The sequence below is a fragment of the Triturus cristatus genome, chromosome 12 (genome assembly GCF_964204655.1).
Source record: "Triturus cristatus chromosome 12, aTriCri1.1, whole genome shotgun sequence".
Classification (NCBI taxonomy): domain Eukaryota; kingdom Metazoa; phylum Chordata; class Amphibia; order Caudata; family Salamandridae; genus Triturus; species Triturus cristatus.
In genome coordinates, this window is record NC_140595.1 from 767,576,523 (window position 1) to 767,720,701 (window position 144,179).

General features: G+C 44.4%; 1 pseudogene; it reads left to right on the forward strand.

Moving 5' to 3' along the window:
• The first annotated feature begins 8,837 nt into the window (after positions 1-8,837).
• On the forward strand, positions 8,838-69,503 carry LOC146782773 (extracellular calcium-sensing receptor-like; annotated as a pseudogene).
• Positions 69,504-144,179: the final 74,676 nt, after the last annotated feature.

Sequence of the window (144,179 nt, forward strand, 5' to 3'; positions counted from 1 at the left end):
ACAAGGGACATAAATCATAAGCCATACATGAAATTATTATCAAAGCATAGTACAAGAAACACAATTCCTGTATGCCAGGCATCAATTAAAAAAATGGATGGAGTTGTCCTACTCTAGTCCATTTTCTAAAGAAAACTCCTTATTTATGCACATTTAGGGTGGTTGTACAAACATTTCATTTCGATACAGAAAGGCATTCAATGTTTCTTTTAGGATTACCTATGTGTGGTTGTTTATTTATTGCCAGCTTCTGTCGTGCAACAAAGTCAACACGTTTCAAATTCCCTTTATTTAGGGTTATCTTCAGGACCAAAACTGTTTCTGGACTGATGCTGGTAAAAAACTATAAAGAGAATAAATGAAAGCATTTTTGTAAAGTATGCCATTTGAGGGTTATATATAATTTTTTCTCTCTATTATTTTCTAGCAATAGATATTTATGTCCAAAATTTGGATTGAGTACTTCAAGCCAATCATTGACATTTGCCTTTGTCTCTTTGCCTCATTTCAATTGGCTTGAAGTACTGCAAAAACAAAACAAACATTCCCACTCAAAAAACAAAGAATTCCTATAGTAAAAACACAATAACCTAAAATATCCCACGCAACATAAGTGCAATCATTTATCTACAAAGCAACAATTTAAAAATGTAACTGATAAATTACTCATTGCTGTCCCACTTACTAAACTAACTATAATGATTTCCTAAACTTAATTGGCGGAACCAATTTATCTAAACAAAATTATCAAACACTAACCTAACTTTAGAACCACCAACGTACCACTATCACTTACAAATCATAAAAAAATACCCTTACCTGAAACACAAAGCTGCACCCCATAGTCACTAAAGAAGACTAAAAACATGCAATTAGTAATGAAACAAATAGCAGCAAATTTGAAATTAATAAACTACTACTGCTACATTGATCCGTGTAAAAATCATTATAAAATTGTTTATTAAAACTGTTTTATATTTTATAAACAATTTTTAAATGATCAAAAATGTATTAACAACAACTGATTGATAAATGAGAAAGTCATTTACTGAAACATTTATTATGATATAAAATATGTTTTTTGTATTAACCCCAAAGTTTACGTTAACTAACATCTACAAAAATGTTTTTAACATTTTTGATGTCAATAAAAAGAGTCTCAGAAAATGATTTTATTTTATAAATGATTTTACTTATTTTAAAACATGTATTAACAAATATTTAATAAATAATTTACAAAAGAGTGGCTGAGGCAATTAATACCCCACCTATCACCTATTGGTACAAAAATACACAAGAAAGAAGTGTGCTTGAGTATGGGGAATAAGTACGGGCCATATGTCTACGTCAATTTGAATTATGGTAACTCAGAGAAAACTATTTTTAAAGTAATACAACGCAATCTCTAGTGTAGATCAATGTCCAAGCTTCCATATAAGACAATGAGAAAGTCACATTATTGCTCACTTCGTTATTGTTGCTCTTCTTCTAAAAACATTTTTGATTGTAGCCATAGTCAATGCGTTTCATCCCTCTGTGGACTTCTTCTGAGCTACAAGAATATACTATTTACAATTTGTCCATGTAAAATTAAAACCATCATACATACAAAAACAACTTTAAAACTTGAACATGTAGCTCCTGTTTGATGAGGTTCATCTGTTAATCATGCACATGAAACTGCATTGGGTACATCCAAAGGCATGGACGGCATTTGAAATGTATGATTCACCATTCAGGGCCTACACAGCTCAGCATTACCAATGGCGTCATAATGTCATCAATACGGTTAAACTTAACTAATGGCCAAGTGCAATTACATTTGTTTACTACCAACCCATTAACCATATTCATCTAGTGTAACATGTTAGATGCATTCGATAACATGTCACACAAACAGCCAATGGAAATTGGATCCACTTTCAATGAAATCGTTTTATGAAACTGATTAGGTCCCACTCAGGACACTACACTAAACCTCCTATTCTACATCACAGTATAAAATGATCCTTTAATATGGACCGTTTTTGTTATTGATCCACACTTTTCTATAATTTATATACATATAAACTTTTCTTAATTTAAGTCCATTTGCAGATGTCTGTCGTGTTTGTGGTCCTCCAATAATCTGAAGGGATTGATATATGCGGGCCTAAAAAACAAATTATAAAACGATGTCATGACACTACAAACCGCGCCTGATGCCTAACATAATTTAATTTTATTGAAAAATGCCTCCGCTGAATGTTCCTAAGAACAGTCTAACATTTAGATGAGATTGGCCCAAATGACAAGATGTGAAAATGGCCAAACTTGGGTAAAGAATACTAATGACAACATTATACATCCTTGGCAATGTTTCAAAATAATCTCAGATAACTGACATAGGTAAACTACGTCACTTCGTTTTAATGTTCCATAGGGTGTGCGCATAGTGTATAAGCGCCAAACCAAAATTGGGTACTCTCAAAGAAAATCATATATCCTTGGTAATGTTTCAAACCTACCGTACGTGTGGGTGAACTATATCATTTCCATCAGGCATTTCATACAGCGTGCACATAGTGTATAACTGCCACGCCGCTCGTGATGTGCTTTTATACATGATTAATGTAGTAATTGAATGAAAGATACGTAGTCCAGTGATGTATATAAGGATCGCAGCTTTATTCTTCAGATCAGATCCATATTATAGGCCCCACCAGGAGCAGCCACTTCGCTGCTCAGCCCTTCACACCAACCGATTCCTTCTACACTCAAACTCTCTCATCATTCCGATGACATCATGACATCATGTAGGCCAAGCAGCAGAGCAGTGATTTCTCACCGAGGCCACAATCCAAACCGCATCTAAAAGATAAAGATATTGATGTCCATTGACTGTTGCATCGACAGTTGCTTCTACATGTGTATGACAACACAAGAACAGTCTTACCAGATATCCAAGGCGAAAGTTAATGCACCAAAAAAAAAAGGAAATAAAAGAAAAGAAAACACAATAGATGCATCGCTGCAGAATGCCACCATAAATATCCTTTAGTTGTAAAGTCAAACTCGGAGTCAGACATCACTCTGAAACTCTGCATCAAAGCAAAATCCTTCATGCAGCCCTCTGAGGCTTTCTGGTATTATTTCTTTGAGCCACTGTCATGCCTTTTCTCACTGTCACTTCTCTGCAGGACGTTTGATGTTCATAATGTCACTATCAGGTGAGCCTTCCATTTCACTTGTTCAGGAGCAGTGGCGCTAAATAGCCACTAGATGGCAATATTGAATTAATTCTATACTCCGAACCAAAAATACAACGTTTCAAAAAACCTTGGAAAAACTGAACATCGGAAAACGCAGCTGGTGCACATGCCGACCCAGACGGCAAAAAAAAGTCTTGTAGTTAAAACATCTTAATTGCAAAATGGAGGCACGCAGCATGAAGGAGAGCCGGGTGGCTCTCGGCACATCATTGCAACACATAGAGAAAGCTGCAGGACACTGCTCGAGGAGACAGGGCTCTCGTGGCACCACGAGGAAGCGGTGGTTAAAAGCAGGTAATTTAACGAATTTTCAACGGTTTTTCCTTAACAGGCGCAGAGGTAAAATGTCATGAAAAAGCACTACAGGCTCCATTTGAAGCACCTCCAAGTGACATGTCTTCACCCTGGCTGTCTGGATACCAGCCGTATTTCTCTTTTTGTCATAAATTTGGAAAGTTCAGCAATTACTGGCACACCCATGTAGAGCCGGGTGGCACACAGACTCTGGGGGCACAAAAAACCTAAACAAATCATTGCTCCTCCTCTTGACAGTGACAAAGGGAGAATAGAGCCCACAAGCAAGAACAACAGAGCTTCTCTCATGCGATGGTGAGGCTCCCAGACGCTCTTCCCCATCGACACAGGCACTGTAGCTTCAGAACACCAGAGACAGGCAAAGAGGAAAGGGCATACTGTGTTGGGAACAATTCTTACTACCAGCAAGAAAGTCTAAGGGAAACTGGCCCTTACGTGGTAGGGCGACCGTCGATATGGTCACTGGTGGGGCCTTGTGAGTACCAGGTTTCATCACATCCATAGGTTGTAGTTCCCTTATTCGAAGTTCCTTTAGTTTCTTTGGTTTTGAAAGGCCATTCACCTTAGAAGTAGCACGCAGGTTCTTTAAAATCGTCGCCACTGTTGTAATTGAATGAAATATGCGTAGTCCAGTGATGTATATAAGGATCACAGCTTTATTCTTCAGATCAGATCCATATTATAGGCCCCACCAGGAGCAGCCACTTCGCTGCTCAGCCCTTCACACCAACTGATTCCTTCTACACTCAAACCCTCTCAACATTCCGATGACATCATGTAGGCCAAGCAGCAGAGCAGGGGACAACCATAGGGAGGGTTTATTAATCTTTGCTAGATTACAACAATTGACAAGAGGCCCTTTGACATCTCAGAGGAAAGATTACAAATTGAAATGTGATTTACATCATAATTCCCACCGCCAGGGATGATGTTTATGTTAAATATTTATCTACACGTTGTAATGTTTTGAAAAAAAATGCAACGCTTACCAGTGAACAATGTTATCCCTGTTTGGCATTCCGTGGAGCATGTGCACATCGTATAAACCTCCACACCATTTTGGAATGTGTTTTATACAGGAAATGCTCAAACTTCTCTGGGGGAAATGATTTAGAATTGGAAGTAGGACTACTCTCACGGCCACAGCCGCCACATTTGAAGGAGAGAGGCTTTTTACAAACACGTTATTTACAAGTATGTTAGTATTCACAAAACTACAATTGTAAATTCATATTCCATTTTTATTAAAGGGAATGTGTAGTGTATTTGATGGCTATCTACCACTATATGCCTTTCAATTAGTAACCTATTGTAAATGCGCGGTCTGGGGAAAACTTAACTTCCTTTTGTCATTGTTATCGCATTTAGGAGACAACTCCAGCTCTTAACTGAGTCACTCGATATGGTGTTTCACTCCATTTTTGCAAATTCATATTCTTACTCTCAAATTCCATATCTCATAGTGTAAGCTATGTCTATTTTCTATAGATTCGTATTGTCATTCTCAAATTAGAAAAGTTGCATTTTGCATGATATATAATGCATTAAACACGTTACACACCTCTATGCCTATTTATTTGTTGCAAATTGTAAATGGAGAAATCTAAGGAAAATGTCAATATTTTTGCCCTTAATATCACATTCAGTGGATAACACCTGTGATGACTCGAGGGCTCAACGGGGTCACCCTGTATGGCATTCCACTCCCTTTTTTGTACATTCATATTCTTACTCTTTTCAACTGAATTTTTACGGATAAATATAATATATATTGCAACTGTACTTGCACTCAAACAACATACATTTTATTTGCTTACTGTAGAAAATTGGATTAATAGTTGTGCAGGATGTGAGGACTACACAAGTATTAGATCCACAATTTCACTTTAGTGGGAAACAAGCAGCCCACACAACACTTTCCAGAATCATTGAAGGTGCACCTGTCCACCTAGGTACACAAAAGATGCAAATTAGCTTGGCATTATGGGGTGCTACAGGCTGGGGCAGTGAATATTTCAGTAGCAGCTCTCCTGTTGTGCCGGGGAGAGCCACATACTGTTGCTCTTGTTTTTTCATTGTTTTTGGGGGAGCTCAGTCCCTCACAGGCACCTCAACCTGCTGGCTTGATGGGGGCAGTTCGGGGAGCCCACCTCCCACTGACACAGACAGCTCCCAACCCACTGGGCAATCTTCTCGGCTTGCGCAGAAGCCGGCAGCACTGTTATCCCCTGGAGTTAGGTATGCGGTGACCGCCTGCTACCCCACCACACGGGCACAGGAATGGAGCTGAGTCCACCTCTATTGGGAGTGTGTCAAGCGCTCCCCTCCGTTTTGCATAAACCCCTAGGGTGAAGGGGGCCCGGGGCAAAAGTAGAAATAGGGAGGAAGCCCCACTCTTGTCACTACCCGAAATATGTAATTTTAATTGTATGCTGACCCCTTGGCCCTAGCCCATCCAAGGGATAATTTCTCACTGGGCAGTGGAGCCTCACATGCTTAATCTTCGGTGGGGATTCAAAGTATATCAATCTTAAAATCCACATAACTCGATCACTGTTGGGCCAATTTGGACGATCTTGGGCTCATTTTACTCCTTATCGCGAGCTCTAGCATGAAAAGCAGAAGAATCTGGAGGGACCTGTTTTATGGTGGTCCCTGGCCAGATTTTCCTCCTGGCCATTTATTTCTGTTTGCAAAAGTCTTTCCCCCATTCGGTCTTCAGTGGGTTAAGGGGGACAGTCTCATTGGGCCTTGGAGACACCCACTGGTCCTCGAATCACCTGATGAATAGTCCTTTTGGGCATCGGGGGGTTTATCCTTCCAGTTGTCCATGGCTGTCACAGTCCAAGAGTCTGGCAGAGAAAAGAACAAACTGCACCAACAGCCCTCCCTCTCCCTTGTACAAAAGTTTTTAAAAGGGGGTGAACAGTACTAGAAGCCAGAAACCCATGGCCAGTGCTAGGGTGCCACTTCACCTCTCCATCCATGTCCCAACCATCCTGAACAGCATGCTCAGACAGCAAGATTGCATTCTCCGGAGCCACTAGTAACATCTGCTCTTGGGGTCTCAGCTATGCCCCCTCAGTGACATCACGGACAGTGCCTTTTCCACCAAAACATCAAGGAGTTGCCCCCTCCTGTGTTGTCTACAGTTGTCTTGGATTCCTTTTTTGTTCAGTGGGCCTATGCTGTCCAAAGCCCTGGTACAGTGTAACCGGTAATTAGCAGATGCAGGTTTTTTTCCCATCCCAACCCAACCCTTTCCTTGTCGGTCACTGAGGGAAACACTGTTAAATATTCTTTTGTGTGGGGCAGCCTTTGTCCTCTCTGCTGGAGAGAAATGTAAATTACTTGGCCAGGCAGTGTGCTAAAAGGCCTGGGCTCTCATCCCGAGATAAGCCAGAGAAATCTGACAGTTCTAGGAGACCCATGAGATGTACATGTATGGTCTTGTGACATGTAAATACTTACTGGGAACACCTTTTCTACCTCAGTTTCATAACTCACTGGACTTTCTAGGCCTAGGAGAAGAGACGCTGCACTCTAAGACAGTCTTCCCTCTATGTATATCATAAAGTCTCATTGCAGACAAAACAGTAAATGACACTGACTTTACCAATAGGTGCCCATTATTATTATAAGGCCTACCGCAGTTCAAATCTAACCTTGCAGAGTCCCCTTTGCACCAGGCTACCTGTGTGTAGTTACTGGGCTGTGCATGATGGGAGTCTCACACATGCTGCCCACAGACGTGTGCACATATGCGTGCATGTGTTCACGTGTAACCAGCCAAGTGCCTCTTAGCCTAGCTGTGATGCAGTGACCTTTTCTTAACAGGCAGACACTGGCAGTAGACATGCGCAGTCGGTTGCCATGCAATTACCGAGAGTGAGAGCTGTAGTGAGATTCAACCACAGTAAAAAGTCAACAACAGGGTGATCCAAAAATAACTAAATCTGAATATTAAATGGGTGGAACCCATTTTGCCATGCTAACATTAAACAAGTTTAAGTCAAACCCACAACCATTATCTAAACCCTTCAACTTGAGATCTGCGCATCACTGTTGCAACTCCAAAAGATTAAGGAAAGTGTTTGATTTTGGGAAGTTCAAATTTACTGTTCTAACTCTAGTCAAAATACCACTGGGGTAAAAATTTCATTTTGACAAGTGCAGATATGTTATTCCCATTCCAACCCAGCGCAATCTAGAAGAGCTTCACCCAGTCAATAATGCTATTACCAATACAGAAGGTAGAGGAGAAACAAGCATGCTAATGTTGATGGATGTGTGGTTCTATAGATTTAGTGCAGAGTTTTTGGTAGCTGGGTCAGAAGAAGAGATTCTCAGAAGCTTTAAATTAGTAGGGAGTTTTGAAGTTAATATCATGATGCATTCAGGTTCTATATAGACATTGATTTCCGAGAGGTGTTGCAATAAGTCATTACATGGAGCTATAGAGGTGCATACCACTACCATCCTGCTAGGCATATATAGTGATTTCCCATCAGATCTTTCTGACTTTTTTAAAGATTTAATTTGTTAAGAGCACATTGGGAACAGTGCATGCACAGAGAGTGGGGGGTGACGTTATAAGCTTGCCTCATCAGAACATCGGAAGAGGGGTAGAGATTAGGTTTGACCCATATAATAATCCATAGATCTGCAGTGTAAAATGAACAAATTATCTGAAGTGTGGGAATTACACGATTTTCCAAATGCATATAAGGAGAATTTTAGTTTCTTCTAAGTGGTCTCTTTAGCTGAACGCTCCTCTGAAATTTAAAGTCTAGCCTAGAACCGTCCAGAAGGCTGTGTATATGGGCCCTTTATATTTTCTATACATGGATAAATTATACACTATTAAAACACTGTCTAATTGAGTGGATTTTTAGTGCTGTATAATGGTCTTTGTTTGAATTGCATTGGCTTCATTAGGATTCCATAAAAGGGCTATCCAGTGTAAAGAAAAAAATGATTCTCTTTAGCCAAACCTACATCTCTAACAATCACCATTAATACACATTCTAGAATGTCCATGTGTTTGATTCTATTGGCTGGGGTTTTGAGACCTATTGTGACATTCTTTACTGGATGGCTTCTTTAAAACATTATTTACAACTCTTCATGCTTCTCTTGATTGGACCCAAGAAACGCTGTTGCACGGCTTTTGTTTAGTGATTACACACATCCATTCTGGTATTGAACATCCATTCATTCCCTGTTTTTATTTCTACTGCAAAGGCATTATGTCTTTAATTCTTCCTTATGATGAAGTCAAAAAGATTAATACATATGAGTATAAACAGTATAGATCAAGACCATTGCATATTAATTATAATCTTTCTCTTTTTATTATCCTGTGTTTCTAGGGTATCTCTAAACCATTACCAGTGGCTCCAGGCCATGGTCTTTGCTATTGAGGTGATCAATAGAAAAACTGCTCTGCTACCCAACATCACTCTGGGTTTCAGGATCTATGATTCTTGCACAACCACGCAGCGGTCACTCTATGGGACCCTTTGGATGCTCACAGAGCATGTGAAGCCTGTTCCAAACTATAACTGTCATGGGAGTCGCCCTCCAGCTGCAATTATTGGGGACTCTGGCTCCACACGTTCCATGCTTCTAGCACGCATCCTTGGTCTGTACAGACACCCGCAGGTACCACACTATAATTATTTACTTACTCTAACTTGAGATCCAGCGCATTGCTCCCCAACTAGATCACAGTTGAACTGCCAAGTAATTTAATAACATGATGAAAACAAAAACATTAAATGGGCATGCACGTTCAGATAGCTTCCTTTTCACAACATTTCAAGTTGTATTGCACCTTAAAAGAAAATTGAAATAAATATTGATGAAACACTCTGGTTTCATCTATTTAAAAAAGTCCACCAGTTCATTCCAAAAAGATATGCCATACCATGTCCCTCCATGAACCTGTAGTGAGGTTCTTTTGAGAACTATACAAATCCTTTATGAGTAATTTTAAGAAGGATGCAAGGCCATCTGACAAGTAAGATGGCAGCTTAGCAACAAAGTTACTATCCCATTAAAACAACCATGTGGATTCTGATCCTGCATCTGAAGGCTTGAACACATTTTGAAACTACGTCTGATTTGTGAAGAAGCAGGGGAGTGGATCCTTCCAGGTGGGGTAATAATAGATAAAAGGTGTCAAAAACTAACATGGGGTGAAGGGAGTACTAGTATGGCCTGGCGGAAAACTCTCTCAGAGCCCTAGCAGTGATATGGTCTATTGGTGAGCCTAAGGGAATACCTGCACTAATACCATTGTGTTGATTTGGCTGCCTGCACCGAAATGCCTTTGCTGACTATACAATGTACTTACCTCTAAATCACCAAAGGGGTTGATAGAGAGCAGATAGAAGTCAATGGCATTGTAGGGGCCTACATGGAGTGGTGCCCAGCACCCAATGAAGTCCAACATTGTGAATGCACAAAGGAGAGTAGGTGCCTACACAGGAGGTAGACAATCTCAAACCAGCCTGAATTTAGGAAAGTTTGCAGCTCACTGCCCTTAAAAATGTAATATTAATAAAGGGATGTTCCATTTGATTTCTGTGGTGTTATCTTACTTATCGTAGCACATACCTACTAAAAGTGGAGTTTCACATGGATAACCAGTAGTCCAGATGTCAAGAATGCAGAGAGTCTTGTGCAGAGAAAAGGTCATATCTATATGAGCACACGATCACAGCTCTGGTAGGCCACTGAAACTGCTTTTTTGGGAGTCAGTTTCAATTGATTCACTAATCACACCACTGCTGTAGCGAACTATGCCAGCCACTAATGCGTGCTCCAGCATTAAAGGCCCAAGCCGAAGGCTACAGAGGGCTATAAGGCTATTAGAACAATCGTCCCCTAGAGGGCAGAATGTTCTAATTAGTAAAACAAAGAAATCCCCTCGGGCTCCATGATGCCTTTCTTCACAGCAACAGCTGTGAAAGGAAGACATTGGAGTGGTGAGGTTCCGGCCTTCTCCCAGACATTAGAAGTCTGAAGCTACTCTAATGTCTTCTAAGGGTGGGCATAGTTCGCGAAGTAGCACTTCGCGAAGCTACGCAAAGTGCAGTTCGCACTACGCGAGCTTCGCGTAGCACTTCGCGAACTGCGTAGTAACATGTTCGCACTGTGCAAGATGTTGTTTTCAATGATTGCACTGTGCGGACAAGCAACCGGCAATCATTGAAAATGGCATCTTGCACAGTGCGAGCTGTAGTTTTCTGCTGCTCGAGGAGATTTTTACTCGAGCGGCAGCTTTCTCAACGCGAACTGGTAGTTTCTCATCGCGAGAGGTCACGAGCATACGCGACCCCTCGCAATGAGAAACCTGACCTCCTCGCATTGGGAATCTCGCCGGGAGGTTTATTTTCCTTGTTCGCGATCGCCAACTTGATGTTGCTGATCGCGAACAAGGAAAAAGTCTCGCCGGGATGTCATTTTGCTTGCTCGCGGTCGCCAACTTGACGTTGACGACCGCGAGCAAGCAAAAAATTACCGCAGCACTACGCAAGACTACGCTACGCGTGTTCGCACTGCGCTACGTGCAATTCGCGTAGTGCGAAGTAGCGCGAACTTCGCAAACTTCGCGAGCGTAGCGTAGTGCTTTGCCCAGGCCTAATGTCTTCAATGGAACACTCAACATTCCAATGTTCTCATATAGAATAAGCTGTGACTTGGGCATGTCATTGATCAGTAGAACTTGTGGAAATATATTGCAAGTGCAGAGATCATGGTTGATACTGGGACAGAGCTGAAGATTGTTGGTACACTATCACACATCATAGCACCATGTACTTGGACTCACCTGATTCTGAATTAGCTATATACACCAGAACATGATTTTTTCCAAAGTTAGTAGGGCATTATGAAGAAAATTGATGCACAAGCGAGCAAACTCTCGATTTTACCAACCATATACTGATAAGACTAATGTGGTGGAAAGAGGCGAGGGGTGCAGGAGACTGTTCAGAATCAGCAGTCCACAAGTGATATCGACACAAAGCTTGCTGGAAACAAATAGCAGACTAATGTCTGTTAATACTAAAATAGACATGCTATCAGTGGAAATGGATCACCTCAAAGGAAGGTTAGATTAACAGGTTACAAAAATTGAGATGGTGAAAGACCATGTTTATGACCCAGAAGTTTGCTCCAATACGCCCTTCTCAAAAATTGCTGCACATGGAGAAAGTCCTGGGGGTCATTCAAACCAACATTAGGGGCCTAAAAGTCATAGTCAGATGCAAAAACATTAGGATAGTAGGTGTTGCTGAGAAAATGGCAATGTGCAAAAATAAAGTATATGAGGAATCTCTTCTGTCACTCTTGATTGTGAAAAGTGCACATTGTTTGCTAGGGCTGAGAGATTGGTTGAGCTTGTCTGGGCAAAATTTAAATTACATCAGTGTAATTATGGTAATTTCATAGTATGATTGTTACCCAAAAGTCTTGAAACTACGCCATTATCCCATTTTGCATAATTAATCATCTTTTTGTGCTAAAAGTTCTCTGCAAAACGTGCCATTGACAGCGAAATAGTTAAGTGAGGCTATTGTTGGTTTTGCTCTTATTGATGTGTCCTTGCATAAAAAAATGATGTGAGAATGCATTGTGCAATATGCATTTTACGTAATTGTGCACAATTTCACAAAAGGCTGCCAAAATGTCATGTAACAAAGCGAAAGCAAATTGCACACATTTTGCACACCCTCAGTCCTGAGATGTGTATGAAACCACCTGGAATGGGGTGTAGGGTAAAGGTGATAAAGAGTTGGCAAGACACTGCTACCATGTTACTTTATAGTTGCTGCTGTTTTTCATATACAATTACCAAATATAACTTCAAGATGATAATATGTTGTCCTTATGCTGGTGATCCAGTGGTTTACCAACAACAGATACTCTACTACCATATACTCACCTGGGCCCATCAAACACACAATTGGGTAAAACCGTTGGGTTGTCAAGTTTAAAAGTTTTCACAGATGTTCTGCATTAGTATAGAATACCTTCACTAACCATTCACAGATCAAAATGCTCTTTCCTCTGGTTGATGGACCATTAGTTGAACTCATTGATGGTGATAATGACATAAAGTTAACTTATTAATAATTTAAAATGAAATATTCACAGACTCCTTTAACGTTTTAAGATTTTATCTAAACTTTGAGCATGTGAACCACTCAAAAATACAACACAGACAGCCTCATTCCTTAGGAGAGAAAATTCAATTAATCTTCAACACATACTTCGAACACTTGCAATAACTGGCCAAAGGGCTGGTAAGGGTCCCCCAGGATAGTTCAGGCAACAAAGACTTCAGGACAGGTTTCAGGACAGGATAGTTACCTCTCTAACACCGACAATTGTGCCGCACCCCTCTCTGACACTCTCTTCCCCCTCAAGATTCTTCCGCAAGTCTCCTTCTAACCCAATTAAATTAGGAAAGTAAGTTCTGCTTCAGATTCTGCATTCAGTTCTTCATCAGCATCTCACAGAATCCCTCTCAGCATCACCTGCTATACCGACAGCATCTCCCCTTTGCAGCATTCAGCAAATCGTGCTTATCTCAATTATACCTTTCGTTCAGGATTGTTCCATACATTAATGTTTCAATATCATAAAAATTCTAAATCTAATTGGTCAGGCAAGTGGAGGATGATCATCACACCATGCTTACATGACATCAATTTCTATTAACTATTTTTCGCAAAACCCATCCCCTTGATTCTTTCTTCAAACTTTATTTTTCCACCGCATTCACATTTCATTTGTAACAAATGTTTTAATTTTGAACATGTGGACTCATTCACTTAGATTCTTCACCTTCTTCAGGCTCAAGCACACTGCAACCTTATCCTCTTCTCGACCCACCTGCCATTCTTAAGGTTCGACTTTCAATACTCATGCGCAAAACCCACGTTACTCAGCTTTCTTCAGACATACTCAAGAGGCCCAAATGTGCATTCCTGATAAAGTCAAATATTAGTTTCAAGAATAAAGTGGTCACACTGTATACCACCAACCTCTACTCTATTCCCTTTTTTTTTTCCCGCATTTGCGTTAGTATAATAATTTGTTTCCTTTTTGTGAATGCATTTAAAGACGTAGCGTTATCTAATACTGTGTGATGAAAATCTACCCCATCTGATGATTCTAGTTCTACTCTGCTCCTATTTCTGTATCTGCTTTTCCTTTAGTAATTGTCTCATTCTTCTTGCTTGTTATCATAAAATAAGGCACCGCTACTGTTAGTAATAGCCATATTGATAACACCAATAGCATACTACATATGCAAGCTCTACAGCATCTTTGCTTTATACTTCGTTTTGGTCGCTCAGTGACTTCATTTCTTGCCATTTTTACTTAGGACGATTTCTCTTCTTTTTCTTTCTTTGCTTGAAATCTCAGCCTCTATTTTCAAGGAGGCCTCACTATTCTTTCATCAATCTGTGCAGTATTTTCTTCTTCCGATTCTTCTCCTAATTCCAAGTTTTCAAAGTCCTCCAAAATAACATAGGTCCACTCAGGACCTTGTATTTATTGTTCAGCTTTCTCAGTCTTGGGCTTTTATGTGTGTTTCTCACGATTGCCAAATCTTTAGACCGAGTTTGACTGATAACTTCATTCACTTGCTCTGGTCTTTCTCTTGTTTTCCTCAGATAGTATTTTAGTCTTTTCACTCCACCTGGTCAGTTGTCACCTTTCCTGACCCTCTTAATTTGAACTGCACTTTCACCCTCTTCGTCTTTTTCTAGACTTATTCTATTTTCAGTATGTTTAGGCAGAATCATTTCTTGTTCAGAATCACTTTCTGACTGTTCCTGTTCAGGTCTTGTTGCTGTTATTTTATTCGCCTGAACCGATTCTTCTTCCTCGATCTGGTCCTGTTCGGGTCTTATTTTAATTTGATTTTCTATTTCTGCCCAAACGTGTTCTTTTCCTCCTAACTGGTCCTGTCCAGGTCTTAATATAATTTCTTCTTCCTCTGCCTGAACGTGTTCTTCTTCACCTGTCTGCCCCTCCTCAGGTCTGTGAATGTTTCTGTTCTCCTCTACCTGAGTATGTTCTTCTCTCCTTATCTGGTCCTGCTCAAGGTTTTCAGTATTCTTATTCTCTTTTTCCTGAGCGTGTTTTTCTACACCTATCTGGTCCTCACTACTTTCCTGTCTCTCTAATCTTGTTCTTCTTCTTGGAATAACAACTTCCGGTGTGCCAATCACTGGTATCCAATCCCCCTGACTTGTGCTCGGTTGTTCTTTGTCTATCACTTCAGAATCTATCACTCTAGATTCTCCGACTTCACAACCTTCATCAGTTACAACTGGTTCAATCAGCTGTTGTACTTTGTCAGTGGGGTCTGGAACTCTTTTGGTATGGCTCGCATGGATCCAATTGGGTAAACCTGCACACTTCACCGCTGTTGTAGTGACCAGAATGACTTGACGTGGTTCATCCCACCTGGGTGCTAAGCACAACTTTCTGGAGTGTTTCTTCACTACCACACAGTCTCCAGAATTCAAATCATGCACCTGCGTTAACTGCCTGGCAACTGCGTCTTCTCCAACCTGGTGAGAGACAGAACGTACTAGGTCAGCCAATCCTTTGCAATAGTCCAATACCAAATCATCAGTTATATTTATCAACTTGTGTCCGGGTACGAATGCTTGTCTCATTGCCCTTCAAATGAGTATTTCATGGGGACTCAATCCTGTTTTTCTGTCAGGAATACTTCGGAGTCTCATCAACACAAGAGGCAATGTATCTGACCATTTCAGTGATGTGGATGCACACACCTTTGCCAATCTTGATTTGATTGTGACATTTAATTGCTTAACCAGTCCAGAAGCCTCTGGGTGGTATGCACAGTGCAGTTTCTGTTCGATTTTGAATGCTTCACAGATTAATCTGATTATTTCATTATTGAAATTAGGTTCTCAATCTGATTCCAAAGTCACTGGGAAACCAACACGTGGTTCAGTTCCCTCAACAGCAATTTAGCAACTGTGAGACATTTCTTCTAGTGGGATATGCCTCTGCCCATCTCGAGAACAGGCACACTAGGACGAGGACATACTTCATTCCGTTGCGTGGAGGCAAATCAATAAAGTCCAATTGCAACCTTGTGAATGGTCCTTCAGCCTTTCTAATTTTTCCCCAACTGACCACTGTTTTTCTGCCTGGGTTTAGCTGCTGACAAACTAAGCATCTCTGGCATAAGCTCTTTGTGACTACCCTAAACTTTGGATTGTACCAATTTTGTCTGAATAGTCTGATCATTGCACTCCTACCCACATGTGTGTCTCCATGATACATTCTTGCCAATGAGAGAGTAAGCAATCGGGCATGACTGTTCGGCCATCAACGTACACCCATACATCAACTTCTGTCCTTCCTTCACAACCTGACTTTTCCCTTTCCTTTGCCTCAACTTCATCTTGCAACTGTCTAGCCTCATCCCATGTCCTTAGAGGTAAGAAAAGCATAAGTTGGCAGCTGATTTCACTTGTTTCAATCTTTCGGTTATGTGCCAATTTGTTCTTTGCACAATACTGAGCAATTTGGTCAGCATGTCTGTTATCTGCCACAACATTTTCATTTCCTGACTGGTGAGCAGCGCACTTAACCACTGCAATTTCTTTTGGCAATTGTACTGCTTCCAATAATTCTTTTACATTTTTTCCTATTTGGTATGGGAGATCCTGAAGAAGTAAGAAATCTCCTCTGCATCCAGAGCTGGCCAAAGTTGTGCACAACCCTGAAACCATATTGACAATGCGTAAATATGGTTTATCTCCAATTTTTCCCAATTTTACATGCCTTTGTTAAGGCCACCAATTGGGCTACTTTTGCAGACTTGACTCCCGAGAAACAGGATGCTTCATTGACTCCCGAAACTTTACATACAGCATAGGCTGGACTAAGTCCTCCTTCCTCGTTTCTCATCTGACTCTTTCAGAGGCTCTTCCTTTATATCAGGTCAGGGCTTGGTACATATTTTAGTCACATCCAAACAATCATGATCCACCTCATCCTTCACTTCTTCACAACATGGATCTTGTAATAGGGTAGCAGTGTTGCATTATTGTACATCTGATTACTGTCACATTTTCCGCTCCCAGAATCACTCTATCATACTTAGTCAAATCAAATTAGTCTTTATTCGATATTTTCAATCATAAAAGACACAAGTACAATACATACAAGATCATAAAACAACAATCAATATTTTTTAAAAGATAATATAGTCATAGCAGATTGAGATTCCTAAAAATATAATTGAATTTTTTTTCCAATAAAATATACAGTAGTATAGAATAGGATTTGAAAATAGTGATAAAATGGTGAGAAAAATTAATATCCTTGATTTGAAAAATTAATTAAAAAATATAAAACACCATAAGAGAAAACAGTTTATCCAAGAAATACAGTAAATAGAGATCACACCGCACCAGATAAATAAACAGGTTGATTAATGCAGGGTAACAACTGCAGTAGCATCCATACCTTTCCTTCTAACGGCCCATGTCCAGCTCAAAAATTTCGCCATAGCTATAGCTACATCTTCACGTGTGTCTGTTTTAAAAATACGCAGTGCAGCTTGACATGATCTTGTGCCAAGATTTAAACAGATCGGCTTGAGCCATTTATGATGAGGAACCTTATATGCTGGGCACACAAACAATACATGTGTTATAGACTCATCCATAATTAAACACATGGGACATTTGGTGTCGAAGACTTCATGCCACTTAGCCATAAAAGATTTTATGGGAAGGATACCCACTCTAAATTGGTGGTATAATTTTCTGTCGTCAGGTCGCGCATTAAAATCCCAGTATGCCTCAGGCTTATATTCATGCTTGTATTCTTGGAAGATGCCTGTCAGGGATGTGCTGCTTGTCAATGATATGGACTTATTACAGACCATGTCCCTATAGCGTACTCTAAAATCATTTTTTGTTGGGAAAAGATTCCCTACTGGGTCCTCACATAGATGGCTAAGCCCCATATCAGATAAGGTGCCCTTAATCTTTTGTAGCCATTTAATTTTGGAAGACAGGTCTGCTTCTCTGATATGCTTAACTGCATTAGCATATGATGCTAACTCTGGGGTTGTCTATATCCGTCTACAATGAGCCAGGGGTCTAAAACCCGCTGCCTGCTCAAATGGAGTGCATTCCAGATCTAATAATAGGGGTTTAAGAGGAGTCGATTGAGGGAGTCCAGTCAATGATCTCAAGAACTTATTCTGAGCAAGAACTAGGGGACCTAGATTCTCAAAACCCAGAGCTCTGCACCGTAAATTATCGATGCCCTGATTTTCCCTTTATAGATTGTCAGCGCTGGCCCTTCTGGTTTTGTGTAGGATAACCGGTGTTCTTTTAGTAGGGCACCTGCTAATTGATTATGCCTGAGGACCAGTAAAGCTAGCTGGGGTTTCCATTTCATCCTCTTGCCCATTGTAACGCCCAGGTACGAAAAGGTATCAGTTCGCTCCAGGGATGCATTATTCATTTCCACCCTGCCTTTCACTATTTTATGTTTGTGCAGCACCATGAACTTGGTCTTATCAACGTTAACTACTAGCTCATGGTCGTTGCAAAAAACAGTGAATCTATTGAGTGCGCGTTGCATACCAGATTGAGTTTTAGACAAGATTAAGGTATCGTCTGCAAACATTAGCAGTGGACCCTTCATACCAGCAAGAGTGGGGGCATCGGTTGGATACGTAGTGTAATATAAAACAACCTTGTTTATAAACAGAGCGAAGAGGGTGGGGGCGAGAACACACCCCTGCCATACACCCTTGTTTACTGGGAAATGATCTGTTAATTCATCCTGTTGTCCCCACCGTACCTGGACATAATTAGACTCTTGAAGTTTAATGATAAAGCATAGCAACTCTGGAGGCATCCCTTCTTCCTTTAGTGTATCCCATAACTTATATTGGGGCACCAGATCAAAAGCTGATTTTAGATCTATGAATGCAGCAGAGTTACCCCGGCTAGGATCACAGTATTTCAATAAATCATCATGAATCTAAAAACTTGGTCGATGGTACTGACATGAGGACGGAAAGGTGGATAGAATTTCCTGATCATCAATCCAAGTATTTACCCCACTTAACACAAGTCTGGCCACAATCTTTTGTAAAGTGTCTATTATGCTTATAGGCCTATAGTTGCACGGGCTAGCGCGGTCCCCTTTTATGTAAATTGGAATTATTTCGGCCCGCTCCAGGATTCTAGAATAGAAGTACCACTAGCTAGGTCGTTAGATATAGTATGGATGTATTTGATCCAGTTCTTCCTGTCATATTTAAATATATCGGCCGGGATGCAATCCAGACCGGGGGCCCTGCCTGCTGGGACACCATCTAAAACTCTTTCAATCTCCCCTATATCAAAGCTTAGGACGGTATCAGATGTTAGTTGGGGGTGGTGTATAGGACTACCTGTGGTGGAAGCAAATTGGGCCTGGTAGTGCAGGACCCACTCTTCTGGTGACACATTATTCACTGGTACAGGCCCTATATCTCCACTACCCCATTTAACTGTATGCCAGAATCGCTGCCAGTTGTTCCCATTACTTGCATATAACAGATCCTTCCATCTGTGTTCATCAAAGTTTTTCTTTGCCCTATATTGTGTTTTCTTATATTCAGACCTTGCTTTCCTGACCTCCTGTGGTACTGCCAACCTAATAGCTTGGGAGAGGTGCCTAAATGCAGACCTGCATACCCCATCATACCATTTTGCTGATTTTTGGATGATCTGCCTGGTAGATCTGTTATTTTTAGTGAAAAAAGCTTTCAGCTTAACAAAGAGGTCATCATGGACCTTCAAAAAGGCAGGGAGAGAGTCCTCCTGAATATCTAGAGTGGCAAGAGCTATTAGCGTCTCCTCAAGGGTTAGCTTGATCAGATCTAGAGTGCTTTCATCTTGTGAGACCACTGCCCATTTTAGCCGATGACAGTCTTGGGACATAATTACATCAGCCGTTTTTATTTCAGTTCTTGCCCTCGCCATATATTGGCCCTTTATCTCTAGAGTTAGCAATAGCGGATCGTGATCGCTCTCCGTTCTACTTAGAATCTTTATGTCCTGAACTCTCGGCCAGAGTTCTAGATTAAGAAAGAAGTAGTGGATCCTACTACTTCTTACAACTCTTCTGCCATATTACACAATAGTTTATGTACCGACACCACTCACTAGATGGTAGCTAATGTTTCATTCTACCCCAATCCACTTTCTTTATATTCACTCAACCCTATTGTACATTTTAGGAACAGCATTTTCTTAGGATAAATTGCAGTTGTGTGGAAATAGACCTACAATTAATTATTGCTGATTGGGTGTAATTAAAGACACTTACTACCCTCTAAAGTGACGCAAACTCACCTAAGGCCCGATTCCATTCCGATACAACCCTCCAATCCATCTCAGACTACACTCCTTCCAAATTCTGTCATATCTGTTATAAACAATAATGCCAGTAATGTCATCCACCCTTATCATTTATTGAACTGAGAAGAGAGCAGAAAGAGTCAAGGCGTTCCGATAATGACGTAGATATAACACCTATTCATTAAAGAGGTGTAGTTCAAATTGACATCCCCTTGATTCTCATTTTATTGAAGATATGCCTAGGACCCTTTCTTTGGTGCCTATAATTTAATTACCACATTCCTAAAACTAAGTCAGAGTTTTTCATCCCTGATAATGTTTAATATTTAAGGAACACCACTCGACCCCCTCGGGTAAAGATGTACTTTATCCCAAATTATCCTGCAAAATGCCTTCCGAAGACAATCTTGATTATTGCCAGCATTCAGAGAAGATTATGCTTCCTGCCTGAAGCTGATAAGAACTGAGTACACAAGGAGAGCTGCTACCACAGCGAGTATTTGCCTTCCCTATCAAACACTTCCTCAGCGGCCCTTCTGATATTGACAGCCCATGCTGTCAACAAGGTGCAGCATGCCACTTCCCAAGCTGTCAGCTAGGTATGCAGTGCACCACTACTTCACAAGAAACTCTAGTTCGCAAATTGCTCTACTATATGCTCTCCTAGGGTAGAGCATAGAAGTAGGTTTTGCGTGCTAGGCTTTTAGATTACATTTTAACCATGTTAGAAATGTTTATTTTATTCTCGTTGTTTGCAACATTCCTTCTTGTTGTTTTTATGATATCCTGTGTGATTATTTTAGATCTGCTCAGAAAAAGGTTCACCCTGTTGTAATAACTATTTTTAATTAAAAGTGTCAGTTCCTCTTAGTACTGTGTGTGTGCAGCTGTGAAGAACAAAATAGGATTACTGTTATCTCAATGTCCCAATCCCCTTCAGGGATTGTTAGTAACCCAAAAGCAATGATTTTACTTCAACTGTGTATTGAGTGGAGTTCTGTGAAACTACAATAACCTTTCACCTTCAGAGTTAGTGCATTGAATTAAGTTCACCAGGGTCATCCATAGGTGGGAAAGTAAATCTTGTAGATCAATACCAGACCCGTAGCTTACACAACAATAAGGCCCATTAAAAAAATTGTTGGCTCAATAAAGACCATGATAGGTGCCACTACTTAAACTTCCGGTGATGCTGTGTTTACTTTGGCCTCTTACCAGGCATTATATATGCCCACTTTGCGTAGTTCCTCCAGAAGTGGTATGGAATTTAAGTTCATCTACATTATTATGGGAATTCCTGACTTGCATTGATGTGTATTATCTCCCTACAGATTACTACTCAAGGAAATTTTCCATTAAACTCTCCAAATTTTTTTAATCAGATCAGTTACCTAGCAACAAGCCCACTCCTGAGTGACCGGAACCAGTTTCCTTCGTTTTTCAGGACCATCCCTAGTGACGACTTCCAGTCGCGTGGTCTGGCGCAGTTAGTGATACACTTTGGCTGGACTTGGGTAGGTCTCCTGGCCGATGATAATGACTATGGTCAACTAGGCATCCAACTCTTGAAACAAGAGCTTGTTCGATCTGGGGCATGTATCGCCTTCTTGGAGAACATCATCACCAGTCGACCGGATAGAAATTCATTACACATAGTTCAAGTGATCAAAAGCTCTACAGCCAAAGCTGTTGTCATTTTCTCATCTGACGCCTTTGTAACTCCAATTATGGATGAGATGGTGAGGCAGAAAGTGACTGGAAAAATATGGATAGCCAGTGAGGCCTGGTCTACATCCACTGTCCTCTCCAAGGAGAAGTATTCAGAAATTCTTACAGGCACCGTTGGGTTTGCAGTCCACATCGGAGATATGGAAGGCTTTGGGGAATATCTCAGCAATGTCCAGCCTTTCCTACCTTCCACTGAATCTTTTATCAGACAGTTCTGGGAGGAAGCTTATGGATGCAAGGACCAAAAAACTCTCCAAGAAGTTGGTGACAAAGAAACAAATCCCTGCAACATCAGTGAGAAAAACAATGGGACTCTTGCAAAATACATCGGCAACATTGATTTAAGAATCACTTACAATGTCTACATGGCAGTATATACTATTTTTTTGGCTTTGCAAGATCTCATTTCCTGTAAGAAGGAGGAAGGACCTTTCTTTGGCAGGACTTGTGCACAAGACAAGGATTTCCAAGGTTGGCAGGTAAGTTTTCTTTTAACCAACCACCATCAATGCAAAAATAAATAACCACTGAAACAGCCAATAGGGATGTCTTTTGTGTAGCCCAGGCACACAGAATATAGGCAGAATGCTTGCACATAGTCACAAACACAATGCATACATTCACCCATGAGGGACCAGATCAACATCCAAAAGCATTCCTTCACAAAGATCAAAGTACATGAAATTACACATGTATTTCACCATTAATGTATATGCACAACCAATATATATATATACAAACAAAATATATAGAAACACAATATACATACAAATAATATAATAGAATTACAATTAGTAGACACACAGGTGCACTTACACTCACAGACATGTGGATGGATGGATGCATACAATAACGCTTTGGGAGGTGAAGGGATGGTTATGTGTTAGTAGTAGAATGCACAGGTAAGAGATAGAAGGGGAGAAGGCTAGAATGCTGACCAGATGGAAGTGAGTTTATTTGTATGTGATTGGGTTGTTTTTGAATCAGATGCTAGTTGATTTAATTGGTTTGGCATATCGCTGTACCAGCAAAAGAACTGGTGTAGGTGAGTAGATTCATGTATAGGGCTTGTTGATCACCTATGAATATATGAGATTTTAGAGCAATAAAGTAGTATGGGTGAATGGGTAGATGCAAATTAGGATGTGGGTGGATGAATGACTGAATGGAAAAGTTTGGTTGACCAGATGGATGATTAAGCTAATTCTGTTGGACGATAAATGCATGAATGAATAAGCTCACAAGTGGGTTTGTGTCTGGAGAAATGTGTGTGTGTGAGAGAGGTTGTGTGTGTGTGTGTGTATGTGTGTGTGTGTGTGTGTGTGTGCCAATTGAACTCATACAAATATAATATCATGCAGTAATAGTAACACTTATTCTGACTGTCACTTGTAAGAAATATTTAGATTCATTACTACTAAAAGTACTATAATCTAAGCAGTAATAGAGAAGGATGCAATTGGTTGGCATCAGGACTTCACATGTCTCTGCTACTGAGACGTTGCTTACTGAAAGCAAGCTGCTAGACTGAAGCACTATAAAGTGTCTGTCATCAACCTACTTTCATATGCTGCTGGGCTGTCTGGTCAGTCAGCAGATAATTATGGCTAGGAGAGCAAACAGGCCTACAGGGAGATTCATATGCAAACACAAAATCTGCCCAAGCCTTGGATTCCTAAAAGGAAAAAGATTGGTCTGCATAATTAACATGTGCTGCACACTTAACCTATCTCAGATGCCCTCAATGCCCAAAGGAGTCTGTGCTTGGGAACAAAGATGACAACCTTTAGTTGGTTTTCCAGATCTCAATAAAGCAGCACCTTACTCATCACCTCCATACTGTCCAAATCAACGCCTTCATCCAGTTCTTGCACATTTAGGTCCTTCATGGACCAGTGAGGAGCATTTAGCTCATTCTTCTTCCTAATTAGAAGCAAGCACCATACATAAGGGTTGCAGCCTGTTTCAAGAGAAGTCAGTGACTTCCTGTATTGCATCGTGCACCTTTACTAGCATCCCCTGGCCATCTCTTGCAAATGTTTGGTCTCTGAATATTAAAATGTACATCCTTTCTCCCTATTTCTCCATTATACAGCTTCTCCACTATGTGAAAACTCTTGGTTTGCAGCAAAGAAATGGTGTGGAGTTGGTCTTTGATGCTCATGGGAATCCCCCAGCTCTGTATGACATTGTGAACTGGCAGAGAGGTCCAGGAGGCTCCCTGAGACATGTGAAGGTTGGGAGCTATAATGCCAGCGCCCCTCCAGAAAAGATCTTCATTATCAGCAACAGGGCTGTCCTTTGGTACAACGGGATGACACAGGTATAAGATGCACTTATGAGAACCAGTTTTTGACTTGCACTGTGTAGCCTGTACTTATTGTCAGTCATGTCTTGCCACGTCCTGTCTTTTTATCGGCTTTCAATGAATTCACCAGTTTTTTCAAAAATATGACCTTTTCTAGACAAGGTTCAATTTATTTCTGTACTTTTACAAGATTAATTAAATCAGTGTTCTCTCCGCACAAATGTAAGCTACAATGAGAATCAGATTCTGCACATTTCTACATCCTTATTGCATGAAACAACAGCATAGGTGAACTTCGATAAATCTCACCCATGCTTTCCACCATAACATAAATAACAATACAGAATAATGCAAGCAGTAAAGAAATGCTCATACATGCAATTTTTCAATAAACTTCTATAAACTTATCCTGTGAAAAATACAATTAAAAGCAAATAGTGCAGGTCCAAACATTAACAGTTAAAATAAAAGTACAGCTTCCAATTTATTATTTGTGAATATTTCAACTTTTATAATAAATAATTTCTCTCTAAGTTGTACACTATCCTTTTAAAATACATAAATACATGGTCACTTTAGATGAAGGGCAGGTTCAGTCTCTGGTTCTCTAAATGAAGAAAAATATGTATTTTCCAGTGCATACATTTTCAGGCCATTATTTTGTTTCCTGTATTTCAAACCGAACCTTTATATAGTTTCAATGTTGTTTGTCTTTCAATTAAACTGTACATCTAAATCGCATTTCCAGTTAGTTAAATAAACGTGTAGCGGGTTCCATTCTTTGTTTAATTTCAGACACTATGGGGCCAATTACAATGCTGGTTGGAAAGCCTCCGACCGACACCGTCTCGGATTCGGGACAGACTGACAGGCGGCCAGCAGTTCCGACTGCCTGATAATAATCCAACCGACCACTGTTTGGTTGGATTCCCATTTTTCTCTATGGGAGCTTGTGTTACAGTCGTAAACCAGCCAGAACACAGGCTCCTATGGAGAAATGGAGTGAGTGTGTAAAACCCGGCACCTTTTCATAGGCACCCCATGGTGCCAGAAACACAATGCAGGGTTTTACAGGGGGTACCTCCAGTACCCCCTTGGGCACCAACCATAGCCCGCGGGGGGAAGTGGGCCCTTTCAGGGGCCCCCAAAGTTACTCTTCGACAGCCTTTCGTGTCGGAAAGGCTGGCACAGAAAAGCTGTTGGAATCCGACATTGTAATCCTGTCAGCGGAAATCTCATCCCTAGGGGGTTACGGTGCGGTTCCGACCAGCTGGTAGACCTCGACTTCGAGACCGAGTCGGAATGACTGGCCGATTTACATTCCGACTGCCGGCATTGTAATCAGGAGGTCGGACTGCAACTGGCCGAGTCGGTCAGAAGGCCTCCGACCGCTGTCTGAAAGCTTCCGACTGGCGGTTGGAGGTTTTCCGACTGCCATCGTAATTGGCCCCTAAATATTAAATTCTAAGTGAGCCTTGTAAATAATGTCTTTCAGACGCTTCATATATCTCCTTAAATAAAGTACTGTTTTTACAATGCAGGCTTAAAATTAATATTCAGCGTTCTGTTATTGAACCATAATAAAAAAATATGTAAAAGTATTAATAAAGATAATTTAGAAATTGTAGCTCTTTTCACTTTGAAGTTTGAATTTTCCGACCAAGCTGTGAATCCTTGGCCTTTGTTCAACATGGGATGACAACTGCAACCTGAAAACCCTTCAATTGTGGGAATCTCTTAACCTCTGTGCTCATGCCATATTATCGACGTGGGTGCACAGGTAAAGAAAATGTCAGGAGGTGCCCTCTGATGACAGACCTCTGGAGGGGGTCAACTACGTCCTATGAACCCCCCAGAAAACCCTTTCAGGTGGGTGCAGTCACTCACTGCACCTACCTGCAAGGAGATCTCTCTCCCCTCTTTAAAGTGCAGGCGGACGCTGCCTGCACAGTGAATCACAGAGTGGCTTTGAAGCAGCCGCTCTGTATTTCCTTTGAATGTGCTGCCCCCATGGCAGAACGAGTTGGTGGCTACCCTGAGGGCATAGTATTCAACCTGATAGGGTTCACTTTCCCTGTTTGTGCGCGGCATACCAGTTTGAAGGTACACCATGGTACAAACAGGGAAAGTGCAACCTATACGTAATAGGGCCCCAGGAGCAATAGCTATACATAATAGGGCCCCTGGAGCCATATTGCAGATGTGCACCGGGGGTGCAACAGTTGTTTTTACCTTCTTTGTGCGCTCTCAGGAAAATTTAGCACTACAGAGTGGGCCGCATAAGTTTGTGCAGTCCCTTCTGTAATACAGATAGTGCTGGTGCACATATAGTGCCAGCGCTATCATTAGAGAATGTTCCCTGGTTTGCATGGGGTGTGGCCCCATATAAATGGGGGACTCTCTTTGCCTTTGCACCAATGCTGTATTACCGATGTGGGTGCAGAGGCAAACATGCCTTTACGAGGTGCACTCCCACAGGAAGTCCTCAGGAGGAATGAAATTGGGTGCCAGGGATCCCACGAGAGATCCCCCTGCAGGCTGGTGCCCTCACTCACTTCACCCACCTGCAAGGGGATCTTATCCCTCTTAAAAGTTCAGGCCAGTTGCCACATGTACAAGGAAAAAAGAAGCATCTTTTAAAAAGTTGCTCCTTATTTCCCTTGAATGCACTGCCTTAGGGGCAGCACGTGTTTGCAGCTAACCTGAGGGCATCGCATTCAACATAATAGGGCACACTTTCACTGTTTGCACCCAGTGCACCTGTTCAAAGGTGAGCATTGTCGCAAACAGGAAAGTGCGCCCTATCTGTAATAGGGCCGCTGATCACTCAGTCACTTTGGCAACGGCGAACAACAATAATCCTATGTCACTCTTACATTTTATCTGCACCACAGGCCTGGACTAAACTGCAGTCTCACAATTGCAATTTACTCAATTAAGTAGGACTACACACTAACTCAACAATCCTTTCAACAGTTTTTTTCACGTTGGATTTTCCCCAATATGAGTGGTACTGCACTTTTCTAATAGCTTTTTAAATTATTGTTATTTTAAAGTTTATTTTTAGGGCATCATTTCTGTAGCTTGAACATTGTCTCTTGCATGTACCATCATAGTTTTTAATCTTCTTTCTATTCCTGCAGCTGTTTTCACCTGGGTGGTGCAGTACCCAGGTGTCTACATTTTGGTGGCAGTGCAATTAGCACATTGTGATCTATCTATATTGTTGATACTGGTAAAGGCACAAAATTCATTTTTTGTCTCAATTTCCCACATTGCGTGTGTCACCTCCAATTAAATGATAATGTTTGTGATTTCTTATTTTAATGAATTTAATAATAGTACAATTCACAAATAAATATAAATCTGGTTCTAACTCAAACAATTCTCTGTCATACACACTTAGCTAGTGCCCTGCAGGCAAAGAACTAGTCCCTTGTCCTACAGAAACTGTCAGTCACACCAGGTTATTCCTATGTGCAATGCAGAGTCCTCCTGTCCCTTAGCAATGATAATGTTTCTTCTTTCATGGGCACCCCTATCATAGCACTAAAGAGCTCAAAGGAGAGCTGCATTCTAATTGGCACATGCATGTTTGAAAGACCTGACCTCCAGAGATATTCTTGTCAACCTCTATGTGTCATACCTGTACACATTTATTGTCTACATCTTCATAATGTGAGTCGCACACAGGAGTGGCTATCAACAGTGCAACTGGTTCATTTATGGTATTTCTTTTGCAGTTTTACATACCACAAACGCGACCCAAGGATATTGGAGCACTTTACATAAGCACCAGATACATTACAAAAGGACACATGCATTTTTGTTTTTTTAGGCATAAGGAAATTACGTGATCTGCCCAAAGTCACAGGATATTGACTTAAGACTTAAACTTGGGGGCATATGTACAAGGAAGTGGCGGAGTGAGGAGTTAACCTTCCTGGCTTAACGCCTCACTCCTCCACTTCAATAATGCAGGGCTCCGCCATATTTACAAGAATATGGTTCAGCCCTTTTTTCTATCCTTCTTTTCTTTCTCCTATCTTTTCCCTTTTTTTTTCTTCCTTTTTCTCCCCATCTTTAAACCATCATTATTCTACCCCCCTTAGACTCCACTAAACTTCCAGCATATAGAAAATACTTAGAAAAAATAGAAAGACACAAAGAAGGTGGACGGAGGCTAAAACCAAGAACGGAGCCCAATAGATAAGAAATACCTAGCCCGCCTGTAAATTTGCTAACAGATCCTCTGCTTCCTGTACAGATCTCACATTGTACATTTTGTTTTTAAACATGATCTTCAAAAAAGCAGGGAATTTGAGTTGGGCCACTGATCCTATCTTTTTAAAGTCCTTCAACTTTCTGCCTAGTTCCCACTGCCTGTCTAACGTGGTTCTGGCCAGATCCGATCTAATCTGGAATGGAAAGTCCTTACTTTTCAAAGATTTATATTTGAGAGATAGATTAAGTATCCTCTCTTTCACTGAATACGTGTGGAAATTATTAAGGATTTTCCTTGGCTTAGAGTGATTTGGATTCCTTCTGAAAGGGTCCCGATGGATCCTCTGAATGTCCCTAATCAATTCCTCTTCAGGGATCTCTAATTCGAGTGATTCTTTCAAAAGCTTAGTCATAAAAGATTTAAGATCATCACCCTCACTCCCCTCTGGAACATTCAGTATTCGCAAGTTGTTCTTACGAGAGTTATTTTCCAATGTTTCTAGCCTGTCCCGTAAGTCTCCCTCTTCTTTTTTCATAGCTGTAATGTCCTCATAGCGTTAATACTTCCATATCAGATTCTAGGGTTTCCGTCCTTGCATTTAAGAGATCTATTTTTTTGTCCAGTGTCTCACAAAAACCCCGGATCTCTCCTTGGTTTGCAGCGGAGACCTCAAAACCCTTTTTAATATCTACCACCAGCGAAGCCATAAGACGCTCTAAGGAGGGAATCGAATGTGCCTCTAAAGTTGGAGGCTCTAGATTTAAAGTAGTTGCTGTTACTCCTCCATCCGGTTGTCTTTCCAAAGAGGTCGGACTCTGACCCTGGCCCTGACCCTGGCCATTAAGTGAGTCGTGAAGGTTTCCTGGATTTCCAGGACAGGTCACATGAGTAGTCTGATCCACTACCTCTGTCTCTACTTCATTTACTTCCTCCATCCTGTTATCCCTCCCTGTCGACTCCTCTATTCCTAAGGCAAGGTTAACAGGGTTAGCGGGACTGTACAGATCAGTAGCAATCTCACCCCCTGAGCTCCCAACCTCTCCCTGTCTTGCGAGGCACAACACTTCCAGCAGTACCTTAAAATATGATCTTAGGGAAGGGGTGATCCTAGGCTTAGCATCTGGAAAGGCACTCTTGCCCTTAGTTACCTTAGAGTTCTTGTTTTAACTTCCCCTGATAAAAATGTGGAAGAATTTTTCTTTCCCGATTTCACCTTCCCCTTAATTTTAATGTGACTAGTGTTACTGGTATTGCTACTAATACCGTGATCTTCACCGGCATTGCTACACAAAATATTGTCAGTGTTCAATGTGCTGGTAACCAGCTCTCCCCCCAAGCAGCTTAGCTGGTCGATGGCTTCCTTACCAGAGTAAGCGGAGGTAACCAGTTTAATCTTGGCGAGCCCTCCTCCTCCCCATGCCTATTGTTCTTCCTAAAGCACTTACTATCCAGGGAGGGGACAGAGATAGACGCAGAATCAGAGGTCAGGACATGCGAGTCCACATTAACTAGGTGCCTCCTACCTGAGTGTGGGACCTCATCGATCAACCTGCCTCCCCGAACCTGCAGCGGGGCCTCCAGAGACCTCTGTGAATAAACGCCGGCCGCCTCAGTCTCGCAAGCACCCTGCTCTTGGCCGTCCTCACTGCTCCTCTCCGTGTGATCACTCCTCACGCTCTGCTCCAGGATGACCGCCACTCCTCTAGTGCACCCCCTAAGGAGTGCACGGGCTGCAACTCTCCGGCTCCTTCTCTGCTCCAGCGCCGCTACTCCCCAACGCGGCATGCTGGAAGGAGCACAGAGAGCAAAGAGAGCGAAGGGAGCAGAGACCATTGCGATGCTGCCACCTACTTCATTGCCGGTACACATCCGGCAAAAACGAAAAAAGCTGGGACCTCAAGCAGGGCTAAAGTCCAAGTCCAAAGGAAACACACCCCAGCAAGGTTACAGCGACCTCCACATGGCTCCTTGACAGCGTCCACAAAAAAAAAGACAGAGGGAGAGCCGCCGGCATCACCGAGCACCAAAACCCGGGACCGGATCAACTCCGGATCGGCTCCCGCCGCCGCCCGGACAGACGGTGCCACGAAATCGTGTTAGCAAGAAAACAGGATCATTAAATCAGTAAGGAGCATAGCGGGGCATTCTGGCAATCCGGATCCCTCGATATCAGCACATACATCAGAAGCGGGTTTAGCGGGTGGAGCCTTCCGACGCAGCGGCAGCTCAGACTGCTGCCGCCATGTTCTCCAACCAATTCATATTTCAGTCATTGCAATAAAGAAAGGGAGAAAGAAGAAGAAAATAGGGAAGGGAAAGAAAGAAGGAAAAAAAATTAAGATGAGTATAGATAAGCAAAGATGGGGTCCTTGTTTTTCCCCCTTTCCCTTTATTCTCATTATATTTTAAATATACATTTAATGTTTAGTTGAGGTTGGGTTGGGAATAGGTATATTGGTTTCCTTTTCTTTTTGTTTCCCTTTCTCCTATTTGAATCCTCTTTTCATATTTGGCACTATTGATTGTGTTTTCTTTGGGTGTGGGTGAGAGTCTTCAAGATGCAATTACCTGGACTCTCTTGTCCGGATGATTGGGGGTTGGGTTCTCCATGGGTGGGAGGGGTTGAAGGGCATGGGGTGGGGGAGGGAGGAGGGGAGAAAAAATATAAGAAAAAGACTCATTTTCGCCACTTTTAATATGTACAGGCTTAGAGTTGTAAGAAAGGGTGTAGGCAAGGTAGAGAAGTGGGAACCACCATGACTTCTTTTCAGATTCTTTCCTGGAATGTCAATGGCCTGCACACTAGACCAAGGAGAGATAAGATTTTGCAGTATTTGAGGGACTCTTCGGCGCAGGTCATTGTTCTCCAGGAGACAAATTTAATGGAAGATGAAATGACCTGCCTGCTAAAGTTTCAAAGTTGGGTTCATTCCCATGTAAGCACCAATCAGTCTGCGAATATTAGAGGGGTGTCAATTATTTTTAGGAAATCAGCGGGTGCCCATATTTGCTCCTGCATAAAGGATCCAAATGGTAGATGGGTGATAGTTAAAGTTTCAATAAGGGACACTTTGCTGATTTTAAATGGATATTATGGCCCCAATCAGGATGACCCTTCTAGTATGAAGGCTATTTTATTCGTATCTTCTAGATTTTTCAGAGCCATTGGTCCTGGCAGGGGATTTTAATATTATTTTAAATCCCTTATTGGATAAAACTCCAACTAATAGGGCTGTGGTCTTTTCCAAATCTCGAGAATATCTGCTTGGGGCCATGAAACAGTTTACTTTATCAGATATTTGGAGGGATAGATCAGGGCAGCAGCGAGGGGTATCCTATCGTAATTTTAAATATAGACATCAGTCTAGAATTGATTTCGTCCTGGTTAGTTACTCACTAAGGAGTCTGGTTAAAAACATAGTCTATCTGGCTCCTCATCTCTCGGACCACTCAGGTGTTCTTCAGACTGTGAAATACCAAGTAACCAGTCCAATCAGGACCTGGTCCTTCAATCGAGCCATCCTCCTGGAGGAGGAAGAAGTCTCTTCCCTCTCTCGAGAGGTGGCTTGGTTTTTGGAGGTGAATATGGGTACTGCATCAATAACTTCAGTCTGGGACACTATGAAAGCTTTTATACGTGGCCAAATTACTAATAGATCCTGTTAAAGGAACAAAAAATATAAGGAAGAGATTACCGGCATTAAAGCCAGGTTGAAGGAGGCAGAGGTGGATCTCTCTGTTCCTGTATCCCTTGAAATCATGCAGGGAAAACGAGATAAGGTTAGTGGTTTGAAGGTCCAGCTTGAGAGCATTCTGAACACTAGACTTATTCGAAGGTGGGAAGCTAGTAAGATCCCCCACTTCGAATACAGTGAAGGTGCAGGCAAACTCCTTGCTTGGAAAAGTAAATCAGACCAAGCAAGGAGTTATATTAAGGAGATCAGAAATGAGAAGGGCATTTTAGCAACGAATTATGAAATCCAGGATGCCTTCCAGGCCTTCTTCCAATCCATCTATCAGGAAGATGGCAACGTAAATAGTCCGAGTGTTCAGCACTGGCTCAAAGATATTTCGCTTCCCTCCCTTAGTTTAGAACAACAATCATTTATGGATAGGGATTTTTCCTGTGTGGAAGTAAGGGAGGCTATCTTTAATAGTAAGAACAGTAAGGCCGCAGAGCCAGATGGATAACCTTCTGAGATCTATAAGGTAATAGGGGATCAGGCTATTTCTATTATGACCAAACTCTTCAATCAGATCTTGCAAGAAGGCCTGACCCCACCCGATTCATGGAATGAGGCCACTATAGTTTTGATTCTGAAACCAGGGAAAGCGGCATCCATTGTGGGTCTTATAGACCCATATCTTTATTGAATGCTGACTACAAAATATTTTCCTCTATAATGGCAACGCGTTTGGGTATAGTAGTGGAAGACAACCTGCACTTAGACCGGAAGGGCTTTGTGAAAGGGCGTCAGATATCGCACCTAACTTACGATCTAATTCATGCAATAGATCTGGCGTCCGCATATTCCATCCCTTTAGCAGCCATGACTTTGGACGCCACTAAGGCCTTCGACAGGGTCAACTGGTTGTACCTGTCGGAGGTCTTGAAAAAATTTTATCTTGGCGAGAAGTTTTGCCGTACAATACAATCTATATATAGGAGCCCCACAGCTAGACTTCTGGTAAACGCCAGTATGACAGCGCCCTTTAATATATCTAGGGGCACTAGACAGGGCTGCCCACTCTCCCCTCTCCTTTTCGACCTATATATCGAACCATTTGCTCAACGACTTAGAGAGGACGTTAATATCCAGCCTTTTAGGTATGGAGAGTGGGAGAGGAAGGTAGCCCTATATGCCGACGCTATTTAGATTTTTACTGCTGATCTAGATAAGGCATTTCCAGCAGTTATTAGTCAAGCCCAGGAGTTTGGAGTGGTGTCAGGGTATGAAATTAATGCTGCAAAAACAGAGGTAATGGTTTGAAATCAGTCGGTGAACCAATATCAGCACCAGATAAATCCTAAAATGAGATATCTAGGAATTAATATAGTGCAAGATATAGCCAAGATTGCTGAGTCAAATTTGACTATAGTAGCAGGAGAATTTGTGAAGCTTATGAAGACTTGGGCTACGCTCCCCCTCTCTATTATTATCGGCAGGGTTAATTTGGCTAAAATGTTGATACTCCCAAAAATTACTTTTCTGTTTAACTGTATCCCACTTTATTTTGATAGTTCACAAATTGATAAAATCCAGAGGGAAATTAACTCTTTTGTTTGGGGGTATAAATTTTCGCGTTTAGAGTGGAAAAAGCTGAGACGCCGAAGGGAGAAGGGGGGCCTTGCCATGCCGATGTTCAGCTTTATGCATGGGCTTTCCAACTCTCCCATGCTAGTATGCTGTTAAAAATGCTGGTTAAGGATGGTGTAAGAGGGCTGTTTTTAGCAATGCTACAGGGTGCACAATTACCGGTGGAGGGTTTTTTGTTTAAATTTGGGGATGTTAAGTTCTTCAAAAAAATTAGGCTTATGGTTTTGCAGGGTCTGGCCAAAACTTGGGTAAACCTGAGGAGGTCGGCCACTCTTGGCTACTTCTCTAGTATGGCTCCCCCGGGGGCCCAGAATGTCTGAGTGACAGTTTAGCGATACCGTTAAGGGAATCTGGTTTGGCGGTTTGGGGCGATTTGATTCTAGATGGCACTTTGGCAACATGGGAACAACTTAGGGAGAGGGTAGGGCCAGGTCTCTCCAGAATTAAATATCTGCAGCTAACGAGCTGGGTTCAGGCTCAGTTACAAACAACTAAGGGGGCTTATTAGAGAGAGGCAATGATTTAGAGTATAATCTTGTGACTAGACCCCGTGGGAAGAAAGAAGTTTCCTTTTGGTATCAGGCAATTTTGGAGGCAGTGGACGGAGAGTTTAAGCTTGCTGAGGAATTATGGGGTAGTGTTTTACCAGGTCAAGATTGCGATTCCTTATGGCAATCTTCGTGCAAACTTTTGTACGATATAGTAAAGCCGGCATGGTTGAAAAGGAACCATCTGTTCACTATCCATAGGGTTTACTTTACTCCGTTGAAGCTCTCCAAAATTAATAAAGAGCAGCCTGTATGCTGTAAGAAATGTGGGTTGGCCATGGCTTCTGATAATCATATGTTTAAAGAGTGTCCAGCGCTGATTCCCTTTTGGGACAGTGTAGGCAAATTTTTGTCGGATATAATAGGGATCCCGGTTACTATGGATTTGCCCCTGATTTTCCTCGGTCTTCAAGATAATATCAGAGGCCCTGCAAGATCGTTACTTTTTTATGCTGTGCTCCTGGCTAGGAGACAAATATGCAAGAAATGGACAGATCCCACACCTCCCTCTTTTTATGACTGGCATTCCTCGGTTCTGGCGACTTCTAAGTTAGACTTAATGAGAACCGGCAGCAAGAAGAAAAGAACATTCTGGAATATAATGGAAGACAATGGGACCCGCAGTTGAGAGTGTTTTTTATTTTTTTTTCTGCTCCTGGGTCCTATGATTAATGCTGCCTGAAGACTCTAAGGGCCAGGTCGGGGATCCCCCTCCCAAGCATGGGTTGGAGGCCCTAAGATAAGGCCATCGAGTTCTAGAAGCTCGTATTATAGAGTTATCTCAGTAGATGCCTTGGTGTGCATATCTGCCAGTCTTAGTGCCGGTAGGTAGGCGATTAAGCCATAGCCACCTACACCTCTCAGTTCGCTGAGTGAGGGCATGGACTGCTTGAGTAAGCACCAAAGGGAGATTGGTGATGAATGAGGAAAAAAAAAAAAAGAATATGCTACAGTCCTGCGTTTCCCCCTGCTATGGCGCTACACTTTGCAGCCTAGCTCCAATGCATGCACCCTTGCACCATAGTGCAAGGGTGTCTGCATGCAGGGGAAGATTGTTTATGTGCAGGAAGATCCCACTTCATGCACATAAACTATCTTTAAATGGTGCTTTGTAACTTCTGTGTGTGCTGCTTAATGCAACACACACAGAAGTTGCAAAACGGCATTTAAAAAAATGTTTTTTTATGTGCAGGAAGGGGTATCTTCCTGTACATAAATAATCATTGGCGTTTTGATGTTTTCATGTGTGCTGCACAATGCAGCACACATGAAAACAGCAAAAACAAGGAGAAATGAAACATTTCTCCTCATTGTGTCAGGGTAAGACCAGGTTTCCCTGGTTTTGATTCTGGCGCTGCCTCCTATTTACGCCCCCCTTGTAAATAGGAGGCAGCGTCAGAATCAATGTGTTGCGGTGGAAGCCCACAGCAACACCCATTGCCTTCCCCTTTTGACTGGCTTAACGCTGCTTGTAAATAAGACAAAGCCCCTATCGCCATCACAACATCACTGAAATAGTGATAGGGCCTTCTAAATATGCCCCTTGGCTCCCTGGTTCCAAAGTAGGCAGCTTTGCCCGCTAAGCCATGCCCTCCCCCTTATCTGATCTAACCATAAGTTAGGGGGGCATTTCACTTGCTTTCTCCAAAATAAATGCTATCCTTGCTCTGCCACTGATCAACTGGTAAACGTGAGCCACACTTTGATCCAGGACCAGACTGTTTAGAGCCAGGAGAGTAATGCACGACTTTCACAATCCAAAAGTTGAGGCAATGACATACTTCAAAAAAACACTTGAGTCCTCGTACTCTCTCTCATTTTCCGAAACCAAAAGATTATGACACTTTTCAACACCAGAAGGAGAAAAATTATGGTGGTTCATTCGAAAAATCTTATCCCACCAGACACTGTCATTGCATCGACATCTATCTGGCCTCATATAAATTCCCTTCCAAAGGTTCTGTGATCTCTTTCATCAACAGCATTACACCATTGTTCTTCAGAACTGATGCCACTTCTACAAAAACCTTTGTCACCTAAACCCCTCCTCTATCTGGACCCTAACCCATCATTAGTGGTCACTCATCCTTATATTCTCCATTATAAGACACATTTCTGTCTTATCTTCAGACCATCTATTCCCGAGATATCCAACCTTTTCTATAATAAGACCTACTTCTGTTCAATAAAAATCATCCTTGGCTACTAACAAAAATTATGAGTCTTACTGTAGTGAACACTTCAGACATGATTCCATTAGTGGCCGTTGCCTGCAGGATTAATAGCACTGACCAACTCACTGCATCAGCAAAAATGTAAATAGAAATCTTTAGTAATTTCGATTTTGAATGTCTCTACTTGTCATAGTGATGACAGATGCAATGCCCTTACAACCAGCCGAATACTTACTTATAGGCTCAAAGAAGTATTTTATTTTACCGCTAACTGCACAAAAGGAAATAGGACGTTCACAAACAACTATACAGTCCCCCAGAGGTCGGACTTCTGGTGTTATGTAGGCAGTTCTCTGTCTCCAAGTAGCTCCTTGCTTCATTCTTCAGCAATAGTGGTTGTTTCCTATTCTCTACAGGCAACTTCCAGGGTAAGCCCCTCAGTAGTTCAGGTCTCAAGAGTCCACTGTAACTAAGTATTAAAAACAAAATTGTTCAAGTGCCGAAGTTCTATCTAGTAAGCAAGTACCCCAGGGCCTACAGTCTTACTTGCACCTGCAGGATCTGAGCTACCAGAGTTCAAGAGTGCGCCCCCTCCATGGGTACTGTTGCAGCAGTGGCTGGTTCAGGTGAGTAATTGTACGCAGCCCAAGTGGGATATGCTCAGCAGTCCTCAATTTCCTCACACATGGTTGTGCAATCGCCGTGACTGGCAAACTTCACGGGTCCTCCTGACAGAGTGAGTTTTTGGTCGGGTAAGAGGGGAGTAGTGCGAAGTTGGTGATGCAGATCCTTTGTCCCTGTGAAGGTACGCAGGGGTGCAATTGCCTCACCCCTCTGGTGATGTTCCTGACACAGTCTCACTTTTTGCTGGTCCAAGTGACACCCTCTGGCTGATGGAGTCACTGTAGCTCTACTGCACATGGGCTCCAACAAGATTAGCATAGCAGATTCCTTCCCAGTGGCCTCTCCTGGCATACAGGGTAACCCGTTCACCACCGCACATGGACTGATCCACTCAACACAGCAATCTGTCTAGGATGGCACGCTTGGCATATGGGGTCACCAGTCCTTCACTGCACATGGGCACTGGCCCGATCGACACAGCAGTTACTTGCCGGTGGCTCCTCTGGGCATATAGTTTCACCGGCTGCTCACTGCACAGGGCAACGACCCGTTTAAAACAGCAATGTCTACAGCTCACTTCACAGCAGCCCCCCTCTGGCATACAAGGGTCGCTGACTATTGTGTGCCCCACCTAGCTTATGGGAATGCAGCAATGCACAAATCTGTCTGAGGTATTCTTCTACCTCTTCTCCTCATGCTTCACCATGGAGCCCTGGGTGTCCCAAAATGGAACCTCAATGTACACATATAAACCCAGCACGTGCATTTAATATACATGCACTGCACAGCACTATACCCTTCATCTATTGTACCACTCAAAGTCACACATTCACCCAGTACATGCGTTCAACATGCACGCACTGCACAGTACTGCATTGTCCTTGTATTGTATTCTTTCCGAGGCCCACATACACCCAGCGCAGGTACACCACTCATTCTGGGCAACACTCCACAGCAATCCGATATGGGCGAAGGAGTAAGTTAAGCACACAGCAGAGGAACTCTGAATGAGTGGGCCTGTAGGCCTCACTCCAATGACAGTTTAAAAAGGGCCTGTTCCCTCCTACTGATCACTACACAGTATGCTGCCACCACGGCGTTAATGCTTCTTAAATCCTGCTAAAGGCATTAGATTTTTACCACTATAAGGGTAGCACTTTGGGTGCCCTTCGCCATCCAACAACACCACACTCCGTGAGCCAGACCTATATCATGACACGCACACATGATCTGTGTTTGCCTATGACAACAAAAGTCAGCATGAGGCATCCAGGTATTAGTAGATTTGGGGCACCAAAGGCAGGGATCCATGTCCATTACCATATGGATGACGTTTGTGTGTCAACAGCAAACATTAGCTAATCAGTTCTTAAAATGAACACATTTTGCTTTTAAATTCATCATTTTGAATTTTTGCAACATACCTAATATAACCAAACAAAAGCTTTTCATTTTTTTAGGCTGTGCTACACATAGGGGAGCTGTTCTCATGTAGCTCTCCACCTCTTAGCTACTCACTGGAAAACTCTGATCAATGCAAACTTCATCACCATTGAACACCACACTTCTGATTGTGGGATTACAAGGGCAACCAATGGCAAGCTTACTAGTAACCTGCAAATAGAATGCTGCCGGAAGAAAGTTATGGAACCTGCCAGTCTCCTTCCCTGATCATGTCCAAGACTGCGCTCGGCGCTAACTTTGATGATAGAGGAAGTGAGATATTGAAAGAAGGCACATAAGCAACAACATTGGTTTGTAGTCACAAAACTTGTATCTTCAGATGAAGGTTCTCTTAGATTTTCTGTAGTGTCTGACAGGTGACAGCTTTTTTACACTAACCAGAACAGAGGACTACTGTTACTCTCTGCTCTTACATCACCTTAAAATAAAATCAGTTTTTTTCAGTTATATGATTTTGCATGAATGGCATTATTCTTCAAGAAATTAGAAATATCCAAGATTTATATTCAACATCCTAATAGGATGGTACCCTTATCTTTTTAAGAGTCAAGAAAATCATCATGAGACTGATCTTGTTCTGATGTTCTATAACAGTCCACAACTGGAGACAATGATAGGAAACAAAGGTTTACACAAGATCTATATATAATTCTGCAAAGGCCCAATAGACATTTGTTACAACGACTTTCAGGGCATGACAGAATCCAAGTACACAGCTGCAGGTAACAGTACAAGGGCTTACCAGAAGGCCTGCAATCCACACACTCCACATAACTTATTCATAACTCTCCATAGATATCACTAACCTGGGCCTCTGAAGACAGCACAGGGGGAGGTTGAATAATTCTAATAATGCAAAGAAAGTCTTTGAGGTAAGAAGAAATTTCAAGAGTTTCCATAAACCGAAAACTTCTAAGAAGACGTTCTCAACACGTGACTTGAAGACACAACCCAACACAGCCATAACTCTGCTATCCACAACTGTGGAAAGAGGCAGCAGTGAAACCTCTTCTCAAAAAACCTAACCTGGGCCCCAAAGATCTTAAAAACGTCTGACCTATTTCTCTTCTCCGAGTCCCTGCAAACATCTTGGAATGACATCTTAATAACCACATTGTGGCTTGTGGGGAAGAGCAGAACTGGTTAGATGTGTCACAGTGTGGATTCCGCAAAGATCCTGGTACTGAAACTACATAGTTCTTGGCTACAGACAGTATCAGGAGACTCGTGTACATGGGGCAAGGCTCATCTTTGATCCTGCTGGATCTGTCCCTTCTGATAAATTGCCTACACAAACTTAGCGTCTCAGGCAGAGCACTGAAACTACTGTCCTTTTTCCTCAATGATAGACCTCAGAGGGTGGTGGGGTGCTGTAGGACTCTTAATTAAGCCCCAATCTATTCAACTTGTACGTCTCTCCCCTTGGCAGGATTATTCACTCATTTGGGATGCAGGTGGTCTCCTACGCAACGGCTTTCAATTTATTGTGTCCATTTCAAAAGACACAATAGTGATTGTAGTCAATTTCAGCCATTGCATGACAGAGGAAGTTGGGTGGATGAGGAGAAGCTACCTGAAGCTCTATTGGGAAACGTCTGAGGTGCTGCTCTTTTGAAATCAAACCTCCATCTGCAATCACCGTTGGTGGTCTGAGACATTAGGCACTATAGCAATGCCTACTGAGAAGGCTAAGAACCTGGGGATTCTGCTAGACTGTCATATCTCCTTAGACCATCAGGTAAATTGTTTGGTTACAATGTGTTTCCGGTTGATCAGGATGTTAAGGAAATGTTTCCTTTCATTCCCTTTGCTGCACAGAAACAAGGGGCTTTTTGCACTAGTCATGTCTATAATTGATTACTGTAATGCCCTATATTTACATACCAACAAGAGCTCCCAAGCTAAATTGCAGCTAGTGCAGAAATGCACTGGCGAGGCTCACCTTGAACATTCCCAAACAGCAGTCAGTGAACAATGGGCTACAATACCTTCACTGGCTCTCCATAAGAAATGTAAAAAAAAATGTAAATGTTGTATACTTGTAAAGCACACAGCTGCCCCAGCAACGGGGCGTCCTGGCGCTGTATACCACTGGGGAACCCATCCTGGCTTTCCCTGTGAGATGGTCCCTACTGGGCATCTCCAAGGTGAAGACAAGCATCCCCTGCGCTGATGGGGCCGTAAGTGGAGATTAAGCACGCTATTGCCCAGAGTTGCTGAGTGGGATCCATGGTTAGAGTAGGCACCGAGGCGAGAATTATCGAGTCCGCTGACCTTGGCCCAAGACCCTGCCGCGTCGGGAATCGAACCCTGGTCCCGGGCCGACCTCTGCTTCCGGGTCTGCCGCCTCTAACCAGTGAGCCACACCACTCCACAAGAACACATTTTATGTTCAAATCTGTCTGCTTAGTGCATAAGGTCCTCTATCGGAGCTGTCCCGCAGGACCTATGGCTATGTTTCATAGCCACGTCCTTGGTAGAAATCAACGCTCTGCTCACTTCAATTTGGTGAAAGTGCCCCTGTTTCAAGAGAAGAAATGGGGAGGGAGAGCCTTTTCGGCCGCAGCAGCAAGACTATGGAACTCGCTACCAACAAGGTGCCGATCACGATCCGGCAAAAACCGGGTACGAACCGTCGGACGGAGCATATTCTCCGTCCGACGCGTACCCGGTCGTCAAAATATACAAACATGGAATTACGATTCGCACGGGTACACCATTACCGTACGAATCGTAAAAAAGACCGACCAAACAAAAAACACCTACCAATGCGATCCGGGAAAGCGCCGACCTGACGTCGGGACGCACGCAGCCAGCCATTCACGACCCAGGAATCACGATTCGCACCGACGTCACCCCGCACGGTGAATATTTTGCGGCAGCCAAAAACTGCCGGGAAATCAGGACGACGCGAACAAGGACCACCAGTACGCGACGGACAGACGGCGACGCGAACAAGGAGGACCAGTACGTGACGGACACACAGGACGACGCCACCAAGGAGGACCCGTACGCGACAGGACGACGCGATCAAGGAGGACCCGTACGCGACAGGACGACGCGAGCAAGGAGTACCAGTACGCGACGGACAGACATGGACCCGAACCTACGAGTCATCCCTGCCCTCATAGCAGTACACCTCCTCTACAGGTTACGACGCAGACGCCGCAGAAGGTCAGAATAACTAAGGGAGGGGGGAAAGTGGGGTGGGGTGGGGGTGGCACGACCAGGGCAGGCCACAAAACAACCACATGAGTGACACACTACACATGGCCTGGACATACCTGACTCCCATGCCCTGGTCACCACGAGGGGGTGGGGGCGTGTCCTGATAATCCAGCGACCGCCACAACGGAAGTCCGTCACCACGCGAACCGGCAACACAACCAGACAGGTACGTCCCGTACCCACGCCTGAAGAGCGTGGGTACGAGTCGGACCACGCCCACACACGTCACCCCAACAATGGCGGGACGGATCGCACCCACGTGGCAAAGGCCTGGGTACGGGCCGCACAAACATCACATAGCGTGGGGACGGATATGTACGGACCCTACCCCCACCCCGTATGCAAGGAGCGTACCCCCCAGCCCAACAGTGCAAGTACGACCCGTACCCCCACCCGCGGACGTACGGAGCGTACCCCCAGCCCAACAGTGTAAGTACGACCCGTACCCCCACCCGCGGACGTACGGAGCGTACCCCCAGCCCAACAGTGTAAGTACGACCCGTACCCCCACCCGCGGACGTACGGAGCGTACCCCCAGCCCAACAGTGTAAGTACGACCCGTACCCCCACCCGCGGACGCACGGAGCGTACCCCCAGCCCAACAGTGTAAGTACGACCCGTACCCCCACCCGCGGACGTACGGAGCGTACCCCCAGCCCAACAGTGTAAGTACGACCCGTACCCCCACCCGCGGACGCACGGAGCGTACCCCCAGCCCAACAGTGTAAGTACGACCCGTACCCCCACCCGCGGACGTACGGAGCGTACCCCCAGCCCAACAGTGTAAGTACGACCCGTACCCCCACCCGCGGACGTACGGAGCGTACCCCCAGCCCAACAGTGTAAGTACGACCCGTACCCCCACCCGCGGACGCACGGAGCGTACCCCCAGCCCAACAGTGTAAGTACGACCCGTACCCCCACCCGCGGACGTACGGAGCGTACCCCCAGCCCAACAGTGTAAGTACGACCCGTACCCCCACCCGCGGACGCACGGAGCGTACCCCCAGCCCAACAGTGTAAGTACGACCCGTACCCCCACCCGTGGACGTACGGAGCGTACCCCCAGCCCAACAGTGTAAGTACGACCCGTACCCCCACCCGCGAATGCAAGGAGCGTACCCCCCTGCCCAACAGTGTAAGTACGACCCGTACCCCCACCCGCGTATGCATGGAGCGTACCCCCCATGCCAACAGTGTAAGTACGACTCGAACCCCCACCCACGAATGCAAGGAGCGTACCCCCCTGCCCAACAGTGTAAGTACGACCCGTACCCACACCCGCGGACGCACGGAGCGTACCCCCAGCCCAACAGTGTAAGTACGACCCGTACCCCCACCCGCGGACGTACGGAGCGTACCCCCAGCCCAACAGTGTAAGTACGACCCGTACCCCCACCCGCGAATGCAAGGAGCGTACCCCCCTGCCCAACAGTGTAAGTACGACCCGTACCCCCACCCGCGTATGCATGGAGCGTACCCCCCATGCCAACAGTGTAAGTACGACTCGAACCCCCACCCACGAATGCAAGGAGCGTACCCCCCTGCCCAACAGTGTAAGTACGACCCGTACCCACACCCGCGGACGCACGGAGCGTACCCCCAGCCCAACAGTGTAAGTACGACCCGTACCCCCACCCGCGGACGTACGGAGCGTACCCCCAGCCCAACAGTGTAAGTACGACCCGTACCCCCACCCGCGGACGCACGGAGCGTACCCCCAGCCCAACAGTGTAAGTACGACCCGTACCCCCACCCGCGGACGTACGGAGCGTACCCCCAGCCCAACAGTGTAAGTACGACCCGTACCCCCACCCGCGGACGCACGGAGCGTACCCCCAGCCCAACAGTGTAAGTACGACCCGTACCCCCACCCGCGGACGCACGGAGCGTACCTCCAGCCCAACAGTGTAAGTACGACCCGTACCCCCACCCGCGGACGCACGGAGCGTACCCCCAGCCCAACAGTGTAAGTACGACCCGTACCCCCACCCGCGGACGCACGGAGCGTACCCCCAGCCCAACAGTGTAAGTACGACCCGTACCCCCACCCGCGGACGTACGGAGCGTACCCCCAGCCCAACAGTGTAAGTACGACCCGTACCCCCACCCGCGGACGCACGGAGCGTACCCCCAGCCCAACAGTGTAAGTACGACCCGTACCCCCACCCGCGGACGCACGGAGCGTACCCCCAGCCCAACAGTGTAAGTACGACCCGTACCCCCACCCGCGGACGTACGGAGCGTACCCCCACCACACCAGTGTCAGTAGACTCGTACCCTCACCTCTAATGCAGTGTGCGTAACCCCACCGTGTATGTGCCAAGCGCACATATCCAGAAATCGGAGGTGTGTGTGCAGAGTCCACCCAGCAGTGCCCTGAGACAGGAGGGGTGGGTGCCCATCACTCCCAGCAGTGCCCAGAGACAGGAGGGGTGTGTGCAGAGTCCTCCCAGCAGTGCCCTGAGACAGGAGGGGTGGGTGTGGAGTCCTCCCAGCAGTGCCCTGAGACAGGAGGGGTGGGTGCAGAGTCCTCCCAGCAGTGCCCTGACACAGGAGGGGTGGGTGCAGAGTCCTCCCAGCAGTGTCCAGACCCAGGAGGGGTGGGTGCAGAGTCCTCCCAGCAGTGTCCACACCCAGGAGGGGTGTAACACATGTGTGTGATGCCACAATTACCCACATCCATACTGCCTACAAGGGAACATGTCCCCATGAACTCATGTCAACTGACTCCACACACAAGTACAGTGATCACCAAGGATGCCACGATTGTTGCAGGTGGAGACATGGCCATGCATGCATGGCCAAAGTAGAAGGGCTCCGTCACACACACAGCTCATGTAGACACAGCTCTGCGCTAAACATTGGGAACACCCTGCAGGGAAGAAACTGGGTACACAGAGGAAGGAATACACCCTGGGACAATTGAACCATGCAGTAACTGCTGACATGACCTAAGGAAGTTAGCCAACACCTTGTGATGGCACACAGATCCTAGGGTGGCCCCAAAGAGCAGAACACTACTACAAATCCCACACACCCAAAGCCTTAAACACCACCCAAAACAATGTAGCAGCCCCACCAACACCAATACCACCATAGCAGGAGTGTGATAATGAAAAAAAAAATAAAGCTTTAATCAGCATGAGCACAATGTCCGTGGATCAACGGCAGTTCAAAGTCAACAAAGGCCATAGGGCAGTCAATTATTCCCAGCTGCATGGGGGACACAGTGGGATGTGTGTCCCCTACCTTGCCTGCACAGTCAAATGCCATCGTCTTCCATACTGGTGAGGGCATCAGGGGGGGGGGAAGCAACAGGCACCGCAGGGACATCAGGGCAAAGGGGCGGCGTTGTGGGTGCAGGGATGGAGGACTCAACCACAGGGGGTGTGTCATGGCCAAAGGCGGAGGCCAGGATGGCACTACACACCTTAGCAAGGTCCTCCAGGGAGTCCCCTGCACCCGAAGTGACCTCAGGCCCCAAGGAGGGGGGGGGTTCAGAGGGATGGGTTGCAGCGCCACCGGGGGAGGGTGGAGACAGGGGGGGAGACTCAACCACCCTGACCGAGGACTTCCTTGACCGCTTGCGTGGTGGCGTAACTGTGGGGCTCAGGGACAGAGCGGCCATGAAGGAGTCCTTGGGGGAGATGTGGCCAGGAGAGCTGAGGGGAGGGGATTTGGAGGGAGTGGATTGTGTGGAATGCGGACTCCCACTCTGGCTGCGTGTCACACGTTTGCCCCCCGACCCAGTGGGTGTGCCTATCTCACCCTGTGTGTGCGTGTCAGGAGGAGTGCGGTGGACCTTCCCTGCTGGTGTGGTGCCTGTGTCTGTTGTGGTGGGTGCATGCCGATGTCTGGGTGTACGTGGGACAGGCATGGAAGTGGGAAGTGTGGATGGGGCAGGGGTAGGTGGGGGGAGGTCGCGCTGCAGGAGACCCACTGCTGCAGTCAGTGTGGAGTCTAGGGACCTCAGCAAGTTGCGTTGGTCAGCCTGCAAAGAATGAATGCCCTCCAAGAATGCCTCGATGTTGGTGAGGGTTTTCCCGTGGGAATGGAGGACATTCAGGATCGCAGCCTGACCAACCTGCATTTGCCGCTGGATGTCCATAGACTCAGCATTGGCGGCAGCAGTGGAGACAGGGGCAGGGGGTGCGGTGCCTGGCAGGAAGGAGACATGCGGTGACCGGGCACGCTGGGAAGGGACACGAGCAAGTGGGAGGCGGTTGGTGGGAACTGAGGGGGCGGTGGCAGGTGTTGTTCCACTGTCAGCTGCTGGTGCAGCCTCCGCCAACCCTGAGACATCCTCCTCGGACCTGTCAGCTTCGTAGTCTGATGTGCCAGTCGACAGGTCCTCGGCCACACTATCCTCCGCCTCTGTCCCACTCGATGTGCCAGCCCCGATGTCACGGCTGCCACTGGTGCTCGGTCCCTCCGCCTGGTCCGTGTCCATGTCTCCCTCTGTGTCCCCCGACGATGCTGTGGGCAGGGTGGAGAGACAGAAATTAATCAGACACCTGTACACATCTGTCACATGAGTCCAATCTACATAGTCAACATTGCATAGCCTGAAGAGGCAGATCCCTAACATCTGCAAAACAAGGTACCGATGTAGGGCATGAAACACAGTTGGTTGAGCCACCATGCCACTGAAATACCATGGAGAGCATGAGACAATAGCTGATGACAGGAAACGGAGTCTGACATAGCACCCAGGCCCTGGGGACAATCCTGCACTGCCTCTGCACCACACAGCGTTTGTGAAAATACCTATGACCAGGGACAATATCCATGAACTTGAGACACATGCTGCATAGGTAATGCTGCAAACATGCCCAACATAACTCGGTCACTGCACCTTGCGTGTGTGTCCAGTAACATCACACACTGTCCAGACCCAGCAATTAGGAATCAGGATTTGACACATAGGCATTGCCCGCCCCAAGCAACCCCCACACGATGCTAATTGCTGAGACACAGGTGGCACCAACATCTCATAGTCTGGGTGATAAACACAGTGGCAGGCAAAAGGCAAGATTGGACGCAAAACAGCAAAGGTGCGCCTGTACAAATAATGAGGTACCAGTGCCCATCCTCAGATGAGTATAACAAGACACACAGGCACTGGCAACTGTGAGTATGAAGAGGGACAATCAGGTCAGGCTGCACAGTGGACACCTGTACATAATAGCACGTCTATATACATGGTGACAGGGGACAATGGCACAGAGCACAACCTACGCTGTAGACAGTGAGAGTGTCCACGTTGATGATGACACAAACAACACTGAGGATAAGGTGCCCCAGGGGACAGTATTGGGCACGCAACTACATGCTACTGAATGGCTGAATGGGAATGACTGCTACACACGTCACCATCCCTGCACTATGCGTAGCGCACACTCATGCACATCATGTCACAGGCCACTACATAGGACATGCGCGCTGTAAGGCATGACACATGAGAGACCAACTCCCATGTCTGGAGCCAGCATCAGTGCCAACTGACATGGAACCCACATGCAGTGAACTTGACAGTTCACAGGCAAGGTCCCACAACCTGTTACCCACCACCACCACCCATGATGCTACAGTCATTGTTCTCGTGGACAAAGCGCCAGCCTACATTATCTTGTGAAGGAGTGACTACACACAGACCAGGGAACACATTGCAAGGAGGGGAAGGGTGGCAGGGGCGCAGCGCTACACTTGGGCAAACTGGATGGGCACAGCACCTTTAAACCCTGCCAGTGAATTAATGCCACTGTGCCCTTACAAATGCCGGTGACACACAACAAACGCACATGTACCTACCCCCTTCCGCCTGCTGCATCGCCTGTAAGCGCCTCTCCAGGTCTGGAAAGACCACCGGCAGCACACGCCTGTGGAGGTGGGTCAGACGGCGGCGGCCGCGGTTCTTGTGGCTCTCAGGTGAGTCCCCCAGCAGGAGCCGTGCAATCCTCCGCGTCCAGCACCGGATATCCTGCCAGCGTTTCCTCACCTGGGACAGGCTCCGCCTCCGACCATCCACACGCCTCACGGCACTGACGGCGGTCAGCCAGATCTGCTCCTTGGCAGAGGCGCCTACCTGTGAGGAAGTACAAGTGACACCACATCAATACACCAGCCACATGTCACAGAGAGACATATGTGAACATAATAGCTGGTTACTACATGGCATGTAATGCAGCCAACGCATTGCACCTCTGTCATAGGGACATCATCCTCTGGTGAGGGAAAAGGCAGTACGTGCCATAGTGGGTACTCAGGTGGAATGATGGCAATGTCACAATCAATGATCAAGGCTCACACTGTGCATCACACCCACCCCTCCTGTCTCAGGGCACTGCTGGGAGGACTCCACACCCACCCCTCCTGTCTCAGGGCACTGCTGTTAGTGATAGGTCCCCACCCCTCCTGTCTCAGGGCACTGCTGGGAGGACTCCACACCCACCCCTCCTGTCTCAGGGCACTGCTGGAAGGACTCCACACCCACCCCTCCTGTCTCAGGGCACTGCTGTGAGTTATAGGCCCCCACCCCTCCTGTCTCAGGGCACTGCTGGGTGGACTCTGCACACACACCTCCTGTCTCAGGGCACTGCTGGGAGGACTCTGCACACACCCCTCCTGTCTCAGGGCACTGCTGGGAGGACTCTGCACACACCCCTCCTGTCTCAGGGCACTGCTGGAAGGACTCCACACCCACCCCTCCTGTCTCAGGGCACTGCTGTGAGTTATAGGCCCCCACCCCTCCTGTCTCAGGGCACTGCTGGGTGGACTCTGCACACACACCTCCTGTCTCAGGGCACTGCTGGGAGGACTCTGCACACACCCCTCCTGTCTCAGGGCACTGCTGGGAGACATCAGGCACCCCCCCCCTGGTACCCCCCCGACAGTACATGGCATGTGTCACACCGGGTCACAATGCCTGAAGACACAGTCACAACATAGGGACAGTCTGTGGCAGTGGCCTATGCACTCACCTGATACCCTGGTCGCCCATACAGCATGGGGTACTGTGGGAGGATCACATCCAGCAGAGCCATGTTCTCCATCAGGGTGAATGGCTGTGTCCTCTCCACAGCCCTTGACATGTTTCCAGGGAATCAGTAGCAGCAGCTTGGTCGACAAATGCAAAGATGTGCAGGCAAGTAATCCCTCATGGGACCTGGCTGCCTTATATGTGGCCTTCTGCCCAGTCTCATGCACAGGAGTACAGAGTGATTGGTCACTCACATTTGCATCCTATGTTTCCACCAATCCCTTCAAACCTAGCAGACTGTGGGTTCTCTATCGGTTTCATTCTCCTGCATGATGTCAGCCCCACAAACACATTGCAACAAAGTAGAAGAATTCCAACTGACTTCTGCTGTGCACCTTCCAGAACAAAATCGAAATTTGAACCTGGTCGCCATGACAACCAGCATGCATGTAGGCCTTAATACTTGTCCCCTATGTAATTAGGAGAATCACACACAGGTACGGTGCGTTTCCGAGCCCTAGGGCACCCCAAATGCATGGCAACGGCCCGTACATGCATGCCTACGTTCAAAATCACTATGGGTCTGCACGCGTATGCGTACACGTAGTGGTACGGACCGTACACACGCATGTACGCTCACTATCACTATGGGTCTGCACGCGTATGCGTACACGTAGTGGTACGGACCGTACAAATGCCTGTACGCTCACTATCACTATGGTTCTGCACGCGTATGCGTACTCGTTGTGGTACGGACCGTACAAATGCCTGTACGCTCACTATCACTATGGGTCTGTGTACCCGTAGTGATAGTGAGCGTACATGCGAGTGTACGGTCCGTACCACTACGTGTACGCATACGCGTGCAGACCCATAGTGATAGTGAGCGTAGATGCGAGTGTACGGTCCGTACCACTACGTGTACGCATACGCGTGCAGAACCATAGTGATAGTGAGCGTAGATGCGAGTGTACGGTCCGTACCACAACGAGTACACATACGCGTGCAGACCCATAGTGAGAGGGCCGTACACTCGCATGTACGCTCACTATCACTATGGTTCTGCACGCGTATGCGTACTCGTTGTGGTACGGACCGTACAAATGCGTGTACGCTCACTATCACTATGGTTCTGCACGCGTATGCGTACTCGTTGTGGTACGGACCGTACAAATGCCTGTACGCTCACTATCACTATGGGTCTGCACGCGTATGCGTACTCGTTGTGGTACGGACCGTACAGGGGTGGGGGGGTGTACATTGACGGTGGTACGACACGTACTGGGGTGGGGGTACGACTGGAACGTACTGGGGTGTACATGGACGGTGGTACGACACGTACAGGGGTGGGGGGGTGTACATTGATGGTGGTACGACACGTACTGGGGTGGGGGTACGACTGGAACGTACTGGGGTGTACATGGACGGTGGTACGACACGTACAGGGGTGGGGGGGTGTACATTGACGGTGGTACGACACGTACAGGGGTGGGGGGGTGTACATGGACGGTGGTACGACACGTACAGGGGTGGGGGGGTGTACATTGACGGTGGTACGACACGTACTGGGGTGGGGGTACGACTGGAACGTACTGGGGTGTACATGGACGGTGGTACGACACGTACAGGGGTGGGGGGGTGTACATTGACGGTGGTACGACACGTACAGGGGTGGGGGGGTGTACATAGACGGTGGTACGACACGTACAGGGGTGGGGGGGTTTACATTGACGGTGGTACGACACGTACAGGGGTGGGGGGGTGTACATTGACGGTGGTACGACACGTACAGGGGTGGGGGGGTGTACATTGACGGTGGTACGACACGTACTGGGGTGGGGGTACGACTGGAACGTACTGGGGTGTACATGGACGGTGGTACGACACGTACAGGGGTGGGGGGGTGTACATTGACGGTGGTACGACACGTACAGGGGTGGGGGGGTGTACATTGACGGTGGTACGACACGTACAGGGGTGGGGGGGTGTACATTGACGGTGGTACGACATGTACAGGGGTGGGGGGGTTTACATTGACGGTGGTACGACACGTACAGGGGTGGGGGGGTTTACATGGACGGTGGTACGACACGTACAGGGGTGGGGGGTGTACATTGACGGTGGTACGACACGTACAGGGGTGGGGGGGTGTACATTGACGGTGGTACGACACGTACTGGGGTGGGGGTACGACTGGAACGTACTGGGGTGTACATGGACGGTGGTACGACACGTACAGGGGTGGGGGGGTGTACATTGACGGTGGTACGACACGTACTGGGGTGGGGGTACGACTGGAACGTACTGGGGTGTACATGGACGGTGGTACGACACGTACAGGGGTGGGGGGGTGTACATTGACGGTGGTACGACACGTACAGGGGTGGGGGGGTGTACATAGACGGTGGTACGACACGTACAGGGGTGGGGGGGTTTACATTGACGGTGGTACGACACGTACAGGGGTGGGGGGGTGTACATTGACGGTGGTACGACACGTACAGGGGTGGGGGGGTGTACATTGACGGTGGTACGACACGTACTGGGGTGGGGGTACGACTGGAACGTACTGGGGTGTACATGGACGGTGGTACGACACGTACAGGGGTGGGGGGGTGTACATTGACGGTGGTACGACACGTACAGGGGTGGGGGGGTGTACATTGACGGTGGTACGACACGTACAGGGGTGGGGGGGTGTACATTGACGGTGGTACGACATGTACAGGGGTGGGGGGGTTTACATTGACGGTGGTACGACACGTACAGGGGTGGGGGGGTTTACATGGACGGTGGTACGACACGTACAGGGGTGGGGGGTGTACATTGACGGTGGTACGACACGTACAGGGGTGGGGGGGTGTACATTGACGGTGGTACGACACGTACTGGGGTGGGGGTACGACTGGAACGTACTGGGGTGTACATGGACGGTGGTACGACACGTACAGGGGTGGGGGGGTGTACATTGACGGTGGTACGACACGTACAGGGGTGGGGGGGTGTACATTGACGGTGGTACGACACGTACAGGGGTGGGGGGGTGTACATTGACGGTGGTACGACATGTACAGGGGTGGGGGGGTTTACATTGACGGTGGTACGACACGTACAGGGGTGGGGGGGTTTACATGGACGGTGGTACGACACGTACAGGGGTGGGGGGTGTACATTGACGGTGGTACGACACGTACAGGGGTGGGGGGGTGTACATTGACGGTGGTACGACACGTACTGGGGTGGGGGTACGACTGGAACGTACTGGGGTGTACATGGACGGTGGTACGACACGTACAGGGGTGGGGGGGTGTACATTGACGGTGGTACGACACGTACAGGGGTGGGGGGGTGTACATTGACGGTGGTACGACACGTACTGGGGTGGGGGTACGACTGGAACGTACTGGGGTGTAGGTAGACGGGGCTGTGACACGTACTGGGGTGGGGGTGTGGCTCGAACGTACTGGGGTGTAGGTACACGGGGGGTACGACACGTACTGGGGTGGGGGTGCGACTGGAACGTACTGGGGTGTACATAGACGGTGGTACGACACGTACAGGGGTGGGGGGGTTTACATTGACGGTGGTACGACACGTACTGGGGTGGGGGTACGACTGGAACGTACTGGGGTGTACATAGACGGGTGGGGGTATACATATACGGGGGGTACGTGTCGGACGTACGGGGGCTGGGGGGAGTGTTGGGCGCGTATGCGGGCACATGTCTCCATGGTTGCTATTGGTGTTCGGTGCGGACGGTGTTTTTTCCATACGGTTGTAGGCTCGGACGCACGGGATGGATCGTGATTCCTCGGTCGGACTTGGATTTTTACGTTTGTAAGGTAAATCGTCCGAGGACGTGTCGGACACATTTTCCGACCCGAGGACGTGTGGGGAATGATTCCCGGTGCGGGTCGTATGGACTTTTTACCATGCGAATCGTGATTGCCAGTTCGTACGGCATTTGTACGATTCGTACGGTAAAAAGACCCGATACGAGTCGCACGGGGGAATTTTTTACCGGATCGTGATCGGCACCCAAGTCATTTGACTGGCATTAGAGTTCACTCCCCCTTCAGGAAAGCATTAAAGACCTGACTTTTCACACTATAGTTCTTTTTTGCTAGAGGGTGTGTTCACTACTCATGAGTGAACCTTTATCATTGTGACCTTAGCACCCTGACGCCTTCGGACATTGAACTGCGCTCTATAAATACCCTTTATATCACATATCTAATGATCACTCTAGAAATGATAACGAATAACAACAATTCTACTATTCATCAACTTTCAGGTATTAACAATATTAGATATTTAATTCTTGCAGTCACCACTCTTAGCGATATTGACCGCCTGATTTTCAATGGTAGTTAGGAGATGTGAATGGAGCAGAGCTGGAGATGTCTTCAGATCTAATTTGTAGAGGACACACACATTGTAAAAACGTGGGATTTAGAAATGTAGATAAGAAGGGGGGAGTAAACCTGAAGTGGAACATGAAAGAACAAATGTGCACACATGGGAGTTATCAGTACAACCAGGCTGAACAAAGGGAACTCACCAAAAAGATGTTGCGTATCAGTACTACAACTTCACTGTTTACCTTTTAAACACTCTTGCAACAGGCGACCCAGAAGCCAAAGTTCATTTATCCCTGATAACTGGCAGCATGATAGACCTGGAACTTAGTGATCTGTCACCATCTTGGATTGGGACTTGAAGCACCTGGTACCAATCTCACATCCTACCAAAGCAATGTCAGACACAAAGAATAGAAGCAGACAAGAGAATGACCAAAAAAGATTGACAGTGCAGCCACATGCCAATCAGGGAGAAAAAGGCAGGTATAGTCAAGGCTGACTACACTCCCACTATTGTGCTACTTCTTTGTTTAGCTGCTCGGTTGACACTCTGATCTGCATCCCTGAAACCGTGCAAAATCTTCTGCAAACTTAAATGGATCTCCCCTTTCCTACACTTCAAAACTTGTGCCCTCTACTGCATCTGTGAAGGCATGCCCTCTCTCCTGGACCCACTCACCTGTTGGCTCAGCCCAACCTTATTGAAGCAGTGCCCCCTCTCCTGAATAACTGAAGCTGTGTCCCTTCTTGTACCCCCTTGAATCTTTATCCGTTCTCCTGCATTCCATGATCCACTCCCTCTTGGCATGCATCATTAAAAGTTTACTACCCAGTGCTTCATTTGTAAAAAAAAAAAAGTGCCACGGCCCTTGTTAGGCGGTCACTGCAGACACACTATCCATTGCCTCTGCCAGCAGTGCCAATGTCAAACACTTCAACTACTGTTCATCACAGAGTAACAATTTATACTAGTCCTTGCCATAAAGCTATAAGAATGGCTTGGGCAGCAGGCATTAGTCAATGTAATGCATACTTATTTAATAAAAACTCATTGTTATGCTCATCTCTAACATAAACAGACATTGACATCTTGTGGTACACTGTCAAAGTACTGGTGTTAACACTTAAGTGCCAGTACCCAGCACCGGAAACCACTGGCTCAAATTAAGCACCGGTACTACCTCACTTACATCTCGTTGTTGTGCCCTCTCTCCTAAACTATTGGATCTGTGTTCTCTCTCTTGCACTACCAAATGTGCCCCCACCACTAAATCAATAGTCTCTATTCAACATGTTTAAAAATGTGTTCTCTCTCTTGAAGCCTTAGGTGACCATGTCTGCAGGTTTGTGGCAGTGTGACAGAAAGAACTGCTCATCGGAACTGAAGGACCAACCTGTGGAAAGCCCAAGACTGTTGCTTCAGGGCTTATTCTGGCTCAAATAAAATGTGCAAATGGTGGCAATGTGCCAGAGGGCCACTACTGTGCAGCCTGACACAGGGAGCAGATTAGGAGGACTGGCATGGGGTTGTGACTGGGGGTAGTGCAGCAATGTATGTTAGGACGGCCTCTGTCCAGGGAAATCCCTGATGGGTCACATATGATGGAGCAAAATGTTGCTTGGGTGAGAACTGGGGTACTCAAGTTATTTCCACTGTTGAATGGGATTTTTGATATCAAAAAATATATTTATAGACAGAAGCAGCTAATTGTGATAGTCCTAGACAAAAATTAACATACATTTCATCTAGAGTTTGACATAAACCAGAAGGACAGTCTCTAGACTGAAATTCACCAGTGGAAAGTCAGTGATTAGTCCCAGCATGGAGCCCACCTGTCTTAAAATGAATAAACATCTGACTTTAAGGTCAAGATTGGCGCTAATATAAAACTGCATGTGATATCTCTTAGCTGTTCTACACAATGGATAGAGACAACTTATTTGTAAACAATGCTAACAATCTGATCTGCCTCAAAGAATTTTGTAATCTATATATTCTTGAAACAGCTTTTCAAATGATACTTTGTTTGAGAGGTTTGTAAATCAGAATCTTTAAGAACCAACATTTCTGCAGCAGTAATAGTTAATCTGAGGAATCTATAATTGTTTCCTACATTACTTGGTTCAGCAGAAATAAAGTATCACAGGGTCCTGTGGCAGCTGGGTTAATATTCCCCCAAGTCCAGATAATGTAGGCCGAACCTTAGCCAATTACAGGTGAATGTATACCATAACTAACATTGCCAGCAGTAGAAACTCGTAAAAAGCATCAATTATCAGATGACCTTTGACAGTAATAACTCAGGTTAATTGAAGTGGCTTTACTGCATTGTACTTGAACTTGTTCTTTTGTGCTAAGATGTGCTCCAGAGAGCATGCCTAAGTAAAAATATGTCTCAACAATTTCGAATGCGACTTTATCTATGCTCCAAGTTTAGGAATTTTTAACAAATAACTTTCTAAAGACCATAACCTGGGGATAGTGATTGTTTACAAATCGCTATAGATCCCCAACTACCACTAGAGTCCTATGGGGGTAGGATCTAACAAACCAATGTCAGCAGCATACATTAGGATATTCATTGATCTTGCCTCAGTTTTTGTGGGGAGTAGCACATTTATTTAACTCAGCAGGTAGCTCGCCTAGGTGCACTGGGAACAAGGAAGAAGCCAAAATACATCCCTGCTTCTGAGCTTTTTTTACATATGACTATTCATATGGTAGAGATAAATTCATTGGCAGAACCGTTTTCTGGCACCTTTTCTGATTACCAGTGTGTACATCCTGCAATGTTTTGAACAAAGGTAATAATAATCTCTATTTTGTCAACTTAGCCGATAACAGTGAACACTCTACGTCATTAAAGTGTGGAAATATGGATTTTTCTGGTCAGTTATGTCCCCTATCTTGGACCCCAACGGTTCTATGTGCATGTCACAAGTACATGTATGTTCTCTCCAGTTCCAGTTATGAAGACGCAAACACATGTGCGTCCACCGTCAACATGTCCTCTGTCAGATCCGCCATGAATAGGCCGGATATTCCATTCCTAAATATGAAAGGCCACCGGCTTTATATGGCTCAGTTACTCCATTTTACAGTCCAGGCAAGTAGGCCCTGATTCTGTCATCAAACTCTTCTTGCCTTCTGCCTCTGAAAGCTCCAGTCTGAGCCTGCATCTGTGACCATGAACTTTGTCTCATTCTCTGCGCGGCTCACGAAGCCTGACATCAGCCTATTCTCTGCCAAGAACTGTATTTCACCTTCGAATTATCTGCTTCCCCCTCAGCCGATGCATTCCTGCCTAGTAGTTTAAGTAAACATTCTTCCAGTTACCAAGCAAAAGGCCCGGCTTCTCTGTCCTGATGCAAGTAATTCATAGCCCTGTTACCAGGGAATATTACTACCCCCTCGCATTTAGTGTAGACACTTAGACGCTTGTACACGCACGCACAGTCAGTATAGGATAGATTCTGTCCGAGAGTCCTTCTTTTGTGGATAACATAGTTCTTTAAACATAGGATGTTAGATATGATTTGGGATTAGGTTGACTTGACCCCCCAGACTTTTTGTCTCCACATGTAGAGCTAAATGTCAAGTCCCCTTCACCCCCTAGTTACACGTCAATTACACGTCATGCTGCTGCGCGCGCATCTAGGCCACGTATTATCTTATAGATCCACCTATATGTGACATCATAACCAATTACGTTCCTTTTTACTCCTTGTTCCACCCATTTTTGGTTACGCAGATAAATCGTCATTTTCCTTATCAATTGTTACGCCTACTGCATTCGCTTCATTGTAATGTATGTACTATAAAAGTCATTTCATGTCAATAATGTATGTACTTCACTTCCTGAACCCCCGTGGTGATGGAACTTGGAGCAACCGATTATAATCGATCACTGGAATAAAGCCCATTCCGAACCTCTAATACCACGGATTCTGCCTCTCATTTTACTGAGCTATTTTATTATGTTTCTGTATCAAATTAAGTCCAGGTAAAGGAATTTTATTTACCACATGAATGGCGCCCGAATAGGGACACTTTCTCATCTCACGCGCCGGCGGTGAGTTGCAGGCCCGGTCTCCTGCCACAGCTGGACGGACAATAACGCGTACCAGCAGGATTTCCTGTATCTCCCTCCGGTCAAGCGGGGGCGACTGAGACTGCGATCAACACTAGGGGTGGGCGGAATTTGCGGAATTGCGTTACGCAAATCTCCGCGAAACGGTAAAAAATCTCCGCGAACACGCAGAAATTCCGCGAAGACGCGGAATTGCTTGTTCGCGATACTTTTTTCCTGTTCGCGATCGCTGTTTGCGTGCTCGGGGTGAAATATCTCGCGAACACGCATATTGAGAACGCGAACAAGCAAAAAATTTCGCGAAATCGCGGAACGCAGATTTTTGGGCAATTTCGCGTTCTCCGCGGAACGCGAAATTACCCAAATTCCGCAAATTCCGCGAACGGAACGGAATTTACCGCCCAGGCCTAATCAACACCCAGACGAGGCGGTGAGAAGTGCGAAGTATCCCGACCAGAGCCTAGCTGAGAGAGCAAGATCCGAGGTATACAGAGACCCACCAGTTCGAAGTCAAGCCCAGTTTCCGACGAATCGAGTCGAGTCCAGTCCGGTTCAAGTTCAAGTTACCGAGGCCTTCCGTTTCCGAAGCTACCCGGTGAGTACCATTACTGGGGAGGCATTTCTGACGTGCACATAGGTTGTGCCGGTCAAGACGGGTTTGGGTACACAAATCCGGTCTGCACTGTTTTAGCAGTGTATCTGTACTGTTTAGCAGTATATCAAGTATTCCGAAGTATCTAGTTATTGTCAAGACTTAAGCTTGGTGATTAGTTATGCAGACGATCATCATTGTTGTTTCAGTTAAAGGTTTAATGTTTAATGTTTAATGTGTTAAACGTCCTGCATGTTGTGGTATGAATGGTTGTTCATTATTGTGCTTTTGTATTAAGTGTGTTCAAGATTAAGTATCGGATCAGTTGTCAATATGCCGCTCTTTTCGAAATTAAGACAGATCACTACTAGAAAAGGGGTTCTCGAAGAAGCCGTCCCTATTCCTCCTAGGGATACTCCAGGGCACTTCATGTATCATAAACATGGCTTAGACGCTATATTATTTCTTGATTTATGGGTAGATTACACCAAGGGATTACCAGAAAGTCAGAGGTGGCCCGCAGCGGGAACCTGGGATACAGAGTGCATCATGAAAGTCGAAGAAGAGTTATGGAAAAGGAAAGTCAGACAGTCACAGAAAGACGCCGTCGAGTTATGGCGTAAAGAATCTCATAGACGTACAGAAAAAGCACGTAGACAGGAAGAGAAGAGTAAAGAGAGTTCAAACAAAGTTCGAGAAAATCTATTAATTGAGGAAGGTATCCGAGTGAAATCAGAACAAGTAGATAGGCAAAGAAATGCCCTTATGAATGGTATGTATCCCCTTCTGGCCGAAGGATTACCTAAGGCTACTCCAGAAATACCGAAAGACTTGCCACCCCCATTGTTCCCAATAAAGGTACATCCTAAGGGGCATCCTAGAACCGCAGAAGATGTTTTTCTTTCCTCATATTTAGATGACGCAGCTCCCGAGTATGCTAATTCCGCCCCACATAGACCGCATACCAGGGAGATCCAACGCCAAGATCCAGTACCCGTATCCCTACAGCAACAAATCGAGTCACAAGTTCCGGCAAGCACATCTGTTTCTGCATCCGCTCCTACAGCTACTTCTATAGCTGTGTCCACACCTGTAGTTGCTGTGTCACGTTCGACGAATCCTTTCACACCCGACACCCCAGATGGGGCCACGGGAGGTGCTACCAATATTTTTTCTACGCCACCCAGAATGAATAAACTTACTTTTCAAGAGTCAGCACATTCACGTACACCCAAACTCATAAGTGCCCGTACGCTGAAGGAACTTCTTATAGATTGCAGATATGACCCTGTGCCCGGTAAAGAGGACGAAATGACCCTGGCATCATTGCGTATCAGACGAGCCGCAGTGTATTTAGGGAAGTTACCAGGAATGACTGCGCATCTAGATAAAATATATCATTTTGTCCAAACAGGGCGAGATCCAGAATGTATTAACAGAGCTATGGAATACCAGAAAGTAGAGATACAGGGGGAACTGTTACGTTTCCTCATAAATTGTGTGATCAGAAATCAAGACCGACCGGGGGTAGACCCGGAAGCAATGCAAATTCTTACCAGATGGAGCCAGAATATATCAGAAGGGAGACATGATAAGCAAAATTGTATAATAGCCATGTGCCGAAAGATCCGTAAAGAAATAGAACGCCTACACGAAGAGAGATTAGAGGTAGACGAGTTCGAACAAAGCGAGGAAGAAGGGTCAGGACTACCCACAGGACAGTCAGACACCATAGCCTATGTAGGAAGAGGAAGATCTTGTAATAGTAATAGATGTCTTATTGACCCGATACGTCCGATATGTCCAGATAATAACAGGAATTTCCAAATACCTATAATTAATATAAGGTCTAACGAGCATTCGTTCCAAACCGCCGACAAACTACTCCGGGAACGAAGGGGTTATCATTTTCTCGATTCTATGGATGAACAAGATTTAGCCAGGGCAGCTGTCCATTGGGTGGACAGTCCCGGAAAATATAGTGATGATACAGTAGTACGCACATTTTTGAATCTCACCCCAGATGAACAGAGGTTAGTTGGGATTTATATGATTCAACAACTCATTATACTATATCGGAGTCAGCGTTCGGACCCTGGTCCCTTACCTGACATATTGACTGAATTGCTTATGAATAAATGGAGAGGTGCAGGTACTAAATTAATTAAAGAAATTCTAGAATCAAGAAAGCAGTATATTCTTTTTGTATGCGCAGAGCATGTCTCATTGCCCGTCAAGGAAAGAACCACGTATCACATGGATAGACAGAATCCCTTACGAGAAGTGCACCCAATAAAGGGCGAGGACAACGAGTTTAAGCGCGTATTTGTATATACGCCCATATCAAAAATAGAATTGTTACAAATGAAGAAAGTGGTACCCAGTCATGACAAAGATCCAGCGGGTTTTCACCGAGAAATTAAAGACATGTTACTCATGGGAGAGTATACCTATCCCGACATTATGACAATATTAAAGGTATTGATGCCTGCTGGTATTTATGAGAAACTCAAGGAAAAAGAGTGGGAGGTAGGAGACCAAAAGATAGAATGGTCAGTGTTAGAAGCGGAAGAAAAGGCCCGAACTGCAGGAGCAGGACTTGGGGATAAAACTAAAGCACTACCAGGTTTATTAGTACAGGTACTGCCACGTTTATTAACTACGAAAAAGGAAGATTGGGGTACAATTTCAGCCTGTAAGCAGAAGCAAGATGAAGACACTAGTGATTACTATGCCCGATTTGAAAAATGTTTTGGTATAAATAGTGGCATAAAAGCAAGTAGCGAATCATACCCACATCTGTTTGTAACAAAATTAGTAGAAAATGCCCTGCCCCCAGTAAAGAATAGAGTATTAAAATTCGAGAGTACCTGGCAAGGTAACACTCCATCACAAATGTTACAAATGTTACAGTACCATCACAATAGAATTAGAGAGGAACAAGAACATGAACACAGACGCATGAAAGACACGAAAATGAAAATGCTAGTTTCCCAGACAGTTCCAGCTGAAGGACATAAAAAGGGTATGACACATTCCGATTCAACAGGACCTGTAAAAGGGACATGCAATTATTGTAAAAAGCCAGGTCATTACGTACACGATTGTCCAGTTTTAAAACATAATATCGCTATAGGTAAAACACAAGAAAGATCACGGCCACTCAGACAAGATCAGTATGAACAAGGAGCTCTGCAGCATGCCCAGGCCATGCCAGCCGCACAACAGTCTATACAGTTTGTGCCAGCTGCACCAGCGCTGCCTGTTGCTGCCACACAGACAACAACACGACAAATGTATCAGACCGCCCAGTATGAATATCCTGAGTATCAGCGTTACGCATGAACTAGCCTAGAGAGGGAAGTTGACTCACCCCTTATCGAGATTCCTGTAGATCAAGAAGGACCTTATGTACATAGTGAATTATTAGGCCAAGATAGAAAATTTTTACTCGATACAGGGGCAAGTCGAACAACTATAAAACGTAGTGAAGTTCCAGGGGCACCCCTCTCAGGCTCACAGAATATTTCCCTTGGTTTTTCAGGAAAACCTATTGTTAATGAAGTATCACAGCCACTTCCACTTACGATAGGACCTCTGACCCGAACTACAGATTTATTGCTTACTAAATCATGTCCAGAAAACTTGCTAGGAATAAAAACATTGAAAGCTCTAGGAGCCATAATATGTTGTTCTCCGGAAGGAGTAAGGTTGTTTTTACGTGATTTTAAAGGTCACTATGTGTCTAGAGACATGGATCCCCGACTGCAGACTTTACCTACACATCTATGGGCACAAGGCCCTACTGATGTTGGTTGCATGAATATTACACCATATCGAGTCACATTAAAGGCAGGAGTGGTGCTACCACGAATGCGACAATATAAGTTACCACCAGATGCTGTAGTGGCTTTACTACAAATCATTGACGAGCTCATTGCCCAAGGAGTAGTTGTGGAAACAGACTCCAATGTATGTAATTCACCGATAATTCCGATTCTTAAACGAACAGATCCAAAGGCCCCGCCAGTATATCGATTGGTTATTGATCTGCGCGAATTAAACAAGTGCATTGTGCCACAATTCCCTGTGGTCCCAGATATCTCGTCATTACTGACAGCTATTGATTCCGAAGCCACATTCTTTACTGTAATTGATCTCAAGAATGCCTTTTTCAGCGTCCCAATAGATCCGGAGAGCCAATATTTGTTCGGATTTAGTTTAAATGGACGTAGCTTTAAATTCTCACGCGCACCTCAAGGATTTACAGAAAGCCCCAGCATCTATAGCCAAGCACTGAAACGAGAACTAGATAGTATCCACATGCCAGTTAACACTGCTCTGCTCCAATACGTCGATGATCTGCTGATCACCGCAAGAAGCGAACCGGAATGTGAAAAAGCATCACTGACAGTTTTAAAATTTCTAGCCGAAAAGGGGCACAAGGTGTCCCCTTCTAAGCTGCAATTCTGTGTCCAGCGAGTTATTTATCTTGGACACTCGCTGTCCAAGGAGGGAAGGCAGCTTACACCCGACCGCATTCAGTTAATAGCTAACATGCCAATACCCAAGACACAAAAGGAGGTGCGGGCTTTCATAGGTCTCACTTCATATTGCAGGCAGTGGATCCCTCAGTATGCATTTCTAGCAAAACCACTCATTCAGTTAACCACACAGGAGGCAGCCACATCGACTGTTCTCCCTTGGACTCAGGAACATACACAAGCTTTTGAAAGCCTAAAGAAAGCTTTATGTCAAGCACCTGTCTTAGCAACACCATGTTACAGAAAACAGTTTACACTCTTTGTAAACAGAACGCAAACACAACACTTGACTATAGCGCGACTTACAGGGTACGAACTTACATTGTTTCAGCCACATATAGAAATCAGACGCTGTAACACATTGAATCCTGCCACACTTTTGCCAGTAACCGGAACAGACCCACTAGCTCATGACTGTATTGAAGTTATTACAATCACGACGAAACCCAGACAGGACTTGACAGATGTCCCATTGTCAGATCCAGACCTGACATTGTATGTAGATGGTTCATGTATGAGAACAAGTACAGGAGAGTTAGTGGCCGCTTACGCAGTCACAACAGATACTGAAGTCATTGAAACTAATCGTATAAATACTTTGTCAGCTCAAGCCGCAGAGCTCATCGCTCTGACACAAGCCTGTATTCAAGCCACGAATAAAAAAGTCAACATATACACTGATTCACGTTATGCATTCGGAGTTGTACATGACTTTGGCGTGCTGTGGCGAGAGAGAGGTTATTTAACTTCCCACGGTGCCCACATTCAGCACGGACCCCTCATTCATGCCTTATTAGATGCAATACATCTACCCACGGCAATATCAATTATGAAATGTAAGGCTCATACGAAGGTTACTGATATCATTTCCCAAGGCAATGATCTAGCCGACAGAACAGCTAAACAGACTGCTCAAACTCAAACATCCGACATGACAAAGACAATAGTTCCGACACCGACACAGTGTATGACAGTTAAAGATCCTACTCTTGACGTAATTGACATACAGACACATGCTACACCAGACGAAATAAAGAAATGGACTGAATTAGGAGGGATCCAAACGGACCAAGGATGGATGATGAAGGAAAAGTCTGTATGGTTCCTTCCTGATTCAATGGTCCAAGTTATAATTAACACTACACATAGTCCAGCGCATCTAGGAGAAAAAGCTATGCTAGACAGCATTCAACACATTTGGTTCAATAAACATTTACGAGCAGCAGCCAAACAAAAAGTCCGTACCTGTATGATCTGTTGCCAGTTCAACCCAGGAAAAAGCGTTCCCGTAGAACAGGGTGGATTTCATCCTCCTGATCACCCTTTTGAAGTGCTCCAGATGGATTATATCCAGATGGAACGATGTCGAGGATTCAAATATGTTCTCGTAGTTGTCTGCGCTCTGTCCCGTTGGACGGAGGCATACCCGGTTTCAGATTACACTGCCCCGACTACTGCCAAACAGTTGGTTCGAGAATTCTTCCCACGATACGGTTTACCACGTGTTGTCTACTCAGATAACGGCCAGCCGTTCTCATCCGAATTAATGAAACACGTTTCACTTCTGTTAGGATATCAGTGGAAATTCCACTGTGTCCGACACCCCGAGGCAGCAGGTCTCGTAGAAAGACATAATCAGATCCTGAAAATCAGATTGTCCAAAATATGTCGAGAAAAAGGTGTCGACTGGGTAGTAGCGTTACCAGTTGCACTCTTTTACATGAGAATGGTAGCACACTCTCGAACAGGGCTATCCCCGTATGAGGTGATCTTCGTCAGACCACCAAATATGTGGGGGACGCCTGTACCACGCAAAATAACTGATGTTGACTGTAATATGCTGACAGATTACTTGGCTTCCTTGATGTCTGCACTACAATCTTGTCGTTCACAGGTAGCTGCAGCCTTTCCCGACAACACTGAGGTGAAACCCCATGACGTAGTTCCGGGTGATCTCGTATTTGTGAGAAATTTCGACCGAAAGACTCAGCTGGAGCCCAGGTGGAAGACACCCAAGTTGGTTCTGCTGACCACAAGAACAGCCGTGAAGATCGAGGGCCGCAAGGGCTGGATTCATTCAAGTCATATCAAGAAATTTCATGGACTATCCTCGGATATAGACATTGTGCCCTGCACTCCCTCACAGACTGATTCAAAACTTCCTTTGGTTGAAAAGACTGAAACCGAACTCTATAAAGTAAAATTGAGGCCTAGAACGTCAGACAATTTGATTGTTTAAGTCCTCTCCAAGGTGAAGCGGTTGAATTTGTCTCTGACATGTATCCTCTAGACCTGAATCATGGACAGCCGCGGAAAATGTTGAAACGACAGGCGTATTGTAAATCACTGCGTAGCCACTGTATAGTGACATTATTAATTTTGTTTTCCTTAAGTCTTTTAGTAATTACTGCAAGTATATTGTTGCACATATATTACCCTATTGCCAGAAACGTTTACAATGTTACCGCAGAACATTCTTTTAGTGACTTACCTCCGCATGAATTGTCTTATAGACTCGCGCTGCGCAATAACACTTTCATTAGTATGTTACATCATTCCCATCAGACTAGTAATGCCACCAATTGTTGGGTATGTGGCCGGCTCCCTCCCTATCAGAATTATGAAGGAGTCCTGCCATTCTTTCCACACCCATTTACACATAATGGCTCCTGTGGAGCATGGTTTAGTTTAATCAATTCCATAGACTCAGACACAGCAGTTTACCAAGATCATTGGGTATGGGGAAACCTGAACCTAGTTTTATTCGAAGTCTGTTACCCTGACAAGGAGGGTCGCCACAAAAGAACAGGAACTGATCTAGAAAATGAAGTATATGGATTAGGTAATTTTACACCTAATCTCATGATTCTAAATGTCGTATCCGAAGTTGAACTAGTCTTACCCACCATGTCAGTATTCCCAGCGAAGGGTGAATTGTGTGTAAGAAAGGTTGGTTCCATACATATGGGCCATAGTAAATGCACTACTACAGTAGAATTCAGTGATCAAGGCAAATCTTCATTTAGAGCTTATCGCCACTCCTACTTTATATGTGGTCAGACTGCATATATGCGTCTACCTCTAGATTGGGATGGTACCTGCTACATTGCATTCCTTTTGCCACCTGTTTTCCTAGCTCCTCCTGATTATTACAGAAATATTCATTTAGTACACAACAGAGAGCGGAGAGATCTCCCAATTGTCGATTACACTGAAACAGCATGGGAAAAATACACAGATTTCAATAAAGGCATCTTTCCCTATATAGGTACTGTTACTAATAGTAAACTGATACGTAGATTAACTAGAACCCTTGAAGCAGTAGTGAATGAAACTATTTCCGCCCTAGGCAATTTAACGGAAGAGCAGTCTGCTATGCGGATTGTTGTGCTTCAAAATCGTCTTGTCCTTGACGTCATCCTGGCTGATAGAGGCGGAGCTTGTAGGGTCATCGGATCAAGCTGCTGCGTATTCATACCAGAAAATTCGCCATCAGTATATAAAGCCATAACTCGCCTTCATAAGATTGTAAACCAGATACCCCAGAACCCAGGCACTTGGACTTGGTCCAGTTGGTTTTGGAGTGTGATATCAGCCTGGGGATGGAGAGTTCTATCCTTCCTAGGTATTGGCCTTCTCATACTATTCAGTTGCTGTCTATGTCTACAATGTGGACCAGCGATCTGTGGTCTGTGTGCCACATCGTGTATTCCACCACCAAGATTTCATTCGTCACGGAAGAAGAAAGAAGAACAAATGATGCTATATGAACAGATCAATGGATTAATGAAGATTGATATCTCTTAACGGGCAAGTAGGGGACAAGGAGGGAATGTGGAAATATGGATTTTTCTGGTCAGTTATGTCCCCTATCTTGGACCCCAACGGTTCTATGTGCATGTCACAAGTACATGTATGTTCCCTCCAGTTCCAGTTATGAAGACGCAAACACATGTGCGTCCACCGTCAACATGTCCTCTGTCAGATCCGCCATGAATAGGCCGGATATTCCATTCCTAAATATGAAAGGCCACCGGCTTTATATGGCTCAGTTACTCCATTTTACAGTCCAGGCAAGTAGGCCCTGATTCTGTCATCAAACTCTTCTTGCCTTCTGCCTCTGAAAGCTCCAGTCTGAGCCTGCATCTGTGACCATGAACTTTGTCTCATTCTCTGCGCGGCTCACGAAGCCTGACATCAGCCTATTCTCTGCCAAGAACTGTATTTCACCTTCGAATTATCTGCTTCCCCCTCAGCCGATGCATTCCTGCCTAGTAGTTTAAGTAAACATTCTTCCAGTTACCAAGCAAAAGGCCCGGCTTCTCTGTCCTGATGCAAGTAATTCATAGCCCTGTTACCAGGGAATATTACTACCCCCTCGCATTTAGTGTAGACACTTAGACGCTTGTACACGCACGCACAGTCAGTATAGGATAGATTCTGTCCGAGAGTCCTTCTTTTGTGGATAACATAGTTCTTTAAACATAGGATGTTAGATATGATTTGGGATTAGGTTGACTTGACCCCCCAGACTTTTTGTCTCCACATGTAGAGCTAAATGTCAAGTCCCCTTCACCCCCTAGTTACACGTCAATTACACGTCATGCTGCTGCGCGCGCATCTAGGCCACGTATTATCTTATAGATCCACCTATATGTGACATCATAACCAATTACGTTCCTTTTTACTCCTTGTTCCACCCATTTTTGGTTACGCAGATAAATCGTCATTTTCCTTATCAATTGTTACGCCTACTGCATTCGCTTCATTGTAATGTATGTACTATAAAAGTCATTTCATGTCAATAATGTATGTACTTCACTTCCTGAACCCCCGTGGTGATGGAACTTGGAGCAACCGATTATAATCGATCACTGGAATAAAGCCCATTCCGAACCTCTAATACCACGGATTCTGCCTCTCATTTTACTGAGCTATTTTATTATGTTTCTGTATCAAATTAAGTCCAGGTAAAGGAATTTTATTTACCACAAAAGGATGAAGAACGCACACTGTCAGAGATAAGCAGGCTTGTTTACCAGAGTTTAAAAAGATGTAATATGTATTTTGTGTACAATTTATCAGCTGCATCCAATAGCGACATGGGCCATAAACAGAAGAGTACTCATGTGGTCCTTTGTTATATACGAGCAATACCAGGCTCCCCCCTCCTTGACTTTATTTATTATGCAAACATTAAATAGACACACATTGAGTACCAGGTCTAAAAACATGAATTTGGGTTACTTTGAATTATTGTGATCAGAACCCTATCAGGTCTTTGAACCTGCAGGGATTTAGCAGATTGAATTAATTTAGTCACTACATTTTCTGCAAAAAGAAGATGTTGATGAATGCTATATTTCTTAATAATAGGTAACTGATTATTAACCAGGTAATAGGAATGGACAACATATTACTCTTCAAAATATTGTTAAACTAAACTGAAATAATCTGTTTGGCACATTCTTTCCTATTGATTTCTAACAAAGTGCCAAAAATCTTTAAAATTCCCCTTACTAAATGGTGTGTTAATACAAGACCTGGCTCATACAGCTTGATTTTCCTTTTTTCAATGAGACAACAAACTCAATGATCAATCCAATCCAGGTATAATGTTGGAATATTGTGCTTCAGATTTCTAACAATAAGGACTGTCAGCATATCTTGGACATTGTTCATAAAGACATCAAGCTGGTGTATAGTGGTCCAAATAGGACCAGTGGTCAGGTCCAGCAAATCATGCAGCCATACATCAATCATTCCCGCAGAGGTGCCATCCATCTTAATTTCCAGTTGTGTAAAGCCCTGGCATCTTGCAGAGTGCTTTTTTATGATCTGTTCACAATTAATTTTTATTGAAACAAGTCATGAAGTGTGATCACTTCTGGCTTTTCTAGCTAAATGTGTAGAAAAAAAACATAATCAACTATTGAGGAAACACAACCTTTGGACCAGGTACAGAGGCCTGGAGATCTACCTTCGGTTCGACTATTTAATAATGCTTAATTTAACTTATATGCCCATTGCAGCCACATTGTTATACGTCCTCTTTGCGTGGCATCCGATAACACTGTTTAAAAGTGAAGCTGCGGGTCTGCTTGTTCCAGTGATAATACATATTTAAAACATATTTGTTCATAACAAGGTTTCATTCTCAAACATAAAGTTATGCCTTTACTTCTCCTCTAGGTCCCTCTCTCTCTGTGCAGTCCAAGTTGTTCTTCTGGATTCAGAAAATCTGCTCAAGAAGGAGAGCCCATCTGCTGCTTTCAATGTGTGCCATGCCCTCAGGGAGAGTTTTCTAACCAAACTGGTAGGTTGCCAGCAGAACTGAGATGTGAATACAGAGTCCTACAGCAGTGATGGTGAATGACCTCTAAAACCTTGCATGTCTTCTTGATATTTTAGATTCCACTGAGTGTTCCAGCTGCTCCTGGGATCAGTGGCCCAACAAGAAACAAGACAAATGCATTAAAAAGACAATAGAATTCCTTTCATATGAGGATGTGCTGGGAGCCACCATGGCAGCTGTCAGCATCTTCTTATCTTTGATGACCTCTGCCATTCTGGGACTTTTCATTATTTATAGGAACACCCCCATTGTCAAAGCCAACAACCGCTCCCTCAGCTACCTCCTCCTCTTATCCCTTATCCTATGCTTTCTCTGCTCAGTGGCGTTCATTGGTTACCCCACGAAGGAGAAATGTCTCCTCCGCCAGGCTGCATTTGGCATTAATTTTGCTTTTTGTGTCTCTTGCATTTTGGGCAAAACCATCATGGTGGTCATTGCATTCAACGCCACTAAACCCAATAGTAACATAAAGAGGTGGGCTGGACCTCAATTGTCTCTTAGGATTGTTATTGTTGCTACTTTATTTCAGATTCTTCTTTGTATGATTTGGTTGACTATCTCACCCCCTTTTTCACAGTGTAACACACATGCACAACTTGGAAATATTATAATTATATTTCTGGTGCATGTTGGGATATCTCGGGATTCTATCCACTATCAGTTTCATTGTGGCCTTTCTTGCCAGAAAACTGCCTGATAGCTTCAACGAGGCTAAATTTATCACTTTCAGCATGCTCACCTTCCTCAGTATTTGGATATCTTTTATTCCAGCCTATTTGAGCACTCATGGAAAGTACATGGCGGCCATGGAGGTTTTTGCTATCTTGGCTTCCAGTTCTGCATTGATTGCTTGCATATTTTTCCCAAAATGCTACATCATCCTGTTGCGATCAGAGATAAACACAAAACAATACCTAATGGGGAGAGGGGCCTACCAGAGAAAAAAACTGTAATAATTCCAGAGTTTCCATAATGTATTGGACGACATATTGTTTCCTTTGCAGTCTATGTAACTTGCAAGTGCCGTATGACCGACATTCTTTTCAAGCATTGTATAAAGACCTGAACAGTCTTCAAAGAATAGAATTATTCAAGTGGCTCTATGCGTTTCTGCATAAGAACATGGCATCATTCTGTGCCTGAAACACATTCCAACATAATCAGAGTGGCAAACTATGGAAGCAATTAAAACAGCATCAATTAACTGGAACAAAGTAGTCTGTAAACAAGGCAGTCCTTTTATTTGATGGCATCACCTGAATCTTATTATGTTGAATTTCACTTTTGTATCTGACGCGAAAGATAACACATCCACTTGGAACAAAGGTATAAGTAAAGTATTGACATTGATGGATAGGCGTGGTACCATATTCAGTGTAATCGATAGTAGACATATCCACAGATAGATAGCTGAGATAACACATCTACTGTGAGCAGAATTAAAGATAACACATCCAGTATGAGTGACAGAAGAGATATCAGATCGACTAATCAATGGTGTAGATTATGCAGGCGATGTGATTCAAAGTAGAAATAGCACATCACTTATGATCAATGCTAGTGGTATTACATCCACTGTAAACAATACTAAAGATAATATATACACTGTCGTCGATAGTAAAGATAAGATTCCTACTGTGAGTCATATTAAAGAAAACAATAATAGAGTAATCCTCTGAATCTCCTTCATTTGGGCCAGCCCATTCACTGTGGAAAGAGGGGTTAAAGGACGCAGTGGGAGTTAAACACCTGAGGAAACAGAAGAGCACAGCAGCAGAGCATTGAGACAAAAACCCCTGCCACAAAGTAAATTTCATACACACACCAAGTGATCATCTTCCGATAAGACAAGACAGCCCCCCCCTGCTCAGTCATGTGACTCATGTCACCCACTGCATCATGCCAAAGGGGGAAAAATCTAATGACCTTTTTTGATTGGGCATTATAAGATCAATAAGAGCACAGGGGAGCATGGGCTTTAACTCTGTACATGATATGGGTGAAGCGTGGGAAAACTGTTTCTAATATTTTAACAATCTTTATTAGTTTTTTACATAATATTTACCCTAAAACCACCATCTCCTACCCACGGCCCAAGCCATTATACAGAGAAAACCAACAAATGCTTGAGAAATACAGCAGTTAAGCAAAACAGACTCATTCAAAGAGTGAAAAAAGAAAGGAAAAAGGATGCTATGGACCGGATATCAATCAGCCTTCTCCATGGGATTCCATCAAAGGAGCACATTTGTGCAGCCCCCTTTTATGAGGCTGAGAACATTTCTAAGCATAAACATCCTTTCAAAATGGTACACCGATATTAGGCAGCCCAGCCAATGATTAAAAGATGGGGGAGCAGGTAATAACCAAGCTGTCTTCTAACACAGTCTGAAAACTGCCATTGCGAGAAACAAAAACATAGAATGTGGCACAGGGGAAGATTTCTGTTCATGAACCCCTGAAACAATTAATTGTGATGTGGCCGAAACCCTCAATCTCAATTTAACCTTGAAAAAATCATTTAGCTCCTGTCTTAGGCTCACTAACTCTGGACAATCTGCCAACATATGAACTAAATCAACTCCAAACAGTTGACAGCAAGGACAGTTTGTACTGCCCACCCCACCCCCTTTTTGCTGATTTTTTGCCAGAGTTATATATAAATTAAACCAGGTCTTGTAGTGTTTGATCTGAAGGTTGGCGGATAACAGCGTTGATCGAGCTAGTTCCAAAGAGAGGAGGCTATCCCTCTCAGTGACCCGAATACCTGCCTGCCAATGGGCAACATGTTACCCAATATCATCTCCCAACCTATGATTTAGCAATTTGTAAATCTTTCCGATCGGGGGTCCAACTCCCCTCATCAGTTCCACCAAATCAACCTTATTAAACCCTTCACCTCCACCCTTTTTCTTCCCAACAAAATTTCCACTTTGCAGAAATTTGAAAAAATCGTTATTTCCTAGTGAAAATGTTTTAACATCATCAAAAGTAGCAAAACCATCCTCATCCAAAAAATCCCCAAGGATGCATGGGCCATTGTTCTTCCCCCACCATTTAATGTGTGAATCATGAAATATATCTGGTAGGAGGGGGGTTTTCTTGGAGGGGAGAGTAAAAACATAACCGCCCAATCCCAAGTTATTTCCGGATACTGGTCTAAACCTGGGTTGCACATGATAGGGTGTTGAATCTTACTTTTTTTTAAATAGCCAAATTCGAGCTGGAAAACAGTTTCTGTTGTTCAAGGTGGGTAAGTTTCCAGGCAAGTACTGATCTAATGTCTACCCTTAATCCCGTCTTCAAGAAGATTCATATATCTCCCACTTCACTATGATCAAACTGAGTGCTCCAGTATGAGGAAAGTTTGTGGCTGGAGAAAAGCCTGAGAAGGACACTTGGAAGACAACCAACTCAGACCGGTTCTGAAGATAGACACAGTGGATCCACATCCTCTGTCTAAAATAATTGTATAAAAGAGGGACCCAAACCACTCCACTTTGTTCAAGTTTCAAGTTCTTTGTGACAAAGGAAGGGAGTGCTCCGCAGTGTATTCAAAGGAGTGGGTCAAGAATGCACCCTTGCTTGAGACCCCTGGAAGTATTGATTTTTAAACACTAGGGGCCTCATGTAGGTAAATATAATTTACTGATTCTTAAATACCGAACTTTACCGAATCGGTATTTATGAATCGGAAAGTTATATGTAGGTAATAATTCGGTAATAATTACCGATTCGGTAACATTGGATATTAAAGTATCGGAATTTACCGAATCGGTAAATACCACCTCGGTATTTACCGATTCGGTAAATACCGAGGTGGTATTTACCGAATCGGTATTTACCGAATCGGTATTTACCGATTCGGAAAAATGAAAACACATGACTGGATGAAACAGCCAATCCTGTGCAACCACACCCCACCCAACCAGGAAGTGGCCACACCCAGGCAGGTGCACACAATCAACAGACCCTGGAGAGGCTGGGAGTGGAGAGGAGAGGCAGGGAGCCAGTGCCTGATTATGCAGCTCAAAACCACTATGTCCAGCCAGAGGACACAGAGAGATGGCGGGGAAAGGAGGAGGAAGCAGAAATTCAGCCCCAGGGAACTCCAGGTGCTAGTGTAGGAGGTGGTGAAGCAGCACCAGAAGCTGTTTGGGAGGCAGTCCCTGCAAGTGCCAGAGTCAGAGAAGCGCAATATCTGGCTCGGAATCCAGGCGCAGGTCAATGCGGTTGGAGTGACCCCCAGGGACATTGAGGTCCTGAAAAAGCGCTGGTACGACCTGAGGATCGTCACAAAGAGGAAGATGGGGGAAATACAGAAGGAGGCCAGCCGGACAGGAGGTGGAATTAACAGGGCACCTGCCCTCACCGAACTGGAGGAGCTGGTGGAGGCCACAATAGAGCACGAGAGCGTTGTGGGCCTTGGGGATGCCGACAGCTCTGCCAGAGCCGCCACCCAACAAGGTAAGACAAATGCACAGCTATGTAGCCCCCCCTACCCCTATCCCACATCCCCCATAGTGAAATGAGTATCCCACTCCAGTCCATGTGTTAGTGCAGACAGGCAATGCATTATGGGAGATGTAGTCAGGGAAACCCCAACCATGAACTGAATAGCACAGAACAACAATGCATGGTACACACATTAGCCAAAAGGATGCAGGGGACAATGTGAGAGTGTTACATACATTTATTGTGATGCTAGCAATGCAGGGCTTCAGGCACACTGAGCCGATGTTGCATTTCTGTCCACAGATGTAACATCGCGCAGGACTGCACATGCTACAGGAGAGAGGGCACACCGGCAAGACAGGTCAGCTCTGGCCAGCACAAGTTCTGCCCAGGGAGCATTGCCACAGCCACCATCACCACTACCACAGCCACCATCACCACCACCACAGCCACCATCACCACCACCACAGCCAGCATCACCTCAACCACAGCCAGCGTCACCTCTACCACAGCCAGCATCGCCACTCATGTTTGAGTCACCGGCCACATCACCGCCTGCATTTGTGCGTTCGAGGAGGCGTGCAGCTGCCAGGTTGCGAGCGTTAGACACCACATCTGACGACAGCAGGGGCCCGGAGCCAAACACCATGCCCCAGGATGGGAGCCATGCCACTGTGCCCTCCACCTCACAGGGAGAACACACGGGTGCAAGATGGCGCCGCAGGTCGCGGGTGCAGAGTCCACCAGCAGACGTCGACAGCCATGGGGTCTTCTCGGGTCTCGAGGGCAACATGCTGAAGCAACAGCGCCTGCAAACAAAGGCAGTCATGTCAGTGCAGCGACATATGCAGGGACTGAAAACAACTTTTGCCAACATGGACAGGAACATCAGCACAATGGCGGTGGGGATGGGTGAAATGGCAGCGGGCATTCAGGACATCTCCCAGTCCATCAAGCTGTTGTGCAGCAAATATGATGCTGACAGAGCTGCACGGCGCCGGAAACGGCAGAGGAGGGACAGTCACACCAGGGCACTCAACCGGCTGGCAACTGCCACGTCACTACTCTGCCGGCACTCTGTGTCTATGCAGGAGGGCCTGTCACACTGCAGCAGCGACGTGTCTCGGGGGATGGTGCAGGTCACAAGTGCTATTGACTAGTCAGGCGACCACAACTGGTGCAGGGGATGCTGCTGACAGCATCGACACCAGCAGCAGGAGCAGCATAACACCCCCGGTCCCAGATACCCGCAGGAGCAGCAGGCGGCTTGGGGCTGGCACTAGTGTGGAGGCTCAATCCGTGCCATCCCACACTGGAGCGCGTGGCCGCAAGCATTAATGCAGCACCGCATAGCCAAAGACTATTGGGTGACGTAACCCTGGACTTACTAGTTGTACTTACGCAATGTTGCCAGAATGGCATGTTTTTGGTGTTGTGGCGTAGTGCCGCATTAAAACTACGTCATGACATACAACAACTGGCTGTATCCCCTTACTTACTCAGAAATAGTTGCATGTGATCTCTGCCCGTCTCTCTCTCCCATCTGTTGCTGTTGGCACTCCAGCAGCGTTGGCCTCTGGCTGACCTGATTCATCCTCATTGTCCTCAAAATCTTTTAGTTCCACCTCTGTACCTCTCTTCGTGGCAAGGTTGTGCAGCATTGCACAAGTGGCAATGATCTTGCAACAGATGATGGGTGTGTACTGGCGTGCGCCTCCGCTCTTGTGGAGGCAGCGGAACCTGCTTTTCAATAGTCCAAACGTGCGCTCCACCACGTTGCGTGTACATTTGTGTGCCACGTTATATCGTCTCTCACTCTGGGTTGCTGGGTGTAGGTAGGGAGTGAGGATGAATGACCGCACGGCATATGCACTGTTGCCTAGGTGAGTAAAAGGGAACCATCAGCCACATGCCTCAATACACTATGATTTGCAAGTTTCATGGGGCGTCAGTGTTACTTACCTAGCAGGTATCCCTCTCCAAATTCTCCGGCAAGCAGTCGTGTGTAGATCCCACTGTTCTGGAAGATGTAGGAGTCGTGGGTGCTCCCAGGAAACCTCGCTACAATATCAGTGATGATATTCCCTGCATCGCAGATTACCTGCATATTGATGGAGTGGGTGGACTTTCTGTTCCTGTAGATGTGCTCAGTGGCAGCTGGTGGGCAGATTGGGATGTGTGTGCCATCAATACAGCCAATGACATGGGGGAACTGTGCCATGTGATAAAAGTCAGTTTTAGTTTTCTGCAGTTCAGCCTGTGTGTTTGGGAAGCTGATGTAGTGGTGCATTCTCTGCATCCTTTTAACTTTTCCCAGTGGAGCTGCTATACACACAATCGAATACGTATTTAAAGTCAACAAAACAGAACTATAGCAGGTGCTTTTTTGTGAATATTTATCTATTAGCACTGATAAAGCTTTAAATATTCGTCACAGTTTCCAATCCTTTAATGAAACCCATTTGGTTAGATGGAATTACCTGGTTCTCCTTGAGGATAGTTTTGAGAGTAAAACTCCAGGAGAACGTTTGGCATCTGTATTTTGTAGGGTGATTAATAAGTAATTGCCAGGTTGATCCCAATCTCCTTTTTTTGCATATGGGCACAGTTAACAAAGCCTTCCTTGATCGACGTCACTGATCTCCCGACGCGACTCCGGGAGCAACGCTTACCTCCAGCTTCATTTTATACGGAACCTTGGCAGTCCCTCTGCCAGCGCTGTGGACTCTGCGCTTTTTTTAAACAAATATTAAACTTTCCTACCTGCTTGCACTCCCGAGCGCCTTCCGCTCCTCGCTCTCCTCCTTTGCCGGCTGGTCACTGGAGCGGGGCGGGTGAGGTCGACATCTTGGACGCTCTGGGGTTGGCGGTGCAGTCTCTTGGTCCCTCCCCCCCTGGCTGGTATATCAGTTGCCTGGCTACCCCTTTGGCCAGCTTGATCGACGTCACTGATCTCCCGACGCGACTCCGGGAGCAACGCTTACCTCCAGCTTCATTTTATACGGAACCTTGGCAGTCCCTCTGCCTGCGCTGTGGACTCTGCGCTTTTTTAAAACAAATATTAAACTTTCCTACCTGCTTGCACTCCCGAGCGCCTTCCGCTCCTCGCTCTCCTCCTTTGCCGGCTGGTCACTGGAGCGGGGCGGGTGAGGTCGACATCTTGGACGCTCTGGGGTTGGCGGTGCAGTCTCTTGGTCCCTCCCCCCCTGGCTGGTATATCAGTTGCCTGGCTACCCCTTTGGCCAGCTTGATCGACGTCACTGATCTCCCGACGCGACTCCGGGAGCAACGCTTACCTCCAGCTTCATTTTATACGGAACCTTGGCAGTCCCTCTGCCTGCGCTGTGGACTCTGCGCTTTTTTAAAACAAATATTAAACTTTCCTACCTGCTTGCACTCCCGAGCGCCTTCCGCTCCTCGCTCTCCTCCTTTGCCGGCTGGTCACTGGAGCGGGGCGGGTGAGGTCGACATCTTGGACGCTCTGGGGTTGGCGGTGCAGTATCTTGGTCCCTCCCCCCCTGGCTGGTATATCAGTTGCCTGGCTACCCCTTTGGCCAGCTTGATCGACGTCACTGATCTCCCGACGCGACTCCGGGAGCAACGCTTACCTCCAGCTTCATTTTATACGGAACCTTGGAAGTCCCTCTGCCAGCGCTGTGGACTCTGCGCTTTTTTTAAACAAATATTAAACTTTCCTACCTGCTTGCACTCCCGAGCGCCTTCCGCTCCTCGCTCTCCTCCTTTGCCGGCTGGTCACTGGAGCGGGGCGGGTGAGGTCGACATCTTGGACGCTCTGGGGTTGGTGGTGCAGTCTCTTGGTCCCTCCACCCCCTGCCACGCCCTGTCTCTGTCATTGGTGCCTATAACATGCCCCTTTTTCCTCGGCAGCGCAGCGGCCGAGCGCAGCGGGCGTGACGAAGGCGCGCCGAAGTTGCGCCTAAGTTAAGCCCGTCTGCGCCCGTCCGCGACGGGCCGGGACCAGGGGCCATGGACTCTGCCTCTCTGCAGGTGTACACCTCCGCTCAACTGCACTCCTACAAATTTGCTCAGCCTCTTACACCCTCACTACTGCTACACTTGGACACGCTTGGCATTTTAGTTTCAGACCCTCTCCCTTTGCTTGATCCCTCTGTTCCGCTTGTTTCTATTTCTCCCAATTCCGCCACTGCTTTCCTATTTAACACCCGGTCAGCTGTGAAACATCAACTGGAATTATTTAACCTTTTGCACACTGAGTCCCCTGATTTTCTGTTTCTCACTGAAACTTGGTTTTCGTCCGACTCTCTTCCTGACGTCCTGGCTATCCTCCCCTCCTCCTATTACGCCCTCCGGTCGGATCGCCCTGACGGCAAGATGGGTGGCGGTGTGGCCATGATCGTTCGTTCCAGCTTACAGTTTCAGCTTCTCCCTCACTCTTCTATATCCAATGTGGATTTTCTGGTTGCTCGTTCACTTAATCTCCCTGTCCCTCTCACGGTTGTCCTTATGTACCGCCCTCCCCAGCACATGCCCTTGTTTGTTGCCACCCTTCAGGAACTCCTCGCAACACTCTTGGTTAACAATTCTTCGGTTCTCCTGTTGGGGGATTTTAATTTCTGGCCAGGTGACCCAAAGGAGGATTTGTCCTCTAAGGATTTCTCGCCTACTCTTCAGTGCCTTAATTTTCATGCCCATGTCACGGGCCCTACCCATGTCCAGGGTCATACACTTGACCAGATTTGGTCTTTAAGTTGTACGCTTTCTCCCCCTAGCATTTCTCCCTGCACCTGGTCTGATCACTCTCTCATTTCCTTTTCCATCACTCTTGGTGTTCCTGACAGGCCCTCCCTACCCAAAAATCTTGTTGTTCGAAATTGGAATCGGGTTGACTTAAACACTCTTTCTCTCTCTCTTGCTTCTTCCACTCCTGATCTTTCTGAACTCCCTCTGGATTCTCAAGCTGAAGCGCTTAACACCTGGCTGTCTTCCTCTTGTGACCAGGTCGCTCCGCTTAGGAAAACTAAGGCCGTTCGTCCCTATGACGCTCATAAGTGGTTTAATACCGAGCTCAAAGCCTTGAAATTAGATCTGAGACGCTCTGAGCGTTATTGGAGACGAAATTACTGCCCCGCTCTTCGGGTCCAATATAAACATCTCCTCTTGGAATATAAGCGAGCCGTCCTCCTGGCCAAAACAAATTACTTTTCTGAGAAAGTGGCCCTCTCTGCCAATAAATCCAAGGAGATTTTCTCTTTGGTCAAAGATCTGGCGTTCTCGGATCGTACCAATTCCACTCTTATCCCTTCTCAAGACCTCTGCTCTTCGCTCAATGATTTCTTCATCGAGAAGATCATCAAGATTAAAGGTAACATCCCCCTGCTCCCTCCCCCTACCCCCACTCCCTCTTTTTCGGTTCTTTCTTCTTCTCTTGATTCTTTTCCCCCTATTTCTTTAGACACATTTCTTACTTTGCTCACTAAGATCAAGTCGGGCTCTCCTGCCGACTGTGCTCCGGCCCGGATTTTAAGAGCTCTATTTACTAATTGTCCCTCTCCCCCTCTTTCTTTCCTCAATGCTTCTCTTGCCTTGGGCTTAGTCCCTTCTTTCTTTAAATCCGCTATTGTTCTGCCCATTTTAAAAAAACCTGGCCTTGACCCTTCACTTCCTTCTAATTTCAGGCCTATTTCCCTTCTTCCCTATCTTGGCAAGATCTTAGAAAGCTATGTCACCTCTTGCCTCTCTGCTTACTTTGAGGAGAACCATGTCCTGGCCTCTCATCAGGCAGGCTTCCGTCGAGGCCACTCCACTGAGTCAGTGGTTCTGGCTGTCCTCGATGAGCTGAAATCTAAGGCTGATTCTTCTCTTCCTCAAGCCTTGGTTCTCCTTGATCTCTCCGCTGCGTTTGACACGGTCGACCATCGAGCTTTGAAAACTTTTCTGTTCTCTCAGGCGTACTCCTGCTAATCCCTTTGGGTTGTCCCTGTGACTGTTGTTCTTGCTACCAGCGCCAGGAAGCCGCTTGGCCGCATTGCGCTTAATGAAATACTTTTTTCATTTCATTTCATTTCCTTGTTTCTGGTATAAACGATGTTTCAACTGTTTTCTTGTATACTCTCATGGGGTATTCTGCTCATAAAGTGAGATTTTTTTTATATAAAGCAAAAGGAATCCTGTTGGCACCGTTTTTTTGTGTTTGAATTAATTTAAACACTGTAGTGTCTGTTATATCCATTACGTATTCCAAGTTCTTAGTTTCCTTTATTATATTGATAGGTCTGGTGACCTTTTGTGTAATCTCCCAATTACTAGTTAGGTACGTTGTTAAAAATCCTATCCAGTTAGTGTTGCTTAATGTAGATGAAACCGTTGTGTTGGTCAATCATGATAGGACATTTATCAATTTCCAGTTATTTTTTTTACTTATGTACAGCACCTTAGCCCAGAGTGTTTATTTTTCTTGTTTGTTGCTTCCCAAATTAATTTCTGTAAGTCAGGGTTTATGCTTTTTAATTTTGATTGCATTACTGTATCATCTGGACGCTTTTTTGACTGTCTCCGTAGCCTTTTGCGGTTTCTTTTTAGATTACAATTTGTGTGTGTTAGCTTGATTTTTTTTCTCACTTTATCTTGATACATTATTTGATGTAACAACTTTCAATTACAGTCATAGACTCCTCTTAAAAATGTTCCTTAACCAATCTGAGTGCTAATATGTTGATATATAGTTTTTTATGTCGTGTTCATTGCAGCTCATGACCAATATTTTCTGACAATGGTCGCTACCATTAGTTTTGTCAATTTGAAAAGATTAAATCTTATTGAATAGATTCAAGGATGCTATAGTGTAATCAATTCTTGATTTATTGCCATGTGATTTATATGTCCATGCTGGTGGAGTATCTTGTGGACACCTTCCATTTAAAATTCTCAATCCTAGCGATTCTATACCCCTTAAGAAATGTATTCCAAATTTACCTCCTGGAATACTTATTACCGTAGGTGTTGATTGTTGGGGTACTGCCCATAGATGATCTTGTTGTTCAGTTGAGTCATCTCTTGAATAGGGCGATAGCAGATTTAAATTGAGATCCCCAAGATAATATACTCAGTGTATGGGTACACAATCCTTTGCTGAAATACAAAGTTAGTGAGATTACTAGCCATGATTTTCCTTGATCTTAAATTTTGATGGATATATACATTTGAAGCTAGTATTGGATCACTGTGTTTTTTTCCTATATACAACAATTTTACTATTCAAATATTATTTTCGTTTACAACTATTAGTTCATGCTCCAGTTTCAAATCTATCTGAATGTTGCTAGGCCCCTAATAGGGTGCCCATATTTACTATGTTTAATTGCCGGCTGAAAATATCCTTTAAAACCTTCCAGCTTTACTGATTTAGTAGCCCAAGTTTCTTATCATATGAAAGTTAACTGACATCAAAGCTAGGTACTCATTATACATTTTGAGCGTACCCCATTTATAGTCTTATTGTTTCTCTGTGATTATGTTTTTCCTCTTTGTATCTCTTTACATTATTTTGTCAAGGTTGCGTTACCCCGTGAAGGGCTACTATAATCCATCCTTTATTCAATTTTATTGTCCTTTCTTCTTCTATTTGTTTCGTTTTTGTTAGTGAGTTAACTGTTTTTCCAGTAGAGTTCTTCAATATTGAGAATACCTGGTGCTTTATATTTTGTTGATATTCTGTTCTCTCTTCTGAGGTGAATGGACTTGGGTACGCTAGTTCAGGGGGCCTGCGAATTTTTATTCCCCATTTTATAAAGGTTTAATTCTCGTTAAGGATTAATTCTGATAAGTGTATGGAATTCAGAGTTATTAATGTTATTTCATCTTTATCTTCTTTATTTGGGAGAAATTCAATGGCTTCTATATTTTCGCTTGTTATGTTTTCTAATGAGGTAATTGCTTTAAAAAGTCATAAAATATTTCCTCAATTTAAAATATCTTGTCTACCCCTGGACTGGTATTCTGGTTTAAAAATAAGTTTGGCGTTACCCCTGTTTCTTTGTTTCTGTCCATTTAAATGGCTGTATGTTCTTTCTCTGATTGTATATTTATTGACTCTGTCAAGCATTTTTGGAACCTGCTTCACATTCTTTTTCGAACTATTATTCAACTGCTTTGTACTTTGTTGGAACATAATTGTTCTTTGTATGGCTAGGGTAGAATATTCACCTCTTTCATCCATTTTTTCCGGGTCTTACGTTTTTATTTGTATATCTGTTTTTGGGAGTGATACACAGCTTTTAGGGGCAATAATCTCCTGTATTGGTTTATAATCTAAATGCAACCAAACTTCTCTCTTTATTTCATTCACATTTGTCCCTTCTCTCTCTGTTTTGTAGGATTGTGTTCCATTTTTTCCTCTGCCAGAGGTAGTTTTTTTTGTCGTTCACCTAGCACACTATTTTCTTTGTGTTGCTCGATATGATTTTTATCTCTCTCTTGTTTATAGAATAAAGGGAAATATTTTTAGATTTTTTCTTTAGTTTTGCTGTTCTGGTTAACAGAATTTTCTTTATCTTCTTTCCTAAATATATCATTATCTGGATTCAGACTGTCTATACTATTCTGCTTTTGTCCTATTGTTTGGTTTTGTTTATTTATTATACTTTTAATATTATTCCTTGCTTTTCTTAGTTTTTTCCTCTTTGTTTTGTCCCACTGAAGAGAGAAGAAATTGTTTGCTTTTCTCCTTAATCTACAGTTTTTTCGTCTATTGGCAGAGTCCTTAGTTTTTGATCATTATTAGAAATTGCCCTTTCTTGCTGCTGGTCAAGAAATATCTCCGTTATTCCCTTTTGCCTGTTGGACATTTCATACTGTAATGTATGTGTATTCAGCAGACTCATGTTGATTTGTGATTTTGTGTTGTCTGTTGGTTCCATAACCCCATTATTGCCCTTTTCCAGTCGTTTATTTGACCTTAGGGTTTGTAGATTCAATTTTAGGTCCTCGAGTATAGTGCTCATCATCTCTGGAACAGTGGCCAATGTATTGATCAGTTGGGCACATGTACAATCTAAATATGAAGTTTAGCTTGTGTTTGCACTCGCAATAATAAGTTATATAATGTGGCCAATTTCTGGTCTATTCCGCCCACTAAATTTGCCATGACATTTAGCGGATCAATTTGGAACTCCATTTTGTTGGATTGATACCTAAGAGATTCCAGTGTCAGGTGTGAAGTTCTATAGAATATGTCCCATATGGCCATACCATGACCATATATATATATGACCAACAGCTCCGCATGCCGCAACTCCACTGCTCCCGCTGCTCCTCTGCGCTGCTCTGCGGTCCAGACTTTAGCAATCAATTCCTCAATTCAGATCTCCTATGACTGTGTCAGTTATTTTCATCATTCTCATTTCACTTAGAGCTTTTCACTTGTCTCTGGGCCGCTTCTTCCAATTCAACTCTGGTCAATAGGCCTTTTTAGTTGCCTGAGAGGAAGAGGGGTTAACAACAATCTAATCATGAGGTACAGTGTGATCATAAGGACCACACAGTAAAAGTCAGAATCAGTAAGTTGAAGCTAAAAGATTTATTACAAACCGAAAGCCAAACTAATATAAATCAATTTCAAGAACATACTGTAAAAGTACAAAATCATTAAAAGTAGCCCAAACTGCCATACAATATTTGTCCTCAAAAACAAAGAGCATAAAAGTATGTCAGTAGCTGCGATACAAAATATGAGGAAAATAACTTGATGGCTGGATGAATGATTCTGATCCTTCTTTCCATACCTGGAAAAGATTAGCCAAGCATAAACCCTACACTAACCTGTGGATAGGAAAAACCCTATTCAGTCAAGGGAGCAAGAAAGGTGTCAGCATCAGAACCTCTTTAGAAGTTCTATAAGTAAGAAGTCATGTATAGCATGAAATCACACAATCGGAGATGTCAAGAGAGGTCAGTACCTCTCCAAGTCTAAAGGGAATCTGGCTAAACCTAGGGTGGGTTCACTAATTAAAATGTGCATAGAATATTTGAGAAAACATGACCTCATATACATCATAATATGTTTTCCAGTTCCCAGAATAGAACTGACTGTCATGAACACTACCTTCGTTGATAGTACTAACTGGTATCACTCCGTTTGTTCTTCATTTAAAATCATTTGATCTTGCCAGCTCTTCCTTGCCTCTCTGTCTCTAAAATACAATGTGCCTTTCACTAATTAACATGCAGAAGAACAACTTTTATGTTAATTTTAAACATCTCAACTGCAGGCTTATGGCCCACAATCAGATTTCTCTTTAAAACATATTAGTTCTGCAACCTACATATAGTCCAGTAAATGAAATCTTTAATAATAAATTGAGCTATAAAGTGTGCTGTACTGTGTCATGACAAGGCAGCTGCTCATTATGTAGATTCAGCCCTGGACATGCACAGTCATGCGGCAGAAGTCCCTCCTTTATCTCTTTTTGCCGGACCCGCATTTTACAGTCTTTGGCAAGGAAAGCGGCTGCCAGATCTGCTTTACGCATATACATTACCATGATGATGGTGTTCTGACCGGTCAATCTGATGGGCAGCACCACGTTGTGATGAGACGCACCAGCTGCTCGCAACATAGACTCATCCCTGGATGTGCACACTCATTCAGCAGCCATCCTTCTATTATCACTTTTTGCTGCCCCCACAGCCTCATAGTCTGTCCCAGATGTTCTGCAGAGCAGGTTGGATTTGTTCCCTCTCCGCTAATGAATAAGGTAAGACTTTAGCCAAAGCTCTGCGAGTTAATATGAATTTTATCCATTTAAATTAGATTTTTGTTTCCTATTTTCTACATCATATTTTTGTATTTCAGAGAATCCTTTTGGATCCTTGAAATGTAGGCTCCTTGTTAATTCACAATGCACATGAGTTACTCCACATAAGGTAGGAGCGGTGCAAATTCTAATTCCCTTTATGCTTGTTTTTCAAATTAAATTGTCAGATTTATAAAATGTCGTAAATTAAAAAAATGTGATGTAGGTCAACATTGAGGACCCCAACCCCCCACTTTGCATAGTCTTGGCTATGTTTTGATCCACCTTTATCTGCACCAAGTTAGATTCAGGACCTATTAGATTCAGGTGAGAATATAATGTCTGTTTTCACCCATGTTTTGAGCATGGTTGGAATTTTGCCCTCTCGCTGACATATGGTAGCCTTCATTATACAGGCTGTTTTGAATTTCTTTTGTCCTGAAGAAGACCCATTGTTATGTTTTTTACCTCCACACTTTCCATTGAGGGTCGAAATGTCGATGATAAGAACAGGGGTTCCATCTTTGGGGTCTATTAGGATGGGGGTCGGAAAATCTCCCTGACCGCCATGGTAGCGGGAAAAGACCGCTTGCAAAGACTGCGGCATAACCGCCTGGTCCAATTAGGATGCTCCGCAGTCGAAATCTGACCACGGCAGTCGGATTCTGGTGATTAACATTGCGGCGGTCGCTGCTGCCAGCAGCACCGCCGCGGTGTGGAAAGGAGCATGTCATGCATGTCACTGCACTGCATGGCAGGCACTGCACAGTGCCTGCCACCTGCTACAGGGACATATAGGGTGTACCATGGGTACCCCCTGTGCACCCACACACCCCCCAACACATTGGGGGCCTGCAATGGGTCCCCAGAGACATTGTCTGCATGCCTTTCCATGGCGGTTCCACCGCCGGCATCATAATCGTGCCGGCGGTGCTTGGCCCTGATTCGCAGCAATTGTAGCGGTCCAGCTCCAACCGCCAGGCAAGCGGGTGGACTGCAACCAGCGGAAAAGTGGCATGCTAATGGGACCGGCGGATTTCAGGCTTGCGGGGGCCATCCACCCGTCATTAGACCCCCAAATGTCTTACATACCTGCAGCTAAGGAATAAGGATATCTTTGAACACTTTTTACAGTGATGAATGGATGCCCAATTGAGTCATATTATTGTATCATGTCAAGTGTCCTTTTTTCTGGATTATGTCTTATTTAATGCACCTTTTTGTATGGCACTTATATATGTAATTATGTATGTTTCCTCACATTATATGAATATTAAAATAGTGTGAATGTTATATCCTTTGTGTTTGTCTCATTATCGCAACGTAGATAATGCACCATTGATTAACTCTTCCCAGTATATCAGGATAAATTTCATTTTCCATAAGAAATAGTGCATTTCTCGACAAAACCGTTGTTGTTGTATACTGTTAATTCCCCAAGTTCTGTGAGATGCTGAGATACCCCATTATTATTATTAAGTACTCCTATATATGACACAACAACTAATACATGTTATTTTTAAGCAAATACGACAAACTAGTCATAATTTATAAAAACATTAAACACACATAGGATCCACTCTCACGAATCCCTGGCGAATGCACTGTATTAAATGCGTTTTAGCACACCACCTTACAATCTAAACATATAGAAGATTAATATCAGCAGTCCAGATGTCTCTGAAAAGGAAGAAATGTTAATATGCATATGTATATTTATCAAAACATACAAAGGATGCAATTTCTATACCTTTAGTGCACCACATCTCATATGTATTATTGAACCCATGATTACATAAGGCCAAAAGTAAACATATATGTGACGTAGCCAAATATTAAAAGATGGAGTCAAAATAATGCTTCTCCACTTGTTTAATTTTTATGGGACTGGAAACCTACCTTTCCAGCATTTTAATGTCAATCTAATTGTATTTTACCTGATTCTTATTTTTATGAAATGTATTGTATTGTGCTTGACTTTTATGATTGTATTTCCTAAAATCGAATAGAGAGTATTGATGATGATGATGACCTAAATTAATGTATAGTGACTAGTACACCAAAAAATAGTAAATCTGCAACCACAGACTTAGTCCATCTAAAGGGTGGGCACATTGATACTTTTTGGAATTCACAAACATTGGAAGCAGTAGGCTTGTTAAGCTGGAACAGTCCCAGGTTTCCAGGCATAGTGCTGGCAATGAAATGCCCAAAAGCTGATATGATGAATGCTTGCAAATAAATAAATTAGTGGTAATCGCTTAGGGTAGCATTCCAAGCCAATGTTGTTTGCCTACTGTGCCACTGTAGACAGAAGCTCACTCAATGCAAATTGGTACTGACCCTGTTCCTCATGGAAACAAACCATCACAAACCTTGGTCATCTCACCTCTCTACCCTGTAGCCCGCTACTTTGTTAGTTGGTAAATTTGAAGATCATACCCCACAAATATCACTGACTAATCTACGCCCCTGATGCTTGGTTTCATATTCCCTTACACAGTGTCACCTGTTCCTACAACACATTCACAACCTCTAAAATATAATGTTGGCCTAGGAACACATGGACTACTGACAGCATAGTAGCTAATCAATAGAGAGCTTCCAAATTTCCTAATGATAAACCACCAAATTCAGGAGGAAGGGATACTTTTTGGACAATAGCAGTATGGACTGAGACATTTTATGGTAGATTATACAAGACTGGACAAAGGCCATCTCAAGCTGATCATCGGAAATGTCCAAAGGGGATCACAAACATTTCAAATGACATTATGTCATCAATAAGAACATTCTATTCTCAACTCCAAACCAGGCCAGCGGAGGATAAGGACATGCTCTGCCACCACTCAACGGAGACTAAGAATGGGGCCAAGCACGTGTAAGAGTACTGGGGTTTTCAGAGGGATGAGTTGTGTCTTATATCAGGGGGTCGTAGAAACCACTAATGCTCTAAATTCCATGATCTCCACTCATTCACTTTGTAGCATCCCCACCTTCTGCACCAACCACTGACCCAATTGTTTGAAAAAGGCAAATTTGTGCCAGTCATCAACTTTTCAGGTCTAACCACTCTACTTTCACCATTAATTTGTAAGTTGTGTGTGCAAAAGTGTTAAGAAAGGCATTAAGGATGGGTCCAGTGGAATCAGTCTTGCTCGTGAGTTGGACAACTTTGCAAACTGCCAAGAATGGAGAGAGTCACTGTGCCCCAAATAAGCCTAATTAGCAACTTGAATTCCTCTACACTGTGCACTAAGATTCCCACCTACAGCACTGCACAAGGGAAATGAGGAGGCGGAAGGAGATGAAAGTGACCCACCAGGAGAAAAGGAGTCTTCAGCACTGTAACCCTGAACATTTTGTAACATTAGATTAGGACACAACAAAATGGTTGTATGTCTCACAAGGACTGTGTACTACAGTTCCACAATAAGTGACTACTGCATGGAGCATTTGAACCTGTTGCTTACTAGACAAAACTCTTGTCTCAGGTACCAAGAACATGCTATTTCAAAGCACAAGCTGCGGAGCAACTTTGTTAGAGCTTGTATTACGATGTGGGCATTTTTACCTAGGGTAGCACATTTCAAACCAAGAATGAAATAAAGGCTGAAAGCAAATCTTGTACATCTGAGTAACAAGTTCTTACTCACGGTTACCCCTAAATGGCAAGGCCTCAAGAGCTGAGCATCTGAAGAGACTGGTCACTGCCATGGATGGATTAGCCGGACTTTGAGGACTCTTTACTGCACCATTTGTTTCCACAGTGCACTGTTTGCCCCTGCTCTCTCCACCTCATAGTGACAATCCTCTGGGCTTTTGAATTGCGAAACATTGTTCACAACGTTTCACTAACATAATAAATGGGTAAAGCATGCAGACATGTTAGAAGCTTTTATGGGTATTTGGGGGGGACATCTTTGCAGGCCATTTCTTTGGTTGCTGATCCAAGGAGCAGCTTGTAATTAAGAAAACATAAGCTATGCAGAAACAGGAAAAACAGTATTTATGGCAACCCAGTGGTGTTGCATGTTAACATGCATCAAGAAGGAAGAGGTCAGATCATCTGTTTTATTATTTAAAAAAGGTTATAACAGGTGTGTGTTTTCCAGATGCTCTTTCCTTGCGACTGCTCTTAATAAATGGCCTTTAGCAGTGCCAACCTACCTAACACTAAGAACAGTCACAGGATAGATGGCAGAGGTATAGGCTTTCTCATAGACATAGAAGAGTTCCAGTAGCAGTACAAAATGCCCAGTTCAGGGAAAATAAGCAACTACTGCTGTTAGTCTTGTTTTAGAAGTTTGAAAACCTGTCTCAACAATTGATACATGAACATGATCTTCCCATTTTATATTGACCTAGCACTTACCACGTGGAGTTGTGCATAATTGCTTTAATGGAAACATATTTTTGTATATATCATTGCTGTACCCATTTAAGATTTATGCTTACTTTTTTCTCACTGTAGATGTGAATATGTTGTTTTGCAACTATTGTATGCAAAATCAGAAATAAAAATATTTAACAACCCATGCTGTGGTACCTTTACCTGACTCCGGTCAACACCAGATACACTGACTTCCTCAAACCTCATTTATTTAGGAATTGTTGGCAAATTGGGAAATTTTTGAGGACTTTCTTTTTGCAATTGAACTGTATCTGACACCAAGTACACGATATTTTGGAGTTTCTTTCTCACCAGAGTGGCTAATCACCTGTGACAGCAACTAACCAAATCTGGGTAATGCAATGACTAGATTGACATTATATGGTTACAGTTTTCATAGATTCTTGTCACGGGTGCTAGATCCAGCCACGCAAATGGGGTACTTTTTTTGCGGGAGGAGTGTGGCACTAATCAGTGGTAGAAATGTTGTGGATCCCCACAGCTTCTGGAACTTTCCCTCACAGAAATGTAAGGAAAACAAGAGATTTCAGCCAAAGTTGAGGTTGGTAGGGTATTGTGGGTACAAAAACATAGTGGGATCCATACAAGTCATATCACCAAGATCTCCTCTCAGAGTCTACATTTCAGAAATGTCTGGGTTTGGTAGATGTCAATGGGTGGCAGCTGAGCCTGGGCCCAGATTTGCAGTTACTCACATTCCCATAAAGGTAATTGTTCATGACCAAAATTTGGGGGTTGATTTACTAGGGTAGCATGCAATTCAAAGAAGCAAGGAAAGTTGCTGCACTGCTTTGTGTGAAGCAGAGAGTAGAAAAGCTACTAAGATATGGCACACTTCTGCTCCCTCCTTACTCTGGTGCACTTGAGGCTGCCTAGCACCAAGAGTGGCACCATAGTGCAAAGGAGCCTTTGTTACAGCCAGGATTGTTTCTGTGCATAAAGGGTCACCTTACTGCAAAAAAACAACCCTTAAATGCATTTTCCCTTTTCTATGTGTAATGTGGAATGCATAACACATAGAAAAAGGAAGAAACAAGGAGAAATAAAGATATTTCTCCTTGTCGTGCTTGGGTCTGGGAGGCACATCATTTTAAACTAAACCCAGGTTTACTGACCTTAATAGATCTGGGATTGCGTTGAAATCCATGGGTAGATGCATGAGTACATCCATGTTCCACCCATAGAATGCCTTCTCGATGCAAAGTAATGCAAGGCATGCACTGCCTTGAGTTACTTTTTTATTTTACAAAGCAATGCAAGGTGCCGCAAATCTGCACTTGCTTGGCATTGCATGAATATGCTACCACTACAACACAAAATGTTAGTAAAGCTGCCCTGCAATGTCTGAACATTGTGTTCTGGGCCTTTTCTATCACAGGTGCTTGGCTGAGTCACAAAAATGTCAGACTATTTTATCAAGAAAAGTGTGGGAACACTGGCGATGGCAATTTTCTGAAGCCCTGCAGCTTCCTGAACTTTCCCTTACAGACATGTGAAGAGGTGTGATTTTAGCCAAATTCCAGGGTTTGTAGTGGATTGTGGGTAATAAAATGCTATGGGAACCATGCAACAGAAAGTTTGATGTCTCCAATGTACTTTTTTAGGCATTTCTAGTCGCGGGCCATAGGCCCAGCCACACAAATTGGGACCATTTTATCAGGGGAAGTGTGGAAACAAAGAATAATAGAACATTTTTATTATCAATTGGATTTCTCTCCATGTTTGGCTTCCAATTGCTAGGCAATTAGTCATAAAAAACACCTTTTGCAAAATGTCCTCTAAATCAAAATAGTTTGAGTGTACATTTAACTACTATTCCTAAACTTAGTATCTTGTGAACATTTAAAAAATACAAAGGCTTCCTTCGCACCCATTTTACATTAGTTAGATTTTACTGAAGGAATTGCTACATGGTCGGTACACAATTAAACATTATGATGAGCTGCAGCTCACTTGTTGGCTCTGAGTAGTGTGTGTTATTGAAAAATTGGCAAACACTACATAGCTCTCGGAAAGATCTCCAAAGGGTCATTAAGTCCTAACACCCCAACTTACAGATTTCATCCTTTGGAAACCCTTATGACTTTCCCTCCAGGTCAATGGACCTTGGCTGTCATGTTCTGAATTGGAGCTGAAACAGAACGTACAGGTCATGTATATGTCAAATGCTTTATTTTCAGTCAATGATGAGAAATATGTGCCTAATAAAAATATGTTTTAAAAAACAAATGAGAAGTATGAGTTGTTTTAAAAGGTTTTATTTTATAATCAGTGTTTAGGTCTTCTGATTCTTTATTCATTAGTCAAATATCAATCAGGTTACAGAATTGATAATTGAAAATTATAGTAAGTGCAGAATAATTTATAATGTGCCAACAGCACATTCGATAAAGGAAAGAATCCTTATTCTAAGAAATGGTGTGCAAATGATGTCAGTCAGTGCCCATAAAGAGTTAAAAAATAAAGGCAAGAATGAGATTAGCATAAAGCTAAAATCAATAATTAATAATTGCAGAATCTCCCATAAAGAGAAATAATGCATAGAGCAAATTAGACTTAGCAATGCCAATTAGTCATTGCATAAAGTTTGGGGTTGTAATAAATGTCAAAACAAAACAGCCTCTCATTGTCTGGTCTCTCTGAATCTCAGCTGACCTGCCTCCCCTCTCCAGCTCTGTCTGATCTGCCCTCATCTTCTCACACACTAAATCTCTCCTCATACTTCTGATCTTCCCTCATTCCAGCTGAATCTGTAACTCTCTTGAATCAAATCTGAAGCTCCTAAACTAGGAACATGTTTATAAACAGTAACTCAAGGTTTTGAAAGTAGTTGGCATGTTCTTTGTCTCCTCCAACGGAAGTTCAGCATTCTCCAAAAAGCACATCTTCCCCCATCCCGCTCTCCACACGTCATCCATCAGGTAAGCTGGCTATTGCTTTGTTCAAACAGCACATTTTGAATCTTATTTAAAATGACTTAATTTCCTAACCTTCTGATAAAGAGAGTTGTTGTTTTAACTGAGCACATTACATTAGCTGTAAGAAAAACATATTAGGCAGGAAATTATTAGAAACATTTATGGTAATACATTTTGAAATTTGTGTGTTTTCTGTTGTCTATGCCAAATGAATGAAAAGAGCTCTGTTTTAAACTATAACATTTTACTAGCAACAAATGAGAGTTTACATGCTGAAATGTATGTGAGGCAAACAAAAGACACATTCAACTGTTATCTTGAAGGTCTATCAAGCTGCCTTTCTACAAACCATTAATTCTAGCTAGCTGTCATTGTTTTCTGCACTTTTAAATGTTGTGTTTATTTAATATAAACTGCACATTTATTTATTTTAATTTAATTTAATTTCATCTATTTATTAAGCACACAAATCATCCCTGAGTGAATCTCAGGGATCTTGAGCAGCCCACTCAGGTTGCACTTCAATAGAGGTGTTAGAGATCAAATAGCCAGGTTTTCAGGGATTTCTTAAAAGAGGATGGGTCTGAACAGGAATGTACCTGAAGGGGTAGCTGATTCCAATATTTTTGGTTAAAAAAAAAAGAGCAGCCTCTCACCCAACTGTACGAATTCACGTAAAAGTAGTAGCTCGCTTGATCTAAGAGTGCGAGCAAGAATGTATGGCTGCAATATATTTCTGAGATATCATGGACCATTTCCGTGCACATTTTTAAAAACCAGACAAAGAAGTTTAAAAAGAGCTTGCTTTTGATGGGAAGCCAGTGAAGAGAACGTAACAGAGGTTCAGAAGGAGAGCGTGGAGGAAGGTTGCAGACAAGTCGGGCTGCCGTGTTCTGCACCACCTGAAGTCTTGAAAAGAGGCCTTCATTCATTGCAACCAGCACAGAGTTCCCAGCGATTCACTATTAGAGTCTGGACTAGGGTTTTTGTGGTCTGCATAGAAACCTAGTAAAAGGCTTTCCTAAGCATGCGCATAACACCAAAACATGTCCTGGAGATTGAATTGACATTCTCTGTCTTGGCAAGGTTATCATCCAGGAGAAAACCCAGATATTTTTACCATTTTTTGGGGGGTGGAGGACGGTCCAAATTCTGATGGTCACCAGGCCTTTGACCAGACTGCATGTGCCTTCCCAAAGAGCAGAATTTCCGTCTTACTGGAGTTAGGCTGAAGAACATTAACTGTCATCCAGGAGGCAAATTTTAACATGCAGTCCCTAAATTTCAGTTTGATGACTTCGAGATTAGAGTCCATAGTGATGGCAAGTTGGATGTCATCGGCATATGAAATGGTATCAAACCCACATGACCTGATAACCTAAGCCAGGGGAGCCACATATATGGTAAAAAGAGTGGTGCTCAAAATGGATCCCTGTGGGACCCCTTTATCTAGGACCGAGGTTGTGGAATTAAAGAGATCTACCTGTACTGTGTGGGTGCGTCCAGAACGTTAAATCTGCATACATGTTTAATAATTATTGTCAGTAAAAAAAAAGGACATTCTATAGTTAAGACAGAATCTAAGCAAGTCATGGTAAATATAAATTATATTTGTCAATGTTTTTGCATTCTAAATAACAATTTATTAAAGGGAAAGCATCTGGTTAAATGCCTGTGAATATCAAAGCCTCGTGTTTACATGTTTTCAGCACCAAATGTCTATGTGTCATGCTTGAAACCCAAGGAAGAAGTATCATTTTAACTTGTCAAGAAAGTCAAATTTTGATTTTAAAATTATTTCCTGCATAGCTTGTGACTAGTCATGGTCTGACAGTATACATGAAAACCAGCCCTATTCAGGGGGAGACTACCTACTTCAAGGCTAGTCTCCCGCCTCTCGAATCCTTAAATGCAAAGACCCAATTTGGATTGCTGCATAATGATCTGCTGGAAACAAGGCAAAAGTGAAAAGTCGATGCCTGTCACGCATGCGCCTATCTCCCCTTCCAAGAATTACCTCTGTAATTAAAGGTTAACTCTTTGTAATTATTTCTTGGAGATTAGAGCATGTGAACGTCCTCTACATTTCATGTTTGGCAGTTTTACACAGCCACACTCAGAGCAGCAGTGCCACTGCGGTCCTTTGCCTCATCTGGTCTTTTGCCTCATCTGGTGTCTAGGAATACGACGAAGCCTGGAAAAGGTTTCCTCCATATAGGAACAATCCCGGAGGAGGGAGACTACAGCTCCCATCACGCCCTGCACGCTGGTCGCGCTGAAAACGGAAGTGCTGAACCGTGGCGCAGGCCCGTCCACGCCCGTTGGAGCCCGAGCCCGAAGGAGGCTGGGCTGGGCCCACTCCCTAACCTCTGCCATATTTCTAAGGTACTGTGCGTCTTTGCTTTTCTGTTATTTTCATTTTGTTCTGTCCTAGGTGGGACTGACCTGGCCTATACTCCCTCTATCGATTATGAGTAAACAGAAGGGACCATTAGAAAGACCAGGGGGTGGCGTTGTAGGCACGCTGGATGCCTTCCTTATGAGAGCAGAGACCGCCCTAACGCATGAAATTGAATTAACTGAACGACGGCTTTCCTTGGACAGGTGTGCCACACATAAATGTTCCTCCCTTGGTCCTATCAGGTCTACACTCTCACCTTTGAGACCCCCAATACAGCTTTCCTCAAGCCCGAATGCAGCTACATCGCCTGCCCCCTCCCCATCCATCAGTGTATTACAGTCCAGCAATAGAGTGACTAGGGCTAAGTCAGTTCTGGTGCCAGCTTCCAGACATAGTGGATTGCCAGTTAAAAGAAGAAGAGGGGCTGGATCCACCAAGAACAATCCTATTAAAGGAGCGCTAGCTGGAAAAAGAATCAGGACAGACGAATTGGATTCGGAAGTGGACCAAACTGCATCAGTCATCCACAAGGACCCAGAGACTAGTATTTCACCCCTTTACCTGGCTGACGAGATCTTTCTGAAGTGGGTAGAGACTATGGTCTCGGTATTGCTGAACCCCCTCCTCTATAAATTATCTAGAATCAAGGAGAGGTTGAGACTTATAGAGGCTGGTTGTAGATTGTCCCATTCCTGTCCTAAAAACTCACAGATAAATAGTGTAGAGGTGCCGATGGCCCAGACTCAGGTCCTACCCATAGCAACAGGGGATGTAATAGTTAGACACAACTCCTGCCAAATTCCTGGGCCTGAAGTTTCACTGGGGGGATAGCTTTGCCCTCAGCCAAAGAGGGGGACAATGTATTGCACCAGCCCAGCTTTTGGTTGGCTCCGATCAGGCTTCCAACCTTAACAATGGCAGTACCAATCTTTTGCAAACTGACTGCCATGTAATTAGTAGGGTGCATACATCTTTTTGTTCTAGCTTCCCCAATAATACTCAAGCTGCCCACAGGGGGAATGAAGGCAAATTGGTTAGCCTAAGTCAATCTTATAACAAAGTGCACTCCTCTCTCCATCTCCCCCGGCGGCAATGCCTTTAGTACTGGTTTTAAGAAATGTTCCCACTTTGAGGGCGGGCCAAGTGGAAACCACCCTCCAGCTGATGGAGAAGTCACTTCATTGGCTGAATCATTATGTAATGGGAACCGGCTGTGGGGGGCCACATCTAGCAAATCAAATTACCATGGCTAGAAGGGTGGGTGGCTGGGCGTGTCTCCGAGAGTGACACAGGGTGACTATGTCGTGATCAACTTTAATAATCCCTACACCGCTAAAACAATTCTCGATCACTTGCACAGAATTCCTCCTGTAGGTACGCAGATCACTGCACTATCCCTGAGCTACTTCTTTAGGCCCCTTCCACCACTGAGCTTGGAAATGCTACCTTATAGTAGACAAAACCTAGGAAGTCATAATCAGATGGATAACCAGGGAATCCCACTGGAGAATCGATTTGCCCCCCTTTCTGGGTTAGAAACTTGTGATTGACTACCCAGGAACAGGCAAGTGGGCTGGGTTCTATCCCTCCTGGTAACCACCACAACAGATAATGGTGGAGCAGCAAGTCGTATCTCCAGTATTGTTGAAAATAGTGGAATTTTAGCCTCAATAAACAGAGCATCATGGAATGTCACAGGTGTCTTCAATAAGCTTGGGAATTCCGATTGGCTTAAATTATGGCAGAATCGTGATATCTCCTGCTTTCAGAAGACATGGGCCACAGAGGAGACCTTTGTAAACGGTATTCGTTCTTATCAGTCGAAAGCCACTCTGTCCCCCTATGGTAGAGCGAAAGGGGGCTTATTAACTTTAATTTCAAATACACTCGCAATAAAAATAAAGATTCTACATGATACTTCCCCTTTTTTTCATTTGATTATTCTAGAGCTTGCTAACTCTGATCAGTGGTTCCTAATGAACTTCTATGACAACAATTTCGGCCCAAACATGCATAAAGTGCTGGACAAGGTGAATGGGGCAATCGATAAGGCATCCAAACTGGTGAATCAAAAGGCTGTCCTAAACGTCATATGGCTTGGTGACTTAACATACATCCATGCCACCACAACTTAGAGCGGGTCTGTGGTATGGAGGATATGTAGGGTAACCCTGTTCACCACTTTTCACATAACATCTATGTAAACACTCTGAACACATTAATCTCATCGAGAAATATGATCATGGTTAATAACTTAGCTACAGATAGAGACAAATTGCCCCCAACTTTCCATCGGGATCATCGGGATCATCGGGATCATCGGGAATCAACGATTGATTTCATATTGGTCACTAACCCTTTAAACATCAGGTGTAGCAAAGTTATCAACCAATTTAACTCCTTTAGTGACTATGCGATTTTGTGCTGCGAGATTTAAACTATGCAGAGGGCTCTGATTATACCCCAAGCAATTGGTCTGCCTATACTTGCTAGGTGTAATGGATACCAAATGAAGTGGTCCAAAATTCACAAACTGGAGGTGATACCTATCATATTTAGTACCTATCACATTTAGCAATGCTATAAATGATATAAATAATTGTTTGGAAACTGAGATTAAACCCCAACTTCTGGTGTCTTCCTTTAGAACTTTTAGTACACATAAGGAACTCAATCGCTAGGAAAAATATGAACAACCCAAAAAAGATTAAGGGATGATTTGATTCTTCCAGTACTAAAACAAAGAAAGCCCTAATCTGTATCCCTAGGAATCCCTCCGAAATTACAATTTACCATAGGGAATACAAAATGGCCAGAAAAGATTGAGAGGCTCATTTTGAAGGTATTTTTGCCCCAACTGCTTATTTGAGACCCCCGGTTTGTGCCACCTCTGGGCTCTCTCTTTCTTTCCATACTAAAGAAGTCAGGAATTGGATTAAGGCCTGTAGTGCTGAGAAAGCTCTGGGCCCCGATGGTGCCCCAATGGACTTTTTCTTTGTGTTTATGGTCATTTGGGTACCCCTTTTAACCAATGTTTTTAACAAAATTGCTTTAGCTGGTCCCCCTATGTCGTGGAAATCTAGTATAATCATCCTAGTGTATAAAAAGGGAGATAAAAGCAACCCAAAAAATTATCAACCAATTACCAAACTTATGGATCGCCTTCTTCTGACAAGACTGGAGGCTTGGGTGAGTAAGAATATTTTAATGGAGTCCCAATGCGGTTTCCAGGAGGGAAAGGGCACGGTAGACCAATGCCTGAACCTCTCACTTATCATGGATAGATATGTCAGAGCCAAGGGTGGGAAGATCTATCTTGCCTTTATGGACTTGTCCACAGCTTTTGACTGCATACCCCACCATAGACTCTGGCAGATAATGGAGGAGATGGGAGTCGATCAGGCATTGGTCGATTTCATCAGACGGCTGTACTCTGACGCATCTTCATCGGTCCACTGCGGGAAGAATGGGGAAAGTACCCAAACATTTAGGATCTTATGAGGGGTCAGGCAGGGCTGCGTCCTGGCACCGTTCTTATTTTCCATCTATACCAACGGTGTGGGAAAACACCTTGAGAGCGCAGCCTTGGATGTCCCCTTGTTTTCGGACCATCAGCAGTTACGGATTTTGACGTATGCTGTTGACACTGTCTTGATGGCCCGAACTGCAATGAGGCTTCCGCGCCTTATAGCGGCCTACGCTGTTTTTATGAATTCATTGAACTTAAAGGGCAATCAATCTAAATCCTTCATAACTATAGCAGGGGCTGGGAGACACGAAAGACCACCCTGTTTTACAATGGATTCTGTCAAAATTGAGGTGGTAGACTCGTTCCCCTATTTAGGGGTCCTATTTGATAATAAACAATCCTGGTCCAAACAGTTAGAGGGCAGAGTAATGGGCATGCAGAGAAACCTAGCTGCGTTGGAATCATTTTCTAAAAAGCTGGGAGCCAAACCGCTAATTCCTATGAAAATAATCTATCAAGCAAAAACAAAGGCAGCAGCGGTGTATGGAGCAGCAGTTTGGGGAACGGATCCCTGCGACTCTTTACAAGTAATAGAAAATACAATTTTCAAGTCTTTTGCCTCGCTACCTCAGTCATATTCGAATTATGTGCTTCATATGGAACTGGCTTTACATTATATCACGGATTCCATCAAAATGGCACCACTCCTACTGTGGCATTCGATCTGGAGGAGGGACACAGTCCCCCTTACCAAAATCTAATAGCAACTATTCTAAAGTCAGATAACCACAGTAGGATTAGGTGAATAAAATATGTGGAGTCAGAACTATGTGCACTCGGTTTAAGTCGCCTTTTTCATGATCCCTCTTCCTGTAAATCCCCATCCAAGAGGAACATAACATAGACCTTTATTAAGAGAGCCGAATATTTAAGAAGGGAAAAAAACTTTCACACTCAGTCGGTACGACTCTATGATCTAACCCCAGCATTGGAGGAGAATAGCTATTATTATCTGGCTGATGTTACATTACCACAGCACAAATATATCTTGCTTAAATATCGTTTAAATCTGATTCCTCTGATGGTGAGTTATCCATGGAAGGAATATAAACATTCAGAACTTTCCCTATGTCCGTGTGACAACTTATCTACACAGGACATGTTTTCATTTCTTGTGGTTTCTACCTTCAGGAAAGGCGTAATTTTATCGTACCAATTTGCAAGCTCTACAATTTTAAATATTGTTGAGTAGCACTGTTTTCTCTCAAATCTTTGCAAAATTCTTTTGTGTGCTTTTTGTTAGCGTCATTTTTATGGGCATGCATTAAAAAGAGGAAGCAGGTTGGCACATAAGACAACTTAAAAATGACTTTCATAATTTGTATGGCAGTATGTATATAGATGAAATGAATTTGTAAATAAACTGTATGGTAGCACATTTTTTAGATTCAGGTTTTAAGCTATTTTTATAATGTCTTTTTCTAAAATGTGATTGTAAATATTTTTCTGATACTTTTATGATCTTATGTGTAAGATCGAATAAAGGATTTGATTGATTGATTGACATAGCGCATACAGAATACATACTTTCGAACTCTGGTTTTTTGCGCTATGTAATTAAAGTGCCAAAAATGAAATGCTAATTGTCTGTCACCATACATGCTAATAGACCCGATTCAGGCAGATTGCCTCTGCTTGAGTATAATTTAATGGGGAAAATCATATTCCTGACAATTGTTTTTTAAAACTCCCACTTGCCTGCTCTAAAGTTTTGGAATGTTTGTGACACACATATCAGTATATTACTTTTATAAATCAGCTAATGGGGCAATAAATACAGATGAAAACATTGTCAAGTACCTTTTTCCTATTTTTTGTACATTTGTTATTTAATGTAACGATTATCTGCTTTTGGAAAACCATTAGCATTTTACACAAATGCCCCCTAGCTGAATCTGGAATTTTGACCTTTCTTCAGAATTGTATAGCTTGCCAGGTCCGCCTATTGCTTTCATAGATGTTTCCACCACAAATTGTAAGTAGGATAAAACTACAAAAAATAGGGAAAATTGACCAACACTTAGAAAAAAGTAAAAACTCCAGTATAAAATGTTTTTTTACAACTCTGCATGTTCCTAAAAGCTGAGAAGATGGTGCTGTCAGCGCAGCAAACCTTTTTGTTGATTCATGTAGGAAATTGGGTAACTAGTTGAAGGGGGTGCAACCCTACTCAAGCAAATATTATTCTTGTGAGGGTGAAACACTATCAAACCCCAAATTAATCTTGTTCTACCCCCCAGGTAGGTTGGCACAAATTAGTTAGTCATAACTTAAAGGCAATGTGTAAAGTATTTATGCAGCACTTCAAACAGTAATAGAGTTATGCAAATTCAAAGATTTAAGGTAAGTGTAGTGCCTAAAGGTAAAAAGTGCCACTCGCAGGTATCTGGTGTGTGAGACAAGATGAAAGTCGCAAATTTAGGTCAGCTGCAATGGAGTGTGTGCCAGATACAGGGACAAGGTTTGTTGAGCTGACAAAAGTTACCTTCTAGAGTACAGTGCAAAAAGTTCCATTCATGGTGAAGGGGACTGCGAAGAACAGGGAGAATGTCATGGATGGTAGTTGCTGTCGCTCTATGAGCAGGCTAGGCATTGTGGATGGTTGTCACTGTAGCGTAACCATCCTGCCACGCATGAAGACGTCCGTTGCTTGAGATTCTCATGAGCAGTCACCGTAGGCTGCCAATGCTGGAACCGTGAAATGCAGACCTTGCACTGCAAGTTATTGCTGCTGGCCACGGAAGCGCAGAGAGCCAAGCTTATCAGAACCTCACGTTTACAATCAAGGCAGGTTGTAAGATCTTGGCATGTAGGCCTGTTTAATTTTTGAAGAGCCCAAAACTTTTCGATTTCTCCTTTTTTAGAGAGGGAGATAAACTGATGCCTCACCAAGGGTCCACAACCTTAGGTGTACCACTTGGGAATCGGGAACTCATTGCGGCAGAGGTCAGCATGGCTTAGGCAGTTGCAGGTCCAGGCAGCAGGTCAGCTGGGCAGATGTAGGGAGGACTCGGAAGCTTGATATGTCCCTGTAGCTCAAAATAGTAGGTGAATCATCTGACCCTTGGAGTCATTTCAGCCTGGTATGAAGGGTCCAGGTCCAGTCTTTCTTCTCAGCAATTAACGCAGCAAGCAGCAGAGCAGCAGTCCTTCTTGCAGTGGAGCAGGACAGGTTCAGAGGTCAAATGAAGAGTTGGGTCTGAGTGCACAATATTTATACTTGGTGAAAGCTTTTATGTAGGAGAAGGTACTGGAGTCTCACACTTCAGAGGTGTTTGGAATTTCCTGCCTCCCTACCCTGGCACCAGTTGGTCTGGGGCACAAAAGGCTAGCTTTAAACCCTTTGTGAGTGTGCTGAGGCAGAGACTATATGATGTGCAAGTGTGGTAGGTAACAGCTCCACCTCCTGTCAAGTCATAAATGGCCCATCCTGGCATCACCTATTCCCCTTTTGTTTCACTTTCTGAGCACAATACACAAAGACCAACTGAACGCTGCACCTATTCATGTGACCCAGGAACCTGCGATCACCAAGTGGATGGGACAAGAAAATGCTAACTTTTTAAAAGTGTAGTAACCAAAAGGGCAGCTTAATATTCCCTTGTGGGCTTGCGTTGCTATGATAAGATAGGTAAAGGGGGTTCATTTGGAAGCAGGGATACTAGGCAAATGTTTCATTACTCTGTGATGCCCAAAGGTGACATCTCAAATAACTGCTTGATAATCAATACACAAAACATTAAACATTGAAGACAAATCATGTAGGCTGGTGTATATGCTTTCAAAATAGTATTAAAATCAAGCAAAGAAACAAATAAGAAAATACTGGGGTTCTGAATAGATGATATCTCATGGCACATTGACAATTTATATTACAATGCGGCTAGAGTCTTGGAGGTGTCTGGCATGTGACAATGTAATATACGCCCACTTCCGCAATACAACTAAAGAATGTTTGTCCTTAGGGAAAAACAAGACTCATATGGGTGATATTAATTGTCCAAAGGAGTGATGGGCTGTGCTTCGACGGTTTTGTCTCATTTGGTTAGAATCCACGAGACCATCTTCAAACAAACTGTAAACTTCAAAAGGAACAAAACTGTAGTAGAACAAAAAAGTTGGTCTGTATATTCAAGTACACACCTGCTGTGATATCAGCAGTGAAAGAGGAGCGTGTTTATTATTGTGTGAGGATAGAAATCAACACCTAAGTTTAAAAAAGGATGAAATCAGCATGTCAGCCGAAAAGGATTCCAAAGGTGGAAGATGATTGTGCCCAGAACTCAAAAGTGGATGGGACAGAGTTGAAAAAGTCTGTTGTATAACACTGTGTTCTTAAGGACAATGTGCCCAAGAAGAAAGAAATGACGTGAAAAACTCATAGCTATAGGGTTTTCTATGAAGTTTTAGTCAGAAGTACATGCTGTTAGTTCGTGTGCATCATGAAGAAAATTATTATTGCACTTACTCAGAGGACCCAAAGATGATTCTTGGCTGAAATGCATGGTGCTTGGAGTCTGCAATGGATCCAGTGCTCTGGGTTTAAGTATAGGGCCAGGTATGGCTTTTTCAAAAGGACATCTGCTGAAATGGAACTTTAAAGTGCATTACGTTGGACAGGCATGAGACTTACAAAGAGAATTGGTCCCGAGCAAAGTTAACAGGTACTGCGGCTGTTTGATTATAGCTGGGCTGGCCAGAGCATGAGGCGTAGCCTGCCCTGTAGTTTGCAACAATCTAGAAAGTATATAAAAGTTGTATGGTTGGCCACTTGTGGAGGGCAAGAGGGTCCCGCGTGAGTTAAAAGTAGTGTTGTCAGCTTACGTTAACAATCGGTAACAGGGTGCTTTCATGACTAATTGTGATAACACCAAATCTATGAAAAGGTATATAGATGTAGGATATCACACAGAGGATATGATGGCATGCCCTTTAAAAATAAGTAACAACCCATGGTTTAACTTACTAGTAGAGAGGCAGCGAGGTTGTCCTAGGGAATCTGGTGTGTCAGTGTTGTGAGTACTCCCGATTCTGTGAACATACAGAAGAGAAAATGTTGTTTAAAAAGATTGAATGACTAGAGGGCTAACCCAGGTCGGCCATGTTGGGAAGGCACAGAGCGTGATTCTCGGCATAAGAGTAATGCCTTCATCTATTGGTGGGGCAACGTGGCATGGTTAGTCTACAATGGGTGCAATAGTGAGACACAGAAAAGTGTGATATTGAATTGAGCATTCAGGTATAATCGTATGGTTTCGAATATATTTCATGAACGTCTCGTAGTATGTACTGAAATTCAATATAAGATGAGCGTGTCCATCACAGGCATTACAGAATATTCTGAAATTGCACATTACAACAAGAAAAATATGAAATGAAATAAATGTTTCGCAAAAGTGTACACAACATTATAAACAAATATAATACAATATAATATAATAAAATACAAAATAATATAATATAATATAATATAATATAATATAATATAATATAATACAATATATTAGAATATAATATATAAACATAAACTTATGAAGTTGGTGTGAATCATATAGTTCAGCATGATTTTATGACATAAGTATAGGTATCCAATGACTGTAAAAGTGAAAACTGTGCACTTGTAGTATTACAAGTAGTTGTATTATGTTCAGACTAGCATGTGGACCATATGCATGCTCTTGATTGGATATGTATATATCTTCGTGGTGAAGCTAAGGTTTGCCATTCAATGGGAATATTGAGGCCGTTTCTTACAACGTTGGGTGATCTTATTGTAGGTTTGATGCTCCCTATGACACATCATGTGATGTCTTTCTTTGAGTTGCATCAAACGTTGAGCCATAGTATTGAATTTGTATTGTAATTATATTTTTGTTATATAGCGCTTCCTACCCCTGACGAGACATTGAAGGGCTTTTTCGGCAGGTTGCATGCTACTCCGGAACCCAAAAAGGATTAGTGGTGAATTAGTATAGGAAGACATGAAATTTATTTGAGTGGTGGACAGATGAGTTTGTTATTTGGATTAAAAAGGATAGTGGAGTGATAGAAGAGGGAATGTTTTGCATTTATTTAGCGCTTGCTACCCCTGAAGGCGCTTTTCGGTGGGTAGCACGCTACTCAGGAACCCAAACAGGATTAGAAGCCCATTAGTACAGCAAAATATTAAATTAATTTGATTGGTGGAATGTTAGTCTGTTATTTGGATTGAAAGGATAGTGGAGAGTTAGAAGAGGGAAGGTTTTACATTTATATAGTGGTTGCTATACCTGATGAGGAGTTAAGGTGCTTTTGGGCAGGTAGCATGCTACTCTGGAACCCAAACAGGATTAGTGGGGAATTAGTATAGGGAAATATGAAATTAATTTGAGGGTGGATATGTTAGTCTGTAAGTTCGATTGAAAGAATAGTAGAGGGATAGAAGAGGGAAGGACTAGAACGATTTTGGCGCAGATTTACAAGCCCCTTGCGCCACTTTTGCATAATTTTTCACAAGTTAAAAATGACGCAAACGTGACTCAAGGGGTTTGTAAATCTGCCCCTTTATTTTTTGTTGGGGGAGCTCATAGCAGTAGGAGGAGGTTTGGGATGAGTAAAGGGGAGGTGGAGGGTCAAGAGTTGAGGGAAGATTTTAGAAATGTTCATTTGTGAGATCTGAATACTAAAAGAGGTATGCGATGATGCCAGGAGGGGTAGAGGATGGAAGAGTCTAGAAAGGGTTAATTTGGGAATCTCAGTAGTAGAATGAGGTTTGAGATGAGTCAGAGAATGGAGTAGAGGATACCTTGGAAGAGGTAAAGGTTGAGATATAGGGTAGTGCATTTGAGATGCTGAATTAGAACTAAAGTAATGAATAGAAAGATGCATAAGTACATCTAAGAAATATATGTATAAGGAAGGTAATATGTATAAAGATTTTAGTTGCATTTAATAAACTCAGACTTTCAAGTGTTGCTGTACTTTAAGAAAATGTTCTTCTTTATATTTATATATATATATATACATATATTCATACACACACATATATACATACATACACACATACATACATATGTATACATATATACGCACATACATACACATATACATATTCTATAATTCAATAGTGAAGCAGCTGTCAAGAGTCCTGACAATAGTGAGATTGCTGGACACACAAAAACCAGAGCAGCTGCCTTTATGGAGCTCCTCTCAGGGAGTTCAATTGAATCGTATCCCGTGTTGTCTGCGCACGCATGGAAAGGGGCCACTCATGTACCCCTCCACTGTTTCTCCTTGCAAAATGGGGGCAGCGAAAATGGGAAATTAAAGAACAGAAGCTGCAGGGGAGGGAGAGCAGGCAGGAACTCCAGATGTTACGAAAAGTTGGCCAGCTCCTTCCTCCATGGTGGCTGAACCGTGCTGTTTGCCAGTGTCCTGGGGAAGCTTGAGATTGCATTTTATGAACATTCACAGGTAGGTGTGTAATGCAATAGAAGTGTGCTTAGCCATGAAGGGCAAATGGGGCCTAGAGCGCTGTGTCAAAATGTTTTGACATTTAAGTTGGAAAATGTTGAGGCTACTTACCCTGACTTATTAGCAACTTCCCACTCCATTCCTCTTGACCAACTACCTCATCACCTCACTCGCAACCTACTACTGATGTGCAATATTTCACAAGAAATAGTGAATAAAACTGTGTGTCATCCCAGGGAACACGGTAAGGAGATCGATATTTTACATTCGTCATCAGATTAAACATCAAGGGGTCGATTACAATGTCATTAGGAAAGGCTCCGAATAGCCTTCGATTCAGTCAAATCCGATTCGGTACCCACCTTTCCAACTGACTAGACACGTTTCCTACTTGAGAATTATGTATGAGCTGAGCTATAACTTGTTTGAGTCTTTTGGGGAGAATGTTGACTAATATCTTTGAATCTGTATTTGGAAGGGAAATTGGACAATAGCCACTGCAGTATAATGGATCTTTCTCAGGTTTGGTAAGGACCATTATGATAGCTTTATTTGTGTGAGAGGAGAGGCTACCAGTTCCCTCTCCTTCTTTATCGGCATCATAAAGGACGTCTATTGCTTCTGGTTTTACCCAATGGTAAAATTCCCCAGGAAAACCATTTTCTCCAGTTCTTTATTGTATGGAAGATTGGACATTGCTTGGGCAAATTCATCCTTTGGTATTTTTCCTGCCAGTATGAGCCGATCCTGTTCATTGAGGCGGGGGAATATTTTATCCAAAAATTCCTGACCTTTGTGGTGGTTATCATCAGCCTCTGAGCTATATAACTTCTCACAATAATCTGCAAATATATTATCTATTTCCTGCGTCTCAGTTATTAGCTTACCATCAGAATCACAAATAGTTGTAATAGCTGTGATACCTCCTCTCTGTTTAATCGTGCCACTAGTAAATGACCAACTTTTTCCCCTTGTTCGTAATTTCGAGCCTTAAGTCAATGTAACATATATTCTGCTTTCGAAGTACATAGTGTATTAAGCTCCATTTTAGCCTTTCCCAATCTACATCTGGAAGCTTCGGTTGGATTGGTAAAATGCGCATGTGTCAGGATTTTTATATCATTTTGTAAAATAGTCTGTTGTTCTGTTCTACATTTAATGGCTATGGCAGAATCTCTCATAATGTGCCCCCTAATTGTGGATTTTGCAGATGCCCCTAAAATTTGTGGAGAAGAAACTGAACCTTTGTTGTCTTTCATATAAGTAGTCAAATGTGGTTTCAATTGTGATTTTTCTGTCTGTAGTTTGTATCGGGATATGTTTAAACACCATGGTTTCTTACAATGGTGTTTCAGACTAAGGGTGGGCGTAGTGGGCGTAGTGGGGCTACGTGAAGCAGCGCGTAGTGTGCCCAAATCTACGCACACTACGCGCTTCGCGTAGCCCCACTACGTGCCACCCACCTCCCGCCCGCCCTCCTTTTAAATAATATCAGCAATGTAAAATAAATTAAAGTAAAGAGACTTACCTTAAGCGCGGCGTCTCCGGGGCTCCCTCTTCTTCGTTTCTAATTTCTTCTGACAAATGCGCATGCGCGGACGCCCGCGCATGCGCATTTCTCGCAATAAATGCGCATGCGCGGGTGTCCGCGCATGCGCATTTGCCAGAAGAAATTAGAAACGAGAAAGAGGGAGCCCCGGAGACGCCGCGCTTACGGTAAGTCGCTTTACTTTAAATTATTTTTCATTGCTGATATTATTAAAAGGAGGGCAGGCGGGAGGTGGGTGGCGGGTGGCAGGCAGCTACGCTTCGCCCTCGGCATGTGCGTAGCGCTGCCCTGCTTCGCCTACTTCGGAAAGTGCGAAGCAGGCAGCGCTACGTACACTACGTGGGCAAAGCGTAGTGCTACGCCCGGGGTTATTTCAGACCCCAATCAAGCTTCAGAATTATAGGAGCATGATCTGAAAGTGAGATTTCTAAAATGTCACAATCCAGTACTTGTGGTATGATAGAATGTGAAAGAAGGAAATAGTCTATTATAGAATAGGAATCATGTACTGTAGAGTGATATGTAATCCCCTTATCTGAAGGTTGTAGTAAATGCCAAATGTCAGTCAACCCATAATCTTCAAAAATGTCTTCCAGTATCGCTCTATCTCTGCCATGTGTAGTGTCTAGGGGGCCCATTCTGTCTAAGATCACATCCGAGCCAAGATTCCACTCACCCCCCAGAGCTATTTCGGAAAATCTCATCTCCATGAGAATTCTGTTTAAATAAAGGTAAAAAGGAGCTTTGTTCCCAATAGTGGCATAAATAGAACCCACTCCTAATATGTTATCATCAATTTTAAGCTTGGCTAACATAAACTGACCATCTTCATTTGAGCAGGACTGCAGTATTTGACCTTGCAGTGGGAACTCACCTGATCCTGATTGCCGCCATCGCCAGGAGTCATACCGACTAGAAGCTTGTGCCGCCACCGCCAGGAGTCATTCCCAGCCAATAACCACGTCGCCGCGCAACGGGACTACGAATCCCGGTAGCACCAGCGGCGGCGCACTGCACGCACGTAACAACAGCGCCAGGAGGCGCATATAAGCAGTGCAAGGCCGGCGGAGCGGGGGGAACTCACCTGATCCTGATTGCCGCCATCGCCAGGAGTCATACCGACTAGAAGCTTGTGCCGCCACCGCCAGGAGTCATTCCCAGCCAATCACCGTGTCGCCGCACAACGGGACTACGAATCCCGGTAGCACTAGCGGCAGCGCACTGCACGCACGTAACAACAGCGCCAGGTGGCGCATATAAGCAGTGCAAGGCCCGCTATGCGGGACGCGTGCGGGCGTGTGCCGGGCTAAGCCCGGGCAAAGGGCGGGCTGTCTGTGGCCGTCAGGGGCAGACAGAGGCTGGGCTGGGCCACTCCCCTAAGCTCCTGAGACTGTCAAGTAAGACTTGTGATACACTGTGACTGATTGTGAGCATCATATGTAGTTATTCGATTTGCAGTTCACAGTTGCGTATGCTATCAAATGGCCGGGAAAAGGAAGCGCACAACAGGAGCTGCATCAGTGACTGGTACTCTTGATCAGTTCATCACAAGAGCTGTTTTCGTTCTTGAGCATGAAATCGCCATTACTGAACGGCGTCTCTCAGTTGAGCCAATGTATGCCAGACGCTCATCCATTGGCGCACTGGCTCTGGCTAAGTCTCCGACTAGGCCAGTGGGGCACCCTAGTGGTGATCTGCTTCATCATAGAACCCTTGAGGTTAGTCCTACTGTGTTACTGTCCACTGTTAGCGTTCAGGAAGCTAACGATCCCCCCGCTTTGGTTATCGAGGGTTCTTCAAGCCCTGAAGTATCTTTCCCGTTAACTAGGGCCAGTAACAGAGTAACCAAAGCTCCCAGACCAGCCAATCCCAAGAGGAAGAGAGGTGTGGATGCTCAGGGTGCCAGGCAGAGGAAAATTCCTAAAATTACAAAAAACGTGACCATGTCTGTTGCATCGCCCCACGAGGACTGTACAGCCGTGGGTGAAACCCCTAATAGCCCTTCTGGTCGGCCGCTAGCCGATGATATGCTACTTCAGATTGAGCAGGTGGTTCGTTCTCTAATGTTGCCCCTTTTGGAAAGAATAAAACTAGTTGGCGAAAAAGTTGACAACTTAGAACAAATAATTCTTGACAACTTTTGCTCGCTAAAAACGTAGTTAAACTCTCTTCAAAAACCTGCATTGAACCTAGGTCTATACCCTTAGATAACTCTCCATCTGTTGTTCCTGCCTCTATTGGCTACCCTCCTGTGGCATCTAATGTTAGTTCTGGCCCTGGCTCCTCGAAGCCTAGGGCTAAAAATTGTAAGTCAATTAAGGAGGTGGAGCGGGCCACTACTGTACCCGGGGAAATACATGCTAAGGTCGACAAGCAAACAAGAACCCACAAAAGCCCTACAGAATCCTCCCTGGCCCACATCCATCTCCCTCCAGAGTCCCTTCCTTACGTGGCGGTATTAACTGGTGTCCCCGAGTTAAAAAATGCAAAACCCGAATCTTTTGAAGAACTCAAAAACAAAGTGATCTACTGGCTAAACAAGAATACACCTATCCCTTACAATATGGATGGGAAGATTTTGTTTGCTAGAAGGGTTAGCTGGGTAGGATCAAGATCTAAAGAAGTTTTGGGTGATTGTATAATTATTAACTTTAGAGATAGTCGCATAGCGAGTTTTTTATGTGACCGTGCCCCTTTTGGGACCCACACGGGGATCCAGGTGCACGACTTGCATTATTTTTATATGCAACCAAATAGCCATGATGTTAGGAGGGGACAGTTCTGGGCGGGGAGAGGAATGAATTATGGGTCCTTTAATCTGATTCCCAATAGCAATAATGGTGCGAGAGACTTGGATGATTTGGATTGACCGGAGTCAAGTCTACCAAGTCTAACTGCTTCCGGGGGTGTCCAGGCAATTGCAGATAAGCCCCTGGGCGTTTTAGATGTAATCCACCAGGTCCAGCTCAGTACTCCTGCCCCTCTCAGGGACATAATCTTGAACTCGCCTATACAGACCGTGAGTTTACAAGAAGTTACTTCTAGCTTTGTCACTCAGAGTAGGTCATTGGGAGCCAGGACAGGATCACTGATTTCTTGGAATATAGCTGGCCTCAAGGCGAAGATGGATTCCCCCGTATGGGTCGAATTTATAGGTAACTTTGACGTCTGTCTATTCCAGGAGACATGGTCTGTCGAGCCCCTGTTTTTGCCAGGTTATTTGAATTTCTATGTCCCAGCATCTAAGGGCCCAAAAGGCCGCCCTATGGGTGGCCTAACCATCTGGGCTCGTCAGGATTTATTTCCTAAGGTTAGTGTGATGTCAACTGGGTCTCCTGATATTCAATCAATTAGGTTGCCTCTGGCCTCTAAGGGGGACCTGGTTATTTATAACCTTTATCATAGAGGGAGCAAGGGGTGCAGGTCGCGAGTGTTGGACACTCTGGATTCCCTTATAGATGCTCATTTGAGCAAGTGGGGTGTGATCATTGCTGGAGACTTCAACGCTACGTTTGAACCTCTCTTAGCCCTGGACTCTGAATGGGGACTTGATCCTGAGGTGGACCGCCAGTGGGGTATTCCTGGCTTGGCTCTTGCCCCAATTAAAAGATGGTCCGAGGTTGTAGTTCAGATAAATTCCCTTTGCTATGAGCGAGGCCTTAGGGCACTGAATGGCAGAACCTTGGGGGACAAGGAGGGTGCCTACACCTTCGATAATGGCCGCGCTAAAAGCAGGATTGATTATGTCCTTTGCTGTATGAGTTTATGGTATTCCATTCTTGATATGGTGGTTGAATCAAGGGTAGAGAGTGACCATAACCCCATTTGTGTTACTCATCGGTGGTGGGGGGGTACTCCTGTCGAAGTTGAAGCAACAGAATTTATTCTCCCAGGAGTTGTTCCCTCTAATGACATGCGTAGGCTTAGGTGGCGGGAGGTGAAGAACAACGACCAGGTCATTGCAGCCATTGATTCCGAGCTGGACAGAGTAACCTTGCAATTAGTGGGCGCAATGGATACCGAAGAAGGTGTGTCCCAAGTCACCGGGCTCCATGAGTCTTTTTTTGAGGGAATAAGGAGGTACTTTTTAAACCCATTTAACAAAGGTAAAAAGCTCGCTCCTAAGCGGCTTCATTGGTATGACGGGGAATGCAGAAAAGCAAGAGCAAACCTAGCTGTAGCTCTCTCTAGTGGTAACAGGACTTGTGTCCAGCAGGCCAGGCAGCTATATAAAAAATGCCTTGATCAGGCAAAAAAGAACTGGGACGAGCTTTTCTGGCAAGACCTGAAGGGAGCAAGTTATGCCAAGGATTCCAGATTATTCTGGAATATCATTAAATGGAATAGGGGTGGCCTGCCTGACAGTCCTTTAAATCATGTCACCCAAGAAGAGTGGTTTAATTACTTTAAGCCTCAATATGCATGTAGTCTTTTACATAATCCCCCGGTAACAATACCTTACGTCTTCTACTGCAAAGGTCCTTTTAGTCCTGAAGACGTTTTAACAGCCTTGGGTTCAGTAGCTACTGGTCGTGCACCAGGATCAGATGGGGTTCCGTCGGATGTCTTCCTCCACAATAGAACTTGTTGGAGAAAGTACATTGCATTAGTGGCCAACGCTGTGGCTGAAGGCGCCCCAGTACCAAATTCCTGGGGGGGTGCCATTATTATCCCAGTCTTTAAAAAAGGAGACAAGGCACTTCCATCTAACTACAGACCTATTAGTCTGATAGACACAATCCAGAAGATCATTGGGAGGATGGTCCTGCACTTAATTCTGGATTGGGCAGAGGACAATGGGATCCTATCCCCGTTTCAAGCTGGTTTCGTAAATCAATTAGCACAGTGGACCAGGTCTTTTGTTTCATCCAATTACTCTGGAAGGTTGTGACTCTGGGGAAAGGCAGTCTCTTTGTTGCTTTTGTAGATCTAAGAGCTGCCTTTGACTTAGTACCCCGTTCATGGCTGTGGCTCGTTCTTGATAAGTTGGGGCTTCCTGCGGAAGTTCTGACCCTGGTTATGAGATTACATGAGCCTAACTTTGCTAAAATCCAGTGGGGAGGTCCTGATGAAGTTACCCCTGAGTTTCCAGTTGAGCGTGGTGTGCGCCAAGGTTGCACCATGGCCCCCACGCTCTTCTCTTTGTACATTAACGGGATTGTAGAACGCATGCTCAGTGTCACTACTGACGCTCCAAAGTTGGCAGGGGTAGTTACTCCAATTTTGATGTTTGCGGACGACACTCTTATTGTGTCAAAAACACCGAGTGGTCTGCAAAGAGCTTTGTCTGTATTTGACGACTTTTACCTCGCACATGGTCTGGAGGTTAACGTGTCAAAGACCAAACTCATGGTTTTTAAGCCACCTCCTAGCTATAGAGCGAGGACGTTTTTTATGAATGGCCAGCCGCTAGAGGAGGTCAATAATTGTATTTACTTAGGTATGCATATAACTAACGATAACAAGTGGAGTAAGCATATCACGATGTCCTCCCTGAAACTCAGACAGATAACTGGGGTTCTACTCAGTGAGTTTAAAACATCTCTCACTAAGCTGATTAAACCAGTGCTTCAAGTTTATGAGGCCAAGGCTTTAAGCTCTGTGTTGTATGGCTCTGAGCTATGGGCTTTCGACGCGTTAACTACTTTAACGGCAGTTGAAAATAAATTTTTCCGTAGCATTACAGGCCTCCCCCAGAGCACTCCTGTGGTTCCCCTTAGATACGATTTAGGTAGGAATTCCATCCTGGACCTAGCTAAACTCCGTCCGGTCTTATACTGGCGGAGGTTGTGGACTACCCCGGAACTTTCCTCTTATGCCAGCGGGCTTTTGGATGTTATTAAGTCCGACACATTCCATAAGATCGGCTGGTTGAGGAACCTGCGTGCGTCCCTGACTGGCCTGGGTTTGGAGGGGCTGTGGATCGATCCAACATCTGTTATATTCCCTTCCAAGAGCTCTCTGACAACGATCTATTGGGAACACATTGATTATCAGACCTGGAGTAAAGTAAATCGTTCTTGGGTGACAAGTTGGTATTTGGAGGTGAAAGTTACACCAGCTCTGGAACCCTACTGGCACCTGATAACCAAACCTAGTGACAGGAAACTGTATTTCCAGTTGAGAGCAGGTTCTCTACCACTTAGGTCCCTTACAAGCAGGTGGACAAGTGCGGGTATGGATACATGCCCTGCTTGTGGTTTGCAAACTGAATCAATTGCCCACTTTTTGTTTGTTTGTCCCGCCTATGTTGCTCCAAGACGAGTCTGGCTGTCGCAATTGTGTAAAGTTTTAGGCACCAGGAGTAGTGCTGTTGCCCTAAGGATTTTACGTACTAATACTTTACCGATTATTTCTATTGCTCTCGCCAAATACCTGGGTTGGGCATGGTATTTAAGGAATAAAGTTGCCACGCACACTTTGTTAGTCATCAACTGAGTTCTTGTTATGCTGGGCAATGGACTCTTTCTTCCTTGTTCCTATATTGTAGTATTTTTACATGCCATTTTACCATCTAGTCGCTCGACTTACTGTTTAATGCTTTTTTAATTTTTTTAGTATTTATGACCCGATGGATTTTATGGACTTTGCATTCTTTTAGTGTATTCTTAGATGTTGTATGTTTTATGTTGTTTGTGTCTTTTATGAATTGCAATTTTCGAATAAAGACTATAATGATGATGATGGACATTGCAGTGTTTTCCGTATCAGAATGGCTATACCACATTTTCTAGTATTAGTATGGGATATAGGATCTCCTACAACAAAACAAGGGGGAGGTAGAGGTAGAGACTAGGTTTATCCTCCTTGCGGATACGTTTGTCACAAAAATCGAAAGATTTGAAGAAAACCAGCTCGGGGAATAGGGGTATTGGATATTTCTGGCATTTTTCATCATTGGGGTTCACTCCAATCGTCTACGGATTGAGGCGTGCTACAACTTATCAATTACACAGGAGCACTTATTGTTGTATTAAATGCTAAAAGTAGTAAGGTGGAAGGGAGTGGAAAATCAAGTTAAAACTACCTGACTAGTAGGACAAATTTTTTATTCCAAACCCTAACCGGTAAGGTTAAAATCAGGGGTTGTGACCGAAGACATGGACTATAATGGGTCTGGTCGCTTCAGAAATGATAAGTCAACACGTTTCGAGCCATTCCCCTATAAGCTATTCTTCAGGACTTATAGAGAATCTAATCCCAATAGTACCACTCCTCAAGATCCTCTAATGAGGAAATACTGGGTCGGATGCCATGCCATCTCCTGACATGTGAGAAGGGGGTTTGCAGATGTAAAGAATATGGCCTACCCAATCCCGCTTTAATTTTTCTGATTCTATACTGGATTGATGTGTCTCTTGAATATCTGTATGTTTGGAGGCTAAATAGGAAATAATGTTCCTTTTAATGTAATTAGTATAGCAATTGATATTGATGGACACACTGTTTATATTGTGTGAGAATAGATCACAAGGGTAAAAAGGGAAAGGAAGGTTGATAAGTGATGTGGGAATGTGGTAATGAAAAATTACTGAAGCGAAAAAAAAACTATCTAGAGTACAATTAACCTGAAACTAATATGTGCATAAATAATCACAAAATATTGCTAATACTATACTCTAAATGTTGTAAGTGCACCGTTCTACTGCTATAAAGGAAAAGAACACTACTGATCAAACAATGTATATCTTTCATCGGTGGGTCTAAACCTCAATGTGAGACGCAGACTCCGCAGGGGAGAAAAGAAAACCACTCATAGTAAACATGTTATGAAAAGAACCATTCCATGGAGTGATAAAGTCCATCTAGGTGTTTTGCATATACAAATACAGTATGAGATATACATAGTGTATTGAACAACAATGTAGGAGAAAAGGAAATGAATCATATCCATCAGAGGTAATAACTGAAGTAAAACAGAAATAAAATTATATCAATACATAGCATGCATATATACTCATCTTGCTGGAAATGTTATCAAAAGACGTGGATGACTTCAGAGGTGATCTCAATTTTTCGCTGGTATTTTCCTGTGTGAGTACTTCTACACAGTGGACCACTTTATCTCTGTCAGACTGTTTTTTAAAGGTATGGATGTGTTATCCACCAGTACAGGGGCTCTGAGAATCATTCTGTAATTGAAGTTGACTGTTCATAGTTGTTTCGGTCAGGGGTGGTGGTGTTAAGTCCATGTGTTGATCCTTTAACTGTCCAGGAAGCTTACCAGCTCCTCAGGCTCTGTGTTACCCCTTGATTAACCATCCATTGCGATCCACATTGTAGCAGGTTCTAAAAGACCATATTTAATATCCTGTTTCCAACGTCTTGGGCTAAGTTGCAGGAACGCTTTTCATTTGGCATTGGTTTCAGTGGAGAAGTCCGCAGCCATAAATACTTCATGGTCTTCCAAGTCGTAAGGGCCATGTTTACAAGCAGCTGTTACTAATTGACGGACCTGTTCATGACGCGGGAGACACGCAATAATTGGTCTATGTCTAGATTCAAGAGTTGAAGTTGAAGTTCTGGATGAATCCTGTGAGCTCTCTGCAACCCAGCGCCAGGACACCTATTTGGTAATCGCGCGCTATACAAATTACGATAACATAACATATATTCAGTAGCCACTGTATTAAGGTTAGGAGCAAGCTCTTCACATCACTATTCATTTCCATTTTTTCTGGAATTCCATAGAAGCAAACGTTATTTATTCTGGCCCTGTCTTCCAAATCTATTACTTTTTGTTTTAAATGCCAGATATGTGGAACCCAATACTCTGCATTATCTAATCTTTCTTCCGAAAGGGTGGTTTGTTTATGTAGAGTTTCCGCTTTGGTATGAAAAGAGTTTAGGTCAATCCTTATTGACTTCATTTCTGCCGCGAGATCTGAGATTTTGACATCCATAGATCCCAATCATTGTCCAACAGCAGAGATCTCTTTTAAAATATAGAAGCAGTATCTTGTGGGACAGTAGTATAAGTGCCCGAAGGTAGAGTGTTCCCTACTGCTTGTGTAAACAAAGGCTTTCTATGAGGTTTTCCATTGCCCATACTGTTATGCTTCAATGTTAGAGAAGACAAGAAATAAGTACAACCTAGTAACCAAATATGATATCCAGTCGCCTCACAAAGCAGTTAGGTAGTAACACCATAAACACAAATATTTGGATATGGACAGACTTCTGGGATTCTCAAAAATTATGGCTCTATTTTTTCAAACAAGAGGTGCTGAAAACCAGTCAATCAGAAAGGTCACACAGCTTTCCCCTGTTTATCTAAATTTGCTCTGCACCCTTTGCTGGTAGGAATGTCCTTGTCTACTTAAATGTGTAGCAGAGTCTAAGCTGTCCAATGAAGAGAAACACCTCAGGTTTGAAAGGTCTCATATGTTTCTGTGAGAAGTACAATAGTAATCAAAAACTTTCCACTTCAAGAAAGGGAATTCAACTTAACTCTTCAGAATCAAGTTGTGTTTCCTGACAGAATTAGTTGTTTTTTCACAGACTTCTGGGATTCTAAAAAATCATGGCTCCATGTTTTAAAACAGGGGTTGCTGAAAAACAGTCCCCCATCATTCAGAAATGCCACACAGCTTTCATCTGCTGTGTTTTCTGAAGGAATGAGTCACAAAAATATCCCCCCAAAATTATCAATGTCATAAATATAGTTTTACAAAATATCTTTTTATATATATATTCACTGAAAAAACCATAGGTTTCAGGTACATTATAGTTAGGAATTAGCATTTAAAAAACCTTAGAAATTCACTGAAAATACCATAGGTTTCAGGGGCGTTATAGTTAGCTGGACTTTTCACTCGTACAAAACCATTTAAATTCCCCTGTTATAGTTAGTTCAGCTAACTATAACTCGCACGCCCGCAATGCACTGCTGATGACGTCACATATTATATCACTCATGACATGGTCAGTGACATCACTCATGACATCACTGATGACATCTCAAATGACCTCACTGATGACATCACTGATGACATCATCCAGTGAATGTGTGTTTTTCTGAAAATTACATACGTTTTATATATGTATATCTCAAGGTCGATGGAAGAATAAATGGATATATAAGTGTCTAAATGGATGATTTGTTTTTGAAAAATTGATTGTATAACTGACTGATTAAGTGTATCTTAGGGAATACATGGCTTAGTGAGTAATTTTTAAATATGTAAATATCTGTATCAGCCTCTCACTTTCTGTATAAGTGGCTTCATGGGTTGGTGAGTAGCTACATGAGTGTCTATATAGGTTATTAGTTAGTTTTTTGAGTATCAGTATGAGTGTCTGAGTGTCTGTATGGTTCGGTGGGGGTATTACGTAGTGCATAGGTGCATGAATGAGTCACTCACTGTTTGTATGTGTTGAAGACTGTATGGGTGGATGAGTGTGTGCATGGGTGTGTTAGTGAGTGAATGACTGTCTCAATAGTGTCTTTATGAGTAACTACATATGTTTTAAACTAGTATATGTGACTATTGGTGTATATAAGTGAGTATATGTGAGAGTGAGAGATTGAAAGAGTTCCTGTATGAATAAGTATGTGTTTCTATAAGTGATTGTTTAAAAGACTAAGTATGTGTAAGTTTCTGTAGAAGTAAGTGTGGTGGTGTGTGTATAACTGTATATGCAAGTAAATGGATGTTTGATTCTTTATTAGCATGAGTGACTATGTGTGTGAGTAACTCTATGGATGAGTGGTGTTGTGTAACAGGATGTATAGGTGTATGAGTACATACGATGAGTGAGTACATGTATGAGTGACTGTATAGGACTGTTGGTGAATGAGCGGATGTGTATGTGGATCTTAGAATTACTGAATAGGTTGTTGTAACTGATATTGGTATGTCCATTGTTTTGAAACTTTTAGTTTCTATTTTTGAATGTGTGTATCAAAGGTTATATTAGGGGGAGAGGAGGTCTGCCACGCTATGACAAGGATGATGTCATCAATGATGTTATTTGAGATGTCATCAGAGATGTCATGAGTGATGTCACTGACCATGTCATGAGTGATGTAATATGTGACGTCATCAGCAGTGCATTGCGGGCGTGCGAGTTATAGTTAGCTGAACTAACTATAACGGGGGAATTTCAATGGTTTTGTATGAGTGAAAAGTCCAGCTAACTATAACGCCCCTGAAACCTATGGTTTTTTCAGTGAATTTCTAAGGTTTTTAAATGCTAATTCCTAACTATAACGTACCTGAAACCTATGTTTTTTTCAGTGAATTTCAAAGGTTTTTTAAATGCTAATTTCTAACTATGCCTACAGAGATAGGACATGTGAAGAAAGATGAAAAAACACACAGAAAGAAAAAAAAGAAATGCAGAAAGAAGCAACAGAAGTCCTCAAAGACGAAGAAAAGTGCAGGAAGAAGGATAACGAGCAGAAAGAAGAAATAGAAGAGCTGAAAGAAGCCTTGTTGCAAAATCATCCTGTACCCTCAACTTTTTCAGACGGATACTGGTGGTAACTGAGTCTGACTAACCAGTCCTAGAGCCAGTGCTAAGTTAAAAGACACTCAGAATACAGTGAAAACGCCTACATACACTATGGAACACTATGCGTTGGGGTCCCCCGTGACCAGCATTACCTCCTCTGTAAGCCCCTAGTATATAATAGGGCAGGGGATTAAAACTAGGGGTGGGCGGAATTTGCGAAATCCACTTTCGCAAATTATCGCGAAAATGTTAAAAATTATCGCAAACACGCGGAAATATCACGAAGATGCGGAAGTTTTTTTCCCGCATGTTCGCGAGATTTTCTGCATGGTTGTGGCTCGCCATCTTACCCATGTAGTTGCTTGCGGGCGCGGCCATCTTGTTTTCAGTTGTCTCGCGGTGCATGATCGTGAGAAGAAAGACGTGATCGCGCGACGCATAAACGTCACTGCGGGCGCGAACTGTCGCGAGACAGCGCAAATGGCTAAGAACAATACAACATCTCATGGAGAACGCGACCGGATCAAGAAACCTTGTCGGCGAACGCAGGGATTCAGGTAAGGCGATCGCGCGCGCGCGCGAGAAATATTATTTTACAGCGCGAGCAAGAAACAAATTATCGCCAAGCTGCGGAATGCGGAAATTTTGACATTTTCACGCTTTCCGCGGATCGGGAAAATGTCAAATTATCGCAATTTCCACGAACGGAACGAAATTTTAGCCCAGGCCTAATTAAAACTACCTCTCAATACGCGCCACAGTATGTGTTTGCACACGTCACCTCAGGCCCCGTCCCCTCACTTCCTCACTGTGTAAACACACCCTGTGGTCATTTTAAGTTGGGAGATTAAGTCCCCTTGAATCCTGAGGGTCCCTAGGGTCCAACTAGACCACTAGGTACCTCCAGTAAGCGCCACAGAGCTGCGTTGCAGAGAGATGTAAAAAGGGGCACGGCCTAGACCACCTCTCTGCAACGCAGCGCAGTGGCGCTTACTGGAAGCACCTGGTGGGCTAGTTGGCCCCCAGGGTCCCTCAGGATTGAAGGGGAATTATTTCCCCAACTTAAAACGCGCCACAGGGCTTGTTTGCACATGTTAACTCAGGCCCCGTACCCTCCCTTCACCACTGTGTAAACACGCCCTGTGGCCTTTTTTAGTTGGGAGATTAAGTTCATTTGAATCCTGAGGGTCCCTAGGGTCCAACTATCCCACTAGGTACCTCCAGTAAGCGCCACAGAGCTGCGTTGCAGAGAGGTGTAAAAAGTGGCACGGCCTGGACCACCTCTCTGCAACACAGCTCAGTGGCGCTTACTGGAAGCACCTGGTGGGCTAGTTAGCCCCCAGGGGCCCTCAGGATTGAAGGGGAATTATTTCCCCAACTTAAAACGCGCCACAGGGCGTGTTTGCTCATGTCACCTCAGGCCCGTTCCCTCCCTTCCCCACTAAGTAAACACGCCCTGTGGCCATTTTTTAAGTTGGGAGATTAAGTCCCCTTGAATCCTGAGGATCCCTAGGGGCAAAATAGCCCACTAGGTACGTCCAGTAAGCGCCATTGCAGAGATTTGTAAACAGGGGCACGGCCTGCACCACCTCTCTGCAATGCAGAGCAGTGGCGCTTACAGGAAGCACCTGGTAGGCAGTCGGCCCCCAGGGTCCCTCAGGATTGAAAGTGAATTATTTCCCCAACTTAAAACGCGCCACAGGGCGTGTTTGCACACGTCACCTCAGGCCCAGTCCCCTCCCTTCTCCCTTCACCACTGTGGAAACGCGCCCTGTGGCCGTTCTAAGTTGAGAGATTAAGTCCCCTTGAATCCTAAGGGTCCCTAGGGTCAAACTAGCCCACTAGGTACCTCCAGTAAGCGCCACAGAGCTGCGTTGCATAGAGGTGTAAAAAGGGTTGTGGCCTCAGAACACCTGTCTGCAACGCAGCTCCCTGGCGCATACTGGAGATACCTGTTGGGCTAGTTGGCCCTCAGGGACCCTCAGTATTGAAGGGGAATTAATTCCCCAACTTGCAACTGGCCAGGGGGCGCGTTTGCAGAGTGCTGCAAGGAGGGGGCATGGCTTCCGGCGTGATGCTGGTCTTTTATTTATTTATTTACTTTAAGAAGGAGGGCTGTGTGGCCCCCCTTCTTTTTCTAATTTACTGGCCCTGGGGACCCCATCCCCCAGGGCCTGCACTCTAATTTTTTTTGTCGAAAAAAAAAAATTTGGCCCTCCCAAGGCCTTAATCGGCCCCGGGGATCCCAACCCTCGGGTCATGGCCTTTTTTTGTTTTTTAATTCTTTAGGAGGGGGCTGCGTTGCCCCCCTCCTCAGGCCACTTATGGCCCCGGGGACCCCATCCCCCGGGGTCGGCCTTTGTTTTTTATTATTTAAAAAAAATATATTTATAGAGAAACACCTAGGGCATGCTGGACAAACCATATGTACCTATCACCATGACGATTTGTGTGATATTCATTAAAAGGTGACTATGCATAGAATGAATCCACATGGAATGTATTTACACCGCTAGTGAAGCTCTGACGTGTCTGACGCCCTACCGTGCCTAATCCCGGTGCCCCTGCCGGTGGGTACTCTCCAAGTAGACACCCTTGTTGTTTATTTATACAAACATGTGCAGCTATTGACGGGCACATTTAATATACACGCACACCAAGCCATTCAAAGGGGACTCGACAAAAATTCGACCAAACTATGCAAGAAACCCCCCTCACGGTTAATAAAACACATGCACCGCCGGATGTGTATTACTTTTTATTTTACTCTCTGGAAAGGAGATAAACCTCACTTGAGAGTCACAGCGTGCTCCTGGCTGAGCCCAATGCTGTGTTACACCCACCAGTGCCGCCGGGTGCCTCACACCTCTGTGTTGTATTCCACCAGCTAGTGCGTATGCTATGACACTCTCTAGCCCATGTGCACTGTAATGCCACCCCGTGAATATCTCATGCCACACTTGCCTTCGCACGGGTTATATTGCCCCATCTAACGTGCCTTCCTCGATACCTATGTTATAATGCACAGCGCTATGCCATACATATTACAATCTGGGATCCATATCTTTGTCACAGTGCATATGCAACGTTACACTCCCCAGCACATATTTTATATTACAACTTTAGAGACTACTTAGGTTACACAACACTGCCCTGTGCATATTACACTCCTAGGCGCATATCGCATAGCACGCGCTAGTGCCTGTGCTATCTCGCGCTCTCCAATGAATCTGTCATTGCGCACAATGTATTGCATATTATATTTCACGCCCCAGTTCATCTTATATCACACTTTTTGGTGCATAGTTTATACCATATACCATATCTAATTTTCATTTTCAATCGTGCTCTCAGGACTATGTTCAATATAACACTGCATCCACCTACCCTTTTCACGGGCATTATATTTTGCGATGGGGGGTGGAGGGTCAGGTGGTGTTTCTGCCAAGTGAACCCAGAGTCACAGTCACAAACGTCCACTTCTTCCTGAATAAAAGTGAGATTATGCTGCATACTTGTTCATATTTTAAGAAGTTCGCACAGACACACATTTTAAAAACAATAAAGTTCCTAATTCCCACCTTCTCTGAACAGTTAGCTTGCTGCCCCATCCACCTCCTCCCTATCCTCTGTTGTCTGAATCCATGGACTAGCCTCCTCCCTCCTGCCATGCATGGTTTGATGTGCTGCCACTGCCCTCCATTTAGCATGATGTACCAGTCCACTCCTCCTGCCCTCCATTTCCCAATTCTATGGCCCATCATTGACCTCCTGCTTAGCCTCTGTGCTTAGATTGCTGCATCTATTCTCCTTCCCCCTGCCCTCCGATGTCTTTGTGCATGCCCATCCTCCATCCTTTTTGCCCACCATGTTCCATGGACCTGCCACTCCTATCTACTCTGAGTGTTCTGTTGAGCTGCCACTCCCCTCCCACCTGCCTAGCATTGTCAGATGACTGTAACCTGTCCCTGCCACCTCCACCCTGCCTGTCCACATGCCATGCTCTATCCCCTTCCTCCTGTCCTCCATGGTCCATTTTACTGCCACATCCTTCTGCCCTCCCTGGTCTGTTGTGCTGCAACTGCTCCTCCTGCCTGCCCCGCGCGGTCTGTTGTGAGGCCCCTTCCCCTGAACACTCTTGTCTGTGCCCAGGTCATGACCCTCCCTTCTATCCTCCATGGTCCTTTGTGCATGCCCCTGCACCCTCCTTCTTGCCCATCATAGCCATTGTGCTGCCACTAACCCTCCCGCTTGCCATGCATGGTCTATTGTGCTACCATGGCCCCTCCCACCTTCCCTGTGTGGTCAGCTAGCTGCCCCTGACCCCTCCCACCTTCCCTCCATGGTCTGTGTGTATGCCATCATAGTCTCACTGTTGCTTTCCATGGTGTGTCTTGTTTCTAGTGCCCATCCTGCCTGACCTCCATGGTCATCTTGCTGCTCCTGCCCTGCCCCCTTGCCCCCAGCCCTCTGTTTCCATGTGCAGACCCCTATTCCCTCCCTCCTGGCTTGTCTGCTCCATTGTAATGCCCCTGATCCGTCCCTCCTGCCCTTTATGGTCTGTTATGCTGCAGCTTTCTCTCCTGTCTGTCCATTATGGTCAGCTAGCTACCATTGCCTCTTTCCCCTCTGTTCTCTGTTGTCCATGTGCATGGTCCTGTCCCCTCCCTATTGCTTTCTATGGATTGTTGTGCTGCACTCCCGTTCCACATGCGATGTGTGGTGTATTGTGCTGCTGCAAACCCTGATGCCTGCCCTGTAGGGTCAGTTTGGTGCACCTCTCCATGTCCCTCCTGTCCTCTGTTATCCCAGTCCATGTCCCTACCCCAATTCCTCCTGCCTACCATGATCCAATGTACCATACTTGCGAACATTTTGAACATGGTAAGAGGGAGATTTTGAAAAAAAACTGGGGTATTGATTTTCCCCTTTGAGTTACATTGAAAAAGAGGAGATTGTAGACAGGAGACAGATCAAATAAAGTCCATTTGAACTTAAAAACATTGGACGTTTCCTGGCTGAAACGGGTCTGTTGGCATGTATGGTTGTACTACCACTGCCTCTTCCTTCTGCCCACAATGGACTATTATATTGCCACAGCCTCTCTTGCCAGTCCTGTATTGTTGGTTTGTTGCCCCTGCCCCCATTTCCACTGCCCTCCATAGTCTATTGTGCTGCCACTGCCTGCCCAGTGTGGTCAAATTGTTGCATCTGCACTCTCCTACCTGCCTTCAATTTTCAGAGTCCGTGCCCCTGGCCTCTGCCTCTCAAAAGTATCCCAATGAACAATTAGATTGCTAGCATTCTATATTTATTACAAAAGTGTGGAACGCCTGACGTCATCTTGATGTAATCAAAACTGTAATACCTAGAGTATTTCCTTTAGAAATTACATATATGAGAGGGTCTTATTTGCATCAAAATTATGGTTAGTGCTCTACAAAACTAAAATGAGGACATATTTTCAGAGTTTTCAAATAGCGACAAAGAACTTTTAAATTATTTGTAATCTTTATGTTTTTTTATCCAGTTGACCACTTGATTAAATGTTGCACCTAGGGGAGAGGATGTGGTGTTACTGGGGAACCAGGTTGGAGTTCCTGCTTCTGCTCAACATTCTGTGATTCTGGTCAAATCACTTAATCTCCGCATGGCTACAACCAAACGGAATTTGATCTTGTGTGATGTAACCAATGCTCATGTAAAGCACTCCAATACCTGCCTAGTCTGCACTATATAAAACTGCAAATACACAAAAAATAAGTGTTTTGCACACTTCTGTCATTGGGCTATACTTGGGCTACATCTGGGTGATATTTGGGCTACATTTGGGCTCTTTTGTCTCTGGTGGCCATCTTGGGAGATTTAGTTGTTATGAAGTTTCCTAATTTCCTCATTTACTGCAGTCTCCTCGGTAGGAAATACTTTCAGTTTTTTACTTTGGTTCCATCAAGAAGACATTCAGATGTGTCACACATTTGCCATAAATTCTGAATGTTAGCACTCTAGTTGCTTATTAGATCACTGAAGTAAAGCTACTGCTCACCAGGGAAGTCTGCTACTGGTATTCAAAGTGCATGTTTCAGTCTGCATGTCAGAATTGTTTTATGAAATAGAAGAGGATTTGAGAAGTCAAAATGTGCCCTAATTTTTCTTTCTGCAGCACTAATCATAATTTCTATGGCAAAATGAACCCCCTCATTTTGTTCCTTTGTAAATTAAATGTTTTAAGTGTTACCACTTTATTCCAATCAAGATGGCTTCAGGTGTGCCATACTTTTGTCATAAGTAAGACTGTTAGCGCTCTAGTTGTTCGTTAGAACACTCTGGGACATTCTGGCATTGGGCTATACTTGGGCTACATCTGGGTGATATTTGGGCTACATTTGGGCTCTTTTGTCTCTGGTGGCCATTTTGGGAGACTTATTTGTTATGATGTTTCCTAATTTCCTCATTTACTACAGTCTCCTCAGTAGGAAATACTTTCAGTGTTTTACTTTGATTCCATCAAGAAGGCATTCAGATGTGTCACACATTTGCCATAAACTCCGAATGTTAGCACTCTAGTTGCTTATTAGATCGCTGTAGTAAAGCTACTGCTCATCAGGGAAGTCTGCTGCTGGTATTGAAAGTGCATGTTTCAGTCTGCATGTCAGAATTTTTTAATGAAATAGAAGAGGACTTGAGAAGTCACTCAAAATGTGCCCTAATTTTTCTTTCTGCAGCACTGATCATACTTTCTATGGCAAAATGAACCCCCTCATTGTGTTCCTTTTTAAATGAAATGTTTTAAGAGTTACCACTTTATTCCAACCAAGATGGCTTCAGGTGTGCCATACGTTTGTCATAAGTAGGACTGTTAGCGCTCTAGTTGTTCTTTAGAACACTCTGGGAAGCTGCAGTAGAACACAAAGGAATAAACTGACAGTCTCTGCCCTTGTGGGATGTACATGTTTTACTGAGAATGTCAGACTTCATTCTCACATGACTGAGAAAGATAATGTGAATTTACAGAAAATATGCTCTCAGTTTAGCTTATAGATCACCTTCCAAACCTCTGTGGGAAAAGCATGAGAAAATAGTTTTCTCTCAAACATGATTCATGATATCACAGCAGAAGGCTTTTTCACATGGTAAAATCACCTTAGAACACACCACAATTCCTAAAATGAGTATGGTACCATCAACAAATGATTTATAATGTAACTAAAGTCTTAAAACCTTCTAATAACTGCAATGCTTTTTAATGAGATGCTATCATGTATATTGGTTCCAAGATGGCTGCCAACACTTCTTGGATGAAGTGCTGACAGCCAATCAGATCTCACGATGAGATGTGTGGTTAGGCTCCACCCAGATATATATGTGATTTTACTTTTGATTTTCTCACCTCTTTGCCAAATTTGGTGTAATTCCGTTCAGCACTTCGGGCTGTACCTTCGACTAAAGGTCCTATAGGAAAATGCATGGGGAAAACGCGTTTTGGGACCCCCCTTTTTTCTCAGCCCCCACTTGATGAATCACCCCGAGACTGTCAGGGTAGGAGTTGAGCGGAGCGCCCCATTAGTTTTGCAAATTTCACGAAGATAAGTCAACAGGCAACTATAACTCACGCGACCGCAATCCTCTGCTGATGACGTCAGATATTACATCACTGTATTTAGACACTTATTTACCCATGTCTTCTTCCATTAATATTTAGCTATACATATATTACAAATATTTATTTTTCATAAAGACACATATGTCATCAGTGATGTAATATCTGACGTCATCAGCAGAGGATTGCGGTCGCGTGAGTTATAGTTGCCTGCACTAACTATAACGGGGGAATTTCATTGGTTTTTTACGAGTGAAATGTCCAGCTAACTATAACATGTGTGAAACCTATGGTTTTTTAAGTGAATATATATATATATATATATATATATATATATATATCCCACCAAAACATCGTCTTGATGTGAGGACGCGCACAGCAAACAGGCTGATTTAGAAACCATTTATTTCAAGAAAAAACGGCAAATCTATTCTGATTCATGGCACTATCTCTGAACTTTCCTTGGTGTTCACTGATAAGTGCAACGCTGTTGAACCAAACAATTTTTGAATGACAGGCAAGTGAATTTTGCTTTAGAATCTATGGGCCCGATTCACAGAACTAACTTAAGACAAAATCCTAAACTTACTACCATTTTGGTATTCACAGAAGGCACTTACTCATTTCAGTATTCACAGAAGTTAAGAGCAAAATATGTATATATATGTATATATATTTATATATACACACATACACCACAGAATGCCCCTTCTGAAACCCTGGGCCCGTCAAAAGATGGTGTGCTGTGCTGTGCTGGAGGAGCCTGACAGTCAAAGTATTGCACAAAAAGGCCTAAGAAAAGCACTTACTCAGGAGGGTCCCCATGCAGTGCAGGTTTACTACGTGACTGAATAAACCTGAACTGCATGGTGACCCTCCTGAGTAAGTGCTTTTCTTGGAATTTTGTGCAATATATATATATATTCACTGAAAAAACCATAGGTTTCACACACGTTATAGTTAGGAATTAGCATTTAAAAAACCTTGCAAATTCACTTAAAAAAACATAGGTTTCACACGTTATAGTTAGCTGGACATTGCACTCGTGAAAAACCATTGAAATTCCCCCGTTATAGTTAGTGCAGTCAACTATAACTCACGCGACCGCAATCCTCTGCTGACGACGTCAGATATTACATCACTGATGACATATGTGTCTTTATGAAAAATAAATATTTGTAATATATGTATAGCTAAAAATTAATGGAAGAAGACATGGGTAAATAAGTGTCTAAATACAGTGATGTAATATCTGACGTCATCAGCAGAGGATTGCGGTCGCGTGAGTTATAGTTGCCTGCACTAACTATAACGGGGGAATTTCAATGGTTTTTCACGAGTGAAATGTCCAGCTAACTATAACATGTGTGAAACCTATGGTTTTTTAAGTGAATTTGCAAGGTTTTTTAAATGCTAATTCCTAACTATAACGTGTGTGAAACCTATGTTTTTTTCAGTGAATTTGTACGGTTTTTTAAATTCTAAGTTATGTATTTATTTATTTATTTTTTTAAGTTTTTTCACCGTGCGCGTACCGTACGCGCGCGGTGCTCTTTGCGCACCGTGCGCGTGCTGTGGGCGCATGGTGCCATTCGCGCACCAAGCGCCCACGATGCGTTGTTCGTGCCGTGCGCGTACGGTGCGCGCACCCCGCGATTTTTCGCAAAATAAAATATTTTTTTTTTTACCCTTGGGGGTCCTTCAGTGACCCCCTGACAAAGGCTAGGGGGTCAGGACCTGTCCATCCTGCCCCCTTCTCACGTTTTCCCCCTTTGTTTTTCATTACCTCAGACTGCGAGAGACAAAATGGCGGCCGACACTTCCTGATTTCGACCGATTCGAATGTTTACTGACATCTATTTTGAATAACTTTGGCGCCGGTCGACGAATCCTCGCGAAATTTTCAAAATAGGTGGGGCGCTGTGCTCCGCTCTTACCCTGAAAGTCTCGGGGGGATTCGTTAAGCGGGGGCTGAGATAAAAGGGGGTCCCAAAACACGTTTTTCCCATGCATTTTTCCATAGGACCTTTAGACACAGCTACAGCCCGAACGGCTGAATAGAGTTCCTTGAAATTTGGCAGAGAGGTAGTCTACAGGTCAAGGAAGTGCCTTTTGTAGGTTTGGTGTAAATCTGTTCAGTAGATTCTGAGAAAATAGCCTTTAAACCAATATATATATCTGAGCCAGCTTACGGTGCGCTTACGGTGCGCTTACCGTACGCGTACGGTGACATGCGCGAGCGCGATTCTGATTGGCTGTTAGATCTAAGTAAACATTCGAATCGGTCGAAACCAGGAAGCGGCGGCCGCCATTTTCTCTCTCGCACTCTGAGTGGGGCAGCAAAAATAAAGCCAAAAAATGTCTAAAGGGGCAGTATATTGAGATCATAACCATCCAGCATTGATATAGGGGTCCCAAAACAACCCCCAAGGCCAAATTTTTTTTTTATTTTTTTTCGAAAAATCGCCGATTACGCTTACCGTACGCGTACGGTAAAAATGTAAAAAAAAAAAAATTATCCACACTCTCCCCACCCCGTGTGCAAATGGTGCCCGAAAGGCACCATTTGTGCATGGCATATTACAACTTGTGAAATCAATAAAGAATAAATTTCACAACGATGCGCATAATATGTCCCCCATGTGCGCACGGTGCGCGAAGCGCATCGTGCGTACATAGCCCATCCCGCATAACGTGGGCACGCGGTGTGCGCAGCGCACCGCGTGACCACCGTGCGTGCACGGCACTAACTGCGTTAACTGGGCGCGCACGGTGCGCGAAGCGCACCATGCGCGCACGGAATGAACTGCGTTAACTGGGCGCGCACGCCACGAATGGCGTAAAGTAACTTAGCATTTAAAAAACCGTACAAATTCACTGAAAAAACCATAGGTTTCACACACGTTATAGTTAGGAATTAGCATTTAAAAAACCTTGCAAATTCACTTAAAAAAACATAGGTTTCACACGTTATAGTTAGCTGGACATTGCACTCGTGAAAAACCATTGAAATTCCCCCGTTATAGTTAGTGCAGTCAACTATAACTCACGCGACCGCAATCCTCTGCTGACGACGTCAGATATTACATCACTGATGACATATGTGTCTTTATGAAAAATAAATATTTGTAATATATGTATAGCTAAAAATTAATGGAAGAAGACATGGGTAAATAAGTGTCTAAATACAGTGATGTAATATCTGACGTCATCAGCAGAGGATTGCGGTCGCGTGAGTTATAGTTGCCTGCACTAACTATAACGGGGGAATTTCAATGGTTTTTCACGAGTGAAATGTCCAGCTAACTATAACATGTGTGAAACCTATGGTTTTTTAAGTGAATTTGCAAGGTTTTTTAAATGCTAATTCCTAACTATAACGTGTGTGAAACCTATGTTTTTTTCAGTGAATTTGTACGGTTTTTTAAATTCTAAGTTATGTATTTATTTATTTATTTTTTTAAGTTTTTTCACCGTGCGCGTACCGTACGCGCGCGGTGCGCTTTGCGCACCGTGCGCGTGCTGTGGGCGCATGGTGCCATTCGCGCACCAAGCGCCCACGATGCGTTGTTCGTGCCGTGCGCGTACGGTGCGCGCACCCCGCGATTTTTCGCAAAATAAAATATTTTTTTTTTACCCTTGGGGGTCCTTCAGTGACCCCCTGACAAAGGCTAGGGGGTCAGGACCTGTCCATCCTGCCCCCTTCTCACGTTTTCCCCCTTTGTTTTTCATTACCTCAGACTGCGAGAGACAAAATGGCGGCCGACACTTCCTGATTTCGACCGATTCGAATGTTTACTGACATCTATTTTGAATAACTTTGGCGCCGGTCGACGAATCCTCGCGAAATTTTCAAAATAGGTGGGGCGCTGTGCTCCGCTCTTACCCTGAAAGTCTCGGGGGGATTCGTTAAGCGGGGGCTGAGATAAAAGGGGGGTCCCAAAACGCGTTTTTACCATGCATTTTTCCATAGGACCTTTAGACACAGCTACAGCCCGAACGGCTGAATAGAGTTCCTTGAAATTTGGCAGAGAGGTAGTCTACAGGTCAAGGAAGTGCCTTTTGTAGGTTTGGTGTAAATCTGTTCAGTAGATTCTGAGAAAATAGCCTTTAAACCAATATATATATCTGAGCCAGCTTACGGTGCGCTTACGGTGCGCTTACCGTACGCGTACGGTGACGTGCGCGAGCGCGATTCTGATTGGCTGTTAGATCTAAGTAAACATTCGAATCGGTCGAAACCAGGAAGCGGCGGCCGCCATTTTCTCTCTCGCACTCTGAGTGGGGCAGCAAAAATAAAGCCAAAAAATGTCTAAAGGGGCAGTATATTGAGATCATAACCATCCAGCATTGATATAGGGGTCCCAAAACAACCCCCAAGGCCAAATTTTTTTTTTATTTTTTTTCGAAAAATCGCCGATTACGCTTACCGTACGCGTACGGTAAAAATGTAAAAAAAAAAAAATTATCCACACTCTCCCCACCCCGTGTGCAAATGGTGCCCGAAAGGCACCATTTGTGCATGGCATATTACAACTTGTGAAATTAATAAAGAATAAATTTCACAACGATGCGCATAATATGTCCCCCATGTGCGCACGGTGCGCGAAGCGCATCGTGCGTACATAGCCCATCCCGCATAACGTGGGCACGCGGTGTGCGCAGCGCACCGCGTGACCACCGTGCGTGCACGGCACTAACTGCGTTAACTGGGCGCGCACGGTGCGCGAAGCGCACCATGCGCGCACGGAATGAACTGCGTTAACTGGGCGCGCACGCCACGAATGGCGTAAAGTAACTTAGCATTTAAAAAACCGTACAAATTCACTGAAAAAACCATAGGTTTCACACACGTTATAGTTAGGAATTAGCATTTAAAAAACCTTGCAAATTCACTGAAAAAACCATAGGTTTCACACAAGTTATAGTTAGCTGTACATTTCACTCGTAAAAAACCAATGAAATTCCCCCATTATAGTTAGTGCAGGCAACTATAACTCACGCGACCGCAATCCTCTGCTGATGACATATGTGTCTTTATGAAAAAAAAATATTTGTAATATATGTATAGCTAAAATTTAATGGAAGAAGACATGTGCAAATAAGTGTCTAAATACAGTATTAGCATCAGCAGAGGATTGCGGTCGCGTGAGTTATAGTTGCCTGCACTAACTATAACGGGGGAATTTCATTGGTTTTTTACGAGTGAAATGTACAGCTAACTATAACTTGTGTGAAACCTATGGTTTTTTCAGTGAATATATATATATATATATATATATATATATATTATCTACTGGCGACCGCCAGTAGATAGTTATAGTTAGGACCGTGTTATATATATATATATATATTATCTACTGGCGGTCGCCAGTAGATAGTTATAGTTAGGACCGTGTTTCCATAGGAAATCTCAAAATTCTATTTTGAATAAATTTGGCGCCGGTTGACGAATCCTCGTGAAATTTTTAAAACTAATGGGGCGCTCCGTTCAGCTCCTACCCTGAAAGTCTCGGGGTGATTCGTCAAGCGGGGCCCGAGATAAAAGGGGGGTCCCAAAACGCGTTTTCCCCATGCATTTTTCCATAGGACCTTTAGACGCAGCTACAGCCCGAACGGCTGAACAGAATTACTTGCAATTTGGCAGAGAGGTAGCCATAAGGTCAAGGAAGTGCCTTTTACAGGTCTGGTGTAAATCTGTTCAGTATTTCCTGAGAAAATAGCATTTAAAAGCATATCAATATCTATACGCGCGCACCGTGCGCGCACCGTGCGCGCACCCTAATGTGCACGAGCGTAATTCTGATTGGTGGTTACATGTTAGTCAACGTTCGAATTGGTCGAAATCAGGAAGTGTCGGCCGCCATTTTGTTTGTTTTCAGTGCGAGAGTGAAAAAGGAAGGTGGCGAATGTGAAAAGGGGGCAGGGTAGAGAGTTCCTGACCCCCTAGCCTTTGTCAGGGGGTCCCTGAAGGACCCCGAAGGCAGAATTATTATTTTTTTTTTGTTTTAAATCGCGGGGGTGTGCGCACGGTGAAACCCCACCCCCCAAAAAAATTGTTTTTTTAAAAATCGCGGGGGTGCGCGCACCGTGCGCGCACGGTGAAAACCCCCCCCCCAAAATTTTTTTTTTTTAATACGTAGTTTATTGTAAAATAAATATATAAAAAAAATAATAATCCATAAATAAATTAGCATTTAAAAAAACGTACAAATTCACTGAAAAAACCATAGGTTTCACACACGTTATAGTTAGGAATTAGCATTTAAAAAACCTTGCAAATTCACTTAAAAAACCATAGGTTTCACACATGTTATAGTTAGGTAGATATTTCACTCGTAAAAAAACAATGAAATTCCCCCGTTATAGTTAGTTCAGATAACTATAACTCGCGCGACCGCCACTCTATCACAAGGATGATGTCATCAGTGATGTTATGAGTGATGCCACTGACCATGTCATGAGTGATGTAATATGTGACGTCATGAGCAGTGGATTGCGGGCGCGCGAGTTATAGTTATCTGAACTAACTATAATGGGGAAATTTCATTGGTTTTTTACGAGTGAAATATCCACCTATCTATAACATGTGTGAAACCTTTGGTTTTTTAAGTGAATATATATATATATATATATATATATATATATATATATATATGTATATATATATATATATATATATATATATATATATATATATATATATATATATATATTCACTTAAAAAACCAGAGGTTTCACACATGTTATAGTTAGCTGGACATTTCACTCCAATGAAATTCCCCCGTTATAGTTAGTGCAGGCAACTATAACTCACGCGACCGCAATCCTCTGCTGATGACGTCAGATATTACATCACTGATGACATATGTGTCTTTCTGAAAAATAAATATTTGTAATATATGTATAGCTAAAGAATAATGGAAGAAGACATGGGTAAATAAGTGTCTAAATACAGTGATGTAATATCTGACGTCATCAGCAGAGGATTGCGGTCGCGTGAGTTATAGTTGCCTGCACTAACTATAACGGGAGAATTTCATTGGTTTTTTACGAGTGAAATGTCCAGCTAACTATAACATGTGTGAAACCTATGGTTTTTTCAGTGAATATATATATATATATTTATATGTATATATATATATATATATATTCACTGAAAAAACCAAAAGTTTCAGGGGCATTATAGTTAGGAATTGGCATTTAAAAAACCTTAGAAATTCACTGAAAAAACCATGGGTTTCAGGGGTGTTATAGTTAGCTGGACATTTCCCTCGTACAAAACCCTAGAAATTCCCCTGTTATAGTTAGTTCAGCTAACTATAACTTGCGCCCCCGCAATGCACTGCTGATGACGTCACATATTTCATCACTCATGACATGGTCAGTGACATCACTCATGACATCACTGATGACATCTCAAATGACATCACTGATGACATCACTGATGACGTCATCCAGTGACTGTGTGTTTCTGTAAATTTTAAATATGTTTTATATATATTTATAGTGAAAGGTCTGTGGAAGAATGAGTGGGTGTACAAGTGTGTGAATGGATGATTTTCTAGGTGCGTAACTGACTCTATAAGTGAGTCATTAAATGTATCTTACTGCAGGCTAGTGACTAAACTGTGTGAATGTCTGTATGTGTCTGTGTATAAGTGTATACGTGGCTGCATGGTTATGTGAATACCTATATGAGTGTCTATATGGGTTATTGATTGGTTGTCTGAGTATCTGTATGGGTGCCTGAGTGTTTGTGTGGGTAGGGTGTGTCTGACTCTATGCATAGATGTGTGAGTGGGTGATTCTATGGGTGCATGGTTTTAAGACTGCATCTGTGATGAACTGTATGGTTGGGTGAGTGTATGTATGGGTGTGTTAGGGATTGAATGTATATCTCAGTGGTACATGTGTGACTAACTACATATGTGAACGGCAGTATATATGTGTGTAAGAGTATATAAGTAGGTATATGTGAGAGTGTGTGATTGTGAGAGTGGCTGTATGGATGAGTGTGTGCTTGTATCAATGATTGTATAAGAGCGTAAGAATGTGGTACTATTTTTATGAGTAAGTGAACTTGAGTGTGTTTAACTGTATAGGTGAGTAAATTGGACTGTGTTTAATTACTTGCACGACTGACTAAGTGTGTCAGTACCTCAATGGATGATTGGCGATGTGTGAGTGTCTATGTAGGTGTATAAATGCATATGATAGTCTTGTACGGAGTGACTGTAAGTGTGAGTGACTGCACAGGTGAGTGAGTGGAGGTGTATGTAGACCTAAGAGTTAATGAGTGGGTATGTAGTTATTGGTATTGGAGTATCTATGGTTTTCAAAATGGCCATCTGAAATTTTGAGTCAGTGTATCAAAGGTTAAATTAGGGTGTGAGAAGATGCACTAATTTAGCACATGGATGACATCATCAGTGATGTCATCAGTGATGTCATTTGAGATGTCATCAGTGATGTCACTGACCATGTCATGAATGATGTAATATGTGACGTCATCAGCAGTGCAATGCGGGGGCGCAAGTTATAGTTAGCTGAACTAACTATAATGGGAATTTCTAGGGGTTTGTACGAGGGAAATGTCCAGCTAACTATTTTTTTTTGTTAAAAGATTTTTATTGATTTTTTCACACCCAAAGTCCTGTGGACCAACATTACACACGTTAGCATCATACTAGGAATCCCCCATCAAAATACACATCAGGAGAAATCCATTCTGCTACGTTCTTACCCTATATCCCCCACCCCCCCAGTCAGTGTGCCCGCAGCAACCCCTCATCAACCGCCGTCCATCGGGCCCTATGGCCTGAGATGTCCCAGCTCCGGATAAACGGGCAAACCCCTGTCAGTGTTCTGCACGAGAGAAGGGGCCCCACAGTGACCTCCCCCCGCAGCCCTGTACCCACCCGTGCTCCTCATCAGCTGTCAAGGTAGAGTGCAGATATCGAGTCCTCCATGAGTGTAACTAAGTAACCCCGTCCTGCATGAACTCCCCCGAAGCCCCCGCCGACCCCGTCCCAGGTTCTACTCTCCCGTCCACGTCTACAGAATCCCCATCCTCCACATTCCTCGTCTCCCAGGAGCACAGCTCTTCCACCAACACCCCCCACGACCTCGCCACGTCCAGCGCCTTATCATTAGCGGTCCGCCTGGCCATCTGCAGCCGAAGCGTCCCTTCGCTTCCCGCCCAGGCCAGGAAACTCCCCCTCCATCTCCAAAAACTCAGACCGGGCTTGGCCTTCCAATGCAGGGTGATCTCCCGTTTCGCTAGTATCAGACCCAAATCGCAAAACTTGCTCGTGATTTTGGTACGCGGGGTGTGCGGAAACCACAACAAAAGGCAAGTCCCCATCTCCGCCTCCAACTCACGCTCAGTCACCTGATTCAGACACGCCACCACATCTGCCCAGTACGAGCCCAGGCCCCGGCAGGACCAGAACATGTGACCAAAATCAGCCCCCTCTACCCCGCACCGCGGTCATGGCGACTGAGAGCCTCCAAAGTACCGCAGAATTTTGACCGGAGTGAGGTAAGCCCTATGAAGGGTGTAAAATTGGATCAACTGAAATCTAGCATTGCGCCTGCCCTTCCAGGCCCGCCGCAAAAGCTGCGCCCAAGTCGTCTCAGGAATGGGCCTGCCAAGATCCCCCTCCCATTTACCCTGCAAGACATCCAAGGGTGCCAACATCTCCGTGGACAGCCATCTATAGAGACAAGTGATGGCCTTAACTGTGCCCGCCGCCATAGTGACGTATTGACCTCCCTGGGAAATTGGGGGTTCCGACAGCCCCATCTTCCATTGTTTCTGGATCCCACGTACCAAGGCAGCATGCAAAAGGTAGTCCCCCTCTGTAGGTCATATGCCCCCTCCAGATCCTGGAACGACAACAAGACGCCATCTCCGTATAAGTCCCCAATCATGTGTACCCCACACTCCTCCCAGTGAGCCAGGGCCGACCAATCCCCGCCGTGCGGGAGGGCCGTGCACATGCCCAGCGGTATCTCCGGGGCATACGGCCTAGCAAACCCTGCCCTTTTCTGACTACGGATCCAGCATAGCCGAAGCGTGCGTTCCTCAAGGGTAAGCTGATCCAATCTGAGCCTCTGCCGGAGCACAATGAACGACAACACATGGCGCGGGATGACCCTATCTAGCGGGCCCTCGGCCCCAAAACTCACGCGCCACGGCTTGCGTCAGCCACTGCAGCTGTGCCGCCAAATAGTACCATTCAAAATCTGGGGCCGCCAGCCCCCCCGCCTCCCGCGGCCTCATCAGTGTCGACAGCGCCACTCGTCGCCTCCCAGTTCCCCAAATGAACCCTGTCATCAATGACCGAAGTGTCTTGAAAAAGGTGGCCGGAATCCAGACCGGCAAAGTACGGAAATAATAGAGCAGGCGCGGCAGCGCTATCATCTTCAACAGCGCCACCCGTCCAGCAACCGAGAGAGGAAGGGTGCGCCAGAACGCCATACTACCCCTAAGCCCCCTCAGCGCGCCCCCCACATTCCCCTCGAAAAGGTCATTGGGGGTGTGGAATATACGAACGTCCTGGTACGGCAAGCAGACAGGCTCCCACCGCAGGTCAGCCAGCTCCAAAGGCTGTTGCGTTCCCGGGGACAAAGGAAACAGGCAGGTCTTAGTCCAATTCACCCGCAACCCCGACAAGCGACCAAATTCCTCTAGCAAGGTCTTGGCACCCCGGAGGGAACCCCCCGTATCAGCCAGATATAACAGGAGGTCATTCGCATACAACGAGATGTGATGTAATTCCTCGCGCAACCAGACCCCCCCGTAATACCGCCCTTGCTGGGCGTGGGCCGCCAAGGGCTCCACAGCCAGCGCGAACAACAGTGGGGAGAGAGAGCAACCCTGACGTGTGCCCCTCCCCACCAGGCACGCCGCCGAAATAGTACGTCCCGTACGGACCCTAGCCGTAGCGGAGCTATACAACAGCTCGGTCCAGCGCACAAAGTTATCACCTAGGCCAAACTCCCGCAAAACCCGGAACAAATACAGCCACTCCACACTGTCGAACGCCTTTTCAATGTCCACCGACAGCACCACGGCATCCGACCTCCCCTCCTCCTCGTCTCCCATTATCCTCACCAACCGCCGAATGCACGTCGCAGTGTTCCTAGTCGGGATGAACCCCGATTGATCCGAATGAACCGGAGAGCGCATATGACCCAACAGTCGTGTGTCCAAGATCTTACTAAGAATCTTGTAATCAACCAAGAGCATAGAAAGCGGCCGGTATGCCGTCATGGAGGTAGGAACCCCACCCTTCTTCAACAATGGGACTATGATCGCCTCTCTCATGGTGACCGGAAGCCGTCCCAGACCCCATGCCTCCCGATATACCGCCTGGAGCCGCGGCGCCAGAGCGTCCAAATACGCAGCGTAGAACTCCACCGGAAGGCCGTCAGCCCCAGGAGTCTTCTTCCGTGCCATATGCTTGAACGCCGTTCTGATTTCGCCCAGAGAGATCTCCGACCCCAGAGCAGAATCCTGCTCCGGCTCCAGGCGGGGCAACCCCGCAGCATCCAAGTAGTCATCTAATCCATCCGGTAGACCCTGCATCCTACTCTGGTACAGCAGTGAATAGTAACCCAAAAACAGGTCATTAATCTCCTTTTGCGAGTGGACTAGGTCCCCCGTCGGCGCAGCCAGCAACACCACCGGGGAGCCCGGAGCCGCCGGATCAGCCAACCAGGCCAAAAGCGTCCCCACCTTGTCACGTTCCGCTTGTGCCCGCACCATATATTCCTTGTGGTCATAGCAGCAGAGCCGCTCGACCTGCAGGGCTACCTCCTCCCGCGCCGCCAGCAGCTCCCCCCGGTCACCCTCAGACGCGTGGTCTTTCAACTCTGACTGGCGCAGCCGCGTCTCAGCCCGATCTACGTCCCGTAGCAGCACCTTGCGCGTCCCAGTCACCGACGAAATGCAAATCCCTCTCACCACCGCCTTGAGTGCGTCCCACTCTTGCGCTCTACTCGTCGCCGTCCCCGAGTTACTTTGAAAGTAGCGCTCCACGCCGTCCCCCAGCTCCGCATTAAACACGGGGTCCTCCAGCAGCGCCGGATTCAAACGCCACGTCGGGATCGCCGGCCGCTGTCGCGACCAAAGTATCGTGATCAGGCACGGGTTATGATCCGAGAGCATCTTTGCTAGGTACTCACTATAAGACGTAAGCTCTAGAGCCCCCGGGGTACACAAGAAGCCATCTAGTCGAACATGCAAGTCATGTGGTACCGAGTAAAAGGAATAGTCCCTGTCTAACGGGTGGTGTACTCGCCAGGCATCCACAAGACCCCACGCCTCCTGCCAGTCCTGTCTCACCTTAGCCACTCTACGCACCCCTGACTGAGCCAGCGGGGGGTGAGAGCGATCCAATTCCACGTCTGTCACGGAATTAAAGTCCCCCCCGAGGAACACGGTACCCGCTAAGTACGCCGCCAGCTGCCCAGAAAGCCGTGCAAAGAAATGTCCAGCTAACTATAACACCCCTGAAACCTATGATTTTTTCAGTGAATATATATATATATATATTACCTACTGGCAGTCGCCAGTAGGTAGTTATAGTTAGGACCCTGTTTCCATAGGAAAACCGCAACATTCTATTTTGAATAACTTTGGCGCCGGTCGACGAATCCTCACGAAATTTTCAAAATAGGTGGGGCGCTACGCTCCGCTTCTACCCTGAAAGTCTCGGGGGGATTCGTCAAGTGGGGGCTGAGATAAAAGGGGGGTCCCAAAACGCGTTTTTCCCATGCATTTTTTTATAGGACCTTTAGACACAGCTACAGCCCGAACGGCTGAACAGAGTTACTTGAAATTTGGCAGAGAGGTAGTCCTCAGGTCAAGGAAGTGCCTTTTGTAGGTTTGGTGTAAATCTGTTCAGTAGATTCTGAGAAAATAGCCTTTAAATCAATATATACATCTGAGCCAGCTTACGGTGCGCTTACGGTGCGTTTACCGTACGCGTACGGTGACGTGCGCGAGCGCGATTCTGATTGGCTGTTAGTTCTTAGTAAACATTCGATTCGTCCGAAACCAGGAAGCGGCGGCCGCCATTTTCTCTCTCGCACTCTTAAGCGGAGAGGAAAAACAAAGGCACAAAACATGTAAAGGGACTGTTTAGACAGCTCCTTACCACCTAGCCTTGACTAATGGGTCCCCACAATTACCCCAAGGTCAAAAATTCATATTATTTTTTTTACGAAAAATCGCCGATTACGCTTACCGTACGGTAAAAAAAAAAAAAAAAAAAAAAAATATCCACACTCTCCCCACCCCGTGTGCAAATGGTGCCCGAAGTGCTCCATTTGTGCATGGCATATTAAACAAGTTGTAAATATAAAAAATTAGCTTTCACAGCGAAGCGCATAATATGTCCTCCATGAGCGCACGGTGCGCGAAGCGCATCGTGCGTACATGGCCCATCCACGGCACTAACTGCGTAAAGTGTCATCAGTGATGTCATTTGAGATGTCATCAGTGATGTCATGAGTGATGTCACTGACCATGTCATGAGTGATGTAATATGTGACGTCATCAGCAGTGCATTTCGGGCGCGCGAGTTATAGTTAGCTGAACTAACTATAACGGGGGAATTTCAATGGTTTTGTACAAGTGAAAAGTCCAGCTAACTATAACACCCCTGAAACCTATGGTTTTTTCAGTGAATTTCTGAGGTTTTTTAAATGCTAATTCCTAACTATAACGTGCCTGAAACCTATGTTTTTTTCTGTGAATTTCAAAGGTTTTTATAATGCTAATTTCTAACTATGCCTACAGAGATAGGACATGTGAAGAAAGAAGAAAAAATGCACAGAAAGAAACAAAAGAAGTGCAGAAAGAAGGAACAGAAGTCCTCAAAGACGAAGAAAAGTGCAGGAAGAAGGATAACGTGCAGAAAGAACAAAAAGAAGAGCAGAAAGAAGCCTTGTTGCAAAATCATCCTGTACCCTCAACTTTTTCAGACGGATACTGGTGGTAACTGAGTCTGACTAACCAGTCCTAGAGCCAGCGCTATGTTAAAAGACACTTAAAATACAGTGAAAACACCTACATACATTAGGGAACATTATGCGTTGGGGTCCCCCTGTGATTAGCATGACCTACTCTGTAAGCCCCTAGTATATAATAGGGCATGGGGATTAAAACTACCTCTTAACCCCTTGTGTGCCCATGACGAGCTGGACTCATCATGGAGCACGGTGGCGCTGTGCCCATGACAAGTCCAGCTCGTCATGAACCCCGCCCGCTAATGGAACACCCGGCACAGGGCGGGGAAAGGGCGTGGCACACAAGGGGTTAAAAGAGGCCACAGGGCGTTTTTGCACACGTTAACTCAGGCCCCGTCCCCTCCCTTCACCACTGTGTAAACACGCCCTGTCTCCGTTTTTAGTTGGGAGATTAAGTTCATTTGAATCCTGAGGGTCCATAGGGTCCAACTAGCCCACTAGGTACCTCCAGTAAGTGCCACAGAGCTGCGTTGCAGAGAGGTGTAAAAAGTGGCACGGCCTGGACCACCTCTCTGCAATGCAGCTCAGTGGCGCTTACTGGAAGCACTTGGTGGGCTAGTTAGCCCCCAGGGGCCCTTAGTATTGAAGGGAAATTATATCCCCAATTTAAAACGTGCCATAGTGCGTGTTTGCACACCTCACCTCAGGCCCCGTCCCCTCCCTTCACCACTGTGTAAACGCGCCCTGTGGCTGTTCTAAGTTGAGAGATTAAGTCCCCTTGAATCCTAAGGGTCCCTAGGGTCAAACTAGACCACTAGGTACCTCCAGTAAGCGCCACAGAGCTGCGTTGCAGAGAGGTGTAAAAAGGGGCTTGGCCTCAGAACACCAGTCTGCAGCTCAGCTCCCTGGCGCATACTGGAGATGCCTGTTGGGGGCGCGTTTGCAGAGTGCTGCACGGAGGGGGCATGGCCTCCGGCACGATGCCAGTCTTTTATTTATTTTAATTTTTTAAGAAGGGGGGCTGTGTGGTTCCCCTTCTTATTCTAATTTATTGGCCCTGATGACCCCATCCGCGAGGGCCTGTCTCCTAATTATATTTTTTTGACCCCAATCCCCAGGGTCGGCCACTGTTTTTTATTATTTTAAAAAAATATATATTTATAGACACACCTAGGACATGCTGGACAAACCGTACGCACCTATCACCATGACGATTTGCGTGATATTCATTAAAAGGCGACTATGCATACAATGAATCCACGTGGAATGTATTTACACCACTAGTGAAGCTCTGACATGTCTGATGCCCTACCGTGCCTAATCCCGGTAGACACCCTTGTCGTTTATTTATACGAACATGGGTAGCTATTGACGGGCACATTTAATACACATGCACACCAAGCCATTCAAAGGGGATTCGACAAAAATTCGACCAAAACTATGCAAGAAACCCCCCTCACGGTTCATAAAACACACATCCACTGCCGGATGTGTAATACTTTTTATTTTACTCTCTGGAAAGGGGACGAACATCACTTGAGAGTCACAGCGCGCTCCTGACAGAGCCCAATGCTGTGTTACACCCACCATTGCCTGCCGAGTGCCACACACCTCTGTGTTGTATTCCACTAGCTAGTGCATATGCTATGACACTCTCTAGCCCATGTGCACTGTAACACCACCCCGTGAATATGTCATGCCACACTTGTCTTCGCACGGGTTATATTGCCCCATCTAACGTGCCTTCCTCGATGCCTATGTTATAACGCACAGTGCTATGTCATACATATTACAATCTGGGATCCATATCTTTGTCACAGTGCATATGCAACGTTACACTCCCCAGCACATATTTTATATTACAACTTTAGAGACTAGTTAGGTTACACAACACTGCCTTGTGCATATTACACTCCAAGGCGCATATCGCATTGCACGCGCTAGTGCCTGTGCTATCTCGCGCTCTCCAATGAATCTGTTATTGCGCACAACCTATTGCATATTATATTTCACGCCCGGTTCATCTTATATCACACTTTTTGGTGCATAGTTTATACCATACACTATATCTAGTTTTCATTTTCAATCGTGCTCTCTGGACTAGGTTCTATATAACACTGTGTTCACCTACCCTTTTCACGGGCATTACATTTTGCGATAGGGGGTGGAGGGTCAGGGGGTGTTTCTGCCAAGTGAGCCCGGAGTCACAGTCACAAACGTCCTCTTCTTCCTGAATAAAAGTGAGATTATGCTGCATACTTGTTCATATTTTAAGTAGTTCGCACAGACACAATGTTTTAAAAACAATAAAGTTCCTAATACCCGCCTTCTCTGAACAGTTAGCTTGCTGCCCCATCCCCCTCCTCCCTATCCTCTGTTGTGTGAATCCATGGACTAGCCTCCTCCCTCATGCCATGCATGGTCTGATGTGCTGCCACTGCCCTCAATTTAGTATGATGTACCAGTCCACTCCTCCTGCCCTCCATTGCCCAATTCTAAGCCCCATCATTGACCTCCTGCTTAAACTCTGTGCTTAGCTTGCTGCCCCTATTCTCCTTCCCCCTGCCCTCCGATGTCTTTGTGTATGCCCCTGCTCCATCCTTTTTGCCCACCATGTTCCATGGACCTGCCACTCCTATCTACTCTGAGTGTTCTGTTGAGCTGCCACTCCCCTCCCACCTGCCTAGCATTGTCAGATTACTGTAACCTGTCCCTGCCACCTCCACCCTGCCTGTCCACATGCCATGCCCCTATCCTCTTCCTCCTGTCCTACTTGGTCCATTGTACTGCCACACCCTTCTGCCCTCCCTGGTCTGTTGTGCTGCAACTGCTCCTCCTGCCTGCCCCGTGTGGTCTGTTGTGAGGCCCCTTCCCCAGAACATTCTTGTCTGTGCACAGGTCCAGACCCTCCCTTCTATCCTCCATCATCCTTTGTGCATGCCCCTGCACCCTCCTTCTTGCCCATCATAGACATTGTGCTGCCACTAACCCTCCCACTTGCCATGCATGGTCTTCTGTGCTGCCATGGCCCCTCCCACCTTCCCTGTGTGGTCAGTTAGCTGCCCCTGACCCCCTCCCACCTTCCCTCCATGGTTTGTGTGTATGCCATCACAGTCTCACTGTTGCTCTTCATGGTGTGTCTTGCTTCTAGTGCCCATCCTGCCTGACCTCCATGGCTATCTTGCTGCTCCTGCCCTGCCCCCTTGCCCCCAGCCCTCTGTTTACATGTGCAGACCCCTACTCCCTCCCTCCTGGCTTGTCTGTTCCATTGTAATGCCCCTGATCCGTCCCTCCTGCCCTTTATGGTCTGTTATGCTGCAGCTTTCTCTCCTGTCTGTCCATTATGGTCAGCTAGCTACCATTGCCTCTTGCCCCTCTGTTCTCTGTTGTCCATGTGCATGGTCCTGTCCCCTCCCTCTTGCTTTCTATGGATTGTTGTGCTGCACTCTAATCCTGCATGCCCTGTGTGGTGTATTGTGCTGCTGCAAACCCTGATGCCTGCCCTGCAGGGTCAGTTTGGTGCACCTCTCCATGTCCCTCCTGTCCTCTGTTATCCAAGTCCATGTCCCTACCCCATTTCCTTCCATGATCCAATGTACCATACTTGCGAACATTTTGAACTTGGTGAGAGGGAGATTTTGAAAAAAAACTGGGGTATTGATTTTCCCCTTTGAGTTACATTGAAAAAGAGGAGATTGTAGACAGGAGACAGATCAAATAAAGCCCATTTGAGCTTAAAAACATTGGATGTTTCCTGGCTGAATCGGGTCTGTTGGCATGCATGGTTGTACTACCATTGCCTCTTCCTTCTGCCCACAATGGTCTATTACATTGCCACAGCCTCTCTTGCAAGTCCTGTATTGTTGGTTTGTTGCCCCTGCCCCCCTTTCCACTGCCCTCCATAGTCTGTTGTGCTTCCACGGCCCTTCCTGCCTGCTCAGTGTGGTTAATTTGTTGCCTTTGCACCCTCCTGCCTGCCTTTAATTTTCAGAGTCCGTGCCCCTGGCCTCTGCCTCTCAACAGTATCCTAATGAACAACTAGATTGCTAACATTCTATATTTATTACAAAAGTGTGGAACGCCTGCCATCATCTTGATGTAATCAAAACTGTAATACATAGAGCATTTCCTTTAGAAATTACATATATGAGAGGGTCTTATTGGCATCAAAATTATGGTTAGTGCTCTAAAAGACTAAAATAAGGACATATTTTCTGAGTTTTCAAATAGCGACAAAGCACTTTTAAATTATTTGTTATCTTTATGTTTTTTATCCAGTTGACCACTTGATTAAATGTTGCACTTAGGGGAGAGGATGTGGTGTTACTTCCAGAACTGCAGACTTTGCAACTGGGGAACCAGGTTGAAGTTTCTGCTTCAGCTCGACATTCTGTGTTTCTGGTCAAATCACTTAGTCTCCCCATGTCTACAACCAAAATGAATTTGTTCTTGTGTGATGTAACCAATGCTCATGTAAAGCACTCCAATACCTGACAAGTCTGCACTATATAACACTGCAAAAACACAAAATAATAAGGGTTTTGCACACTTCTGTCATTGGGCTATATTTGGGCTACATCTGGGTGATTTTGGGCTACATTTGGGATCTTTTGTCTCCGGTGGCCATCTTGGGAGATTTATTTGTTATGAAGTTTCCTAATTTCCTCATCTACTGCAGTCTCCTCAGTAGGAAATGCTTTCAGTTTTTTACTTTGATTCCATCATGAAGGTATTCAGATATGTCACACATTTGCCATAAATTCTGAATGTTAGCACTCTAGTTGCTCATTAGATCACTGTAGTAAAACTACTGTTCACCATGGAAGTCTGCTCCTGGTATTAAAAGTGCATGTTTCAGTCTGCATGTCAGCATTTTTTGAAATAGAAGAGGATTTGAGAAGTCACTCAAAATGTGCCCTCATTTTCTTTCTTCAGCATTAATCATAATTTCTATGGCAAAATGAACCCCCTCATTGTGTTCCTTTTTAAATTAAATGTTTTAAGTGTTACCAGTTTATTCCAATCAAGATGGCTTCAGGTGTGCCATACTTTTGTCATAATGAAGACAGTAAGCGCTCTAGTTGTTTTTAAGAACATTC